General features: G+C 36.4%; 1 long non-coding RNA gene and 1 pseudogene across 1 annotated transcript; one reads left to right on the top strand and one right to left on the bottom strand.

Annotated features, from left to right (window-relative positions):
* Positions 1-68,592: 68,592 nt before the first annotated feature.
* Positions 68,593-120,662, bottom strand: LOC110144884 (uncharacterized). The gene is made up of 3 exons (XR_002316000.2): positions 120,616-120,662; positions 80,742-80,911; positions 68,593-68,722 (listed from the first exon to the last, which is right to left on the bottom strand). It is a non-coding gene; the product is annotated as an uncharacterized lncRNA (long non-coding RNA).
* A 2,128-nt stretch (positions 120,663-122,790) lies between these two features.
* LOC110144885 (ubiquitin-like protein 5 pseudogene) lies at positions 122,791-123,009 on the top strand (annotated as a pseudogene).
* Positions 123,010-144,179: the final 21,170 nt, after the last annotated feature.

The raw sequence follows: 144,179 nt of genomic DNA, 5'->3' as shown, positions 1-144,179 counted from the left end.
GTGATGCTAACTAAAAATCATCTCTTGCTATTTGATTCTACAAGGATTAATTCACTGGCCCCTGCTGTCACTGACTTTCAATACATCCTGAAAGAAGTTCAGGGTGGAGATCAGGAATGGGGCACTCTATGCTCTGGAACAAACTGGCAGAATAGGATTACAGAGAGTTAGATATTTTCAGATTTTTATGAGCCCAAATGTTTGTATGTTTTCTTATCTAGAAAAGCACTAAAATCATTACTGGAGACATCTGCCCCTTGTGACTAACAGTGACCTTCTGACAAAACGTGTGCTTGATTGCAAGTATCCTCCTTCTCCAAAATCACACAGGTACTGACTCCGTCTCACCTCGAGCAGTTCCTCAGAGCCTTCTGAAATGCTGTTCCCAGGCTGCGGTCCTCCCGTATAGCCCCAAATAAAATGTAACTCACAATTCTCATATTCTGCTTTTTTTAATTCCTGATTGTGAAATCAGTATCTATTTTGGACTTCCCTGGTGGTTCAGCAGTAAAGAATCTGACTGCAATTCAGTAGCCACAGGAGAAGTGGGTTCAATCCCTAGGTTGGGAAGATACTCTGGAGGACGGCATGGCAACCACTCCAGTATTTTTGACTGGAGAATCCCATAGACAGAGGAGCCTGGCGAGCTACAGTCCATAGGGTTGAAAAAAGTCGAAACAACTGAAGTGACTTTGCATGCATGAATTTCCCAATACTTTCAAGCTGGGAAAAATGTTAAATTTGCCTTCAGTTGTCTTCTGCTCTTTTTGCTTAGCTGATACAGGTGGCATCCTCTCTTGGCTACAAGGAAATTTATTTATTGTTTTTTGAGTTCTCTAGAGTACAGTTGTTTTTTTTGTTTTTTTGTTTTGTTTTTTTTTTTTAGAGTACAGTTGTTGTTATGGGAAAGAAGAATAAAGGAATTTGGAAAATTTGTTCTCAAGATAATAGCCTGTCTTGCAAAGCTATTGGCTTGTGTATAATCCAATTTGAATGCCAGAAAATTAATATTGCTTGGGTATTTCTCCTTTCATCCCAGCTGTAAGAAATTTTAATCTTCTTCAAAGCAGATGGACACCTAGGGTAGTCCAGGGCAAAGGCCAGATACTCAGGAAAGCAAAAGGATGAAAACATGCAATTTTAAAAATCAATTATTTCTATTAGAGTGGCTTATTTAAAGACTCACCACATCTGCCTACAAAACTTTATTCTTCTTGTTTAATTTACTTCAATACTGCACTTTGTACATGTCTCTGAATCTTCTTTCTTCATTAAAAGTACTAAATCATTTACAAATAAGAACAATACAAGATTTATAATAGAACAATCACCTCTCTCTCTAATCTAAAGAATTCCAGAGACACCTTTCCAAGAGGTACTTACTTTTTCGTTCTTTAAATAATCATGATAAATGTATCAATGTTAAGTTCATTTGAGTGAGTTTTGAAAAACACAGACACACATAAAACTGAGAACCTCAAAATTTTAGGACATAAAGACTAACTGAGAAAGTACATAAATAATTTATATGTGTATTATATAAAAATGATTTTCATTTAGTTGTGTGCATAACATATTTAAAACTTTTTTCCTTTTAAATGTTGTTCTCTTCTTAGTTTTTGGTAGCAAATGCATTTGCAAAGAACAGATCTGTGACCTCCTGCAGTATTCTTAATTTAGCCTTAATGGAAAGGACTCTCAAATAACAAAATACTTTGATTATATGAATAAATGAAAGTTCATGTTTTCCTTGACATTTTTGTTTTAACACATTTATTTATGCTCATATCTCCAAACTAATACTTTGCTCTCTAAACTGTGAAAATAAGTAAGCAACCTCAGTTGTTGTCAGTACAGTTAATAAATATCAAATAGCAAATTCTCATATCAAATATTTATTTTATAATATTTCTTAACTATTTTACAGATATGTCTGCTTGAGATATTTACTCCACCTAAGATTATAGATTTCACAAATGCAAGTTATAAAAATTAATATAATAAAAAAGCATTTACAAAGTAAAGCAATCAGTTCATTTCAGTCGCTCAGTCATGTCCAACTCTTTGTGAACCCATGGACTGCAGTGTGCCAGGCTTCCCTATCCATCACCAGCTTCCGGAGCTTACTCAAATTCATGTCCATCGAGTTGGTGATGCCATCCAACCATCTCATCTTCTGTTGTCTCTTCCTGCCTTCAACCTTTCCAGCAACAGGGTCATTTCAAACGAGTCAGTTCTTTGCATCAGGTGGCCAAAGTATTGGAGTTTCAGCTTCAGCATCAGTCCTTCCAATAAATATTCAAGACTGATTTCCTTTAGGATGGACTGGTTGAATCTCCTTGCTGTCCATGGGACTCTCAAGAGTCCTCTCCTCCACCACAGTTCAAAAACATCAATTCTCTGGTGCTCAGCTTCTTTATAGTCCAACTCTCACACCCACACATGACTACTGGAAAGACCATAGCTTTGACTAGAAGGACCTTTGTAGGCAAAGTAATGTCTCTTCTTTTGAATACTTTGTCTAGCTTGGTCATAGCTTTTCTTTCAAGGGGCAATTGTCTTTTAATTTCATGGCTGCAGTCACCAACTTCAACTTGGGAGATCAAGAAAATAAAGCCCTGTCACTATTTCCATTGTTTCCCCATCTACTTGCCCTGAAATGATGGGACCAGATGCCATGATCTTCATTCTTTTAAGGTTGAATTTTAAGCCAGCTTTTTCACTCACCTCTTTCACTTTCATCAAGAGGCTCTTTACTTTCTGCCATAAGGGTACTATCATCTACTTATCCGAGGTTATTGATATTTCTCCTGGCAAGCTTAATCCTAGCTTGAGCTTCATCTAGCCTGGCATTTTGCATGATGTACTCTGCATATAAGTTAAATAAGCAGGGTGAAAATTTACAGCCTTGCTATATTCCTTTCCTGGTTTGGAACCTGGAGTTTGTTGTTCCACGTCTAGTTCTAATTGTTGTTTTTTGACCTGCATACAGATTTCTCAGGAGGCAGGTCAAGTGGTCTGGTAATCCCATCTCTTGAATTTTCCACAGTTTGTTGTGATCTACACAGTCAAAGGCATTGGTGTAATCAATAAAGAAGAAGTAGATGTTTTTCTGGAATTCTTACTTTTTCTATGATCTAACGGATGTTGGCAATTTGATCTCTGGTTCATCTGTCTTTTCTAAATCCTGAAGATTTGGAAGTCCATGGTTCATGTACAGTTGAAGCCTGGTTTGTAGCATTTTGAGAATTAAATAAATTTGTTGGATACTACTAATATATCTGAAGCCCATAATCAAATAGGTAGTTTACCACAACTGTAAATTTTTTTCTCAAAAATGTATGGTTTACCACATAAGAATCCCATTCATTTTTTTCTGCATTAACATAAATTATTTGAGATACCTCTTGATTCTACTGTCAACCTCATTACTGAATTAAACTTTTGAGTATTAGTCAGTACACTTTTCCCCTTTACTCAAAATCCTCAATTGCATTTCACTTTTCTTAAAGTAAAAACTAATGGCCATAAAACATTTCATAAGAAAAAATATTTTCTGACCCATAATGCATAAATGTAATAGAATATTGGTGATATTATCTCGCTGGTGCAATCTGCAGTCACTCTCTTTAGATCCTCTGATGGTTTTTGCTCCTTCTGACTTAGTCACACATACATTTTTTAGTTGCATTATGAATGTGGTAAGTGAGTTTCTACCTTGGATATTTTATGTACACTGATTTTTCTATCTGAGAGGCCTTTCCCATTGACCCTTATATATAATTCCTACACTTTTCCTAGGTGTTTTGCCATATGCTTTCTATCTAGTCAGTAATTCATTGAGAAAACTGTACTAATTTTCATATTTATCTCACATGATTTCCTAGGAGAATACAGTGTTAGTACTGTGAAAGTTAGTACCAGGTGGCCAATACTGAAATCAGATTGATTATATCCTTTGCAGCCAAAGATGGAGAAGCTCTATGCAGTCAGCAAAAATAGTCTGGGGGCTGACTGTGGCTCAGATCAAGAACTCCTAATTGACAAATTCAGACTTAAACTGAAGAAAGTAGGGAAAACCACTAGATATTCAGGTATGATCTAAATCAAATCCCTTACAACTATACAGTGGAAGTGACAAATAGACTTAAGGGATTAGATCTGATAAACAGAGTGCCTGAAGAACTATGGACAGAGGTTCATGACATGGTAAAGGAAACAGGAATCAAGATCATCCCCAAGAAAAAGAAATTCCAAAAACCAAAATGGCTGTCTGAGGAGGCCTTACAAATAGCTGTGAAAAGAAGAGAAGTGAAAAGCAAAGGAGAAAAGGAAAGATATACCCATTTGAATGTAAAGTTCCAAAGAATAGAAAGGAGAGATAAGAAAGCCTTCATCAGTGATCAGTGCTAAGAAATAGAGGAAAACAATAGAATGGGAAAGACTAGAGATCTCTTCAAGAAAATTAGAGCTCCCAAGGGAATATTTCATGCAAAGATGGGCTCAGTAAAGGACAGAAATGGCATGGACTTAACAAAAGCAGAAGTTATTAAGAAGAGGTGGCAAGAATACAGAGAAGGACTATACAAAAAAGCTCTTAATGATTCAGATAATCACGATGGTATGATCACTCACCTAGAGCCAGACATGCTTGAATGCAAAGTTAAGTAGGCCTTAAGAAGCATTACCACTAACAAAGCAAGGGGAGGTGATGGAATTCCAGTTGAGCTATTTCAAATCCTAAAAGATGATGCTGTGAAAATGCTGCACTCAATATGCCAGTAAATTTGGAAAACTCAGCACTGGCCACAGGACTGGAAAAGGTCAGTTTTCATTCTAATTCCAAAGAAAGGCAATCCCAAAGAATGCTCAAACTACTGCACAGTTGCACTCATCTCACATGCTAGTAAAGTAATCCTCAAAATTCTCCAAGCCAGACTAGTATGTGAACTGTGAGCTTCCAGATGTTCAAGCTGGATTTAGAAAAGGCAAAGGAACCAGAGATCAAATTGCCAACATCTGTTGGATCATCAAAAAAGCAAGAAAGTTCCAGAAACAGCATCTCTTTCTGCTTTATTGACTATGCCAAAGCCTTTGACTGTGTGGATCACAGCAAAGTTTGGAAAACTCTTAAACAGATGGGGATACCAGACCACCTGACCTGCCTCTTGAGAAATCTGTATGCAGGTCAGGAAGCAACAGTTAGAACATGGGACATGGAATATTAGAGTGGTTCTAAATAGGGAAAGGAGTATGTCAAGTCTGTATATTGTCACCCAGTTTGTTTAATGTATATGAAGAGCACATAGTGAGAAGCTCTGGGTTGGATGAAGCACAAGCTGGAATCAAGGTTGCCAGGAGAAATATCAATAACCTCAGATATGCAGAGGACACCACCCTTCTGGCAGAAAGTAAAGAACTAAAGAGCCTCTTGATGAAAGTGAAAGAGGAGAGTGAAAAAGTTGGCTTAAAACTCAACATTCAGAAAACTAAGATCATGGCATCTGGTCCCATCCCTTCATGTCAAATAGATGGGTAAACAGTGGAAACAGTGACAGACTATTTTTTTGTGGCTCCAAAATCACTGCAGATGGTGATTGCAGCCATGAAATTAAAAGACACTTGATCCTTGGAAGAAAAGTTATGATCAACCTAGATAGCATATTAAAAAGCAGAGATATTACTTTGCCAACAAAGGTCCATGTCTTCAAAGCTATGGTTTTTCCAGTAGTCATGTATGGATGTGAGAGTTGGACTATAAAGAAAGCTGAGCACTGAAGAATTGATGCTTTTGAACTGTGGTGTTGGGGAAGACTCTTGAGAGTTCCTTGGATAAAAAGGAGATTAAACCAGTTCATCCTAAAGCAAATCAGTCCTGAATATTCATTGAAAGGACTGATATGGAAGCTAAAATTCCAATACTTTGGCCACCTGACATGCAGAATTGACTCATTTGAAAAGACCTTGATGCTGTGAAAGATTGCAGGCTGGAGCAAAAGGGGATGACAGAAGATGAGATGGCTAGGTGGCATCACCGACTCAATGGATCTGAGTTTGAGTAAACTCTGGGAGTTGGTGATGGACAGGGAAGCCTGGTATGCTGCAGTCCATGGGGTTGCAAGGAGTTGGACACATATGAGAGACTGAACTGAACTGAAGAGTGAAAGCATGCAAGTTATATATTTGTCTCATGCATTTTCCTTTTTAATTTAATTTGATTATCTTGTTTGAATATTTTATAGCAAAAGATTATAATTAGCTATTGAATATTTAATTTCATGATACAGGTCTCTTTTTCCCAAATGTTAGTTCTCAGATTACATAAATATAGATTTGGAGTAAATCAATATTTTAAGTGAGTAAAATCATGCTTAAGTAGTTGAAATAAAAGTTGTAAGCATATAAAGTAACAAGTGAAAATATTTGTTACTCGGTTGTGCCTGACTCTGCAACCCCATGCACTGTAGCCCACCAGGTTCCCCTGTACATGGAATTCTCCAGGAAAGAATACTGGAGAGGGTTGCCTTTCTCCTTTCCAGGGGATCTTCCTGATCCAGAGACTGAACCCTGGTGTCCTGCATTGCAGGCAGATTCTTTACCATCTGAGCCACCAGGGAAGCCTCTAAAGTAACAACATTAATGGCAAAAAATGTATGTTTAATTTAATTTTATTTTTTCTTTACATTTTATTGATAATCCAGTTGAAAGTAATCCAGAAATAAATTAGAAAATTAGTAACTTTAACAGATAAATATGCCTCGGATTCTATGGTCCATTTTTATTATCACACTCATAAAGCCCTTCGGCTCTCTGATATTGTGATTTCTGTCTTTCTCCCCTACACTCCTTTACATGTGTCACTAAACCTGACATATCTTAGCCCTGGTCTATCACTGTGATCATCTTCTGATTTCTTTTAGATTTGAGGACAATCTCTGGGTGTCTGAACTGCCTGTTCCATCTGCTTCTACAGATATTAACCATCTCTTTGACATCTTTTCATCATTTAGATAGCAGTTAAAATACTTCCCACTCAAAAAAGTTTTTACTGATTAGTCATTTTCTAACATTTTAAATATTTTATTTCCCTCATTAGCACTGGAAACTTTTTGACAACACTATTGAGGTTAATTTACATGGAAAATATTGAAGCTTGAGGTTCACTTACCTTCTTTTACTTTTTTTTGTGTTTTGTACCATTTTGAAAAGATGTAGAAGGGGTTACAAAATGGATACAAGTGTTAGTTTCTGTAAAATTCATAAATTTAATAAAATGGCTTAAGTACAGTTTCTTTCCATTCTGACTTCTGCCCATTTTGTATCAGATACATTTTACATCAGATTTTCTTTGTGGATCAGATACTAGTTGAAGTGGCCACCTCACTTGATATGTGTAAGTGGAACTGGGGTTTTGAATATGTTTAATTTGATTCATATTAAAAAGCAGAGACATTACTTTGCCAACAAAGGTCCATCTAATCAAGGCTATGGTTTTTCCAGTATTCATGGATGGATGTGAGAGTTGGACGGTGAAGAAAGCTGAGAGCCAAAGAATTGATGCTTTTGTTTTTTTTTTTTACATGTAAATCCATGGCTAATTCATTTCAATGTATGACAAAAACCACTGCAATGTTGTAAAGTAATTAGCCTCCAACTAATAAAAATAAATGAAAAAAATTAAAAAAAAAAAAGGAATTGATGCTTTTGAACTGTGGTGTGGGAGAAGACTCTTGAGAGTCCCTTGGACTGCAAGGAGATCCAACCAGTCCATTCTAAAGGAGATCAGTCCTGGGTGTTCATTGGAAGGACTGATGCTGAAGCAGAAACTCCAATACTTTGGCCACCTCATATGAAGAGTTGACTCACTGGAAAAGACGCTGATGCTGGGAGGGATTGGAGGCAGGAGAAGAAGAGGACAACAGAGGATGAGATAGCTAGATGGCATCACCGACTCGATAGACATGGGTTTGGGTGGAATCCGGGAGTTGGTGATGGACAGGGAGGCCTGGCGTGCTGCGACTCATGGGGTCGCAAAGAGTCGGACACGACTGAGCGATTGAATTGAACTGAACTCAATTTGATTCAACAGCATACATTGGTGTGGTTCCCAATACCTGCCGTATATATTTGGTTTATTGTTAAGCATTCTGAGTGGGAATGACTTCCATAAATACTTTGTGTACAATATAGGCTCATCCAGATGCACCTTCATCCTGGCACAATTACGCTGGGACAGTGGTCTTTGTGTGTGTGTGTGTGTGTGTGTGTGTAATTTGCATTTTTATTTATTAATTAAACTTTTTATTTTGTACTAGAGTATAGCCAGTTAAGGGCTTCCCTGGTGTATCAGTGGTAAAGAATCCACCTGCCAATGCAGGAGATGCAGATCCAATCCCTGGGTTGGGAAGATCTCCCAGAGAAGGGAATGGCAACCCACTTCAGTATTCTTGCCTGGAGAATCCCATGGACAGAGGAGCCTGGTGGGCTATGGTCCATGGGGTCCTAAAGAGTCGGGCATGACTTAGTGACTAAACAACAACACTATGGCTGATTAACAATACTGTGATAGTTTCAGGTGGATAGCAACGGAGTGGTCTTTTTTTTCAATTTCACATGTTCTATGGCAACTAGTGTGGAAAATGTGTCGATGGAGGAGGAGAAGCAAGAATAATCCTAATGTGTGGAAAATTCTTGTCACCATCAGACATATAAAATTGTAAGCAGATGTTAAAAGCTTAGTTGAAACAGGTTTTCTCTTCACAGGGATATGTTTAATAATGTAATATATAGCATCATACAGAACTATGTTAAAATTGTATGGGGATCATGCAAAGGAGAATTTATCAATATCCTGGTGTCTATAAAAGGAAAATATACAGTAGTGTACAATTAGGAATTAAGTCTACCTGTGGAGGTTCATGTTTTATGCATCCCAACATACTAAACTGGTCTTCAGTATCTGAGGAATCCTCTAGTAAAGTAATGTGGGATTCTAAATGAAACAATCCACAAAATTGTGATAAAAATTGTAAGAATCACCTGAAGGACCAATTGTCATAGTTGAAAAACTGCCCATATTCACTAGTGAGTTGGTACACATATATATGTTGTGTCAATTTTCAAAATTACTTAAGTTGCCAATGTATGTGACTAAATTTTAGTTTATTTTTTTATTATGACAATAGAACTATCTCAGTGGAAGATATAAAAATGTAAGCTTAAAGTACTAGCAGGCCCTGAAAATGTCAAAGCCTGTACTTTAACACAGTTGACTATAAATGCTAAATTTATGACAAAAAAATAAATACACACAATATAAATAATAATAGAAGAAATTTTCAAAAATTTTTAAGAATGAGGATACTCTGTAAGACCAAACAGCAACAGCAAAAGTGAAGCAAAGCACAATTGATAGTGCACAATAGCACAATAGAGAATGTACAAACACTAGCTATAGCCTAATTTTCATAAGGGCTTCCCTGGTGGCTCAGATGGCAAAGCGTCTGCCTGCAATGCGGGAGACCCAGGTTCAATCCCTGGGTCAGGAAGATCCCCTGGAGAGGGAAATGGCAACCCACTCCAGTACTCTTGCCTGGAAAATTCCATGGGCAGAGGAGCCTAGTAGGCTACAGTCCATAGGGTCTCAAAGAGTAAAAGTAGCATATTATTTCATGATGGCCTGTTACAATGACTGATATATCAACACTATCTAATGAACTATATCTTGTTTAAAATAAGTGATTATAATAAGGATTATTATAAGGCTCCTCAAACAGGATAAGTCATGAAAACAACAGATGTTTTTCAAAAACATAAAGTTAAATGATAAAATAAAAAATACAGTTTCCAAGCTCTAATGAGCATGTAAACTGATTTTAACAAAACTGATAATATTCCTCATATTCCAGGTGATTTTTCAGACTAAGTACAGTAAGAACCTTCAAAAGGCATGCAGATTCCTTCGAGCATAGAATCTTATGCTTATTTGGATTATGAACTGAAAAAACAGAAAGCGTTAGTCACTCAGTCATGCCCAACTCTGTCCAACCCCATGAACTGTAGCCTGCCAGATTTCTCTGTCCATGGAATTCTCCAGGCAAGAATACTGGAGTGGGTAGCCATTCCCTTCTCCAGGGGTACATATACATTAATCAAATATAATTCAGTATATCTGTATCTTTAAGGACAAATAAAATAAAACTTTCAATATTATTTTGAAAGTATGAAAAAATAGTTGTTTTAATTTTTTTTCATTTCTGATATTAAGAAGTTCAAAAAATTGGTAGTTTTCAAATTAACATAAATTTAATCTAAATAAAATCCAAAGCTGATGAGTTGTTGCATGAATAATTCAAAAACTATTAAAATGAAAAATAGTGACTTGTTTTCCTGGAAACTGTGTAGAGCTAATTAAAATAATGAGGAATATAAAATAAATCAATATAGAAGATAAAATAAATAATTTAATGAACTTGGACACAAAATATTGATGAGTTAATGATTAATGAAAACTCTTAAAGAGATGGGAATACCCGACCACCTTATCTGCCTCCTGATAAACCTGCATGCAGGTCAGGAAGCAACAGTTAGAACCAGACATGGAACAACGGACTGATTCAAATAGGAAAAGGAGTACATCAAGGCTGTATATTGTCATCCTGCTTATTTAACTTATATGCAGAGTACATCATGAGAAACGCTGGGTTGGATGAAGCACAAGCTGGAATCAAGATTGCTAGAAGAAACATCAATAACCTCAGATACGTAGATGATACCACCCTAGTGGCAGAAAGTGAAGAGGGGCTAAAGAGCCTCTAATAAAATGCAAGAGGAGAGTGAAAAAGTTGGCTGAAAACTCAACATTCAAAAAATGAAGATCTTGGCATCTGGTCCCATCACTTCATGGCAAATAGATGGGAAAACAACGCAAACACTGACAAACTTTGTTTCTTGGTCTCCAAAATCACTGCAGATGGTGACTGCAGTCATGAAATTAAAAGACATTTGCTCCTTGGAAGAAATGCTATGACCAACCTAGGCAGCATATTAAAAAGCAGAGACATTATTTTGCCCACAAAGTTCTGTCTAGTGAAAGCTATGGTTTTTCCTGTAGTCATGTATGAATGTTAGAGTTGGACCATAAAGAAGGCTGAGTGCCCAACAAATGATGCTTTTGAAATGTGGTATTGGAGAAGACTCTTGAGAGTCTCTTGGACAGTAAGGAGATCAAACCAGTCAATGCTAAAGGAAATCAATCTTGAATATTCATTGGAAGGACTGATGCTGAACGTGACACTCCAATACTTTGGCCACCTGATTCGAAGAGCTGTCTCATTAGAAAAGACCCTAATGCTGGGAAAGTTTGAAGGCAGGAGAAGGGGATGGCTTAGAAGACAAGATGGTGGTTGGCATCACCGACTCTATGGACAAGAGTTTGAGCAATCTCTGGGAGATGGTGAAGGACAGGGAAGCCTGACATGTTGCAGTTCATGGTGTCACAAACAGTCAGACACGACTGAGTGACTGAACAACAACTCTTTTATTATGACAGAAATTTCTGTGAGAGGTCTTAAAATTTTTCATTAAAGTAAACAATTATCTATGACTTGATTCAACCAAATGAAAGGAGTTGTGAAAGATTGGATCCTGCTTTTGAACAATATTCAATGCCAGTCAAGTGACAACAAAACTGTTTTGAAAGGTGAGGAAAAGGGACTTTTGCACTGCTTAAAACCTTAAGTATGCATAATGTGTTGTGCACAGCTCATTGCTTTAATCTTATTGAAGAAAATGCACAGCTCCTGAGGCTGTTGACTGGTTGGTATTTTGAAATAATTATGTGTTATTTTCACTCCAGTGACAGATCGAGTATTTTAAACACACTTGAAGTTGAATCTTTAGTGGGTAATTGTAATGATATAGTTTGCACATTAGAAACTTCTCTAAATCTTATAATATGCATAAGTCAACATTTAAAGACTTTTATTTTTAAAGATTTAGAATACTAACTCAAATTCAAATGAGATACAAAATGTTTATTCAAAGATGCTTGTTAAACTCAAAAATTTTTAAATCAATTTGGTGAGAACTTGGGGATATTTCAATTAAATAAGTGAGAATTTAAATTCTGATTTGTGTACACTTGAAAAGTAGCATTTTCACTTATTGTTACATTTATTTCTGAAAGAATTGAGAAAATTTCAAATAAAAATGTAATGGGAAGAATAGTAAACAAGTGACAAAATCAGCAGAAGCATAAACTGGAATTATTTTGACTTCAAGGGGCAAGTTGAAACAATTTTTATATTAGATAAAAAGTAGTAATTCATGAAAGACAAGATATACATTTGCATAATGAATATTATATTATATGCATTACATTATATTAGATTATATTTGTCCAGTGTTTCTGGAAAATATTGTTTCTTGCTAATTTGACAAAAAGTACTAACATCAATGAATATAACATCAAAAACAAACTGGTTAAAGAGAGTTGCCAATTCCTGAAAGATTTAAGTTACTACACACAAAAAATTTGAGACACAGGGTGCAGTTTACATATGAAAAGTAACTGTATAGATGCTGCCTTAATCCTTTAGGCTGTTGTAACAAAGTGCCACAGATTGGGTGATTTATAAAACAGCAGAAATTTATTTTCACAGTTCTGGAAGCTGGAGTCCATGATCAAGGTGCCAGCATGGTCAAGATGTGGTTAGAGCCCTCTCCCAGGTTTATTGCCAGTGGTTTTGCTGTGTCCTCAGATAAAATGGTAACCCACTCCAGTATTCTTGCCTAGAAAATTCCATGTACAGAGGAGCCTCCCGGGGTACAGTCCATGGGCTCGCTAAGAGTCAGACGCTATTGAGCACGCACACACAGATGGTGGAAAGGTGTGAAAGACGTCTCTTGGTCCTCTTTTAAAAGGGCATTGAATTTATTTATGAGGGCTCTTCCCTCACAACATAAACACCTCCCAAAGTCCCTACCTCCAATACCATCACATTGGGCATTAGGATTTCAATACATGCATTTGGGGAGACACAAACAGCAAAGGTTTCCTGAACAAATTCCAATACACGTGCGTGCGGAAGCTTTCTCAAACCAACTCGCAATTCTCAGCCTGCAGTAAAATTTCAGAGAATTCATTGCCTATCTGGAGACAGAATCAGATTCAACGGGTCTGAATCCCACAGAAAGTTCCTCCAGCTCTAGGGTGAATCACAGGGTTGTTACCTGGGCTTCTGACTGACAGGCTATGAATCAGAGATTCACACGACCTTCTCCTTAGTTTCAGTTAGTTTGCTGGAATGGCTCAGAAAATTCGGGAAATCCATTTACTCTTACTCACTAGATTAAAAAATTATTATAAAAGAATATTAAAAGAATAAATAGCCAGATGAAGAGATACATAAATGAGGTCCTAAAGAAAAGTGCCTCTGTCCTCTGGGAGCATGGGAACTGGAATGTAGCCCTAGGAAGCTGATGGTTGCCCAGTTTTGAAGCTGTTAGCGAAAAGTCCCCAAAGCTGCCCTTTTGGTTTTTGTGGAGGCTTCAGTACATAATCATGATTGGCTAAATCATTGGCCAGTGGTGATCAATTTAATCTCCAGCCGTTCTCCCCTCCCCCAAAAGCAAGGGGTGGTACTGAACGTTCCAGTCCTTTTAATCACATGATTGGTTCTCCTGGCAACCACCTCCCACCCTTGGCTGGATCCAGAAGTCTCCTTTCCAAGTCATTTTAGAAACTAAGTACAAGAGACCAAAAATTAATAGTTGCTTTTATTGTACAGTAAATTCCAAGGGTTTCCAGAGCTGTGAGGCAGGAACTATGGATGAAGACCAAGCATATTTCTTGTATATAATATGAATGACCAAATATATATTTTCTCATAAATCATAGTATTCACAATTTTTATACAAAATCAAGTTACACAAATTTCAGTCTATAGCACCTATACTTTCCAAAATTAGTCCAAAATCATTGCTTAACATTTACAATAATGAGTTTCTTTTCCTAGTCTCTATTTCAAAAATAATGTTAGGAAACTGTTGGTTTATGTAGAGACCTCAAAAAATACATAGCCAAGAGCATAGGAATAAGAAACAAAAAATGCGGTTGTTGTTATTGATGATGATGATGACATTATTTTGCGTTATCTGTGGCCACAAAGGGGGCTTCCCTAGAGGCTCAGATGGTAAAGAATCTGCCTGCAATGTTGGAGACCTGGGTTCTATCCCTAGTTCAGAAAGATCCCCTGGAGAAGAATGACAGAGGAGCCTGGTGAGCTTCATCCCCAGGATTGCAAAGAGTTGAGCAAAGTTGAAAACCAAAACTGTGCATCCTTTTTTAAATTAAATAACCTCTAGTTTTTAAAACAATGTGTCAAGCTGGAAAAATATCTATATTATTTATCTTAGACCGTGGACATCTTAGAATAAATTAAGACACAGAAAAAATTAGAAGGGTAGGTAGAGAAGTAGAGAGATTTACTTTGAATAAATTAATTAATTAAAAAAATAATATAACATTTAACATCTGAAAAAATAGAAAATAGATTTACTTTGAATGGATATGTGAGAGATTATTCTCTGATTGAACATTTGACATTGGATGAAAAGAAAATATTAACAGAAAATAAAGTGAAATTGTACTCATTGTTTAATTCCTTGATAAATCCAGTCATCAAAATCAGTTTAATTTATAAAGTGGTAATGCTTATATTTTCATTTTGATAATGGTCATGAATGCAATTGTGTCCCCATATAATTCATATGTTTAAGCCTTTATCTCCAATGTCACTATATTTGGAGATCAGCCACAGCAAGCCCAGGAGAATGGTCTTAGGAGAAACCAGACTTGCTGATACCTTAATCTTGGATTTCTTCAGAATTATGAGAAAATAAATTTCTCTTGTATAAGCCACTCAGTCTCTGTTGTTTTGTTAGGGCAGCCCTCTCTAGCAAACTAATGGGCTTCCTTGGTGGCTTATGCGTAAAGAAGACCAATGTAAGAGATGCAGATTTGATTCCTGGTTTAGGTAGATCCCTTGGAGAAGGAAATTGCAACCTACTCCAGTATTCTTGCCCAGAAAATCCCATGGACAGAGGAACCTGGCAGGCTGCAGTCCATGAGATCACAGAGTCAGATACGACTTAGCAACTAAACAACAACAAAATAAACTAACACAATGGCAATTTTTAATAAATGACAATAGTGTTTAATTAAATTTTGTTCTGCTTTATGTGATATCCTCTGCAGTAATTAAATTTGCACATGAAAATATATTAATTGTATTTTGAAAATTGAAAGTTATTTCTGTTAGCTTCTATGAAAAGTAGTCTAATAATTGCAGCATGCTAATAACTACATGAAAAGTGGTCTGTTTTCTCATAAAAACATATTCAGGTTATATGGTTATTTTTTTATAAGAAAGATATACCCTGCAGGCTTGTATTTAAGTGAAACAACAACAAAAATATCATGCTGTGTTTATACTTTTGACAAAAGCAGTTGCATTATGTGTAGAAGGGTCTAGATTTATGTTTAGCTATTTTTAAAGCCTCATTTTAAACATTCTTTCAGTAAATCATATTTTAATTACAGAGTGATTAATTTTAACAAAGTGTTAAATAAAATTTTATTGTTAATTTCTTTTTAATTAACTTGCAGAAACAACCTTGAATGCTAAGCTTACCTAAGGCATTGATTAAAGTTTTAGTCTGGAAATATTATAGGTTTGAAAGGAAAAGGTGGTTGGATACAGAAAGTGAAATACATGCTGATGCCTTGAGAATTAACTATATTGATAGTAACCATCATCCAAGAAGGGAAAATATACCTAGGCAAGTATTTCAATACATTAAAAAAAAAGATTTTATAGTGCTTAACATATGTGTCATCTTATATTTACTATTATAGATTGTTTTGATTCATGTTGATACAATTTGACTTAAAATTAAGCAAGCAATTCCATGATTTTTCTTTTTTATGAGAATCAGTTCTAATGAGATGGATGAAACTGGAGCCCATTATACAGAGTGAAGTAAGCCAGAAAGATAAGCACCAATACAATATACTAACGCATACATATGGAATTTAGAAAGATGGTCACGCTAACCCTATATGCAAAACAGAAGAGACACAGATGTACAGAACAGACTTTTGGACTCTATGGGAGAAGGCAAGGGATGTTCTGAGAGAACAGCATTGAAACAAGTATACTATCAAGGGTGAAACAGATCGCCAGCCCAGGTTGGATGCATGAGACAAGGCTCAGGGCTGGTGCACTGGGAAGACCCAGAGGGATGGGATGGAGATGGAGGCAGGAGGGGGTTTCAGGATGGGGAATGCATGTAAATCCATGACTGATTCATGTCAATGTATGGCAAAAACCACTACAATATTGTAAAGTAATTAGCCTCCAACTAATAAAAATAAATGGAAAAAAAAAAAGCAGAGACATTAAAAAAAAAACCAGCAGAGGGTATAGTCAATTCTTGTATATGCCTCTAAAATCAGATTGCTTTATTATCAATATTTTCTATCAGTATGGTACTTTTGCTATCATTATAGAAGCAATATTGATATATTATGACCTAAACTACATAGTTTATTCATATTGCCTTAGCTTTACTCTTTTTCTCTTTTAGGATCTCACTCATATTATATTTAGTTGTCGTGATATTTTTAGGCTGTATATGGCTATAACAGTTTCTCATACTTTTCTTGTTTGTGATAACTTTGACAGCTTTGAGGAGTACTGGTCAGCTATGTTGTAGAACTTCATTTTATTGTAATTTATATTATGTTTTCCTTATAATAGACTGGAGTAGGAGTTTAGTGAGGAACATCATAGGGTTACAGTGCTTTTTCATCATATTGTATCAAGAGTGTTTATTACCAGTGCCATTCTTGACTGTAATATTGGTCTTAAATATCTGGATGGTATGGTGTTTGTCAGGTTTTTCTCACAAAGTTACTCTTGATTGCTCTACTTTCCATGCCCTGCTCTTTTGAAGTAAGTTACATCCCACATTTACGATGTGAGAAATTATGACCTCTTACTTTACTATGGAGTGTCTACATAATGGAATTCTTCTGCATGGGAGACTTTACTCCATTTGTTTATTTAATCATTTACTTATATAAATATGTGCTCATGAATAAGTATTTTGTAAATTGAGTTATAATTCAGTTATATAACTATATTATTTATTTCGTTTGCTCAAAGTATTCCAATTTTGAGCCTTGAAAACTCTTTCAGTTGTCACCTCTGCCCCTTTGACATAGCCTGACAAAGTTGTTTGCTTTTTGTGCACTTTCCTACTTTCTGGTACTACTTACTTTCTGGTGAGTCAGATACTCTAGACTCATCTTATATATGTTTCCTGCTACATTCTTAGAATTATCTATTTCTCCAAGGAACCCTGTTTTTATTTTTTTTATTGGCGATTGGTATTAGAAACAAAGATCTGGGTGCTAGGTGTGTATATTGTTAGTAATGGATTATCATTTTTTTTTTAGTAGTCTCAGCTAACAGAGGAAATAAATATACGTGCATATATTAACCTATGTATATACATATATCTATTTATATACGTAGGCTATATGTGGGCTTCCCAGGTGGCGCTAGTGGTAAAGAACCTATCTGCCAATGCAGGAGATGTAAGAGACACAGGTACGGTCCCTGGGTCAAGAAAATGCCCTGAGGAGGGCATGGCAATCCACTCAGGTATTCTTGCCTGGAGAATCCCATGGATAGAGGAGCCTGGTAGGCTATAGTCCATAGGGTCGCACAAAATTGGACACAACTGAAGCAACTTAGCACACATTTGTACATGTAGTCATCATATGTATACACATATAAATGTATATTAAGTTAAACATGAATTCTTACTGATGTTTCCAACTCTGATCTATTACCGCATAGATCATTCTAGCCTCTTTCCTTTGCTGATCTGTAAATTTCCACTCCAACAGTGAGACCTTGTGATGTTGAACCACCATCCATTTAGTCAATTATTCAGTTCCAGCATGCATGTGCAGCAGCATGTCAGAATTGCTGGCACTAAACACTGTGGGATAACTTTACTGACCAGCATATATTATCTATAAATTCTTTCTTCTCACTATTTTCTTACAGAGTCCAAGCTCCTTTCATTGCCAAAATTAATGAAGTCAGCACATTTCCCCCAATGACCTTTAGTGAGATTATTTCATACATTTTTAATACAATTAGAATCTCTTGTCATAGTCTGTACCCTTAAGTATTTTTATGGGGTCAGAATATTCCTAATACTAAAACAGATTGAGGTGTTATAAAAAGAAAAATTTTAGGTCATTATCTCTCTTGAATATAGAAGCAAATATTCTCAACAAGATATTAGAAATGAAACCAAGGGGACTTTATATTAAAATATGTTTAGCATTGTTTAACATTCAAAAAAGTTGGCTTAAAGCTCAACATTCAGAAAACTAAGATCATGGCATCTGGTCTCATCACTTCATGGCAAATAGATGGGGGAACAGTGGAAAGAGTGGCTGATTTGATTTTTTGGGGCTCCAAAATCACTGCAGATGGTGACCGCAGCTATGAAATTAGAAAAGCTTACTCCTTGGAAGGAAATTTATGACCAATCTAGACAGCATATTAAAAAGCAGAGACATTACTTTGCCAACAAAGGCCTGTCTAGTCAAAGCTATGGTTTTTCCAGTGGTCATGTATGGATGTGAGAGTTGTGCTATAAAGAAAGTTGAATGCCAAAGAACTGATGCTTTTGAACTGTGGTGTTAGAGAAGACTCTTGAGAGTCCCTTGGACTGCAAGAAGATCCAACCAGTCCATACTAAAGGAGATCAATCCTGTGTGTTTGTTGGAAGGACCGATGCTGAAGCTGAAACTCCAGTACTTTGGCCACCTCATGTGAAAAGTTGACTCATTTGAAAAGACCCTGATGCTGTGAAAGATTGAAGGTGGAAGGAGAAGGGGACAACAGAGGATGAGATGGTTAGATGGCATCACCGACTCTATGGACATGAGTTTGGGTAAACTCTGGGCGTTGATGATGGACAAGGGGGCCTGGGGTGCTCCTGTCCGTGGGGGTCACAAAGAGTTGGACATGACTGAGTGACTGAACTGAACATTCAAAAATCAGTCAACATAATCACCACAACAACCAGCTAAAGAAGAAAATTAGCATGATCACATCAATTGATACAGAAAAATCACTTGAACAAATCCAACATGATTCAAAATAAAAACTCTTAGCAAGCTAGGAACAGAGGGAATTTTTTTAACTTGATAAAGTACATATAGAGTACCTAAACAAATGCCATAATTAGTGATGAAAGACAGAATGCTTTCTCCCTGAAATCAGAAGGAAGGCTAGTATGTTCTCTTTCACCGCTACTCTCTTTAACATTGTCCTAGGAGTTCCAGCCAGTTTAATAAGTTAAAAAAGGAAACGGAGAGCACACAGAGTACCTACACTTGACACCAAAGCACGTCTGTAAAATCAAAATAAATTCAATTAAAAATGTAGATAATCTATGAAAAGATAAGCATTTATGTGCAGGATATATAAACAGATCTCATATCTTAAAAGTAAAATGAAAAACAATTCAGTAAAATTGGGCAGATCAATTGAAAATCAGGCAATTCATAAAAGTGAGGGATGAACTGAAAAAATTAGAATAAGCTCAACATAATTAATACCAGTAAAATGAAAATGAAAACAATAGGCTAACATTTCACCCCAACTAGATATGTAAAATTTTAAAAAGACTGATAATACCTCTGGGTTAAGATGTGAAGTAACTGGGATTCTCACATGTTGCTAGAAGGGATGTAAATAGTAAAACCACTTTGGAAAAGTTTGTCAGTGTTTTATAAAGTTAAACATATTTTTGAGTGGAGTTGATCCACCAGTTCCACTTCTAGGCATTGATCCCAAGGAAACAAAAATATATAAACCTGCATTAAGACTTTACAGGAACTTTTCCATAACAGCTTTTTAAAATATATGGTTTCTTGTACCAAACAGCTAGACAATTAATGAAGATGACAACACTAAAAAACAGATTTTCAATGTGGACAAAATGGCCTCTTATGTTGAAAGAAGATGCCATCTAAGACTTTTCACAGCTAGAGAGAAGTCAATGCCTGGTTTCAAAGCTTTGAAGAACAGGCTGACTCTCTTGCTAGAGGCTAATGAATCTCGCTGGTCACTTTAAGTTGGAGCCAGTGTTCATTTACCATTCTGAAAATAAAACTAGAGTCCTTAAAAATTATGCTAAATCTACTCTGCCTGCACTCTATAAATGGAACAATGAAGGCTGGATGACAGCATGTGTTTTTACAGTGTGGTTTACTGAATATTTTCACCCCACTGTTAAAACCTACTGCTCAGAAAACACGATTCCTTTTGAAATATTCCTGCTCGTTGACAATGCACCTGGCCACCCAAGAGTTCTGATGGAGATATAGAAACAGATTAATGTTATTTGCATGCCTGCTAACACAACATCCTGTGCAGCCCATGGATCAAGGAATAATTTTGATTTTCAAGTCTTATTATTTAAGCAATACATTTTGTATGGCTATAGCTGCCACAGATAGTGATTCCTCTGATGGATCAGGGCAAAGTAAATTGGAAATCTTCTGGAAAGGTTCACTCTTTTAGAAGGCATTAAGAACAATTGTGATTCATTGGAAGAGGTCAAAATATCAACCTTAATAGGAGCTTGAAAGATGTTGATTCCAGCTGTCATGGATGACTTTGAAGGGCTCAAGTTCAGAGGATGGTAACTGCAGTGGAAATAGAAAAGAACTAACATTTTACGTAGAGCCTGAAGATGGGACTAAATTGCTGCAATCTCAGGATAAAACTGGTACAGCTGAAGAGTTGCTTCTTATGCATGAGCAAAGAAAGTGGTTTCCTGAGAAGGAATATACACCTGGTGAAGATTCTGTGAAGAGTGTTGAAACAACAGCAAAGGATTTAGAATATTGCAGAAACTTAGTTGATAAAGCAACAGCAGGGTTGAAGAGAATTAGCTCCAGTTTTGAAAGAAGTTCTCTGTGGGTAAAATGCTATCAAACAACATTGCATACTATAGAGAAATCATCTGTGAAGGAAAGAGTTAGTCATTGTGGCAAACTTCTTTGTTTTATTTTAGTAAATTGCTGTTCCAACCTTCAGCAACCACAACCCTGTTCAGTCAACAGCCAACACTGAGACAAGACCCTCTACCAGCAAGAGGATTATGACTCCCTGATAGCTTGGACAATAGTTAGCAATTTTTAGCAGTAAAATATTTTTATGTTATGTACATTATTTTTCTAGACATAATGCTGTTATACCCTTAATTGACTACAGTATCATGAAAACATAATCCTTAAATGCACTGAAAAACCAAAAATGTCTTGTGACTCTTTTTATTTTGGTGGTTTGGAACCAAACCCCAATATCTCTGGAGCATGTCCATAATTTTTCTCTCTCAATCTTAACTTCATTCCTTTAGAAATCATGAACTTTTTATTTTTTTAACTAAAAGTTTGCTGCTAACATATTCCTAAGAGCTGTAATGTCCATGAATTTCAAAAACAATTTTGCTTCTGAAGAAGTTTGAAACTTTGTAGGCCTTAGCTCTAGGAATGAATCATTTAAAGGACATGTAAATAAATATAAACTATATCATGCATATTAAATTTGTATTGGTATATAAAATAGTCACCCTAAAGTCAATGACATTGACAAGGGGAAAGTATTCAGATAAATGTGAAAAAAATTCTCAAAATAAATAAATAAATAAATGGATTGTAAGCAGTTCTGGCCAGGTTCACTAATGATGAATTTCTTATAGGTGGAAAATCCTATCAGATAGAACCTGAAATTTATAAAGATAAATTATTTATTTAGCTCCTCTTTACTCTACTAAAAGAAGCTACCTAGGTTTGCTGATGTATGGGTAGGAAAGGGTTTATTGTTAAACACTTTCCCTGTTGTAAGATAAAGTACTCTATTAGGTTACATGTACACCATCCTTTCACTTTGCCTTTTATCAAAGACCATACTGACAGTCTAGTCAGAGTTCCCTGAGATTTGGAGAAGTGAAAAATGCTCCACACTCTGCCTTCACTTGCAGAGGGCACAGACAGTCAGGCACCACATTAGCCAAGCTGTTCTCTCAGGATTACCAACTTCCTGGGGTGAAAACTGTCAACTCTTTAATTAGCTTGAAGCTGAGAATTATTTAGAGAGTTAAAGTATGTGGACTTCTCATGCACACATATATTAAAAATTAATATGAAAGTATGTCTAGAAAGAGTCCTTATATTATCTTCTTTGATTATCATTTATGATCAAACTAAACATGCAATGAGCATTTACTATGTACCAGTCATTGTGCTAAGCATTTTATCTACATTATCTCATCTAACTTATCAACCATATAAGAAATTAAGTCCAAAGTCAGCTGAAAACATGCCAAGATAAACAATCTACCTCTTGAGTCATTACTTAGAATGCAGACCAAGCATACTGCAAAACAGCAAAGGTATATATGCTTTAGGCAGTTGTAATGAAACAAAATGTTAAAATATTTAGCTGTGAATATATTATTGAGTTAAGAAAGTAGATCTAAATAGTGCTCATTTTTGGTTTTCAGACTTTTATTTGTTCTTAGTAAAGCAGTAGTTGATCCAAAATAGTCCTTTGCTTAAAATGAGTTTGGCTTATATGTAAAAACATCAACCAAAAGTGACCCCCTAGTTCTGAGAGAGCAACATTTCCCTGTTATCAGTTATAAGCTGAAAAATGGTCATTTCTAAGGGTAAAAATATTGAGACACAATCACATCTTTCTCATCCAGATGATGTTTTTAGACCCCATTCCCTTGCATTCCCCTTCAAGTTAGCTATGAGGTTGAGAGCCCAAGAAATGTATGTGTTTGAACTAAAGAACTGTCACTCCCATCACAACTCTAGCCAGCTATCATAGGAGAATCCCCACAATGGGAGTGCCAACTTGAGACCAATGTGGTCTTTGAGCCTGAGAGGTTGTAGGTGAGTACTGCCAATCAGTTCAGTTGTTCAGTCATGTCTGACTCTTTGTGACCCCATGGGCTGCAGCACACCAGGCTTCCCTGTCCATCACCAACTCCTGGAGCTTGCTCAAACTCATGTCCATTGGGTGGTAATGCCATCCAACCATCTCATCATCTGTTATTCTCTTCTCCTCCTACCTTCAATCTTTCCCAGCATCAGACTTTTTTCCAATGAGTCAGTTCTTTGTATCAGGTGGACAAAGTGTTGGAGTTTCAGCTTCATTATCAGTCCTTCCAGTGAATATTCAGGACTGATTTCCTTTAGGATTGACTAGTTTGATCTGATTTAGGATGTATGATTGACTGGTTTAGGATTTACTGCCAGTGCCTTCTATTTAACCTGTCAAAGTCCTACTAACAAGTGGCTGCATTAGAACCTGAATGTTTGGTTGCTTAATTATGTTTTTTAAACCAAGTAGCTGGAGGCACATGGGGAAGGTGGGGGAGAACATTCTGCTAACAATTAGGTGTTACCATTCCTGTGATCCCGTTGCAGGTAAAGTACAAGTCAGAAACCCAGAAACCAAGACTAGAGTTTTGAAACCATGTGGAAACTAGGCTCTACTTGAATGCTTGCAAACATGGCTGGAGTGGGCCAGATCTTAGAGAAGACATAGTTGCTCAAGATCCCATGTGACATGTCTACAAATTTGGGAATTTTTCTAAGTAAAAAATAATCTTTATTGGTTCTTTATCTCACAAGCCTGTAAACATTCTTATTCCACTAGTTAGCTTAAAACAACCCAGAAAAATAGGAAACACTTGCTAAATGCTGCTGGATAATCACAAATTGCTGAATAAATAAATCAGCAACAGTGTTTTTATCTTCTCTTCAAATTCAATTTTTAAGTTATTCAATATCCAAATTGATCTTTAATGGAAAATATGTTTAATTCATGAGCCAACTGAATGTATGCATGTAGTATTTCCTGAATTCTGCTCTGTAAATTTGCTGCTCCTTTCATTCTACACTACAGTTTCCTCTTTTCCTAAATTATTACATTATGTCTGATAAAATTTCAGAGAGCAAAAATATTCATGTGTATGGTTATATTTCATGATGTAAAAAGCTGATTTAAAAATTCATCTACTTTATTATTTGCTTTATTGCATTTGTAATTGAAATATTCAATTTAAGTCTCAAACTAGGAAAGACAAGACTACTCCCAGAGAGAATACTTTATCAAAAACTATATAAGGAACACACTCTTGAGAAGTAGACCCAATACTAATAATTTTTGGATGCACAGTAATTCATACAGTGCTGAGGTCTGGGCAAAATTTGCTGAACAGGGAACCTATCTCTGAATATACTGTCAGTCTGTGTAATATATAAGTTGCTACAGTAGTACATGATGGTTACTTCATGAAAGACACATACATATTTGAGAGCTCTTGCCAAAAAAAAAAAAAAAAAAAAAAGATTTTGTTATGTGCAGTTTATGACCCTGGTAGAAGTAAAATGATTTTTAAACCAGCCACATAGAAACCTGAGAGCAATTAATAAATCCTCTCAAGATGCATTCTTCTCTGTTTCAAGTTCTACCTCTTGACCCTATATTCATCCTATTCCTTTTTTACTGCATGTAGGAATAATGTTGGCATGCTAACATATCAGACTACAATCTATTAGAATTCTAAATGCAGTTAGAATTCTCTTTGAGGGTCAAGAATGCTTGCTAACTTTTAAACTTCAACGTCTTATTGAATACTATGTTTCCCTGTGGATATTAAAAGCATGTTAATCCTAATGATGAGCTGTGTGGTAGGTAATTAGATAGGAACTACAGGGAAACAGGATTTCCCTCATAGTTCAGTCAGTAAAGAGTCTGTCTGCAATGCAGGAGACCCGGGTTTGGTTCCTGGGTCTGGAAGATCCCCTGGAGAAGGAAATGGCAATCCACTCCAATATTCTTGCCTGGAAAATACCATGGACAGAGGAGCCTGGCAGGCTACAGTCCATGGGGTTGCAAGACTTGGACATGACTTAGCGACTAAACCACCACCATACGGAAACAAAACAAATTGTGAAACAGTCTCCACCAAAAATGACTTCATATTTGGAAATTTTGAAATATATACTTGTGAAATTGTGCTTTTTGTATAAAACAAATTCTGCATAAAATAAAGGGCTTTTGTGGGCTTCCCAGGTGGCTCAGTGATAAATAAACCACCTGCCAATGCAGGAGACATAAGAGATGTGGGTTTGATCTCTGGGTCAGGAAAATACCCTGAAGAAGGAAATGGCAACCTGCTGCAGTATTCTTGCCTAAGAAATCCCATGGACAGAGGAGCCTGGTGGGCTACAGTCCTAAGTCACAGAAGAGTCAGATATGACTTAGGACTAAACAACAAGAATGACAACAAAGGCTTTTGTATAAAAACATTAAGTATAATAAATTGTAAAAGATCAACGTGTGAAATAAAAAAAATAAAATTTTTATTATAGAAATTTATATGCATGAGAAAGGGTATTTAAAATAATTGTCAGAATCAACCATTATTTCAGGGTATAGTTTTGGATAATGCACTGTCTGTAAAATGGGAAAGAGGATGTGGTATAAATAATCTTGCAGTGTTAATTTCAAGAACTTCCCATTCTTATTCATTTGGATATAACAATGAATTAAACCAAGCAAACATTCTTTCTGATCACAATGATTATTTTTGTAGAATCATAAGACTAAAAAATATCTTTTCCTTTTTGTGTCTTTACTCAGTATATTTTTCAGGATTTCAAAATAACATTTTTTAGTAATAGATTGCTTTTTTATAGTGTACTTTTTTCTTTTGAAAAATGTGTATGTGTATTCCTGCTTTTAATAAAAAAATAAAAACAAAACTAGGTCATCTTTGTCAGTAAAACTGAAAAAACTCTAAACATTATCAAACTGCTCTTTCACATAATCAGTCAATATACAACATTACACCCACTTATTTTTTCATGACTTTATGTACATTGTCATCAAATTGACTGACAGTAACAATAATAAAACAACAAAGCATAGATAAATAACAAAGCATAGAAACTGAAACACGAAACCCATATTTTCCTGGGGTTCTCATAGACTATTCACTAACAATAAGAATGATGAATATGATAACATGCATATCAATGAATTTCCAACAACACTTTGCGCGTTTTGTTCACACTCATATTTATCCAGTTGATTAAGGCAATTTGCATAATTTAGAGGTAATTTCTTTCTGAAAGCCATGATAAAATGCTCTGATTGCAGTATGTTGAGCTCTTCACACGTGCAAGTTTTTTTTAAGGATGCCTAGAAATAAGCGAAGAAAAAAGGTGAAAATATTTCTAGACTCCAAAAGCAATGTTTTTAGAAATCTGTAATTTTTCTCCTTAAGTCTTCAAAACATGGTGGTGGTGGTTTGCACTGATCCGTGCAGACTTTTTGCAACCCCAGTGGACTGTAGCCTCCCTGAGATTTCCCAGGCAAGAATACTGGAGTGGGTTGCCATTTCCTTCTCCAGGGGATCTTCCAGCCCAGGGATTGAACCTGCATCTCAAACGCGTGTCTTCTACACTGTAGGCAAATTCTTTACTGCTTAGCCACTAGGGAAGCCCAAGTCTTCAAAATGTAAAAGCCTATATATCAAATGTATGACTGAAATAATAGTCCAACAGTTCATTTTGTGTGTGAGTATGTAGGCAGGCTCTAAATAGCCCTCAATTATCCATTTCATGATATTTATGCCCTTGTTTATCTCCTCTTCTTGAGTGTGGGTTGGATCTAGGTTTAATAACTCATTTCTAATAAATCAAGTATGATAGATATTATGGAATGCTAATTTTCAGATTCGATTATACTGCTTTGAGAGGTATCTTTTTCTAGTTCTCTGAATTCTTCATTGTTAGGGAAACTAACTTTCATATTATGTGCATCTCTTCAGAGAGACTGATTTGGAAAAGATTTGATATCTGTGGCCAGTACTGTACCAGGGACCTATGAACCTCCATGTGAGTGAATTGGAAAGTGTATCTCCCCAAGCCAAGCTTTCAGGTAAGGCTCCAGCTCCAGCCTATAGCTTAGATGCATTTCTTAAAATTTTTGAATCAGGAGAACACAGCTAATCCATGCCATGGGAGAATTCTTGACTTATAGAAACTGTGATATAATAAATATTTGTCATTTTCAGTTGCTACGTTTGGGGATAATTTGTTGCTCAGCAATAGATATTTAGGTGTTGTCTCTACATACTGTTCTATGAAGACATAAATAAAGACCTTTTAGAACTAACACAAGAAAAAGATGTCCTTTTCATTATAGGAGATTGGAATGCAACAATAGGAAATCAAGAGATTCCTGGAATAACAGGCAAGTTTGGCTTTGTAATACAAAATAAATCAGGGCAAAGACGATGAGAGTTTTGCCAAGAGAATGCAAAAATCAAAGCAAACACCCTCTTCCAACAACACAAGAGAAGGCTCTTCACATGCAGATCACCAGACGGTCAATACCGAAAACAGAATGATTATATTCTTTACAGCCAAAGATGGATATGCTCTATACAGTCAGCAAAACATAGACCAGGAACTGACTGTGGCTCAGATCATGAACTCCTTATTGAAAAATTCAGGTTTAAATTGAAGGAATTAAGTGAAACCACTAAACCATTCAGTGAAAGTCACTGAGTCATGTCTGACTCTTTGCGACCCGATGAACTGCAGCCAGTCAGGCTCCTCTACCCATGGAATTCTTCATGTCAGAATACTGGAGTGGGTAGCTCTTCCATTCTCTGGTGGATTTTCCCAACCAAGGGATTGAACCCAGGTCTTCTGCATTGCAGGTAGATTCTTTACCAGCTGAACCAACAGGGAAGTTCAAGAATACTGGAGTGGGTAGCCTATCCCTTCTCCAGGGGATCTTCCCAACCCAGGAATCATAACAGGATCTCCTGCATTGCAGACAGTTTCTTTACCAGCTGAGCTACCAGGGAAGCCCTGACCATTCAGGCATGACCTAAATCAAATCTCTTTTAAGATTTTACAGTGGAAATGACATATAGATTCAAGGGATTAGATCCGGTAGACAGAGTGCCCAAAGAACTATGGAAAAAAGTTCATAACACTGTACAAAAGATGGTGACCAAAACATCCCCAAGTAAAAGAAATGCAAGAAGGCAAAGTGGTTGTCTGAAGAGGCCTTACAAATAGTTGAGAAAATAAGAGAAGTGAAAGGCAAAGGAGAAAGGGAAAGTTATATCCATCTGAATGAAGAGTTCCAGAGAAGAGCAAGGAGAGATAAGAAAGCCTTCTTAACTGAATGATGCTAAGAAATAAAGGAAAACAACAGAATGGGAAAATCTGGAGATATCTTCAAGAAAATTGAAAGATACCAAGGGAATATTTCATGCAAAGATGGGCACAGTAAAGGACAGAAATGACAAGGACCTAACAGAAGCAGAAGATATTAAGAAGAAGTGGCAATAATACACAGAAGAACTATACAGAAAAGGTCTTAATGAATCCAATAACCAGGGTGGTGTAGTCTCTCACCTAGAGTCAGATAGCCTGGAGTGTGAAGTCAAGTGGGCCTTAGGAAGAGTTACTAAAAACAATGCTTTGGATCACAATAAACTGTGGAAAATTCTTAAAGAGATGGGAATACCAGATCACCTGACCTGCCTCTTGAGAAATCTGTATGCAGGTCAGGAAGCATCAGTTAGAACTGGAGATGGAACAACAGACTGGTTCCAAATAGGAAAAGGAATACATCAAGGCTGTATATTGTCACCCTGCTTATTTAACTTATATGCAGAGTACATCATGAGAAATGCTGGCTGGAGGAAGCACAAGCTGGAATCAAGATTGCCAGGAGAAATATCAATAACCTCAGATATGCAGATGACAGCACCCTTATGGCAGAAAGTGAAGAACTAAAGAGCTTCTTGATAAAAGTGAAAGAAGAGAGTGAAAATGTTGGCTTAAAAATCAACACTCAGAAAACTAAGATCATGGCATCTGGTCCCATCACTTCATGTCAAATAGATGGGGAAACAGTGGAAGCAGTGGCTGACTTTATTTTTCTGGGCTCCAAAATCACTGCAGATGATGACTGCAGGCATGAAATTAAAAGACCGTTACTCCTTGGAAGGAAAGTTATGACCAACCTAGACAACATATTAAAAGGCAGAGACATTACTTTGCCAACAAAATTCCATGTAGTCAAGGTTATGGATTTTCCAGTGGTCATGTATGGATGTGAGAGTTGGACTATAAAGAAAGCTGAGCACTGAAGAACTGATGCTTTTGAACTGTGGTGTTGGAGAAGACTCTTGAGAGTCCCTTGGACTGCAAGGATATTCAACCAGTCCCTCCTAAAGGAGATCGGTCCTGAGTGTTCACTGGAAGGACTGATGCTGAAGCTGAAAGTTTAATACTTTGGCCACCTGATGTGAAGAGCTGCCTCATTTGAAAAGATCCTGATGCTGTGAAAGATTGAAGGTGGAGGAGAACAGGATGACAGTAGATGAGATGGTTGAATGGCATCACTGACTCAATGGACATGAGTTTGAATAAACTCCAGGAGTTGGTGATGGACAGGGAGGCCTGGTGTGCTGCAGTTCATGGGGTTGTAAAGAGTTGGACGTGACTGAGCAACTGAACTAAACTATAAACAAAGCTGGTGGAAATGATGGAATTCCAGTTGAGCTATTTTAAATCTTAAAAGATGATGCTGTTAAAATGTTGCACTCAATACGCCAGCAAATTTGGAAAACTCAGCAGTGGCCATAGGACTGGAGAAGGTCAGTTTTCATTTCAATCCCAAAGAATAGATGCTAAAGAGTGTTCAAACTACTTTACAATTTCAGTCATTTCACATGCTAGCAAGGTAATGCTCAAAATCCTTCAAGCTAAGCAAAACATTTCTGAAATATGTATTTGCTACAAACATCAGCATAAACAAACAAACAACAAATGTATTTTGAGACACCTAGAAAGGATTAGGGCTTCCCAGGTGGCTCTAGGAGTAAAGAACCCATCTACCAATGGAGGTAGACATGAGAAGCATGCTCCATCTGATCCCTAGGTCCCTATTTCAGAAAGATCCCCTGGAGAAAGTCATGGCAACCCACTCCAGTATTCTTGCCTGGAGAGATCTGCAGACAGAAGAGCTGGCAGGCTGTAGTCCGTAGGCCACACAGAATCACAGCATTGGGCATGACTGAAGCGATTGAGCATGTAAGCAGAAATGATTAAAAGGATAAAAGGAGTAGGAAAGGTTGAGATAAAATAACATGAACAGTATACAAGGTAACAGCATGTAATGTGGGAAAAAGCTGATATTAAAAAAAATGAATAAAATAAAAGTTTTAGAGAAATTCAAATAGCCACTATTGTGTTCAGCAAGAAAAGCCAGACAAAATACAGAATTTACTATAAGATTCATTTGCATAGAATTACAGAACTGGTGAAAGTGAAAGTGAAGTTGCTCAGTCGTATCCCACTCTGTGCAACCCCATGAACTGGGGCCTACCAGGCTCCTCTGTCCATGGGATTTTCCAGGCAAGAGTACTGGAGTGGGTTGCCATTTCCTTCTCCATGGAATCTTCCTGACCCAGGGATCGAACCCAGGTCTGCTGTATTGTAGGCAGATGCTTTACCATCTGAGCCACCAGGGAAGTCAGAACTGGTAGAGCTAATCAAAAGTACCAGGAGCGTATCAATGATTTCATTGGCCTAGGATGGCAGGAGTTTACAGCAGATAGGTATAAGAGACCTTTCTGGTGGTGAAAAAATATTCTATATTGCTATTGTGTAATGTTTACACAGGTATATATATCTGGCACAACTCTTTGAATTCATTGATTTGATATTTTTAATTGTATATGTTACATCTCAGCAATTTTGATAAAAATAATGAGATAAATTATATATGGAGATAAAATTTAAACTTCATAGTAAAATAAAAATAATAGAAATAAAGATATCAGAGAGGAGGAAAGCACTTAGGTGCTAAAATAATTTGCATATATATCAATTAGTGTTTAGTATATTCCTTACAAAATGAATGAAATCCCTCTCAGGTGAAATTTCATCCTAGTAAAATGGGGGAAAAAAAGCATAATATTAAAAAAAAAATCTAAGCTTCAGAGATGAGTGATTAGTACCTTATCACTTCAAAAGAAACCACATTGACTTCCTATAGTCAATGCTTAATGGAACAATATCTTTGTTTTGAAAAGAAGGAGTTTAGTTATTTTTCTCATTTATTACCACAAAAATACATTTTTAGCTGGTAAAAAAGCAGAAAATAACCAGTTTTAATGTCCATGATAGAATATTTGCAAACATTTCCTGAGTACATAAATATGGATTATAACTTATAAATCAAGAAATTACAGAACAGGAAACTTGATGGTGATTATTAAACTAAGTTTAATTGATTTTTGTGATTGTGATTATAAGAATAAATGCAAATATTAAAATAAATTCTTAGCACGAAAGATTTATCTGAGCTAATATAATCTGTTTTTAAATTCAAGATTGTAAAAAACTGCAATTTTTATCAAATTCTCACTTTATTAGTGATTTAACATAATAAACCAATATATATGCTATTTTTAAGATACAAAAGTAAATGGTATACATCTGTTAAAGCTGAAAAGTCAGGAAAGTTGGCGAGTGAGAGGTATACTGTCCACTATCCACAGGAATAATAAACTCCAAATCTCACTCTACCTTGCTGCACAGCTAAAAGTAATGATAGAGTCAATAGCCAGTGGAAAGACAACTTCTCTATTCTTTGTGGTAAGGTTGTGGAATAAATCGCCAATTTTATGGCTGCTTTTAGAAGGACTGAGTGGCTTCCCTGGTGGCTCAGATGCTAAAGAATTCACTTGCCTGTGCAGGAAACTCCAGAACCCTGGGTTTGATCTCTGGGTCGGGAAGATCCCCTGGAGAAGGGAATGGCAACCCACTCCAGTATTCTTGCCTGGAGAGTCCCCATGGACAGAGGAGCCTGGCAGGGGTCACAAACAGTCAGACATGACTGAGTGACTAACAGACTTTCAATTAAATAAAATGGGTTGAATCCCATAAAACGTGGGGAAGACTTGCCCCCACAATCTCACAACACAATAATCCCATTGACATTGAGCATCACAGAGCATGACCTTCCTTAATTATACATGATGCCCACAAACATAAGGACTTATTTTATATAAATTCATAATTTCCAGTGCACAATCCTGCTTAACACTAATCTATGAAAGTGAAAGTTTTAGTCTCTCAGTTGTGTTGGACTCTTTGAAACATCATGGACTGTAGCCTGCCAAGCTCCTCTCTCCTTGGAATTCTCCAGGCAAAAATACTGGAGTGGGGTGCCATTCTCTTCTCCAGGGATCTTCACAACCCAGGGATCGAACCTGGGTCACCTGCGTTTCATGCAGATTCTTTACTGTATGAATCACCAAATCACCCTTCTCTCTGCCTGCTAAACTACAAACATTTGAAAGAATCCAGCAGTTTGGTCACTAGCTTTATGTGAGGGTATTTCTCAGTATGAGAGAATAAGTAAATATGTGGTCAGAGAAAGATAACTAGCCGTTTAGCACAGTGGTTCTCTGCTTTACTGAGAACTGAATCATCTGGTGGAATTAAAGAAATAGTGATGCCTGGGACTCACACCCAGAGACTCTAAATCAATTATTCAGAGCCCAGCCAGGCTGTAAGTTGTTGAAAACTCTTCAGTTGATTCCAGTAAACAGCCAGTGTTGCCAATCACTCTGATTTAAAGTGATGGAAATATACTAAACAAAACAGTTATGAAAAAGGAACCATATTAAAATATTTCATTTTACATATAAGCAATGCACAAACATACACCCACATTTAATGGCATTTAAGATGTTACTCATATAAATTAAATATTCTGAGCACATGATCAAATTCTTTGAAAAAGGGGGTGTTTTGAAATTAAAATGGCATTGAGAAGATAAAGGATAGAATGGACACTGGTGAAACTGAGGATAATAGTCTTGACAAATTACGTAACATTTCAAAGCAAAATACAAACTGGAAGACTAGGCACTGATAGATTAGCGGATCAAATTCCAATGTTTCATAGATCCTGGTTGAGCATGGAAGAAAAATATTAGCATGTGATGTTTCATTTTGTTTTATTGCTTTTCAGATTTTCTTCACAGCGTCAAAATATAATTCCAAGTGTCAATTCAGATAAAAAGGTAGATATATTCTGGTTAAATTTGTAAACCACGGGCTAATAAAATATTCTACCAGGTTTTTTTTTTTTTTTAATAATCCTATTAGCTTTGTTTTCAAAAACAAATTTCTTCTGTTGATTTCAAGGTAACCATAGTAGCATTAGCCTTGTATTTCCACATTCAGGGCTTGTGATTAAGACAATATACAGTTCCAAATAGTTTTTTAAAGAAGCAGTAAATTGGGATTTCCCAGCTTCTTTTCGACTGCTCAGCCACTCTCTAATCAACATCTGCAGAAAAATACTATAAATTGTTTTCCATTAGATTTCATGACCATACCTTGTGCTTAGTTTTTTTCAAAAGTAGATGGTATAAGAATGAGTAATTAGTGACCCCTAAAAACAAAACTATGATACAGTATATTTTTGCTGTCAAGAACACAAAGTTGTAGAAAGCTTTATGCAACAGCGTGGTATTAGAAAAAACATAAGAAAAAATAACTGCCTAGGGATAGAGGGAGCCTATGGAAACTGTGTTCGTATTCTGAAACTGTGGACGGTCATGGGAAAAAGCCATTTACTCTCTGCTTCACAGGGGGTATTCATGTTAGATCCTAGAAAGAACTGGGCACCAGGATGAATGTGGAAGGAATAGGAAACAAATGTGCACCTTTGTGAACAATGAAGTATATCAAGTGAGACATGTTACCACTTTGTTGCTAGAAATAGCTATCGTAGAATGAATGCTGAAAGATGGCTCAACCTACTAAATTGAATTGGCCCAAGTATCATCAGTCATAAGACTACTTAGTGTTTTGGCTAAAGATCCCATTAGGAAGACTTTCTTTACAATTGACCATTCTATAAATGAAAAACAAAATATTTTACAAGCAAAACAATTTTTAAACCTGTTATGGTTTTCTACCATTTGGTTATGTAATTCTAATTATTGGTAGTTGTCTTTGAGCAAGATCAGACAAGATCTTGACAATGCTTTCTATGAAATGTATTTATCCCAAAAAAGAATACAGTAATTAGAATATTAAGATTTAGCTATATGATGGAAATATTTTGGATCCATGAGGTGTGAATCTAATCACAAGAAAAATATTCTCAGTACAAAGTGTTTTCAACATGTTTTCAGGCTATAAAACTATGTACACAACGTGATCCCAAATTTGAAAGAATATAAATGGAATATAAAACTATTCATTTACTTACATGTCTACTTATATGTCTATCTGTCTACTTATCCACCTACCATTTCTTGCTTTCTCTCATAAGAGATTTTTATTTAATTTTTAATATTTTAAATATTTTATCTTTTTAATTATGAAGAAGTCTTTTACATATTCTAAAGAGTAAAAATATCAAACAGATATTAGAACTTTTATATAGAAAAAGGTTGGACTATTCAAATGATAGATTTTAATTTCACTGGAGAACTGTTAATGCTAAGGCTCAACCACTAGAAAAGAGTAATGTAGAGGTAGAAAATCCTTATGACAACAGTGAACATAGTGGAAATTTAATATCTTGCATAATTGGCAAGTCAAGATGAGGCATTAAACAGAAAAGTAATAAGGGCATTGTATGTCAGGTATATCAAGTAATCATATCTGCTTCCTAGTTCAGTTCAGTTCAGTTCAACGCTCAGTCATGTCTGACTCTTTGTGACCCCATGAATCACAGCACGCCAGGCTTCCCTGTCCATCACCAACTCCTGGAGTTTACTCAAACTCATGCCCATCGAGTTGGTGATGCCATTCAGCCATCTCATCCTCTGTCGTCCCCTTCACTTGCTGCCCCCAATGCCTCCCAGCATCAGGGTCTTTTCCAATGAGTCAACTCTTCACATGAGGTGGCCAAAATACTGGAGTTTCAGCTTTAGCATCAGTCCTTTCAATAAACACCCAGGACTGATCTCCTTCAGGATGGACTGGTTGGATCTCCTTGCAGTCCAAGAGACTCTCAAGAGTCTTCTCAAACACCATAATTCAAAAGCATCAATTTTTCAGCACTCAGCGTTCTTCACAGTCCAATTCTTACATCCATACATGACCACTGGAAAAACCATAGCCTTGACCAGATGGACCTTTGTTGGGAAAGTAATGTCTCTGCTTTTTAATATGCTATCTAGGGTGGTCATAACTTTCCTTCCAAGGAGTAAGCATCTTTTAATTTCATGACTGCAATCACCATCTGCAGTGATTTTGGAGCCCAAAGAAATAAAGTCTGACACGGTTTCCACTGTTTCCCCATCTATTTCCCATGAGGTGATGGTACCAGATGCCATGATCTTAGTTTTCAGAATGTTGAGCTTTAAGCCAACTTTTCCGCTCTCCTCTTTCACTTTCATCAAGAGGCTTTTTAGTTCCTCTTCACTTCTGCCATAAGGGTGGTGCCATCTGCATATTTGAGATTATTGGTATTTCTCCTGGCAATCTTAATTCCAGCTTGTGCTTCTTCCAGCCCAGCGTTTCTCATGATGTACTCTGCATATAAGTTAAATAAGCAGGGTGACAATACACAGCCTTGTTGTACTCCTTTCCCTATTTGGAACCAGTCTGTTGTTCCATGTCCAGTTCTAACTGTTGCTTCCTGACCTGCATACAGATTTCTCAAGAGGCAGGTCAGGTGGTCTGGTATTCCCATCTCTTTCAGAATTTTCCACAGTTTATTGTGATCCACATAGTCAAAGGCTTTGGCATGGTCAATAAAGCAGAAATAGACATTTTTCTGGAACTCTCTTGCTTTTTCGATGATCCAGTGGATATTGGCAATTTGATCTTTGGTTCCTCTGCCTTTCTAAAACCAACTTGAACATCTGGAAGTTTTCCATTCACATATTGCTGAAGCCTGGCTTGGAGAATTTCAAGCATTACTTTACTAGTGTGTGAGATGAGTGCAATTGTGCGGTAGTTTGAGCATTCTTTGGGATTGCCCTTCTTAGGTATTGGAATGAAAACTGACCTTTTCCAGTCCTGTGGCCACTGCTGAGTTTTTCAAATTTGCTGGTATATTGAGTGAAGCACTTTCACAGCATCATCTTTCAGGATTTGAAATAGCTCAACTGGAATTCCATCACATCCACTAGCTTTGTTCATAGTGATGCTTTCTAAGGCTCACTTGACTTCACATTCCAGGATGTCTGGCTCTAGGTGAGTGATCACAATACTGTGATTATCTGGATCATGAAGATCTTTTTTGTACAGTTCTTCTGTGTATTCTTGCCACCTCTTCTTAATATCTTCTGCTTCTGTTAGGTCCATACCATTTCTGTCCTTTGTCAAATCCATCTTTGTGTGAAATGTTCCCTTGGTATCTCTAATTTTCTTGAAGAGATCTCTAGTCTTTCCCATTCTGTTGCTTTGCATTGATCGCTGAGAAGTCTTTCTTATCTCTCCTGGCTATTCTTTGGAACTCTGCATTCAAATGGGAATATCTTTCCTTTTCTCCTTTGCTTTTCACTTCTCTTCATTTCACAAGCTTTTTATAAGGCCTCCTCAGACATTTTGCCTTTTTATATTTCTTTTCCATGGGGATGGTTTTGATCCCTGTCTCCTGAACAATGTATGATGTCCATAGTTCATCAGGCTCTCTGTCTATCAGATCCAGTCCCTTAAATCTATTTCTCACATCCACTCTGTTATTTTAAGGGATTTAATTTAGGTCATACCTGCATGGTCTAGTGTTTATCCCTACTTTCTTCAGTTTAAGTCTGAATTTGGCAATAAGGAGTTCATGATCTGAGCCACAGTCAGCTCTTGGTCTTGGTTTTGCTGACTGTATAGAGCTTCTCCATCTTTGGCTGCAAAGAAAGTAATCAATCTGATTTCGGTGTTGACCATCTGGTGATGTCCATGTGTAGAGTCTTCTCTTGTGTTGTTGGAAGAGGGTGTTTGCTATGACCAGTGTGTTCTCTTGGAAAAACTCTATTAGCCTTTGCCCTGCTTCATTCTGTACTGCAAGGCCAAGTTTGCCTGTTAGTCCAGGTGTTTCTTCACTTCCTACTTTTGCATTCCAGTCCCCTATAATGAAAAGGACATCTTTTTTGGGTGTTAGTTCTAAAAGGTCTTCATAGAACCATTCAACTTCAGCTTCTTCAGCGTTACTGGTTGGGGCATAGGCTTGGATTGCTGTAATATTGAATGGTTTTCCTTGGAAATGAACAGAGATCATTCTGCCGTTTTTGAGATTGCATCCAAGTACTGCATTTCAGACTCTTTTGTTGACCATGATGGCTACTCCATTTCTTCTAAGGATTCCTGCCCACAGTAGTAGATATAATGGTCATCTGAGTTAAATTCACCCATTCCAGTCCATTTTAGTTTGTTAATTCCTAGAATATCGACATTCACTCTTGTCATCTCCTGTTTGACCACTTACAATTTGCCTTGATTCATGGACCTAACATTCCAGGTTTCTATGCAATATTGCTCTTTACAGCAATATTTATAGCAATGCTTCTATCACCAGTCCCATCCACAACTGGGTATTGTTTTTGCTTTGGCTCCATGCCTTCATTCTTTCTGGAGTTATTTCTCCACTGATCTCCAGTACCATATTGGGCACCTACCGACCTGGGGAGTTTCTCTTTCAGTATCCTATCATTTTGCCTTCTCATACTGTTCATGGGGTTCTCAAGGCAAGAATACTCAAGTGGTTTGCCATTCCCTTCTCCAGTGGACCACATTCTGTCAGACCTCTCCACCATGACCTGACCGTCTTGGGTGGCCCCACATGGCATGGGTTGCTTCCTAGGGCTGCCCTAAAACAATTGCACAAGTTAAAACAGACCTGCTTGTTTAAAATAATAGAAATACATTATCTCATGGTTCAGGAAGCCAGAAGTTCAAAATCCAGTAAACGAAGGTTGATTTCTCCTGAAAGCTTGGGGGAGAATTTGCCCCATGAGTCCTAGGTACTGTCAGCTGCTGGCAGCCTTTTGAGTCCCTGGCTTTGCAGTTGCATCACTCCATTCCCTGCCTGTATCTTCACACCATTTTCATCTCTGAGTTATCTGTGTGTCTGTGTTTGAAGTTCCCCCTCTTTTCTCCTGAAAAGACAGCAGTTGTGTGATTTCATCTCATTATCTCTTTATTTACTTCTACATAGATCCTATTTCCAAGTAAAGCCAAATACTTAGGTTCCAGGTGGATATGAATTTGGAGGGATATCATTTAGTCCTCGTGCCTCAGTTGGTAAAGAATCTGCCTGCATCATGGGAGACCTGGGTTCAATCCCCCAGTTGAGAAAACCCCCTGGAGAAGGGAATGTCAACCCACTCCAGTATTCTTGCCTGGAGATCCCCAGGGACAGAGGAACCTGACAGGCTGCAGTCCATGGGGTCTCAAAGAGTTGGCCTCGACTGAGCAATTAAGCACACATACAGCACATATCATTTAGTTAAGGTTCCCCAGGTGGTGCAGTGATAATGAATTCTCCTGCCAATGCAGGAGATGCAATAGACATGGGTTTAATCCCTGGCTGAGGAAGATCCCCTGGAGTAGGAAATGCAACCCATTCCAGTATTCTTGCCTGGAAAATTCCACAAACAGAGGAGACTGGTGGGCTATAGTCCCTGAGGTTGTAAGAGTCAGACACAACTAAGCACAGCAAAACATCACTCAATCTACTACTATAATAGATTACTAAAACTGTGGAAACTATCACTATCTCCTTCTCTGGCAACAAAGAAAACAAGAATTTACTTAGTTTTTAAAATTCCAATATTTTAAGTTTTTAATACTATTCATGATATGACAAAAGTTAAAATATGTGCTTCTTTTAATGACATTACAATGACATTGCAAATATTGATATTGCAAAAATATATAGAAAAGCCTAAAACTTTGATTATAAAATATAAGTTCATGAATAATTGTTGTTACTTATTTTTTTGATATATAACTTTTATCTCTATAATGTTGAATGATTTGCTTTTACTTGTCAACACTTCTGAATTTTTAAAATTTTGAAATACTTGTAATAAAAATAATATGAAAAGCTATTTTCATCTCAATAAATATTTCATGAAATTTCATATTACTTATTTAATCACATACATTGGTAATAAATCAATCAAACAAAGTGAAGAAAATGAAATTCACAGATCTTCAAAATATGGCATTACTAATCAGCAAATTACTATGAATTTGAATATACTATAAATTGTTACAATGGTCTTGATAGCATTTATATTTGTTAAGTGGAAGCCACTTTCAGCTCTTGATTCCTGGAGCTTAAATTTGAGATAGCAGCATTACAACAACAGTACTAGTTATTTAAGAGTGACTGTTTTAAGAGAGAATATCCTATAGCCTCAATCTCATTAAATCAGGTGAAAATAAGATCAGGCATCAGTGTGCTCAGGAGGCTCCTCTTTTTTAACCAGAATAGTTGCTTGACCAAAAAGGTTTGTCCTTCTAATACATGGTCACCTTCAACCTTTTCTGTATCAATTATTGTCACTTCTGGAGAAGGCACCCTCTTATAAAGCCCATTCCAAGATGTTTACATTTTAATATGTGTGAACTGAGCACCCTTCTCTGAGATAAAAGAGAGCATTATGTGTGCTCTGAAACTCACTGCATGATTTTTTTTCCCCTTTAATGATTGCACCTTTAAATTTATAATACATTCTGTCAGTGAGGTGATGTCTGAGTCTATGTACTTGGCACTACACTGGTATTAAAATCACTAACATAAACTAAACAGAGACTATTTGCCAACATAAATAAATATGACATTATTAGAATTTATCCTATCTTTCACCTGTCTTCAGACATGTAAATCATATTATTTCAGTTTGTATTTAATACTTTGCAAACTAGAAGAGCATAGTATTTCCTAAGAAAAAGACATCTGCCTATCTTGCTGAACCTCTAATTTGTAGAAGGAAGAGTTTTGTAAAAGTACCAAAAACATTCCATGGAACATAGGAAATTATGTCTTTTTTTAATTCCAATGGGAATTATACATGACGAATATACAAAGATTATTTTACCACCAGAGATAATGCAGGAAAATACAATTGCTGCCTTTATTATGTTTTTCCTTGGTCAGTGGTAATATGTTCTGATTTGTTGAACTTTCATAAATTCTAAAAAATTGTACTGCCTTTGTTTTATTTTATTTATATGTTTTAACATGTCTTTGGTTTGTAGACTTGATATATTTATGAGACACAAAATAGGAAAAAAAATGTTAGCTCCATGTGTTTCTCTGGAAAAAAATCTAAGGAGTAACATTAGAAAAACCATTAAAAAATTAATGGATTACAGCTGATTTGCAACACTGTGGGAGTTCCAGGTGCACAGCTAAGTGTATCAGTCATACATACACATATATCCAGTCATTTTTAGGTTCTTTCCCATATAGGTCATCACAGAGTACTGAGTAGAGTTCCCTATGCTATACAATAAGTTTTTCCTAGCTGTCTATTTTATATACAGTTGTATGCACATGTCAATCTCTATCTTCCAATTTATCCCTTCCATGCTGGTAGCCATAATTTTGTTTTACACATCTATTTCTATTTTGTAGATAAGCTCATTTATAGTATTTTCTGCTTTGAATACAATATTAATTTTTCCCTGAAAACCAAAAGAAAAATTACTGAGCTGGCATTGCAAAAAAATTATTACAAAGTGTAATAATTTGTTCAATAAGATTCAAAGTCAGAAGGAGGTCCAATATTTATGTTGTGTAATCTGTATACATTAGTCTTGAGACATGGCATATCAACAAACAAGGATGTCACAGTCATTGGTGATTCCAGCCCTCCAGGTCACTCAAGAAGAAAAAGAACACCTGTGATCTTACAGCCACCAGGCTGCAGCCACTCCCTACCAGGAGCCCTGAAAAACTCAGGATGTGAAAAATAGCAGGGTACGGCCCCAATAGCCGAGATGCATATGAAAGGAATGATTTCACTGAGACCAGACTCCTGCATCTTCCCATACAAAGAAAAGCACCCAATTCCTTAACTTGAAGCATCTGGTTTTCTTTAATTAACAATAATCTCTTGATGTTCAGGCTCCCTGTCCTTTGTTACATGCCCCTGTATAATCTGACTCCTCCCTCCCACTCCTGGTCTCATTAGAGCAGTTCTCTCAGGATTATTTGAGATGCTGCCTCCCAGGCTTAAGTCCTAAATATTTCTGCTGAATAAAACATAGCTCTCAACTTTTAGGTTGTGACTATTTTTTTTTAATTCAACAGCCTGCAGTTTTGCTATTTTCCTTGCTATATTTAATGGCAAGGAGGTCATGTGGAAAAATGCTCATTTCTGGACATGTTTACTATTCTTCAGAACATGCCTCTCATTCCAGCCCTGGAGCATTCTACTTTGTATTCTTCCTGTCAGCAGTTTAATTAGATTCAGGCAGGGATATTTTGGTGCTTGTATTCTGTGTGTGTTGTTATTAATTGTTTTCTTTTCATAAATTAATTCCTCAGTCATTTTTGAAATAAATTTGTAGTAACACACAGAAATTTGGCAATTAATTTCAATTTAGTCTATAATGGATATCTTTGCAATCTTACAAATACTCCCAAAGTTTGTGTTTGCTTATACTAATTAAATCAGTGATCTTTAAAATTTTTTATTATTCACAGTAAAATACAGTACTAACACATATTCATGGTATACATACATTTATTTATTATAAATTATATCTGGTTATCTACTAATATAAAGGGATTATAACACAAACATTCAAAAGAGAAAATTTAACATAATACAAACACGTGTACATATAAAGAAGTGGTGTTGCTTGTTTTCCTGTCCTATAATTTAAATTGTGACATTAAATGTGTGCACCTCATTGCTTACTATTAGAGTGATGTTCTCTTATAATTACAACCACCTGGTAGCTCAGACGGTAAAGCGTCTGCCTACAATGTGGGATACCCGTGTTCAATCCCTGGGTCAGGAAGATCCCCTGGAGAAGGAATTGGCACCCCACTCCAGTACTCTTACCTGGAAAATACCATGGACCAAGGAGCCTGGTAGGCTACAGTCCATGGGGTCTCAAAGAGTAGGACATGATTGAGCCACTTCACTTCACTTCACTTATAATTACATCTGAGATTGGTTTTCTTCATTGCACATAGGTGTTAAGTTTCATTAGACATGGATAAGTCACATCACAAGATGTGAACAACAGGTTACTTGAAAATGTATTGCAGGAAAGAAACTTACCATCACTGAAAATCTATTATGTGCCCATTATATAATTGGTACTCACATGTGTCATTTAATCCTTAAAAATTCTTATCAGGATATCATCTTTATTCATATTTTTCAGGTTAGGCCAAAGTAACTTGGAAGTTTCTCCAACAACAGAGAAGAGTTACATTGGAGAACAGCTACACAGTCAGGTTCTTTTTGGTGATGAAATAAATTAACTTTCACTGTTTGAACATCCAGGTAATTGAAGCATTAGTCCCAAATAAATGCAGAAACACTCTTACATAGCCTGCTGAGGATAAGTATTTTCCAAAGGATCCTCTACTTATTTCTCTCTTCCCAATGTGGCTCTGCAAGTCTACTTCTGTATACTTTTGGATATTCTGTTTTTTGAGTAAAGAAGGGGAGTATATGATTAATGTTAAGTTGTTAAGGTAGCTCTGTGTTTATGAATGTGTCTTTGGGTGACTTTAGCTTTCTGGGTGGTGAACTGTTGATCCTTTTGTAGTGTTTTCCAATCTACCCCAGCCAAGAGAGTGCTATCTCAAAAGGAGGTAAATTAGAATTGATAGGTTTAATGTTGACATTTATCAGCCTTTTCTTTCAGGGGCACAAACTGAGTAATTTACCTGAACACATCATAGTTGTTTAAACCAGGTAATAATCACTTGGTGAGAATCAACAAATGCTCAAATTGTACAAATATTTGAATGAACACCATTGCTCGTTTTTCTTCCAAAAAGTCCTTCAGAAAAAAAATGAGAAAGAAAAAAAAAAGGAAATACAGAAAAAAATCAATTGATAATATTGTTTTAAATAAAAATAGATTGGATATATTTCATTTATTATGGAAGGATTTGGAAATTTTTGAGTGAATGAAAGATAAAGGTTAGTCTAGGATACCAGTCTTGGACAATTTCCCATAGTTTGTGTATTTCTTTTACTACTTGGTCATGGGATTTATAGAAGAACTAGAGAAGTGGGATAACATATAAACTGATAGGAGCACTACAATGAATTACAATGAAAAAAAGAAGGAAAGGATTTGTACCCAAGATACATTGTCCCCTGTGTTTTTGGATATTTTTTCATCCCGTTGTTTTAGATCTTTGCTTTTCCTAAAATTCATTGAGACATAGGAGTGATTCTAAAACTATTATTTACATTATAGTGTGATTTTACTTCATATCGTTTTTGAAAAAAGTTTAAATATGGAGAAGAATAAGTGGGCTCAGTAGGTGTGGTACACAGACTTAGCTTCTTGGCATGTGGGATCTTCCCAGACTAAGTGTAAAACCTCCTGCTTTTGAAGGCAGATTCTTAACCACTGGACCCCTAGGGGAGTCTGATACAATTTAAAAGGAAAACATATCTTTACAATGGAGAGGTTCTCTTGTCATTATCTTAAGCAAATGATTGTTGTTATTAATTATATACCCTTACCATAAACATCTGTTGATGTGACGGTATATAAAATGTGGAATGCATTGTGAAATATCCCTGCCCAAAACTGTTAATCTGAGTCTGATTATGCTTTTGGACATAATTCTTAGTTTATATAGCAAAATTCAGATGAAATAAATAATTTAAATAATAGACACAAAAAAAGTCAGGGTCATAAAAAATAAAGTGGTATTATTCTGAGAGATCTAAGAGTCTCAGGAAACAAATGTAGTGCATCAGCTATGATAGAATCCTGTTTGAAAAGGACAGTTAAAATTAATATCTTATGTTTATGAAAGAAAAGTCTATCTTTTTAGAAGATGCATACTGAACTGTGGGTGACTTTTCCTGATGTCTACTTTTATTGGTTAAAATGTATATATGTGTATAAACCAAATATGGAAAATAATAATCTTGATTTTGTTAGCACATAGTTTCACAGTATCAGCCAATTTTACTCTGTTTGAAAATTTTATAATAAAAGTGTTTGAAAATAAAACTAAACTATTATTTGGATTTGGAAAAACAACCTGCTATATCAGTTTCACTTGAAAAGTTTCAGTCCATCAACCTCATAACCCTATGGCCTGATTCATCATAAAAACAGCTAATTCTGGATTATTTTAAACTTCCCATAATACTTAACTTTGGACAATTCAATTTTCTCTAAATATGATTGTAGTGTTTCACTCCCATGACTTTTTTCATCCTCTTCTAACAAACACAAAACAAAAAACCCAAATTTTGTTTCATTCTCAGTGGATGTATAGTTTTTCTTCAATGACCTTCAGACTTAAAAAAAAAAATGTTTACATCTCCATAGTGTGTTCTGTATTACAGTACAGTTTTTAGATGTGTTTAGTTGCTTACATTTTCACTTGTGTTATATTGTGTTCTTATAAATCAGGATATGTGTTATTTTTCCCTCTGTCTTACATGTATAAGATACTACATGTACATATTTTAAAGAAAATAATGCCAAATTTTGTGATTTAAAGTTGAGTCAATTGCTTTCATGTACTGCTAATGGGTTCTAAAGTTGTTCAGAATCATATAGTAACACAACACTTTGTACCATAATTCTGTGTATTTCCTTAAAACAATAATTCAAAGTAAGGTAAAGCTAAAATTTTATTGCAATATCATTTCTAATAATAAAAATATTAAATTGCTCAATATTTAACCTTAAGATAAGGCTTAAGAAAAGTTATAATCTTTGAATATTAGTTCATATATAATCTAAATAGAAACAGTAAAAAACAGTATCATTAAAACCTGCTGAACACATGATAAAGTGTTGACATACCAAAATATAAAATTGAGTCTACCCTATTGTAGTAAGAGGTTCAAGTTTGAGGCTAAGTGGTGAATTTCAGGACGGTAACCATTTTATTCTGTTTTAGGAAATGCAGTTGATGGTTCTCAGCACCAATCTGTATGAGATAATCTGTGTATGTTTGGAGGGATGATACACATCTATTCAAGTGTGAAAAAGATTGTTGCCAGTTAAGACCCATAATAGAGAGCAAAGTAGAGGCCAAAATCTTAAAAATACAAGTGCTGAAAATATGAAAGACTAGGCAAGCTATTACTTCTGGCAGATACAGTGTATTTGTCAGCTCAAGCTGTTGTAACAAAGTACTATAGACTGGGTGACAAGCAATGGTTATTTAGCCTCACAATTCTGGAAACTGTTGTAAGATTAGGGTGCCAGCAATGTGACTTTCTTTCTGAGGACTCTTCCCATGGCTTGCAGGTGGTGCCTGCAAGCTGTTTCTAACATAACTTCCTTTTTGTGCCTGCACAGAGAGCAGGCTTTCCCATGTGTCTTCTTTTAAGGACCTTAATCCCATAAAATCAGAGCCCCACCCTCACAACCTCACTTCACTTTCTTACTCCAAACACAGCCACATGGGGATGGAGGGGTCAGGGTGTGGGTACCAGTTTAGGACTTCAACATATGAGTTGGAAGGAGGGGCACAAAATTTTACATATAGCAACATTTTATACTATCATTCCTCAAGAATATATCTTTAACTGCTGACCTTATTATGACACATAATTCTGATAAAGAATTTTAGTCTTGTGAGATACTTCTGTGATTTTATAGTGAAGGTCAATAGTAAGATCATATTAAAATCTTGGGGATTTGATTTGCAGCCAAATACAATTGCCTAATAAAAATAGTAAACTCAATTTTTGTCCTAGCATGTTAATGTTATTTTTTATAAGTACTAAGTGTAGACAAAATACATTTTTAAAAACCATATACTACATATTTTCTGTTCTTTACTTTCAGATATTCAGCTTTTTTCATTGATCATACAACTATAAACACTCATCTTATTGAGTATGAAAGAGCAGAAATAGCCAAACAAATACCTAAAAGTAACAAAAGACCTCATGAAATTGTAACAGCTTAATGTATTAATGTAAATAAGACTGAAGCTGTAAAAGTCAAAGAATATCCCAGGATTAGCTTTTGGATGTTGCATCCAAGATAAGTGTGTCCTTATTTTTCTTTGTAAGTTATTGTAGATCAGTCTCACCTGCTGAGAGTTTGAATTTTATGAGAGTATGTTGAATAAGCCCTGAAGTCTTTAAGAAAAGAGCTTTAGGGATTGTTATATTTCCCATTCTTTACTTGTGTCAAAAACATAATAAAGACAAATCTCTACAGTATGGTAGACCCACACTGGGCAGTGAATTGCTATTGGGATCTGTTTATTTTCACAATAACTATAGAAGCAGTTGCAGTTCAGCTATATATCATAGGTAGTATGTTTTTAAAATATTCAAAAATGGCTAGAAATGCAGTACAGGTTTCCCCTGCTATCTGAAAGCAGAACATTCCTATGAAAGCTTTTCTAAGCTGAAATGGTATAAAGCGAAGAAATAACTACCTTATACGTTGTTGTTGTTTAGTTGCTAAGTCATGTCCATGTCTTTTGCAACCCCATGAACTGTAGCCCACCAGGCCCCACACCATCCTTGGGAGGTTCCAGGCAAGGATACAGGACTGGATTGCCATTGTAGTCTCCAGTGGATCCTCCTGACTCAGGGATGGAACCCATGTCCCCTGCACTTGGCAGGCCGATTCTTTACCTCTGAGTCACAAGGGAAGTCCTACCTTATATACATCTTGCTAACAAATGCACAAAATAAATTAAGATGAAGCACAGATGCTCACAGACACAGTTCAAAGCTGTAGTAGCTTGATGCTGAGATGCTGAGTATACTCCTGGAGAAGGCGCCTGGTGGTGACACTAGCTCTGCTCAAGTTACCTGCTACCTCAATAATAGCTGCTGCAAACAAGAGGTGAATGCTGTCCTAAATTTTCATCCTTTCTGTAAAAGCAAATTTCCACTTTCAATTTCCTTTAGTTAGTGAAAAGAGGTCATAATATAGGTCTTTTGTAAAAGCAAACTTTCAAAAAGAGGGGGATACTGTACTTGGCATTGAAAGTATTTACTTAATAGCCATGTGACTTATTGGATATGTTTAAATATTTCTTCCCAGGAGATAAAAGACATAAGTAGTAGAATCATTAGCAGTGAAATTAAATAGTATTGGGTGATTATTGTAGAACTTAATCTTTTATAAATATATAGATATATTGTAGTTATAAATATTTGAAAAAATATATATAGTATAGGCATAGATACCTTACAAATACTTACACAGATATGATTATATATTTCTATTAATATATCCTGCACTAACTTGGCCTTCCATTAGTCAAAAAAGAAAAGAAAGAAGTAAGTCTTTGCATTCTGATTGCTTATTTTTCTCCAGAATCTGTCTCCTGTTTTTGTTCTTTCTCCCATGACTTCAGGTTTTTTCTGTTGTTGCTGTTTTGCTTCTGTTTTTCTTTTTTTTTTTTTTTCCTTTTCAAAAAATGTTTTAACTCTATACAATTTTAGAGTTGCTCTTTGTGGAAGGTATGATCAAAAAGAACTTATCCAGCCATACTAGAAGAAAACTAATAGATTAGAATTTAACCTCAAATTTAACATGCCAAAATAAATTGCTTATATACGTCATTTCTGTAGTGCTATACAGGAAATCATGAAGACTTTTGAATATTTTCTGATATTCATGTTTTCACTTGTTCTAAATAAATAGATCAAGTACTGAGAAAAAATCAGAGCTAAAAAGAACAAATACAATTCACATACACAAAAGTTTAAATAATTCTGTAGCTTTTACCTTATGGCATACTTGGAATGTTATGGAAACAATGACTTAAGCTATGAATAGTGACATTTTAGGATTAATGAATGATAAATAAGCTGTTCACATTTGATTTTATCTACAGCAGAATGTTATTAATGAGGCTTTTTAAATCAACATAACAGAACACTGCTTCTTTTATAGGACTCTCACTACTTAGTGATGGCTAAAATATCTTTAAACAGCTTTTTAATATTAATCCTCCCTATATATAAAGAACAAAATTCATAATAGAATTTAAAACCTAAACACAACACTTTGTAATCAAACAGATATGATTTCAATTTCTGGTTCTGTCAGTTACAGTCTGTAAAAATTTTGGCAACTGCCTTAATTATTCTAATCTTCATTTATAAAATTGTGTACAAAGTTATATTATACATAGATTTTACTGTGAATGAGAGTAGAATTTAGTCAAGTATCATATTGACCTTACATCTTCATATCATTCATTGGCTTTATTCATTCAAAAGCAAGACTATTGAGAATGTAGTTTAAACTATATATTTCTGAAATTATTGAGTCATTAATGTTTAAATATTAGAGCTATTTTGGTATAATGTAAACAGTTTTATAAATATAAAGAATTCTGATTATATTTGTCCCTTTCTATGATTTCTCTTAATTCTATCTTTAGTTACACACATTTCTCTCATCTAAAATACATATAAAAATACATGTATTCTCAGTCTACAGTCCTTATGGGGATTATAAATTCTTTATTGTCCCTTTATGCTATGGTCGTTTGAATTTTGACAGAATCAAATGTCTTCATGATTTGTCTTCAAAATATGTGCTTATAGCCTTAGATTCTCTTTTTTTGTGTGTGAATTCTGTAAAGACAGTTTAGGCAATTCAGTTAATTTGTTTTCACTAGTAAATATGTGACCAGAAAATCCATTGCAAATAAGAAAAAAAATAGAGAACATCTCTAATTTTTTTCAAAATATCTCCTATTAATTAAGGTAGACTTTGTTAGAATTTGGAAATAAATAAATTGCTTTCAAATATTTTACTTCCAAAATGTACAAATACACAGATGTGCATGCATGCCCAGCTGTATTTGACTCTGCCACCCCATGGCTTCACTGTCTGTAGAATACTGGAGTGGGTTGCCATTTCTTACTCCAGAGGAACTTCTTGACCCAGGAATTGAACCCACATCTCTTGTGTCTCCTGCATTGGCAGGCAGATTTTTTAAATAAAATTATGTGTAACCACTGTGCCATCATGTAAACAAAAGTACGTGTTTATTTGCTATAAAAATAAATCAAGCTATTCTTTTCTTCTTTCCTAAACAGAAAAAGAAAACTCATAGTGTTATTTAAACTTTGAGAAATGAATGAAGTATTTTTAATAAGGTACTTTAGGTCTATGAATGTTGGATGAGAATGGGGTCACTAGCTGTAGATATCTAAGGCTTCTATTTATAGTAATAAAATTTATATACCAAATTTAACTTAAAAAAGTCTTTTCCCCCCCTCTTGATCTTATAATTTAATTATCTTTAAATAGCAGTTTATGTGAGTAGTCTACAAGACTCTTAACTACAATATAGCATGTTAACGAGTATTGTGGATAATGAAAACCAAATTGGCACACGTGGTTAATTTTATTAAATTGTCTTGTATTTGTTTTCTCCAAATATTTGCATATCAGAGGAACTTGTCTATTTAGTTGCTTGAGCTAATGACACATGTAATTAAAACTACTCTTTAATAAGTGCACTAATGCTTACTATTTTATTTCCAACAATTATGCCTTTGGTTAAATAACGTACTGGTCATTTAGTTAAAAGGCACATTCCATTTTGATGCTTGTAATGTAGGTCTGGTGCCACAATGAGTGGCTTTTTTTTTTTGGGTTAGAAAATTTGAAAACTTTTGACTTCTAAATAGTTAAGAAAGTAAGAAAACTTGTAATGCATTTTTATTCAGAAATCTGCAACAAAATGGCAAGGCATTTACAGTTTCTGTCCCACAATCCAGTATCATTTCTGCTTGAAAATATTTTCACAGAAAATTCAATAATTAAATGTAAGGATAATACTAAGTGAGAAATACAGAGCAGAGAGTCTGCTGTGATTAGCCTTCATAAATACTAAGTTAAGTCCAATGGTAATATGCTAGACTGCTAAAAAGAAATTACATATTGAGTTAATTAACACATACTTTTGTCTAATAGTTTTGGTCACTAAATAAATGTAAGTGCTTTCTAAATAAATAGAAAAATCATCATAAATGAATTCTGTAGAGTTTGTAACACTTTTTCCATAACAATACAATATTATAAGGTGTCATGTTAATTTATGTTTGTGAAATTAGGAAAGATTAGCTGAAATGTCAACCAAGTGGCACTTTGAGTTACTGTGCTTCTGGGTCATCTTCCAAAATTCCTCTTCCTCATGGGAAGTGTAAACATACTTCCCATTACGTATGTTATGCATCTGTATAAAAGCTACACTAAAGATAAAGCCATAAATCTGAGAATTCTGATAGTTAATTAGTCATGAGCTTTCAACAGTGCAGCATCTGGAAAGAAGAAGGCTGATATCTTTCCCAGTTACCCTGGAAACACCATGAGCAAGGAGTAAAAGAACACATAAAAGAAAGCATTGTTTCATAAGAATATAAATTTGCTTATCAATTCTCCCGGCATATAATTATTATGCATCTACCTGATGTCACACCCTGGGCTAAACACTTAAGATATAAATCTGAATAAATCAAGATTCTTATATAAATATCTCTATAGTCAAATGAAAGAAACAGCTTTGTAATTAAGTATGGGCAACAAGAGTGATTTCAAAAGGAGATATTAATACCACTTAAGAAATTAGGTTTTTGATCAAGAAAGACTTTGCAGTATAGAAAAGATTATAATAGGATCTGGAAGATGGTTAGAATTTATAACGTTCATATGCTTTAAAAGAACAGGGTGGGACAGATAATCTTGGAAGAAGTAATAGCATCTGGGAAGTTTCAGAAATATGAAGCAGAGTGGTATCTTGTAGAACTTGTAGAATCAAGTTAATGTTAGGGAGATAGGAAATTCATGGTCAATGAAGGATATTTTCACCTTGAGTATACACTTAGCAAAGGAGAACCACTGAGCGCTTGAAGCAATTGAAGCTAAATGTCTCTTTTACAAAATCTGCCTGATGGCTCAGGGGTAAAGAATCCGCCTGCCAAGGCAGAAGATGCAGGTTCAATCTCTGGGTTGGGAAGATGCCCTGGAAAAGGAAATGGCAACCCACTCCAGTTTTCTTACCTGGGAAATTCCATGGACAGAGAAGCCTGGAGGGTTATAATACATGAGGTCGAAAAGATTTGGACATCACGTAACAACTAAACAACAACTCTACTGGCAGTGTGGTAAGATGAACAGGGAAAATGCTTAAGATATGGAGACCTGGTTATAGTTTGTTAAATTAAAAAAAAAAAAAATAAAGAAGAAGAAGATGCAGGCCTGAAGTCCATAATTAAGATAACGGAGGGAAGAACATAAACAGGAAAAATATCAAACAGAAAATAACTAACACAACTTAGAATTTAACCCTATCCCCTGGAGGAGGAAATGGCAACCCACTCCAGTATTCTTGCCTGAAAAATCCCATAGACAGAGGAGCTTTGCGGGCTACAGTCAAATTCATGTCAACGTATGGCAGAAACCACTACAATATTGCAAAGTGATTAGCCTCCAATTAAAATAAATAAATTTTAAAAAAGAGAGCAAAACAAACAAACAGAAAAAAAAGGGTTGCTAATAGTCAGACAAGGCTGAGTAATTGCGCAGATCCTGCATCAAGCTGAGCAGCTCCTAATCAACAGAATATGAGCCACACAGAGACACCCAATCCATTCCTGCTTTAAGGATGCTTCCTCTGATGGGAAACAATGTTTAGACTTTCCATATACCTGGCCAAAACTTTGTAATAACTCAGTTGTGATTTGAGCCATTTCCTATCCAATATTCCCTATTCTTATAATCTTTCTCTTTCATAGGTGACAGGAACTGTTGAAAGATCTCTCTGCCTACTTCTCGTTGCCTCTTCCTTCTTTATCTTTCACAGATAGTTCTGCCAATAAACCTGTTGCACCTCAAAACCTGTATTGGTGTCTGCTTCTAGATACCAATATGAACATCTTTAGAAAACCACATCTTCAGGAAACTATCTGCAAATAAAAATATATGTAAATTAAATTGTCTGTTTCATTTGGTACTCAATATGTTATCAATACAGAAGCATAATGGCACTCTCATAACATCAGATATCTAAGGAATCTTATCATATATAAACTTCCAAAGACTGAGCTTGTCAGTATATGTATATTTAGAAATGATGTGAGTATATTTGTTAATAAATTGCCTAAATATCATGATTAAATGACTTATGTTGTGTTGCTAATTTTAATGAGCTATTATGAAATATTAGTGTAATATTACTGGAATAAATATTATCCTTTTCTTGAACTACACTTAATAAGCATTTAATTTTTCTAAGGAAGACTATATGATTTTAATAATGAGTTGCTACTGTTTATAGGTGAAAATAAATTCATTCCCTTATGTTCTTTATCTTATTTTTTAGCTCTGAAGAAACTTTGAAAAAGTAGAGCGAAAAAGACCAAATATTTTGTGAAGTACGTGCACTCTAAAAAATAAATGTTTTAAATAGTTTAAGTGCAGAAAAAGTAAAGTATATTTCAGAAAGATGGTATATGTTACTTGTCATATATGTGTCATATATGTTAGATGTTGACTAAATTTTCAAACAATTCAAACAATGTAATCCCAAGAATATGTTTTAAATGATTAAAACAAAGCTTTATAAGAGAAAGAACAGATAAAAATATAGAAACTCATCACTGTATATCATTCTACCAGCAAGAATATACAGTTTAAGAAAGCATTAGGTTAAATGATTGTCCTATCAAAGACGGATATATGCTAAATTGTACAGCAATAACTTAACTGTGGTAGTCACTGAGAAATTTACATGTAAAAAATAAAGACAATTTTAGAGTATGGCTAAAAGAGACAGATAATTAGATCTTTCCACTAAATGTTTATTACAGGTATTGCAAAATTTTTAAATTAAAAATTGTATCTCAATAATTGTAGATTACTGTGCAGTTATAAAATGAGGCAGAGAAGTTCCTTGTATAATTTGCTGAATTTCCTCCAGTGGTAATATTTTGCAAAATTATATTAGTCAAACAGTTAGTTTAGTTCAGTTGCTCAGTCGTCTCCGACTCTTTGTGACCCCATGAATCACAGCACGCCAGGCCTCCCTGTCCATCACTAACTCCCAGAGTTAACTCAAACTCATGTCCATTGAGTTAATGATGCCATTCAGCCATCTCGTCCTCTGTCTTCCCCTTCTCATCCTGCCTTGAATCTTTCCCAGCAACAAGGTCTTTTCAAATGAGTCAGTTCTTCACATCAGGTGGCCAAAGTATTGGAGTTTCAGCTTCAACATCAGTCCTTCCAATGATTATTCAGGACTGATCTCCTTTAGGATGGACTGGTTGGATCTCCTTGCAGTCCAAGGGACTCTCAACAGTCTTCTCCAACACCACACTTCAAAATTATCAATTCTTCAGCTCTCAGCTTTCTTTATAGTCCAACTCTCACATCCATACATGACCACTGTATATGAAAAAACCATAGCCTTGAGTAGATGGACGTTTGTTGGCAAAGTAGTGCCTCTGCTTTATAATATGCTGTCTAGGTTGGTCATTATTTTTCTTCCAAGGAGCAACCGTCTTTTAATTTCATGGCTGCAGTCACCATCTGCAGTGATTTTGGAGCCCCCCAAAATGAAGCTTGTCACTATTTCCACTGTTTCCCCATCTATTTGCCATGAGGTGATGGGACCAGATGCCATGATCTTAGTTTTCTGAATGTTGACTTTTAAGCCAACTTTTTCACTCTCCTCTTTCACTTTCATCAAGAGGCTCTTTAGTTTTTCTTCACTTTCTGCCATAAGGGTGGTGTCATCTGTGTATCTGAGGTTATTGATATTTCTCCCAGAAATCTTGATTCCAGCTTGTGCTTCATGCAGCCCAGATCAAGATACTGATACTGATACAGTTGATTCATCTTATTCTGATTTCCTCAGTTTTGCTTGTGTTTGTGTATGTATGTCTGTATTAAGTTTTATACAATTTATCCCCATGTACCTTTGAGTCTCCACCACCACAGTAAGATCTGAACAATTCCAACACTGCAGGGATTCCCCCGGATTCCTCTTGTTGTCCTCTCATAACCACCATCACTTTTCTCTGGCATCACTCTACTACCACCGCTGCCACCACCCAGCAAACTTCCTGGTAAATATAAATCCCTAGAGATCCTTCCAAGTTGTTGGGTATCAATGTTTGTTTCTTTTTATTGCTTTGTGGTACCCATGGTATGTGAATACCGTAGTTTGCTTAACCATTCACTTGTTGGAGGGCATCTAGGTTGTTTCCAGGTTTTGGCTATTACAAATGAAATTTGTATAGGTATCATTTATATTTTAACTTTAATTTTTGTTTCAATTTTGGTATTTTTTGTTTGCTTGATGTGTGAACACAAGCTTTTATTTCTCTGGGATAAATGTCCAAGGATGAAACTGCTGGTTCATATGGAAATTACATGATTAGTTTTAAAAAATTTGTCAAATTGTTTTTCACCAAGTACTAGCAATCCACTTTTCTATATCATATGGTGTTACTGTTTTTATTTTTTATTTTGGATATTCTGATAGGTTTCCAGTAATATGTTTTAATTTACATTTCCCTAATGGCTGGTAATGTTAAATGTCTTATGTGCTTATTATCTATGTATCTTCTTCAGTAAACTGTCTATTCATGTTTTTTGCCTGTTTTCTAATTAGATTTTTTGTTCTTTCCTGGTTACATTTTGAGATTTCCTTGTACATTCTACATACTAGCCCTTTGTCATATGTGTGGTTTCTAAATAGTTTCTCTTAGTGCATATCTTGTCTTTTTCCTTTTCACATGGATTTTAAAGAGCAAGCATGTTAAATTATCATGGAGTCTGACATCAGTGCTTCCTTTTATTGATCATGGATTTGGTGTCAAATCAAAGAACTTTTTGCTTAGCTATCCTGAAAACTTTTTCTAAAGTTTATTTTTTTTTTTTGCTCTGAGATTTATAATTTTATATTTAACTCTATGACCTATTTTGAGTTAATTTTGTATAAGTTGTGAAGTTTATGTTGTTCTGGTTTTTTGTTGTCATTGTTTTTGCCTCCAGAATGTGGGAGACCTGAGTTCAATCCCTGGGTTGGGAAGATCCACTGGAGAAGGGAAAGGCTACCAACTTCCATATTCTGGCCTGGAGAATTTCATGGACTGTATAGTGCATGGGGTCGCAAAGAGTTACACACAACCATACAACTTTCATGTTCAGGTCACGTTCATTTATTCCAGTGTCATGTGTTGAAAACACTTCTATTTCCACTGAATTCTTTTTAATTTTTGTCAAAAATTAGTTGAACATATTTTTAAGGGTCTCTTTCTCTGTCCTCCATTGTACTCCATTGTTTTATATTTTTAACCCCTTTCCATGACCACATTGTTATGATGATTATAAGTCTTAATATTTGGGAGAGTGATATTTTTCACTTTGCTGTCGTTGTTAAGGTAGTTTTAGCTATTCTGGGGCCCATGTCTCCCTATATAAACTTTAGAGTATGTCTGTCTATTTACAAAATAACAAAATAAAACTTTCAGGGATTTTAAGAGCAGTCGCTTTGAAGTTACAGATGAATTTGTAAGAATTGACATCTTTCTTATATGGAGATTTCAATACATAAACATGGCATGTCTTTCTATTTATTTGGATCCTCTTTATTTCACTAACATTTTGCAATTTCAACGTACAGAGTCTGCATATGTTTTGTTAAGCATATATCTAAGTATTTTATAATCACAAGAGTTCTTGTAAGTAGAGGTAGAGGGATATTAGGTACACTTGGAGGAGAAGATGATGCGAAGATGGAGGCAGAGGTTAGAGTGACATGACCACAACCTAAGTAATGTTGGCAGTTGCCAGAAGCCTTAAGAGCCAAGGGATAAATTCTCTCCTAGAGTCTTTAAAAGGAACTCACTCTGATAATACCTGAATGTTAACCCCATAAGGCAGAATTATAAGAGAATAAACCTGTGTGGTTTTAAGCCACCAAGTTTGTAAAAATCAGTTACAGCATCAATAGGAAACTATGATACATATTCCATTCTCTCCTATTTTCTGGAAGAGACTGTGCACAGTCAGTGTTAATTGTTCTTGAAACATTCAATAGAACTTTTTTAATGAAGGTAGAACTGGAGAGTTGTTTTATAGGAACTTTTGAAATCTTGAAATAAATTGCAAACTATAAGCTATTCTACCTCTTTCAAATTGGTTTTATTTTAGTTGTCTGGTTTTTGAAGAATTTGTTAGTATCATCTAAACTGTTTAATTTATTAGTGACTGATTTTATTACTTCTAGTATTCCCTTATTTCTTTGTATTTAATTATTTTTATATTTTCTTGGCCATTCTGCATGTAATGTGGAATCTTATTTCCCTGACCAGGAATTGAACCTGTACCTCTTGCATGAAACACAGAATTTTAACCACTGTACTGTCAAGGAAGTCTGTCCCCTATCATTTTAAATGGCCTCAGTCTTTGTGGTGATAATGCCCTATTTGACTCCTGGTATTGGTTATTTGTGTCTTTTCTCTTTACACTGCTGTTGGTTTTACTAGAGGTTTATCAATCTTATTGATCTTTTCAAAAACTCGTCTTTTTTGTTTCATTGATTTTTCTCTATTATTTTCCTCAATTCAACTAGTGGTTTCTACTAGTGTCTTTATCATGTCCTTCTTTCCAAATGTGTGTGTGTGTGCTCAATTCTTCAGTTATTTCTGACTGTTTGTGACCATATGGAATATAGGCCAAGAGTTTCCTCTTTCCATGAGATTTTCCAGGCAAGAATACTGGGGTAGATTGCCATTTCCTCCTCCAGGAAATCTTCCTGACCCAGGGATCAAACACGAATTTCCTGCATCTCTTGCATTGGCAATTGGATTCTTTACCACCGAGCCACATGGGAAGCTTTCTTTCCAATTACTTTGGGTTTATTTTGGTTTCAATTTCTAGTTTATTGTAGTTGAACACTGTGGCATTTTGAAATAAATTTTATTATTTGATATTCTACTTAGATTGCGTTATTCATTTAGCTCAATTAAGAGACAATAAGTTATAGGAGATAAAATGGCTAGTGGAATGAAAATTTTTACAGCTAAATTTTTTTAAAATACCAATGCTAAATAATTATCTGGAGTGTGAATGCAGGATTTATTATGTATAAATATTTAGATGGATTTAACTGTGCAAGTATCAGAACATTTTGAATTTATACAAGTTTATTTATTTTGCATAATTATGAGATTTTTAAGGAAGTGAAATAGGAATTAATAAACTATTTGTATAAAACAAATGCATTTAAATGGCTGTAAATGAGTTTATTTTAAGCAACTAGTAATTATGATTATTCTGCACTCCATAACCAATGGTCCAAAGTGTACTACCAAGTATATAGATGGCAGAACCATTGGCAAAGATCTGAGAATAGGCAGAATAAAATAAAAGTAGTGGTTCATGTCTGACAATCAGAGGAGATCCAGCTGAATTGAGAACAGGGATCTAAATTCTCGGCAGAAGTGAAGCTCAAATATTGGACATGCGTTCTATAACAGTGATAGATATATGGAATCTCAAAGCATGAGCCTGTATCTGCCTGATTTACAGGCAGTCTAGCAAAATAACTCAAAGAATAGGACTCTTTAAGGCCAGGAATTTTTCACTAGAGAACATGATAGATTTTGAAACCAGAACTTAAAACTCAGTCAATAAATGAGTTAAAGGTAGTCTAGAATGGAGCTAAACATAAATGATGCCATCATGTGTCAGCTGACTGGTAAAATTTGAAGAGTTGGGGAATGGATGGATAGCATCAAGGAAAAAGTCAGATCAGATTATTTGCCAAAACATAGGTTGGGAAAGATCCTGTAGAGGAGGATAGGACAACCCACTCCAGTATTGTCCCCTGAAAAATTCCATGGCCAGAGGAGTCTGGTGGGCTAGAGTTCAAAGGGTTGCAAAAAACTGGACACAATTGAGTAACTAAGCATGACATTTAAATGTATATGTTCACAACAGACCTTGAAATCCAGATGTATTTGACCATTTGATAGCTCCATTTTAACAAAAGTAGATGTTTTAAACTCAATCTGTCCAAAAATCTGCCCTGCCTATTGCTTTTTTTATTTCAATTGTTGGAAGTTTCATTTTCCCAGCTACTCAGGCTAGCCATCTTTGCTGTCATTCTTAACTTCAGTAGCAGATGCTTTTAGTATCGCGTGTCACTTTCCTTCTGCTCACCGCTGAATTCAAAGATAGCAACAAGGAAACATTATATTCAATTTCAAACTCATCTTATCATGACAGGTCCAACCTCTAGTCTCCATAAGCAAGGTGTCTTTCCAGTTCTGCTTACACTTTTAGAATCATATTTTTTAGATTTATAAACTTTATTCACTTAATATAAATGCACTAATTTTATTGAATAAATTATATTTTTGGATGCGACTGACTGACTTCCACTTTTTTTCACTTTCTCATAATCCCAGAAATAGACATATACCTTAATTTTAGAACTGACTTTTTAAAATTTTCTTTTGCTGTCCTGGTATTTGTCAAGATCTTTCTCCTTGGAAGGAAAGCTATGACAAAACTAGACAGTGTATTAAAAAGCAGAGACATTACTTTGCTGATGAAGGTCCATATAGTCAAAGCTGTGGATTTTCCAGCAGTCATGTATGGATGTGAGAGTTGCACCATGAATGCTGAGTAATGAAGAATTGATGCTTTCTAGTTGTGGTGATGGGGGAGACTTTTGAGAGTCCCTTGGACAGCAAAAGATCAAAACATTCAATTCTAAATGAAATCAACCCTGAATATTCGTTGGAGGGATTGATTCTGAAGCTGAAGCTCCAACACTTTGGCCGTGTGATGTGAAAAGACAACTTCTTGGAAAAGACACTGATGGTGGGAAAGATTGAGGGAAGGAGGAGAAGGGGGTGACAGAGAATGAGATGGTTGGATGGCATCACTGACTTAACAGACATGAATTTGAGCAAATTCTGGGAGACTGTAAAGGAGAGGAAAGCCTGGCATGACACAGTCCATGTGATTCCTGAGAGTTGGACATGAATTAGTGACTAAACAGCAAGTTTTATATTAGATAGATACGCAGAGTAGGGAGAGAGGCTATGGCAGAAACTGATATGAAGAGAAATGATATATTAAGGATTAAGTGGAAGCAATATGAATTTTCTAGACCAAATTAAAATTTAGTTTATAATTTTTTCTACTGTCTTCTAAATTGCATTCCCCAACTGAAGTGCCTAGGAGCATTCAGTTTTGCAACATTTATTTTTTTCTATTCTCTCTTTTTCTCTTTACCTCACTCTTCATCTGTTTCCTCTTCTCTTCCCTTCTCCCTTATCCAGTTTCATACTTCTTTCTCACCTTTCCTCTTCACATTCTCACTTAATTTTCCATCATTTATATCTTATTCCTCCTGACGCCCTCTGTCATCAGATCAGCATTTGAATTTGAAACTCACAAAACATTTTTAAATGGATAGAAAGGTAAAGAAATTAGTGTCTTGCATACTACAAAACATAGACACTGGATTTTTTTTCTTCAGTCTCTATCCGTGTGTGTGTGTGTGTGTGTGTGTGTGTGTTTCTGTTATATGAGGCAAAGTTGAGTTTCAGTGGTATTGTGAAGAAGCTGGAGACACAGACGAGAAATATTTGGGGACCAGTGCAGAGAAACTATGTGCTATCCATAGCAGAAGGATTTGTAAACTTTACTATTATATTCTTTCTTTAGTTTGATTTCTAGAATCAATTTTGGTTTGACTAAAACTTCACCATCCTTCATATAGACATTTTCACTTGAACGTACCATTCTTTTTTGTATTTTTTGTCTTCACAGAGAACAGAAGACTGATAAAGGATCTTTGTTTTTATTGTAATTTTTAAAGACTTGTACCTATATCAGTTTTAATAATTCAGACCTACAGAAAACAGGATAACTATCTAAAGCCAGGAAGACAATCAAGATGAATATTTTCCTTGTTGTCAGTGACAAAAACCCAAGGAAACACTAATTCCTAAACTTGAACCTCTCATTCTCTGCTGACAGAGAAACAGATTATCAATTCAGTCAGTATGACAGCTGCCTTCTTAATTGGAAGACGGGCTGCGGAAATGTCAGGCAGAATTTGCTGCCTTAGCAATAACACAAAAATGTTCTTTTGTTGTGTACATCCTTAATCATTAATTGCCCCAAAATCTAGACTCTAACAAGCACACTTGCTGCCTTTCATATATCAACATGCACCTTTTTACAAAGAGAAAAAAAAAACTATTAATCTTTCATTAAAATAAAGAATGCAATATATAAAGCAGAAATTCTATCACTCATACTTACAATTTTTCTAACATTTCAATAATGTCAGTGTGTTTCCTGCTAGAAAGAGCAATCAAAATCTTATGTATCAACATACATGTCACACTCCTCCACCTTTTTCTTTTTTTCCTTTTTTTCCTTGATTAGGTAACATGTCAGCTCATGGAATAATAAAAAGTAACTTTTCTGCAAAACAGAATTCGGTGATTTTTCAAAAATGTTAAACTTGAATGTAAACAAATCACTCTCTTTAAATTAGCTCAATTTTATCACTGGAAACTATACATGCCAGATGAGAATGAAAATACTATTTTTGTTTTTATTGTTACTGTGGGCATAGGTGACAGAAGTGTGGCTAAGTCATTCGGTTCAATTATTCTTTTGAATAATAGGAAGTGAAACATACCTGGTGTAATTCTATTTATGCATAGTATTAGTGTTAGTCACTCAGTCGTGTCTGACTCTTTGCAATCCCACGGACTGTAGGCTGCCAGGCTCTCTGTCCATGGGATTCTCCAGGCAAGAATACTGGAGTGGGCTACCATTCCCTTCTCCAGAGTTATTTATGCATTCAGTTCAGTTCAGTCTCTCAGTCGTGTTCGACTCTCTGCGACCCCATGAACTTTATACCTTAAGTAAAGCATGTCTAAGGCCAGCCACACTCTAGTTCAGTTCAGTCGCTCAGTCGTGTCTGACGCTTTGCGGTCTGCAGCACTCCAGGCCTCCCTGTCCATCGCCAACTCCCGGAGTTTACTCAAACTCATGTCCATCGAGTCGGTGATGCCATCCAGCCATTTCATCCTCTGTCGTCCCCTTCTCCTCCTGCCCCCAATCCCTCCCAGCATCAGGGTCTTTTCCAATGAGTCAACTCTTCGCATGAGGTGGCCAAAGTATTGGAGTTTCAGCTTCAGCATCAGTCCTTCCAATGAAAAACCAGGACTGTTCTCCTTTAGGATGGACTGGTTGGATTTCCTTGCAGTCTAAGGAACTCTGAAGAGTCTGCTCCAACACCATAGTTCAAAATCATCAATTTTTCAGCACGCACCTTTCTTCACAATCCAACTCTCACATTCATACACGGCCACTGGAAAAACCATAGCCTTGACTAGACGGACCTTTGTTGGCAAAGTAATCTCTGCTTTTTAATATGCTCTCTAGGTTGGTCATAACTTTCCTTCCAAGCAGTAAGCGTCTTTTAATTTCATGGCTGCAGTCACCATCTGCAGCACTTTTGGAGCCCAAAATGCATAGAGATCTAAATAAAAATAATTGCCAGTGATAATATTAAGAGAAAGCAAAAGTCTTTTGTTTCCCATTAAAATGATGCATTCAGTATGAACAATAAGATTATTTTATTGGGCTTCAGTATTGTCTGTATACTTATAAATTACTTTCTCTATTACCCCTATTTTCAAAGACAGAATAATCCCCACAGAGTGACTTTTTGGGTACTCAGCATCTGTACTCTTCCAGTGTGGTCAATAGTAATTTACATCATCTCATTTCTGGCAGTATGGCTACATTCCAGCAGCTGTCAAGTCTGCAAAGATGGCTGAGATTTGAGGTGAGTCTGCATGACTTATTATTATATATTTCTCAAGGTTCTGCCAGCTCTACCCTTTAGTTAAAAAGATCAACAGAAAGCCACATCGAAAGCTAACAATAATTCTAATATCTAAATCCTGTTTGATAAAAGTGTATTTTAAGAAAATTACACAATCAAATTTCATTAAGGGTGAAATATGATACAGCCATAAATGGTTCATTTCTGCAAAATTTGCATTTGAGGTTATATCTCCTATTGAGAGTATTATTCACTAGTATTCAGAGTGTCTTCTGGAGTCCTCCAGGAAATTTGGTTAGGAAAATCCTGATTTACTATTAATAAATATATTTACTCTATTCATAATATTAAGGCCATAAGATTCATGTAGTTCTTTCTGCTCCTCCTTTTGTATTATTTTAAATCTCAAATACAAATTTTGTTCTCATTCATTGTTATATTATACTGTTACATATCATTATATTATTCAATGTGTGTTCTGTAGTCCTCAAAGAAATTAAGAGATCTAGGTGAGGAAATAAAAACAAAACATGACTTCTTGTTGAGTTTGAGACCACCAAGTTGGTTATATATCATTATGCATTTGTCAATCCCATAGGATATACAACACCAAGGGTGAATTGTACTATAAACTGTGGTCTTTGGATGATAATGATGCATTGATATAGACTCATCAATTACAACAAGCTCCCCTAATGGAATACGTTAATGATGGAGGAGGTCCTGCATGTGTGCGGGCAGCATGGCAAAGAGACTATCTCTATATGTTTCCCTTGATTTTGCTACTAAATTTGCTCTAAAATAATGAAGTCTTTAAAAAAAAAAAAAAGACCACCTGAGTCATTTAGTTCTCTTTTCTTGATGTTAAATCTCAGCTAAAAATTTGAACTCAGTTCATATAGCTTTGCACCACTATTTAAAATGTTTTATTGTAAAATATTTCAAGTGTATAGAAATCTTTGTAAACATATAATGAGCATCCATATAAAAATGATTAAGTTTTTTAAAATTAATATTTGACTTTTAAACTCAAAACTTTTTCATTTTAGAAAAAAAGATTAGATGTGCCTCTCTAACGACATGTTCCTCTCACAGAAGTAACCACATGTCTGAAATGTGTATTTACCATCCCTAATCACACTGTTATACTTTTGTTTTTTACTATATATTAGCATACCCATGGAGCCTGTACGATTTTCTTTTGAATTTTTAGATTAATTTCTAAGTTGATTTTGTTTATAGATTTCTAAGGCAGAATTTTATAATTTGCAGTTTGAATGTTAATATCCATGCATGTCTATTCATGTCTCATTTTTATTCTTCAAAACAGTTTGTAAGTTTCTTCAGAGATTTTACATATCTTTTTGTAGATTTATTCCTGGAATTGCTTTTGCAATGACATATATTATTTTTTCCCTGTTTTATTTTATAAATGGTTAGTTATGGTACCATGAATAGGACCACTGACACATACTAACTCCACAGTTTAAATATAAAATACATTTTATTAGGTAAATGTTCAGGCAGAGAAGCAACAGGGTAATCACCACTCTATTGTCATTCCACAAGAATTTTGTGTAGGCCAATCCTATCAGGATGCACCACAGAGAAAACTCCAGGAGAGGGGCTCACTCTGACAGTTCTACAAAGGGGAATGCATAGAAACTTCCTCGTCTAAGACATAGCCTTCTTAGGAAGAAGGGGCCTACAAAGTCTAGGTGCTGGTGCAGTCTAAACGTGATTGAGACAACTGAAAACTAATGGGGTAATTTAAACTGGTGAGGAAAGGAACCTTCAGTGTTTCAATTTTAGATTGCTAAAATTTGTTTCACTTTAAATATGTGAACGAAGGTAAAATTTTATCAAATATTTTTTCCTGTACATACCAATATTAACCTCACTATCATATAGATATTAAAATGTTTCTGTATTCTGATATGTCAGACTTAGTCACTATTTACTTTTTAAAAACTGCTCTATTTGATTTGCTAATGTGTTATTTAAAATGTTGCCATCTCTGTTTAAATGTGAGATTAGCCTGACATTTGTCTCTTGTACTTTCTCCCCATGCTGAGCTTGATATCAAAATCTGCATGTGTGTGCTTTCACTCACTCAGTCATATCTGACTCTTTGCCACACTATGGACTATAGCACAAGGCTCCTCTGTCCATGGTATTTTCCAGGCAAGAATGCTGGAGTGGGGTGCCATTTCCTCCTCCAGGGGATCTTCCCGACTTAGGGATCAAATCTACGTCTCCTACATTGGTAGGTGGACTCTTTACTACTGAGCCACCTGAGAAGCTCATATCAAAATTTACTCATCCTCAAAAGAAATAAGATATGCAACTTTCCTATTGGTATGTAATTTTATTTCATATTTAATATTCTTTAATATATTCAGATTTTGCTTTTCTCTCAGTCTTTATAAATTTGTATTTATTTATTTTGCATTAAAATTACCAGCAATATTAACATACAATTATTCAATGCATTATTTAGTAATAACATTTACCTGTCTTGAGATTATCTGATTATTCTCTAATTTTTCTTGATAAGATCTACTAAGGGCTTGAAAGGATGAACAAGAATGAAGGTAAGTAGTGAAAAAAAGACTTAAAGCTACCCTACTGTAGGTAAGGTGTTCAATTTACTTGTTTGAAGAAGGATACTCAAATACATATATGCAATGGGATATTACTCAGCTATTAGAAAGAATGAAATATGCCATTTGAAGCAACATGGATGGAACTGGAGATTATCATATTAAGTGAAGTAAGTCAGACAGAGAAAGAAAAATATGTATGACATTATTTATATGTGGAATCTTTAAAAAAAAAAAAAACTTATTTACAAGATAGAAACAGACTCAAAGACTTAAAGAAATAATTTATAGTTATTATGGGAGAAGGATGAGGGAAGGGATAGATGATTAGGAGTTTGGGATTAACCTGTACACACTACTATATTTAAAATAAATAACCAGCATGGACATACAGTATAGCACAGGGAACTCTGCTTATTATTCTGTAATATCCTAAATGAGAAAATAATTTTGAAAAGACTAGATACATATATATGTATAACTGAAGCATTTTGCTGTAAATCTGAAACTCACACAACATTGTCAATCAACTATGCTCCAATATAAAGTAAAAAAAAAAAAAAAAAGATAAAGACAGAAATAATTTCTGCTGCAGAGAAACAGTCATATCTTGATGAAAGTAAAAGAGGAGAGTGGAAAAGCTGGTTTGAAAGTCAACATTGAAAGAATGAAGGTCATGGCATCTGGTCCCATCACTTCATGTCAAATAGATGGGGAAACAGTGATAGACTTTATTTTCTTGGGCTCCAAAATCACTGCAGTTGGTGACTGCAGCCATGAAATTAAGAGACACTTGCTCCTTTGAAGAAAAGCTATGACAAAACTAGAAAGCATATTAAAAAAGCAGAGATGCTATTTTGCCAACAAAGGTCCTTCTAGTCAAAGTTGTGGTTTTTCCAGTAGTCATGTATGGATATGAGAGTTGGACTATAAAGACAGCTGAGCACCAAAGAATTGATGCTTTTGAACTGTGGGGTTAGAGAAGACTCTTGAGCGTACCTTGGACTGCAAGGAGATCAAACCAGTCAATCATAAAAGAAATCAACCCTGATTATTCATTGGAAAGACTGATGCCTAATCTCTAATACTTTGGCTACCTGATGTAAAGAACTGACTCATTGGCTAAGACCCTGATGTTGGGAAAGATTGAAGGCAGGAGGAGAAGGGGATGACAGAAGATGAGATGGTTTGATAACATCAACGACTTGATGGATATGAGTTTGAGCAAGCTCTGGGAGTTGGTGATGGACAGGGAGGCTTGGCATGCTGCAGTCCATGGGGTCACAAAGCGTCAGTCATGACTGAGTGACTGAACTGGAGTGTGGCTGGCCTTAGACATGCCTTACTTAAGGTATAAAGAATTTCCAAGATTAAGCCTTGATCTATTGCTGCTGTTTACTTGATAAAGTCATTTCTGACTCTTTGCTACCCTAAGGACTATCCTGCTAGTCTCTTCTGTCCAGGCAAGAATACTGGTGTGGCCTATGTCACCAGCAGACAAAAATGAGGACACATCACTAAGGTAGTGCTTCTGCTGGCATTATCCTCTCAATGTCTCTCTTTAGAATGTGGAGACTTATACTCTCAGTGAGGGACTAGTTGTAGATATCAATATAGCTAGTGTTTAACATAGATATCCATGTAGTGTTTGCAGTTAGAGTTGTTGTTATTGTAATAGCCTTCATTCAAATTGAAGCCCATATATTCCTTAGGAAATCTCTCTGCTGCCTTTTTTAGAAATATAAAACAAAGAGGAAATTGACCCCTTTGTAGAATCAATAAAGGAGACCAGTATAAACCTCCTTAAACTTCTGTAAAGCCAACTATGCTTTTAAAATTCACGTGTATGATAATTGATAAATTATATATTAGGAGTGTTACAGTCGCTGATATATGTAATGACTTATGGTAGAGAAAGCATTTTCATAAAGATTTACTAAGAATCTTAATTTCACAGGTGTCATGAGTTATCCAGTGGAAAAGGCAATACTCCATTTACAATTTTTTTTCTATATAATATATTATGTGCTTGTTTAACAGATGGACCAAATACCTTGTTCTTTGTCTGGTCTATAGATGTTATAGTTTTTTTTAATTTTGTTTATTTATTTTTGGCTGTGCTGGGTCTTCATTCCTGCACAGATTTTTCCCTCGTGGTGGCGAGGCTCACTCTGTAGTTGTACCCAGGTTTCTCAGTCTGGTGGCTTTTCTTGCTGGGGAACAAGGGCTCTGGGGCACATGGTCTTCAGTCACTGGGGCACGTGGCCTCAGCGGCCGCAGCCCCCAGACTCTCGAGCACAGCCCAATAGTTGTGGTACACAGGCTTAGATGCTCCCCTGCATGTGGGGTCTTCCGAGATCAGGGATTGAGTTACTGCATTGGCAGGCAGATTCTTTGCCGCTGAGCTACCAGGGAAGCCCCCAGATGTTATGATTATAGAATTTTCTTTTTATTGCTTTGATACATGGATTATGTGTGTAAAAGACTATTAGCAAATTCTACACAACCACAAATTTTAAAAACAAAAATGAAGTCAAAGTCATGGCTCCTCCTCCATCTAGGTTCAGTTGGCCTCACAAAATGGATAGAATGAACTTCTAGAGGACTGGATCATAGACAGTACTCTACAAGGCTGGTGTGTCAGCCTCAGACACAGTGCAGGCACAAAATCAGACATGTCTTCATGAGTTTTGCCCCTAATAGGAAGAATACATGGGTCTGGGAACCAAGGATGGTGGTAGGAATGAACGACTTCATCATTTTGACCTATGTTATTATAATTGCTGTGATAACCTACATTATGTTCCCGTGACTGACTGGAGACCTTTGTGCTTTCCCTCCCTGCAAGTTTGCACTTTTCCCTCAGAGGTCAGAATGCCCCGTGATGAAGCCCTCATGCCAGGAAATATACTAATTGTCCTGTGGACATTCTAGTTATATCTGTCACCAGGCCATCCTGTACTCCTCATGTCCAGAGACCACCATGACCTAAGTATAATCACCAAGGTCTCTGAGCCTTCAGGAATAATAATGTTTTGGGTCATCTCATCAAGACCTGCTACACTGACAGATGAGGAAAGCTTCAAAGGGATTTTGCAGGGGAGATAATTGCAGTTATAACCCTGAGGTTGATTTCAGTTGTGTGAGTTGAAAAATTCCTCCTTTTTCTACTCTAGTACCAGCTAGTTGAGAATTTTTCATAAATGAAGTATGGTCTGCATATCCTTCATTCCTTCTCTCCTCTTACAGGTATCCAACTTCGTTATGCCCTGAAAATTCTCCTTACCCACACCTAATCCCTCCCATTTCATCCCTTACCTTCACTTCTTCCAGTAAGTCTCCCACATAGGTAACCCTATCTTGGCATCTGCTTCTCCTAGAACTACAACTTACCCTTAGGCTTTTACCAACTTTTACTCTCTTTCCTCTCATCCTTGCATGCAAATCTTATTTCTCCAATGAATGCCCTTTATTCTTCCTCTCTCTTCACACAGATATTGACTTAGTGCAAGTGATTACTGCATTAACCTGGAGTTTTCAGATGGTGTCATAAGTTCATTACAGAATTTTTATAGAAAAATGTCTCTATCCCATTTCCTAATACATGGGGTCATTTGCTTTCGAGGTTTATTTTTCACTTTAATCAGCCTGACCTTTGTCACCATGGTGAGCTTTCTGTCTTTTCAAGACAAGCTAAGGACTTTTGCCCTTTTGTGACTTTGTCTATTTTGATTTTTGCTCCTACAATTCAACCAAATGGAGGGTCATATTTCCCTGTGTCAGAAAGATGACTCCTGCTGCTCCTTTTGATGGCTAGTGCCATGGACTATGAGGGATCTCTGTGATGAGCTGTAAGACAATAGAGAAAAAGAAAAGAAATTAGAAAGAGGAGTTGATTTCCACACTTTTCTGAACTGTAGGAGTTCCCTTCTCTGCTCCTCAGGCCACAACTAAAAACACTGTCCATGAACTCTCGCTGCCAGCACCACAGTGCTCATGTCAGAGTTCCTCAAATAAGCTTCTCCCCACACCTTCTGTCCTGGTCTTAGAGTTCCTGCCTACCCTATGCCCCACCCCCCAGCAGGAAAACACAGGTGAAACATGCATATTGCCTCATAGTGGGACATTGTGAATAGTTGTTTTGAGACTCTGGGTTCTGTTAAAGTCTGCGCTGTTGCTAGTTTCATTTTGGCTGGCAGGCAAGCTGATGGGTTCTGAGTGCAAGTGCCATCTGACTTTCTGTGGTGGTGATTCCAACAGCAACTGAGTTTTAAATGTGTTGGCGGGTGCTATTTGAATGTATCCCTCCATGTTCCACTCAAAGATCCATTTTGGACTCAGCACTATCACTATTGCAATTCATTTCTCAGAGACTTTGCTGTAGTTCTTTGGGTCACTTCGGCACACATGTAGCTTGGAACTGATCCTAATATTGTGTTCACTTGCACACAGACAAGGGGACCTCCTTTTTCCGGGCCCTCATCTCTGGAATTTCCTCCAAGCTCTCCACATTCAAGAGATATTTTTTTCACCAGTTGCTATGGCTGGAAATACATATATATGTATACACATAGGTACACATATCTCCTTCCTTTTGAGCCTCCCACCCCTCTCTGCATCCCACAGCTCTAGATCATCATAGAGCCCCAGGCTGGGCTCCCTGTGTTATACGGCAACTGCTCCCCAGCTATCTATTTTATAGCTATGATAGTGCATGTATGTCTATGCTACTTTCTCCATCCCACTCTCCTTGACTCACTTTGTCCACAATCCGTTCTGCCTCTCCATAAATTTTAGCATTTAGCACTGTTCCAGAGTTCCTCACTCTGGGACTATCTTTAAGGCAAAATGAGGCTATCTTTAAGGCAAAACAGTGAGAGAGAGAAATTTAACCAACCATTAAATCAATCACCCCGTAACAAGACTCTTTCCTTATATTTTCCTTACAACCATAGTCCCTTTTCTGATTCTTCAATACAGGGGTACAGATTTTCTCTAAAGTGCTTGCACCCACACTATGGCAATGACAGTGCAAATCTGGGATTGCAGCAGACCTCTGAGAAAAAATAATAACGATAATATGGATTCTCTCTTCACAGTCTGACTCATGGGCCCCTTTTCTCCTTGCCTATGATTCAGAAAGACTGGCTTCTCTTAGAAACTACCTGCTACCCAGTTATGAATTTGGTACACCTTTGAGGGCACAGCTGTGAGATAAAAGAAGGCAAAATAGAAATAAAACTAAAGAAAATTAACTTTCTTCAAACTTTTACCTTTATTAAAATTTTTACTTTCCTTCCAAAGTTTCCTTTCCTGATTTCCCTGTTATTATTTACTTTTCAGAAACTTTAGGCATTTTGCATGTATGTGTGTGTGGTGTGTTTCATTTGGCCAGAAGTTTTAGTTATAATCCCTGGAAGAGAAATGCTGCAAAGAGTTTAATTTATCTTCCCCAGAACTGGAATCTTCACCTTAGGGTTATGGGTTTTTATTAAACTTCATATTAACTGTTTATGCTAATTTCACAGTAAAATAAAAGAATGTTACTGTGTTAGATTTCAATCTAATTATTTTATGGAACACACATTATAAGTCATGGATTAATATTTTCTCATTATGAATTTTCAAAAAACCACTATATGTTGTTTATAGGAGATGTATGTTAAATATAGAGGTACAGAAATTTTGAAGGTAAGATGCATGAAAAGATGATATAAAAGACCCTGATGCTGGGAGGGATTGCGGGCAGGAGGAGAAGGGGATGACAGAGGATGAGATGGCTGGATGGCATCACCGACTCGATGGGCATGAGTTTGAGTAAACTCCGGGAGTTGGTGATGGACAGGGAGGCCTGGCGTGCTGTGATTCATGGGGTCGTAAAAAGTTGGACACGACTGAGCGACTGAACTGAACTGAACTGATGCTTATCAAAAAAGGATTATATGTCAAGACAAAAAATGTAACTGCTAAATATTAAGAAAAACAATTGTAATTATAAAGAGCCAATTCAGGAATTATACACTTTAACATAGCTTCCAAATATACATAAAAGGAAACATTAAAATCCATACATATTGTTGGATATTTTATAGCTTCTCTATTAATAAATATTCAACAAGTAAACTATGGTAAAACACAGACTTCAAATTTATATAAAACATTTACCATATTCACATACTGTGCCAACAATTATCTAAAAAATAATACCAAATATATTTTCTGATCACCATTGGTTACCATGATAATCTATTATTTTCATAGACTTGCGAAGGGACAGAATTTTGAATGTGGTGTTAAAATCCTCTAAAGCTATCAGGAGTATAAATGACATTATTTTTATTCTATTTGCATGTGTGTGTGTTGAAGGAAAGTTCAATGTTTATTGCAAGTGCCAAGCAATGATTTCAGAACAACTATTGCTCAAAACTGGACAACAATAACAAAAAGCTCAAAAAGCACAAACTCCTTGATGAATTTCAGCAAAGCATTTTTAAAGGGCAGGTGAGGAACGAGGGTTTCAGAGTGTGTGATCAGCTCCTGGCCAAGTCTCTGGCTGATGATTGGGTAACAGGATGGTGTCACAGGGATTAACGTGTTCAATCCAGTAAGTCTGGGAGTTACGTGCTCATGGTCATCAAGTAGTTAAATTCTTCCGTTTGGTGGGGGATTTGTTATTGTTCAGTTGCTAAGTCATTTCCAACTCTGCAGTTACATGGATTGCAGCACTGCCAGGTTTCCCTGTCCTTCACTATCTCCCAAAGTTTGCTCAAACTCATGTCCATTGAGTCAATAATGGGGGTTTTAGCATCTGTAAAACAACTCAGGAAATGTGCATCAGATACTATTATCTAGGAACTTCAGAGAGAAGATAAAGCAGAGAATTTGGAGATGGAGCTGTCTTGGAAAGGACCCATAGGGAGGGTCCTGCTCAGTTCCAAGACACTCAGGTATTGGTTAACAAAAGCCCTGTATCTACAAAAGGGAAAACTGCACTCACCTTGAAGATGCATCATCTCAGTCCTGCCCACAGGACTCGCTCATAACCCCCAGCAGATACTGAATCAGTGCCCACCGTCTGCTGTTGTGCTAGTTGCTGGGCCTGACTGAGCTGGACAGAAATGGTCCCCACTGTTTCTCCACAGTGCAGAAGGATGCTGAGAGGATGTTGGTTTAGTTATGGAAGTGTCTCTTGGGTTAGTGCATGCTAAGTAGCTTTAGTCATGTCTGACTCTGTGTGACCCTATGGACTATTGCCCACCAGGTTCAGCTGTCCATGGGATTTTCCAGGCAAGAAGACTGGAGTGGGTAGCCATTTCCTTCTCCAGGGGACCTTCCCATCCCAGGGACTGAACCCAGGTCTCCTGGATTGCACACAGATTCTTTACCATCTGAGACACCAGGGAAGCCCTCCTTGGGTTAAGACTTCATATGAAATAAGACCAAATCCTTGTAGCTAATTTCTGCATGGATGACTAGGGAGCAAGAGAGGAGAGAGGAACACTTTCCTCCAGTGTTGAGCCACTTTATTATTAACTCCGGCTTCAAACCGCATCCCTAAGGCGGATTGGAAATTGTCACAGAGGTCATTCCCAGGATGGGGGACAGTGTGCAGAGAAGGAAGGAAGCATAGACAGGCTGACTTGGTGGAGGGTGTGTCTGGAGGGGCAGTCTCAAGCAGGTGCCATCACCCATGGGTGCTCATGCAGCCCTTGACCCCAGGAGCCCTCTGAGCCTCCCACCTGGAGAGAAAGCCTCGTCTAAGGCTTGCATCCTGGGTGAAAGGAGTCTTGCTGGGTCCTGTGGAAACTCTTCAGGAAAAGATTATAGTTCCTCCTTCTGTAGTTGTGAAAATATCCTTAAATGCAGAACCTGGCCTGTAGGACTCACAGTCAAGGATAGATATTGTAAAGAAGCCTGAGATTGAGATCCAATGTCATCCCCGCAACTCCGTTGCACAGATATTTCTGTTGCACATCTAGTTCCAGGAATCTATTTTCCTTCGTTCTTATTTTGATTGAAGAAATAAAAACCCAGAAGGGCAATGAGATGCTCAGTGGCAGAATGGAGGACCAGAGCAGTCTGCAGGCTTCACGCACTTGAAACAACAGAATAGGGTCCTGACCCAGGCTTGTGTCTGTCCCACTTGCTCTCACTTAGGCTACTGCTTGAGGAATGTCATCTGACAGATCCCTGGTCAGATCCAGTATCTCGTGCGATAACTGACACCCACAAGACCATCCCCTTTGTCTCACCAAAGTACCTCAGGATAACAGCGAGGTTGAGGCCGGGAAAAGTCAGCCTTGAGTCTACAATAATCGGGAGGTGCCAAGGGCCTGGCAGAGGAAAGGTGGAGGTGTCCAGATTCTGTCACAACCTCCGGGAGGGACAGTTCGTAGGTCCTCTGAGTCAACCCCTGTCTGGAGATTGGTATTTATTCTAATATTTTTGCATTTCAGTAAGTTTTAACATTTTACAAATAATACACAAATTTTATTTCCTGTAAAAAGATATAAAAGTATATATTGTATAATGTGAATTCCTCTGTTACTCTTTCTATCCAAATATACAAAATCATGTCTTTAATCTTCAAGAGGAATGGGATTTTTAGCTTGTACTTTCTCTAGATGAAATTCTCATTTTTTTAAAAAAAAAAACCAAATGAAGTTCTGAATTTACTTTAATTGCTTTTAGCAAGTCACTGTTTTTCTTGGATATTTTGCATGTCAAAGTCATATAGATGTGTCCTATTAAGATGAATTGCTGCCTGCTTACTTTTCCTTAGTGTGATTCTAAAAATAATTCACCTACTAATGGCTATAGAAGATATTTCAACTTATTTTATCAATATCACATGGTAATTCAATAATCACATATAACATATGCACACACACACAAATACACATACCTATTTTAGGTTATGGCTTTGGATTTGTCTCTGTAAATGTGATGGATGATGCCAGATTCTTCCAAAAATGCTTTAATATCCTCACAAATAAGTATGTCTATCAACAGTATGCTTCCTGACATAATGGTTAGCAAACTTTGGGCAAGAACATATTTTTTGCATTTGCATATTACTTATTACTTCTGAGATTGAATATATCTCCATAAATGTACTAGTAATTTATAATTCTTTTGTGATTTTTCCATTTCATACTTTTCTAAACCTTAAAGTAGAAATATGTCTAATATATACAAAGAGTAGAATCTGATATTTGCATGAACATAAAAGTAAGAAGATAGAATGTAGTTAGGATTTGTTGTTGTTCAGTGGCTCAATCTTGCCCAACTCTTTGCAACCCCATGGACTGCAACACGCCAGGTTTCCCTGTCCTTCACCATCTCCCAGAGCTTGCTCAAACTCTTGTCCATTGAGGCAGTGATGGCACCCAACCATTTCATCCTCTGTTACCCCTTTTCCTCCTGCCTGCAATCTTTCCCAGCATCAGAATCTTTTCTAATGAGTCAGTTCTTTGCATCAGGTGGCCAAAGTATTGCAGCTTCAGCATCAGTCCTTCCAATGAAATATCAGGATTGATTTCCTTTAGGATTGACTGGTTTGATGTCCTCGCAGTCCAAGTGACTCTCAAGAGTCTTCTCCAACATCAAAGTTTAAAAGCATCAATTCTTCAGTGTTCAACCTTCTTTATGGTCCAACTCTCAGATCCATACAGGACTACTGGAAAAACCAGTAGTCAGGATTTAGGTAGATGAATTGAAAAGTGGATTATTTCAGGGTGAGTTAATACCTGATGCTGAAAGCTGATCCTGTTAGTACTTGTCTGGGGGCACTGTGTCACCAGCATGAGGTGAAGATCTACTGCATACAAGATGAAAATCTGAGTCTTAATTGTTGACTGTTACCTGGGAGACATGTAGAGAGATAGGGTGTATTTCTTTCTTTACCCTTTCCTTTTTAGAGAGCTATCCTATCCTTTTCCCTCTCACGGAGGGCTGTACCCTAGTGTATGGTGGTGGTGGTGCTTTAGTCACCAAGTCGTGTCTGATTCTTGCAACTCCATGGACTGTAGCCTGCCAGTCTCCTCTGTCCATGGGATTCTCCAGGAAAGAATACTGGAGTGGTTGCCATTTCCACTCTAGTGTATGGTATTCAGTAATTACTACCACAGATGCATGCATGTCACTTGCTTTGTGCCTTGGAGTAGCCTAAGAACAGCTTTTGTGCATTATTCTCATTGTAGAGGAGCCAAGCACGTGCCGCTACACCTGTCCACAGTCCACCAGCTTCCTCCATTGCTACCTGGACAGTTTGGTACAATCTAGAAGTGTGGAGAGTGGAGTGTGGAGTGAATGTGAATCCATGAGAGAAGGAATTGTAGGACAATGGTGGGTTGTTTTTCTCCCTTCTTCCAACCAGATGGGCTTTACAGCAGTTCATAAAGCCAGTCTCTATATAATCCTTCAAGAAGGAGCAATCTGATGTACCCACAGCAGGAGCTAGAAGGTACCCCATCACATTTGTTCTCTTGATCTTCTGCCTCAATTTCCCATTTTTAAGATTTTTTTCCTTAAGATTGTACTACACAATTGAAGTGTTTTTGTAATTTACTTGTGCTCTGAACACAAGCTAAACAGTGCTTAAATAAGTCCTCAATTATATCTATCTTTTAGACACATCATTAAGATACATCCCAGGAGACAGTGAGATAATTACCATTTGAGAAGGAGTATAATGTCCTTATATTATATATTATATCCTGTTGTCAGAATTCTTTCAGATAGATTAAAAGCCTCCCACTGATATTTTGGAAATCTAAAAGGTGTAGTCACAGAAGGGTAGAACAAACCAATAGCATATGACAGAAAAGACAATAATTAGAAATTCAATAGACAGCAGGGGCTAAACTTGCTACACAACATTTGGACTGCTAAGTTCTGCCAAATATCCTTGAATCTAAGGATTCTCAACTATGAAACCAAGCCTTGGTGATGCATGAATCCAATAATGGGTGTGCTAAACACACTTGGGCATTCATTTGCAATTTATAAGCCACCTTTTAACTTTTCACATGCCTCCTGGAAATTGATGTATTCTTGGTGTCTTCCACAAAAGCCAAAGTCTCTATGACTGTCAAGGTTAGAACTGAAAGGTTATAAAGTACTCTCCATCAACTAGCTTGAAAGGGGATGTTGTGGGGGGTGCTAACTGATTGCTCTTTCTGCAAGACTGTATATTGACATTTTAACACCATTTCTAAAAGGCCAGTGTCTACCACTCCTTAAATGTTAGGGAGAGATTAAAGCTAGAAGAGGTGTATTTTGAACTAGGACTTCCTAAATTAGAATTTCACTTAGACACTGAGTGGCTATGTGCCATAGGGATGTTACTTAACTTTCCTGTGCCTCAGTCTCCTCATTTATAAGATGAGCACCATAATAGTTGTGGGGTGTCTTAGGTGATAAGATGAAATGCAAATCTTTAAAACTCTGCCTGGTTCAGAGTAAGTACTATATACATTTTAATTATTAGTAGTATTTGTTATAAAAATTATCATAAGGTTCTAGCTCAGATGGTAAAGAATCTGCCTGCAATGCAGAAGACCTGGGTTCAATTCCTGGGTCAGAAAGATCCTCTGGAGAAGGAAACGGCAACCCACTCCAGCATTCTGGCCTGGAGAATTCCATGGAGAGATCATGGACTCGCAAAGAGTCGTGTCTACGACTGAGCAACTAACACATAATAATGATACTATGGCCATAAGATTAGTCATAGGCATTCAAAGAGTTGTTTAGGCCTAAATAAAACTACTCAGATAAAGACTACAGCCAAAAATATTTTGAATTTTCTCAAATCCTGGCACTGATCTCAGTACAGAATTAAATAAAAATACAGAGCAAGAATATTACCATTTCCATTCTCACAGACTTTCTCTTGAAAAATTACTTGTATAATGGCTATTAAATACAATTGCTGCAACATCTATAGAGGAATGAAATGGTATAAAAATAAATGACAACAATTATTAAGATAAATATATTATGCAGATAATTGTATCCAAGACTTACAATACATGGGTCAATTGTTTTCAACTGGCTTGCAGAGTTTCAGCTGTGAAATCTGCAGCTAGCTTAATGAGGGTAACAGCTTTTTTTTTTTTCCTCCTGGCTTACTTTAAAATTCTTTATCATTTAATTTTGACAGTTTTAATAATACATGTCTTATGAAAGATCTTTTTGCATTGAGATAATTACTGTACTATTACTCTGTGGACTTATACATCCTGTTCCTTTATAGGCTTGAGAAGTCCTCAGGTATTCTTTCTTCAAATAAATTTTCTGCTTCCTTCAACCTCTCTTCTTCTTCTGAAACACCCACTGTTTTTATGTGGCTTTTTCTAATGAAGTGAAATAGTTCTCAGAGTTTCTTCATTTTCCTTTGAAATCTGTTTTCTCTTCCCTTCTACCTGGATCACTTCTACATTTCTATCTTTAAGACTGTTTATTCTCTCTTCCATACATTCTATTTGCAATGATTTCTAATAATGCAACATTAATCTCATGTATTGAATTCTTCAGCTTCAGAATTTCTGCTTGGTTCTTTTCTATAGTTTTAATCTCTTTGGTAAAATATTCCTTTGGTTCATTAATTTTATTCCTGAATTCACTGAACTGCCTTTCTGTTTTTTTTTTTTTTTTTTTTGTAGCTAATAAAGTTTCTTTATGACAGTTATTTTGAGTCCTCTATCAGTTAGTTCACAATCTTCCATGACTTTAAAGTTGGTTTCTGGAGAACTGTCATTGTCTTTTTGTAGTACCATGTTACCGTGGTATTTCATGGTTCCTGATGAGTGATTTCTCTGCTGACATATTGGAAGTAGCAAACACTTAGGCAAAGCTCTGCTTTCTCCTATTCTAACAATCCAGTGAAAGTGAAAATGAAGTTGCTCAGTCATGCCCAACTCTTTGCAACCCCATGGACTGTAACCTACTAGACTCCTCCATCCATGGAATTTTCCAGGAAAGAGTACTGGGGTGGGTTGTCACTTCCTTCTCTAGGGGGTCTTCTGACCGGGGGGATTGAACCTGGGTCTCCCACATTGTAGGCAGGTGCTTTTACAGTCTGAGCCACCAGGGGAGCCCCAACAATCCAATAGACTGATAATTAGAGGCCTGTCTTTTGTTTTTCAGCAGGTGGCGCTATAGCAGGTTTTTGCTGGTTTTTCTCTTCTGTTGACTGTCTACAGTTGGAGAACTGGCACTTGCGCCCCCCACCCCCGCCCACTGCCTCTGTAAGAGCTGCCCGCAGTGCCCCCGTCATCAGGCACCAGAAATGGGGCACTTCTGCTGCATCTGAAGCCTTCTGGGGTACAGGCACTGCTACTGCAACAAGGGAGGAAGAGGGTGGGGTCCTGAAGACCCCAGGGTCAAGAACTGGTCAAGAGGGGTCTAAAGGGGTCAAGCTCAAGAGGAGTCAAGGGCTGGGGTCATGGATGCCCTCATTTTGTTTGGGGTTGTGGGTTCACAGGGACCGCTGCCACAAGCAAGGAGGCAGCAGTCACAGGCACCTCCACAGGTCAGGAGCCCTGGTTCCCGGCGATCACGAGCGCCGCTGTGACCAGGAGGCTCTGGTTGTGTGCAAAGCCTCTGCTACCACCACCAGGTTTGCTGGGGCTCTGGGCTCAGCTGCTGCAACCGGGGGACTGGGGTTGTGGGTACTGCTTCTAGCGTTCCCTGGGTTCTGCCCTCCCCGTGTGTCCCAATCGACCCTCCTTCAGATACACACACGTGTGGCTCTCACTGGTGTCCTGGTGAGTTGGGCAGAGGGAACTTTTTGAGTTATGGATGTTTTGCTAGTGGTGGATTAAAGAGGAGACAAAGAAGGTATCTCATGCCACCATGAGGCTGACATCACTGCCTTTATCCCTTTATGATTTCTATCAACCCTATTTTTTATCCCCTTTCTCCTGGAAATCTGAATAAATATATATTTTGGTATCATGATATAGGAAAAAAATACTTTTATGCTTTTTTCTGTATTATCCATTTTTTCGTGTGTGTCTGTCCAGAAATTTTCTTTTATCACCCAGATCACTAATTTTCTCACAGGCTGTAACTAAAATACTAAGTCATTCACTGAGTTTAATATATGACTTCTACAGTTTAATTCTTTTTCTTATTTTATTGTGCCCTAATTCTTTCCTAAAAATATCGATCCTTGTCTTTTAGTTAAATGAACATAAGAAGCATGGTTATTTTGAAGTCCTCCCCTTTAATTAGGGCTTCCCTTGTGGCTCAACTGGTAAAGAATCTGCCTGCAATGCAGGAGACCTGGGTTTGACTCCTGGGTTAGGAAGATCCCCTGGGGAAAGGAAAGACCACCCACTCCAGTATTCTGGCCTGGAGAACCCATGGACTGTATAGACCATGGGGTCACAAAGAGTCATTTTTATTGTGTGTTCTTTCCTTTTGGTCAGTAGACTGTGCATGACAAATTACATATTATTTAACGTTCTGAATGGTGAAGTCTCACTCTAGAGAGGATTTAAATGTGCTCTGCAAGATGGTTAGGGTAAGATCACAGGGTTCACAAATCCTTTTAATGTTATCAAGGATTGACATGATTTGAACAAGAAGTTTACTCCCTATGAGAGCTGGTCCATTTTCAATACAGCTTTATAAGTGCATGTCTTGTATAGCCATGAGGTCTCAACTCAAGCAGAAGAATGTTTATTTTTCCTCATTTACCTTGCAGGCCATGGCATGCATTTTCTTTTCTTAAGCATGGGATATTTAAAAGCTCAGCTTCTTGATCTCAAGTAAATGGGTCAGGTCTCTAGGCTCTTTCTTTCAGAATGGATACTATTAATTTTTTGCTGACTCAGAGAAAATAAAGGTTTGTCAAGATCTGAAATAAGAATGCATTGCTTTTTACACCTTTGAACAGAATTTTGACAAATATTGTAGTTTTCAACCACTTTATTAAGATGTAATAATTTAACATAAATGCTATTCTTTTAAAGTATATAATCAATGCTTTTTAGTGTGTTCGCAGAGTTGTACAATTACAAGAACCATTTAATTTTAGAATATATTCATCACACTACTGCCAATGTAGGAGAGATCAGTTCTATCCCTAATTCCAGAAGATCCCATATGCTGCAGAGCAAGTCAGCCCATGTACCGCAACTTCTGAGCCTGTGCTTTAGAGCCCACGTGCTACAACTACTGAAGCCTGCACGCCCTGGAGCCTGTCGCTACAAGGGAAGCCACTGAAATGACAAGCCCATGCACCCCAACTAGAGAGTAGGCCCTGCTCACCATAGCTAGGGCAAAGCCTGCCCAGAAGCAAGGACCCAAAACAAAATACAAATAAATTGTTTTGCAGCAAAACGCAAATGCATAAAATTATTTTTAAAAAGATGGATTTATACTACATGTGGTATTTTGTTAACTGGTTTCTTTCACTTAGTATACCATGGTTCACCCATAATACTGAATGTATCATTATATCATTCAACCCTTCCTGGATAATATTCCATGATATGAATGTACCACATTTTGCTTCCTTATTCACCAGTTGAGTTGTTTCTTGGGTTGTTTCTACTTTTGGCTATTCTGGATAAGTTTCTATGAACAGTGGTGTATGTGTTTGGGCATGGACATAAGTTTTCACTTACGTTGGGCATATATCTAGGAGTGAAGTTTTGTGCCTGGTGATAATATTACATTGAAGAATTTGAGAAAATTTAGAATGTTTTCCAGACTGCCTGCACTATTGTACATTCATTCCATCAGTATGTGAGCATTCTCTACATCCTTGCCAACTGTAATAGTTTGACAAGCTTTTCATTAAAAAAAAAAACAAAACAGAATGGGTGGTTAAAACAACAGAAGTTTATTTTCTCACACTTCTTGATGCTGGAATCCAAGATAAAAGCGCCAGCAGGGTGGTTTCCTCTGAATTTCTCGTGGCCGCTGGCGGACACTCTCTTGCTGCCTCTCCTTGTGACTGACGCTCTCTGCACACATGCACCCAGGGTCTCCCGGTCTGTGCTGTCTGTGTTCTCACCTCCTTTTCTTATAAGAATAACAATCGTATTGGATTAGGGACAACTGGAACAGCCACATTTTAATTCAATTAGCTCTTTAAAACTCTATCTTCAAATAAGTCATTGTTGAAGATGCTGGGGATTAGGGCTCCAACATATGAGTTTGGGAGAAACACAGTCATCTCATAATATCAACAGTTGTTACTCTCATATCTTATTATAGGAATCTCAGTGGGTGTAAATTGATATCTCATTGTGTTTTCTTTTTATTTAATTATTTTAATATTAATGTATTATCTTAATATTAACACTAAATATTAGTATTTAATATTATTTTAAATAATTAATATTCAATGTTTTAACTTATTTTTATTTGTTTTAATTGAAGGATAATTGCTTTACAGTATGGCATTGGTTTCTTATTATGGTTTTGATTTGCATTCCTTAATAGCTACTTATATACAACTTTTTATGTGCTTATTGGATGTTTGTATGCTTCTTGGAGAAACAATTATTTGTACTTTTGCAATTGATTATTTGTACATCTATAAATTAGATTATTCTTATATTATTATAAGAATTTTTCTGTATTCTTTATACAATTCCACAATAGCATAAATAATTTGGAAATATTTTTTTACTTTGTGCTTTTTACATTTTTCCTTCTTGACTGCAATATTTTTAGATCAATTTTTTTTTAAAGATTGATGAAGTCAAATTATTTATTTTTTCTCTTATCACTTGTGTTACTGGTGTCGTAGCTAAGAAATCACTGCCTAACACAAAGTTAAAAAGATTTACTTCCATCTCTTCTGCAATTCAGGAGACCCAGGTTCGATCCCTGGGAAGATCCCCTGGAGAAGTAATTGGCTATCTACGTTAGTATTCTCACCTGGAGAATTTCTTGGACTGAGGAGCCTGTTTAAGCCTTTTTATTAATTTTCAAAGAACTTTAATGATTGTCTTTGTTGTTTCTGACCAGCTTAAAATAAAGAGTTCTTTTTAAATGTATTATTTCTATCAGTTTATCAACAAGTATCTCAGTGTCCAAACATTAAATGTATTGAAATTCAAAAGTGTTCCTAATTATTCATAATAACCAAGTAACTCACTAACCTAACTAATTTAAAATGTTCCCTTTGGCAGTGTATGTTGTTCCTCCAGTTACTGTAAAAATAATAAGTTGATTAGCCAGTAGCAATGCCAAGATTATAAATTAGTTATATGGTAATTTAAATAACTAAACAATGCATATGGAAAGAAGTATACCTACTTTATATTCTGGGGATTTCCTCCGACAGAGGCAGCTCTCATTAGAAATGGCAAAAGCAGTAGGTAGACAGTGCCAAAATGACACAGCCAGTGCATTCAGATACAGACAGTATGCTTGTATTTAATAAGCACAGCAGGTGAACAATTGAATTTGAAAGAGAAATTAAATGGGCTGACCCAAGTGCTAAGGCATTTACTGTGTAGCTCTGCACTTTCTGTTCTCTGATTACTGCAAAGTTCTTTTGTAAACCAACATGAAGAAACACTATTAGAGCAATTGTGCATCAATTAAGTATCACAGCCACAGGAGGAAATACAAACACATTTTTAAAGGATGTCAAATTCTATCTGCTCTTATGTTGAAAGCTCTTGTCCTCTCTAATCTTTTATTCTTTATGCTGTATCTGTTATGAATTGAGTATTTTCTTACACTCAGACCATTTCTTGATGGTTGATAATACTGTAGAGTGAAAAATTGCTAGGACTAGATACACTACTTTTCAATGTATCACACTTTTTCAAAAAATTTTTTGACCCTCTTGGTGTCATTTCTATTATAAAGTGTTTATTTGTTCTATTCTTCCTATTGGATAACATGATTAAAACTTCCAAATGAAATCTTTCGGCCACTATTGTGAACAAGGTATTGATTTCTTTGAACATTTGCCTTTCCAAATCCTGAAATCACTAACTTACTATACACATGTGAAAAGGTCAAATGTTATCTTAAAGAAAAGACTGATACCTAGTGAGGAAGAAAGAGCTGGAAAACTGGTAGAAAGTGGTAGGTTCATTTATGGTATTTTATTATTGGCATCTAACTGTCATACTAGACATTTATGGAGTCTAATAGAATACTCAAGGAGTTACCCAAAATGTATTCTGGCCATAACCCATGTCTTAAATAGAATGAAAATAACTTGAGTTTAAAGCAGGATTAAAGAGTTTAACTAAAAGAACAGTGGAAGGTATGAAAGCAGGACACAGGATGTCTCAAGTAATTATAAAGATACATCTAGTCTCTAGATACTTTTTTACAAAGCTGTTTTTGTGATTTATGGCAGGTTCTTGTTTATAAACCCATTTCTGCACAGATGCAGTGAGAAACATTTATCATTCTGCTTGGCCTTCCTTATTAGATAAATGTCAAATAAACATAACCTAAATCTGGGATCTTGCTAGGCTGGCACATAAGCCATGGCAACTCTCTGACTACCTGCATTTTTCTGTTGACCTCCGGAAGCCAAGGAGTATTTGACAATGAGTATCCTTAACCCCTGTGCCTTATTTGCCAAGTAGGAAAATAACAAAAGCCATTCAGAGTGGTGGAGGTCAGCAAAGTATTATTTATCAACAAGAGGCAATTCAATATTGATTTTGTTTTAAACATTGTACCCTGCAGCTGTTTTCAGAAAGTAATTCAGACTAACTGATATAAAATATTTTATACCTTAAGGACATATGTATTTTGACAAAATAAAATTAATCAATAAAGATGTCAGTCAACTTGAATCCAGACAGTAAATAAACTCTTCTCTCAAGAGAGTGGGACATAAATTATAGTAACTTTTCAGGTTGTGATATATCTTATTTTCTATCAGGTCGTCCACTACCCTAAGGTGACCTTACTTTTAAATTCTTCTTTGGAATAATTGCTAATTAATATGTAGAAATTTAAGAGTGTTAAATATGACATATTTAATGATTTACAGTGTCTTCTCAGGTGGCACAGTGGTAAATTATTCGCCTGCCAATATCAGTTCAGTTCCTGGGTCTGGAAGATCCTCTGGAGGAGGAAGTGGCAGCCCACTCCAGGGTTTAGACTGGAAAATTCCACGGACAGAGGAACCTTGTGGGCTACACTCCATGGAGTCAAAAAGAGTCTGAGAGACAGAGCACACACACACACAGTGTATCATTAACGATGTGAAAGTATCATGAACGTTTAACTATAAATGACTAAGAATATAAAAAGAAGAAAGCCAGCTTAAATCTGTACAATGTATGACAGATAATAAGGATGATTAATATATTAGAAACTTAAGACTGGATTAACTGTGCAAGTGACATTGATATATTAGTATCTTGACTGTCGTGTCTCTAAAAAGAAAATATTAAAAACTTAGCGGTTAGAGGGTTGAGATAATTGATAAATAAATTCATTATCACTTTCACTTAATGTTCCAAGGCTATCCATATGATTTAATACATTAAACATGATGCATAAATATTCTCTAATACAACTGTTAAAGTCTAAAATAAAGTACAAATTATGGGGCTTTTTAATCCTTTTTTAAAAATGGAAGAATATCCTACTTATATGCTCTATCATATAAACAATGATGGCCAAAATAATTTCCAGGAGATACTTTTATCTAATTATTCAAATAAGTAACCATTGCCCATGTAGGATGAATAAAAAAAGAAAGAAAATAAATTTGAAAAGAAAAACAAAATCTTTGAAGTGAAAGCACATTTGGATTTGAAGTGAAAGCACATTTGGATTTTATGTTTCAGTCACTTTATAAAAATAATTTATAGAAAGTGATAAATATATGATATATTTATGTAATAGGTAATATATGTTAATGAAGGTAACATATATTAATATATATACACATATTTTTTAATGCACTTATTATACAACAGCTACTAATTTCAAAGCTACTAATTGCAATAAGAAATACATTACTTTAATTTATTCTTCTCTATTAAGATTTATACTAAATCATTTTGAGAATACCTATGGCTGATTCATTGGAAGGACTGATGCTGAAGCTGAAACTCCAATTCTTTGGCCACCTCATTAGAAGAATCTACTCACTGGAAAAGACCCTGATGCTGGGAGGGATTGGGGGCAGGAGGAGAAGGGGAGGATAGAGGATGAGATGGCTGGATGGCATCACCCACTCACTGGACATGAGTCTGAGTGAACTCTGGGAGTTTGTGATGGACACGGAGGCCTGGCATGCTGCGATTCATGGGGTCGCAAAGAGTCGGACACGACTGAGTGACTGAACTGAACTGATGGCTGATTCATGTTGATATATGGCAGAAACCAACACAATATTGTAAAGCAATTTTCCTTCAAATAAAAATAAATTAAAAAATAAAAATAAAAAAGAAGTAAAAAAAAATCACTTTGAGAACCTGAAACCCCATACAAAAGCATAAACAAATAAGCAAATAGGCAGATTTAAATTTTCATTAATTTAGTTACTCATCACTGCAATGTTGTAAAGTAATTAGCCTCCAACAAATAAAAATAAATGGAAGAAAAAAATAAAAATTAAAAAAAAATAAATAAATAAATGGAAAGCAAAAAAAAAATTTTATTTATGCATTAATGTTTAGAATAATAATAAATACATATGTATTTATGTACTCCCAAAGAGCATTGTGTAGAAGGAAATGGCACCCTACTCCAGTATTCCTGCCTGGAGAATGTCATGTACAGAGGAGCCTGGTGGGCTATACAGTCAATGGGATCGCAAAGAGAGACACGAATGAAGCACCTTAGCACAAAGAACTTTGAAGTCCCACTCAGTAAAGAATTTAGAAAGAAGATAAACCTCACACTAGTGGAAAATTATGAATTTGCTTGTAACACATGAGATCTCTGCTGTACAAAAGTCATTTTCATGTGCATGATGTCTATTTGTTCATCAAGATTTGTTGAAATTCAGATGTAAATTTCTAACATCCTAAAACCAGGTTATTCAGAGTGGGGATGCTAAATCACAGGTTTAGAGAAAAGGAAAAGTATCGAGACAGACACATTCAGAAATTAGCTAGTTTTAAGGAAGAAGCAACCTGCATTAAAGAATCTAATTCTTTAGTCACTTTCTCAAAAATCCTACTATGAAACAGAATGTTATATTATTTCAATGTCATTAATCATTTGATTAAAATCTCCTCAAAGGCAAGATGAATTTCTCGCACACCTTTATATCCACATTATGAAACACAAACTTGGCATATTTCGTAATTTTTAATGTGTGCTGTTATGCCAGGAAGCATTTGCTAGATCACCACCTCTCAAAATTCACTGCCTTATAAGTGTTAGTTACTCAGTCGTGCCCAACTCTTTGTGACCCCATGGACTGCAGCCCATAAGGCTCCCCTACCCATGATATTTCCCAGGCAAGGATACTGGAGTGGGTTGCCACTGAATTATAGCACCAAACATTTATTTCTTGCTCTCCTACTTTCAAATTAGATTGGAGTCACTTAATCTAACTGGACATGCCTGGGCTTGGATGAAGAGTGCAGATAAGATTTGGGTTTTCTCCCTATGTACCTTATCTTCCTTGAAACAAAATCTCCACAAGTCATCTTCCTGTGGCAAATTTAGGAATTCAAGAGTGAAACACTAAGGTCAACTTCATGTACCAGAACCACACACATAACTTTTTTTTTCTTTCTTTTTTTTTTTTTAATTTTTTATTTATTTTTTTTAAATTTTTTTTTCCATTTATTTTTATTAGTTGGAGGCTAATTACTTTACATCATTACAGTAGTTTTTGTCATACATTGAAATGAATTAGCCATGGATTTACATGTATTCCCCATCCCGGTCCCCCCTCCCACCTCCCTCTCCTCCCTCTTTTTTTTTAATAGACATTTTTTAAATCTCTAAACATAATGAGTAATTTGGGTGCCTTAAATTTCTATGGCACAATGTCCTTAAAATTTCTGGGAGTTATTTTGTGAGCCAGAAATATCCACTTTCAGAGATCTTTAAAAAGGTGTTACAATCATGATATCAACTCCATCTTTCTATGAAGTTTTTTTTTTTAATGACCACAATTTGATTATTTACCAACTCTGAAATGTTAAGTCTATCTGTATGTCCTCTAAATTCGGCTTGTAAACTGGTCATTTCTTAATTCCAAATGTTATTTATTTATTAAAGTGTTTTACTTTATTTTATTCCAAAAATAAAATCAGCCACTGTTTCCACTGTTTCCCCATCTATTTGCCATGAAGTGATGGGACCAAATGTCATGATCTTACTTTTCTGAATGTTGAGCTTTAAGCCAACTTTTTCACTTTCCTCTTTCATTTTCATCAAGAGGCTCTTTAGTTCTTCTTCACTTTCTGCCATAAGGGTGGTGTCATCTGCATATCTGAGGTTATTGATGTTTCTCCTGGCAATCTGGATTCCAGCTTGTGCTTCTCCAGCCCAGCATTTCTCATGATCTATTCTGCATATAAGTTAAATAAGCAGGGTGACAATATACAGCCTTGAGGTACTCCTTTTGCTATTTGGAACCAGTCTGTTGTTCCCTGTCCAGTTCTAACTGTTGCTTCCTGACCTGCAAACATGTTTCTCAAGCAAGTCAGGTAGTCTGGTATTCCCATCTCTTTCAGAATTTTCCACAGTTTGTGTGATCCACACAGTCAAAGGCTTTGGTATAGTCAATAAAGCAGAAATAGATGTTTCTCTGGAACTCTCTTGCTTTGTTGATGATCCAGCAGATGTTGGCAATTTGATCTGTGGTTCCTCTGCCTTTTCTAAAATCAGCTTGAACATCTGGAAGTTCACGGTTCACTTATTGCTGAAGCCTGGCTTGGAGAATTTTGAGCATTACTTTGCTAGCATGTGAGATGAGTGCAATTGTGCAGTAGTTTGTGCACTTTTTGGGATTGACTTTCTTTGGGATTGGAATGAAAACTGACCTTCTCCAGTCCTGTGGCCACTGCTGAAATTTCCAAATTTGCTGACATATTGAGTGCAACACTTTCACAGCATCATCTTTTAGGATTTGAAATATCACAACTGGAATTCCATCACCTTCACTAGCTTTGTTCGTAGTGATGCTTCCTAAGGCCCCCTTGACTTCACATTCCAGATGTCTGGCTCTAGGTGAGTGATCACACCGTCGTGATTAACTGGGTTGTGAAGATTTTTTTTTGTACAGTTCTTCTCTGTATTCTTGCCACCTCTTCTTAATATCTTCTGCTTCTGTCAGGTCCATACCATTTCTGTCTTTTATTGAGCCCATCTTTGCATGAAATGTTCCCTTGGTACCTCTAATTTTCTTGAGGAGTTCTCTAGTTTTTCCCATTCTATTGTTTTCCCCTATTTCTTTGCATTGATCATTGAGGAAGTCTTTCTTATATCTCCTTGCTGTTCTTTGAAACTCTGCATTCAAACGGGTATATCTTTCCTTTTCTCCTTTGCTTTTCTCTTCTCTTCTTTTCACAGCTATTTTTAAGGCCTCCTCAGACAGCCATTTTGCTTTTTTGCACTTTTTTTCCCCCCGGGGATGATCTTGATCCCTGTCTCCTGTACAGTGTCACAAACCTCCATCCATAGTTCATCGGGCACACTGTCTATCAGATATAGTCCCTTAAATCTATCTCTTATTTCCACTGTATATCATAAGGGATTTGATTTAGGTTATACCTGAATGGTCTAGTGGTTTTCCCCACTTTCTTCAAGTTAAGCCTGAATTTGGCAATAAGGAGTTCATGATCTGAGCCATAGTCAGCTCCAGGTCTTGTTTTTGCTGACTGTATAGAGCTTCTCCATCTTTGGCTGCAAAGAAAGTAATCAATCTAATTTCGGTGTTGACCATCTGGTGATGTCCATGTGTAGAGTCTTCTCTTGTGTTGTTGGAAGAGAGTGTTTGCTATGAGCAGTGCCTTCTTTTGGAATACAATACAACCATGTTAATCAACATATGTATAGTATGGAGAAATACTTACATATCATAATTTGTGTGTGTGTGCTCAGTCATGCCTGACTCTTTGAGACCCTTTGGACTGCAGCCTGCCAGGTTCTTCTGTCTATGGGACTTTTCAGACAAGAATACTGGAGTGGGCAGCCATTTCCTATTCTGGGGTTTCTTCCCGACCCAAGGATTGAACTCTCGTCTCCTGTGTCTGTTGCATTGCAGGCAAATTTTTTACTGTCTGATCCACCAGGGATGCCCTGTATGTCACAGTATTAATGGTTATTTATAGAAACATAACTGTGCTTTTGACTTTGTGTTCTTGCTAATTATATATGCTCTAAAACATAAATATGTACTATTATGATTCTCTTGCAATAAAAGCAGTAATTCACTTATGTTTTCTATAAAATAAGAAAAAGAAAAATAACTTGCAAAATAATATTTTTGTTGCTTTTCCTCTTTTTATCTAACTCTTTTCTTGTCTGAAATTAACATGTGATCAGAAAGTTCCAAAATTGGGATATGTCTTTTTTCTCCCCTTTTAAAGAAAATGAATACAATCATGGCTAAGTTTTTTAATGCAAGAACCGATCAGAGAATTTTTAGGAAAATGGTCAGCTTTTGTGTACATGCCAAGGAACTTACAGAAAGGCACTGCTGACATGTAGCCCAAAATTGTCTTCAAAACTAGGTCTGTTAAGGAAAACAAAAAATGATTCCATGGGAGAATTACATTAGGCAAGCTCACAGAAACTAGGATATACATCAGAATGGCAACTTATTTTGTGATAGAAAATATTGCTATCAATTAACTGGAATAATAAGGTCAGCTTGACTTATTCTAACTGGAGATTCCTTAGGGGTCAAGATGTAACAGAAGATTAATTGGTAGCAAATAAAAACAAAACAAAAAAATGAAGTATAGTTTTTATGTTTTTCATGATTATAAATGGAATTGTACTGAAATGTTTTGATACATCAATATTCTCAAGACATGTAGCCTTGCGTATGGGACTGAAGTTCTTGAAGATGATCGTGCTGTACTTTTTTGCTACTGAAGAATTCTTCATTTAGCTCTCAAGGTAAGTGTTTTGAAATCTTACTTTCCTATGGCTCTATCATTTATCAAGCATAATTCTATGTAATATATATAAAATATATAAAAAATATTCTTGCCTTTAGTGGAATATTATCTTAACTAAAAACATTTATTTAGTTAAAGTTTGCATACTTTTTGTTTGCTTGTTTAATTAATTGATGCTCTGTCTTGGACTTCACTGTGATTTGGATGGTAAAAAATCTGCCTGCAATGCAGAGGACCCAGGTTCAATCCTTGGTTTGGAAAAATCCCCTGGTGAAGGTAATGGCTACTCACTCCTGCCTGGAAAATTCCGTGGACAGAGGAGCCTGGTGGACTGCAGTGCATGGCATTGAAAAGAGTCTGACATGACTGAACAACTAACACTTTCACTTTTTCTGTATTGTAGTGGAAAATTTTGAATATAAAAAAGTGTTTTACAGATTTTACATATCATATTGTGGTTTGACATTCAGAGTTACTTGCTTTTTTTTTTTTTCATTATTGCTAAGTTCCTGGAAGGAGGGGCGCCATACATTTCATTACCACCAAAAATTAAGTGCTAATGAAAAAATAATTCCTTAAAATATCAAGTAGAAGCTATAAATCTTCACCTTAGAATGTTTCACAAAATAATCATTTTCAGTAAATAATAGTTTAAATTAACATAAAAATTATTCTTGTATAGTTTAATTGTTCTATTTGGTAAAAAAAAAAAGCTCCAGAGCGCCCATCATCTGCACATATATCTGGAAAATGGTACACTTCAAGCTTCTTTTAAATACAAAAAACTTAGATATTCTTTCACACCTTTTCATAGAATGATGTCCAAATGCTCTATGCACTTGGTCCCTGTAATTAGAATCAGCATTCCTTATTTGAAAGTGAGTGTTCGTCGCTCAGCTGTGCCCAATTCTTTGTGCCCCCATGGACTGTAGCTCGCCAGGCTGCTCTGTCCATGGAATTCTCCAAGTGAGAATACTGGAATGGGTTGCCATACCTTCTCCAGGGGATCTCCCTGACTCCTGCATTGCAGGCAGATTCGTTACCATCTGAGCACCAGGGAAGTTGGGATAAATTACGTACTCAGTATCTTTGCCATTTGAGAGCCATGACGTTATTATATAAAGCTCATAAGAGCAACATACATAGGATTCCAGTAAATTACGATCAATGAAAAATAACTAAAAGCAAGTTACATAAATATTCCTTAGAATTACTGAACAGTACAACTTTATTTGTAAATGTGTGTGTTTATGTGCTCAGCCATGTCCAACTCTTTGTAATCACATGGACTGTAGCCAGCCATGCTCCTCTGTCCATAGGATTCTCCAGGAAAGAATACTAAAATGAGTTATTTCCTACCCAGGGGATCTTCCTGACTCAGTGATTGAACCTGTGTTTCATGCCACTCCAGCACTGGCAGGCAGTTTCTTTACTACTGTGCCACCTGGAAAGCCCAATTTGTAAATACCCATATGATAAACCAAAGTTTCTCATACTGATCAGATCAGGCTGTGATTAAAAAATGACATAGACTTGTTGGTTTAAACTGGGCCTGTCTGAAGAATTTTGCTGATCTTTCATACTCTGAAGGATACTGAGAGTTACTACAATATCAAAATATGCATTGAGTTAATTATCAGAATTAATAAGATGCACAGGAGAAAGTCACATTTTTTTCTGCAAATAGAATCAGATTTTAATAGGGAATCTAAAGAACCCCTCCTTATTTTATTTTATTATTTTTCTTTAAATGATTGATATTGCTTTCACTATGTTTATAAATTCACACATGTAGTTCTCTACAGGAATCCATCAGTTTCATTCATCTGGTAAGTTCAGTGTTGATTTTCATTAGTATTCTGAAATTGGGAATGTTGCTGATTTAACAACCTGCTCTTATAAAAGAAACTATTATTCAATATGATGGAACCTGCTGGGAACAATTTCTTAGATCACATCACACATGTTGACATTGGTAAAGTGTGGAGACTGAGACAGATGGAATACACAATTTACTGAAAGACATTCTTGCTATTTAAAATTGTATGTGTGCATCCCTATATTGAGAAAATTGAGGTCTTCCCTCTGGATCTTAAGAATAACACATGACACAATGCCATAATACTGATGATTTTTTTTTAATCTAGACCCACATTACAGTATTGTATTTAAAATATTTTAAAAATAGCTGATATTATTTATCTTATGATTCTATCTAGTTTAATATTGACTATAATGACCATACCTGTTGAGAACATTCATGGGAATAAATATAACAGCCTGTTTTCAACATTCCCATGAATATGCCATGTAAAGCAGATGCCTGAAGTCACCTGATACTATTTACTACCCTTATTACTACTTGTATCAAATTTCAGTAGGAATTGAATCTATTATGCTAAAATTTATTTCTATAGGTATACAGTTGCTCAATATTAATTAACCAAATTATTCATTACAGTGTTTTCCAACTTCTTCCATGTGGAACTAATCTATATCAAAAGGGGCACTGAATTTTAAAAATTCTGGTGAACAAAACTTGAGCAAAAATTTAACTTAGATTTGCTCATAGCTTTTGTTATGCTATGAGCTATTGTGCATTTTCAAACAGAGTATAAAATACAGCATATTCCAACATTATTTCATCTTGGGAAAACTAACTCATGCAGTATCTTTTGCAACTAGAAACTTTGAATGTTGATTTACTCATTTTTAGCTTTCTGGAATTATTTAAAATAGCTTATGACAATCAAACTATTAAAATATAGGATAAATCAAATTTAAGAGAGTAGTAAATTCTAGAATAAATTATAACCTATAGTAAACAAGAACAATTTTGCAGTCCTTCCCACTCCATGCCATTTAACAATGGTATGCTGTATATAACATGAGCTGCTCTTGAGAGAGGGAAAGGGTAAGGGAGAATGGTTTTATTCATGAACTCCCTCACCGTGCCATCAGTTCATGCTTTGCCTTTTTTTTTTTTCTTCTACCAGAGTAATTGATACTATGGACACAGGAAAAAATGTTACACTAACCTAAAAATGAGCCCAGAATTGCCCTCCAGTGGAAAGTCCCAGCAGTGTAGCTGCCAGATGTCAGGCTTAAGGTAGTTAAACTGTAGGAACTACTATATTTTCACATTTTTAATTTGCGGTTCCAACACATATGGAGTTCTATTTCCACATACTGCACAAGAAATCATTTGAAGAAAGTATAAGTCGCGAGTGGGGAGTATTTGCATACTCTATTAAAATTATTTTACAAGGACTTGATAGTAGGATTTTCTATATGAGGAGAAAATGTGTTTTAAATGAAATACCAGAAATACTGATTGTATAAAATAATTCTTTCTGTCTTCTTGAATTGTGACCACCCTGACTCCACCATTGAATGTTATTTTAATGTTGTCAGAAATAGCTCTTTCTCTTTCACTTTCACTTATGACACTTTTGAGTGACATTTCAAATAAAATTTATTTGAAGAAAAACTCATCTATAATAATGTGGGAGATATTTAAAGTGTCATTTGGTGACCCTCTTCTGCTAGAAAGAGCATACATGGGCAATAATCAATAATATAATTTCTACAAAGCTCACAGAAACATTTGAGAGTAATAAAGTTAGATGAAATTAAGTCTTTTATGAATAAATAGCTCAATTTCCTTATATATTCTAGTATACAAGGAAAACAGATTTGCATCAAATCTTAGTTTTAATTAGTTAAAAAGACAATGTTATCTACTTTCAAAAGGTAATATTTACTGGACATATATATTACTTATTTACATGCAACAAAAGCACAGTTTTAGACTCTAGAAATATGATAAAAGTTTTAGGTTCTGAAAGCTATCTAAGATTGTTATTGCATATTTTTGAAAATTCTTATGGTTTATATAATTAAGTATCTTAGAATATATCAGATATCTTTAATTCTGGTTATCTTGATTTTGTTTCTTTGGCAATGAAACAATGACTGAAAATAAGCTAAATTTTGGGTTCTGCAGTAGCACAAAGAAACTCCTTCCATTAAAATAATCAAAAGCTGTGAATGTATGTCCAAGGCTGGTATTTTACTATACTCTAATGTGTCTGTTTGCCCTACTTTTTTTTTTTTTTTTTAATATAATGTCTGTTAGTCACCCAGTCATGTCTGACTCTGCGACCCCATGGACTGTAGTCCGTCAGTCTCCTCTGACCTGGAATTCTCCAGGCCAGATTATTGGAGTGGGTAACCTGTCCTTTCTCCAGGGGATCTTCCCAACCCAGGGATCAAATCCAGGTCTCCTGCATTACAGGCAGATCCTTTACCATCTGAATCACCAGGGAAGCCCATCTGGTTGTACTATGAGGCCACCAATTTACAGTGGATATCTCTTAAACCACAGAATAAGCTAATTTTAATATAATTATAAGGAGGTAGATTAGTTCTTTACTTTGGAAGACAAACACATAAAGCATCATCTGGACTAATAAGAATGATCTTCTCAGGTCTCAACAATGACAGCTAAGGTATAAATAAGTCAATAAGCTTTGGAGGAATCATATATAACTTTAACTTACATACTTTTTCAGATTATTTTTCAAAGACCATGTTGTGTCTTTTATTTCAGGAGAAAAGAGAGACAGTTAATACATGAGGCAATGCTAAGCCGAAATCTGGCAGGTGTGGCTCTCCCTGCCTTTGACACTGTCCAGCCACTCTCAGTGGCAGCCAGACCTCAAAAAGGCCTTCCCTGCCATGTGCCACCTGACTTCTAGGTTTTAAACTCAGATAAATTTAGTAGAGAGACGTTTTTCCCATTTTACTTCACATTACACATTGGGCTTGGGTGAACAGTGATTTCATAACCAAATATTATAGCCCAAAGCATAGACTTTAATTGTTAATTTTATTAAAGAATGATATCAGCCTACAAAATAATATTTAAATTAATTTGTGTTTCATTGTAAATACCCCATGCAGTTCATTTTATTTCCTGCTTTTGTTTTATTTTTAAGTCAAGCAAGCAATCATTCACCATAAATAATCTTTTATAGGGCTTCCTTGGTGGAACAGTGGTTAAGAGTCTGCCTGGCAAAGCAAGGGACTCTGGGTCCATCCCTGATCTGAGAGGATTCCACATGCCACGGAGCAACTCAGCCCCATAGAACTCGTACTGCATAACAAGAGAGCAACTCAGCCCCATAGACCTCGTACTGCATAACAAGAGAAGCCACTGTAATGAGAAGCCCACTTAATGCAACAAAGAGTAGCCCCACTCATGGCAGCTAGAGAAAGCCCACATACATCAACAATGACCAAGCACAGCCAAAAATAACTAAGTAAATACATATTTTTTAAATATCTTAAAAATGTCACATAAGTAATGAGCAGAAAGGAAATATTTTAAAAATTAATTTCCTTTTTTTGTATACAAAAGGCTTGAAAAATTTTCAAGGACTGAAATTTCATCAGAGGAGTGAGCTTTTTGGAAAAATTAGCAACATAACCAACAAAGTATGATTCTCCCATTTATTGTTTTTTCTATTCATTTTATTCATACATCTGTTCATTCATTCATTGACCAATATTTATTTACTTACCACAGGTAAGAAAATTCTGGGGGTACTGAACATGCAATGAATTATGCTCTGGTACACAGAAAAGATGCCCTTAACAGATGAATATGGCCTTACTTTTATCAGACATGATGCTCTAAACTAGGAATATTGATGCACAAATCCCAGAAACTGACAAACATGTACTAATTATAGTGGGCTGGAAAGGTTGGATTGAAAGAAAACCAAATGACTCTCTTGGCTCACAAAACTAGTGGACTTCTTAGGAGTCAGGAACATCTTGTTAACATTTCCTGATTAAGAAGAAAAGGAGCTGAAACAGAGGGTAGAAAATAGTGATACTGGGGAAATAGATTCTTGTAACTAACCTATTAGCAAGCTTCCCTGCAGCTTGAATGTGAAGTGACTAGGGAATTTTGGGTTATAAATCAAAATTCACATATTTATTTAATAATATGTACTGAACAACAATCATATGTCTGTTTTGGTTTCTGATAATATAGTAATGATCAATGATCTGTTTTTTTCATACAGCATATTAGTAGGTAAGATTGATAGACAATATAACAACTTATAATGAACAAAGAAAACCTATAATATAAAATAAATACTATGCAAAATTAATGGGATAAGAGAAACTAGGTGAAAGCAGGACATTAAATAAGGTGGCATCCTTCACACCTTTTATAAGACCTATGAACAGCAGGCACTTTAGTCTCAAAATATATTTCTCAGAAGGCTTTGTTTTTTGAGTCCTAAATGACATTAAGGTTTGGAGAAGGACATAAATCCATAACAGAATTGGAAGGCAGAAGTGAGACAGAGGCCATCTTCCTGCTGTGGCAATTGGCTACTGATTCTGACAGACTCAAAATATTCAGTGGCTGGATGCCTAATCACCACCTTCATGATGGGAGGAAGTCATGACAGTGCCTAAGGCATCAGCAGCAGTGGCAGCATCATGGCCACCAACTTATGGCCGTGGTAATTGATGTCAAACCAGCATTCATAGCTTTTTCAATTTCTGTTCCTCTCATCATCCTGGAGATTTTTTTATGACCTCGTTTCTTATATTAAGTCCTTTCTTCTTGAAATGTCTAGAGACATTTTTATTTCAGTCAATAATTCTGAATGCTAGTAGATCGTCAAGAAATGCTTGCCTTTCTATTCACCCCACCCTCCTCAGCTCCTGACAACCACTTTTCTACCCTGTAAGCTTGACTTTGTAAAATTCTGAACATAAAAGAAACCATCCAGTATCTATCTCTGTCTGATTTCTTGCACTTTGCATAATATCCTTAAGGTTCATCCAAGTTGTCACAATGATAATATTTTCTTCTTTCTCAAGGTTGAAAAATATTTGAATAACCTATGGGTATAAGATTCATTTGCCTATCCTTAGACCTCAAGTACATTCTCCTATTATTCTTAGAAAAAACCTACAGTTTAATATTTTACATATAAGTCCAGGTTTAAAAAATACATAATTTTTGTATGATATCTGAGATTTACATTGGATACATACTTTTACCTACAGATAATAAGTTGTTTGAAAACCATTTGTTGAAAAGATTCTCCTTCTTCCACTTAATTGTTTTAGTACCTGTGTGTCAAAATTTAATTATATATACTTGTGTGGATCTATTTTAGAGTTCTCCACCCTGATCCATTGACCCACTGATCTATGAGTTTTTCTTTCTGCAAATACCACAATGCCTTGATTACTATAGCTCTAGTGTGTGTGTGTGTGTGTGTGTGTGTGTGTATGTACTCTGATTTTCCTGGTGTTGTCAGAGAGACTGTTGGCTGAGTCATGGGAGTGACAATCCTGCCTGTCCTGATCTCTATTCCAGGTAGATGGACAGGGTTTCTTCTGTGCAGGGAATGTGAAAACATTTTGGCATTGTTGTTCTTCCAGCCCTGGACTTCCCTGCCTTTCAGAGGTCTCATTCACTGGTCTTTTGTGTCATTTCACAGTAATTAGTTTTACTAATATGCCAGCAAATTTGGAAAACTCAGCAGTGGCCACAAGGCTAGAAAAGGTAAGTTTTCATTCAAAGAACAAAGAAAGGCAATGGCAAAGAATATTCAAACTACTGCACAGTTGCACTCATCTCACATGCTAGCAAAGTAATGCTCAAAATTCTCCAAGCTAGGATTCAACAGTATGTGAATGGAGAACTTCCAGATGTTCAAGCTGGATTTAGAAAAGTAATTAGCCTCCAACTAATAAAAAATAAATGAAAAAAAAGAAAAAAAGAAAGAAAGAAAGAAAAGACTGAGGAACCAGCAATCAAATTGCCAACATCCATTGGATCATAAAAAAGCAAGAGAATTCCAGAAACACATCTACTTCTGCTTTATTGATTAAGCTAAGGCCTTTGACTCTGTGGGTCATAAAAACTGTGGAAAATTCTTTCAGTTCAGTTCAGTTCAGTGTGGTCACTCAGTCGTGTCTGACTCTTTGTGACCCCATGAACCACAGCTCTCCAGGTCTCCCTGCCCATCACCAACTCCCCGAGTCTGCCCAGTCTCACGTCCATTGAGTCAGTGATGCCATCAAACCATCTCATCCTCCATAATCCCCTTCTCCTTCTTCCCTCAATCTTTCCCAGCATCAGGGTCTTTTCCAATGAGTCAGCTTTTCACATCAGGTGGCCAAAGTGTTGGAGTTTCAGCTTCAGCATCAGTCCTTCCAATGAACACCCAGGACTGATCTCCTTTAGGATGGACTGGTTGGATCTCCTTGTAGTCCAAGGGACTCTCAAGAGTCTTCTCCAACACCGCAGTTCAAAAGCATCAATTCTTCGGTGCTTAGCTTTCTTTATAGTCCAATTCTTTTAGAGATGGGAATTACAGACTACATTACCTGGCTCCTGAGAAATCTGTATGTAGGTCAAGAAGCAGCAGTTAGAACTAGACATGGAACAATGGACTGGTTCCCAGTTGTTAAAGGAGTACATCAAGGCTGTATATTGTTACCCTGTTTATTTAACTTATATGCAGAGTACACCATGCCAACTGCTGGGCTGGATGAAACACAGACTGGAATCAAGATTTCTGGGAGAAATATCAATAACCTGAGATATGCAGATGACACCACCCTTTATGGCAGAAAGTGAAGAGGAACCAAAGAGCCTCCTGATGAAGGTGAAAGAGAGTGGAAAAGCTGGCTTAAAAGTCAACATTCAAAAAACGAAGATCATGGCATCTGGACCCATCACTTCATGGCAAATAGAAGGGGAAAAAATGGAATTAGTGACAGATTTAATTTTCTTGGGCTCCAAAATCACTGCAGATGGTAACTGCAGCCATGAAATTAAAAGTTGCTTTCTTCTTGGAAGAAAAGCTATGACAAACATAGATAGAGTATTAAAAAGCAGAGAAAGGTCCATACTTAGCCAGCAAAGGTCCATCTAGTCAAAGCTATGGTTTTTCCAGTAGTCATGTATGGATGTGAGTGTTGGACTATAAAGAAAGCAGAGCACCGAAGAACTGATGCTTTTGAAGTGTGGTGTTAGAAGACTCTTGAGAGTTCCTTGGACAGCAAGGAGATCAAACTGGTCAATCTTAAAGGAAATGAGTCTTAGATATTAGTTTGAAGGAATGATACTGAAGCTGAAATTCCAATACTTTGACCACCTGATGCAAAGAACTGACTCATTGGACGAAAACCTGATGTTGGGAAAGATTGAAGACAGGAGAAGAGGGAGATGACAGAGGATGAGATGGTTGGATGACATCACTGACTCTATAGACTTGAGTTTGAGCAAGCTCCAGGAGTTGGTGAAGGACAGGGAAGCTGGCAGGCTGCATGCCATGGGGTCACAAAGAGCCAGACATGAGTGAGCCAGAGAACTGAAGCACTCTATACTATCCTGTCCATACCAGAAATAAACATACTTTTAAATATAACTATGAGTTAGTAGGGGGAGGCAGAGGATAAGATGGTTAGACAGCATCATCAACTCAATAGACATGAATTTGAGCAAATCTGGGAGATAGTGGAGGACATAGGAGCCTAGAGTGTTGCAAAGCATGGCGTTGCAAAGAATGGGGCATGACTTAGTGACTGAAAAGTGACAATGAGTTCGCTGAGTTGTCATAATAAATTTCTGTCTATCAATTATTTGTCTTTAGTCAACATTTGACATAAAGAATGATGATTGGAACAACAAAAATATTAGATGTAATTGTCATAAATAGTGCAGTACACATAGTTTACTTTTGAGTACTTGAAAGATAGACTTTCCACAAAATACCAGATAATGGTAAAGCAACTATACTCCAATAAATATTAATTTAAAAGAAGATGCAGAGTCTCATGATTTCTCTGGTGGTCCAGTGGCTAAGACTTCATGCTTCCATTGTAGGCGGTGTGAGTTCTATCCATGATTGGTAAACTAGGATCCAAACAAAGAAAAAGTACCAGATAGAGTTCCATTTGACTATTACTTCATTTGACAATTATTTCACTCTCATCATTTACCTTCTCCTATATTTTTGGATTGAGCAATAAATATCTAATTTTAAATACAATGCCCTTGGTTTAGTACTACAATAAAAATTGTACTTAAACTTTATTTTAGGATAATGACATTTAATTAATTTGTTTTATTTCCTACTATCTAAACTATGGCTACATGGATAAAGTGCACTTGTTAAAGTCTAAATTTCAAACACTGGAATGTTTTACCATGATAATGGAGCTCAGTAAACTACAACTTGGGGGAGGAGCTAAGATGGCAGAGGAATAGGACGGGGAGACCACTTTCTCCCCTACAAATCATTGAAAGAACATTTGAAAGCTGAGCAGACTCCACAAAACAACTTCTGATCGCTAGCAGAGGACATCAGGTGCCCAGAAAAGCAGCCCATTGTCTTCGAAAGGAGGTAGGACAAAATATAACAGATAAAAAGAGAGACAAGAGTTAGGGATGGATACCCGTCCCAGGAAGGGAGTCGTAATAGAGGAAGTTTCCAAACACCAGGAAACCCACTCACTGGTGGGTTTGGGGGAAATTTTTGAATCTTGGAGGGCAACCTAGCCGGGAGGAAAAATAAGTAAAACCCACAGATTACATGCCTAAAAGCAACTCTCAGCAGAAAAGTACCCCCAGACGCTCACATCTGCCACCAGCAAGTGGGGCCTGAATGGAGAGGAGCAGGCAGCATTGCTTAGGGTAGGGACCGGGCCCAAATGCCCTGAGGGCAATTGGAGGGAGCTAACGTGAGAAGCAACTTAAACTCTAGGATAGCAAGAGAGAGAAAGAGAAAATTAACCTGGGAAAAGCCCTAACCAAAGACATTGTTTCGTAGAACAAAGGAAGGACTGAACAATTCCAGAGAAGAGCTAGCTGGTGCGGACCGGCCCATCCCCCGGGGCAGAGGAAGGAGGCAGGGGGGAGGGGAAAGGGGCAAACTCAGCCCCAGAGACGGCATCCCTACCAAACTGCAAAAACAGGCTTCCAGTCTCTAACCAAAGACTGCCTGAGATTCTGGATGGTCGACATCCACCGAGAGGGTCACAGTCAGAAATCAGCTTCCCAGAAGAGACACAAGGCGCACCGGACTGGCGTGCATGGAAACTGAGGCTGGGGCCGCGGAGGGAATAAGGCGCTCTGCACCAGGGGAGAGTGCGCTCATCAAGCTCCTGGTTGCCTGAGCTGCTCCGACCGGGGAAGGCACAAAACGCAGGCCCAACGGAGTCTGCATCTTTGTGGAGTACCCGAAAACCTGAACCTGAGCGGCTTGGGCCTGGGACGTGCATGCAACTCAGGGCCCGCTCCCTGTAGAGCAGCCTGGAGCCTGAGCAGTGTAGACCGGGAAAGCACACACGCCACGAGCAGGGGCAAACCCAGTGTGGCCGGAAACCTGCGAGTGCTCCCCACACATGCCACTGAGATTTGTCTGCAGCGCCCCTCCCACCCCACAGCGTGACTGAACAAGCAAAGCTAAACAAGACAGCACCTCTGTCCGCGTGTGTCAGGGCAGAAATTAGACACTGACGAGACCTACAAAGAGAAGCCAAACAAAGGGAACCGCTGTACAAGTGACAGGTGCAACAGATTAAAATCCCTGTAGTTAACACCGATTACACTGGAAGGGGCCTATAGATATTGAGAAGTGTAAACTGGAACAAGGAGGTATCTGAAACTGAACGGAACCCACACTGCCCTCAACACCTCCAGAGAAAATCCTAGATATATTTTTACTATTATTATTATTTTTAATTAATTTTTTCTTTTATTTTTTTAAAGTCCTCTATTACTCCTCTATTACTCCTCAATTTTAATTTTAATAACCCACTATAACCTTGCAAAAAAAAAAGACCCTAATTTTAAAGCAAACTTTAAATATATTTCTTAAATTTTTTGTGTTTTTGTTTTTGTTCTTAATATTGTATTTTTAAGGGTATAACCTCTACTCTAGATTTTTAATCTTTGTTTTTCAGTATTTGATATCAATTTTGTACACTTAAGAATCCAATATTCAGTACCCATTTTTACCCAGGAGTGTGATGATTACTCTCTCCCCCTTTTGACTCGCCTTTTTCTCCCCCAGATCACCTCTATTTCCTCCCTCCCCCTTCTCTTCTCAATCCAATTCTGTGAATCTCTGTGGGTGTTCTGGGCTGTGGAGAACACTTAGGGAACAGAGTACAACCTAGATCTGTCTCTCCTTTCTTGAGTCCCCCTTTTTCTCCTCCTGCTCATCTCTATCTCCTTCTTCCCTCTCCTCTTCTTCATGTAACTCTGTGAACCTCTCTGGGTGTCCCTCACTGTGGATAATCCTTTCACCATTAACCTAGAAGTTTTATTATCAGTGCTGTATAGTTGGAGAAGTTTCGAGGCTACTGGAAGAATAAGACTGAAATCCAGAGACAGGAGACTTAAGCCCAAAACCTGAGAACACCAAAGAACTCCTGACTATAGGGAACATTAATTAATAAGAGATTATCCAAAAGCCTGCATACCTACACTGAAACCAACCACCACCCAAGAGCCAATAAATTCCAGAGCAAGACATGCCATGCAAATTCTCCAGCAACACAGGAATATAGCCCTGAGCATCAATATACAGGCTGCCCAAAGTCACACCAAACCCATAGACCCATCTCAAAACTCACTACTGGACACTCCAGTGCACTCCTGAGAGAAGAAATCCAGCTCCACCCACCGGAATACTGACATAAGCTTCTCTAACCAGCAAACCTCGATAAGCCAAACGCCCAGCCCCACCCACTGGGAGAAACCTCCACAATAAAAAGGAACCACAGACTACCAGAATACAAAAAGTCCACCCCAAACACAGCAATCTAAATAAGATGAAAAGACAGAGAAATACCCAACAGGTAAAGGAACATAAAAAATGCCCACCAAGCCAAACAAAAGAGGAGGAGATAGGGAATCTACCTGAAAAATAATTTAGAATAATGATAATAAAAATGATCCAAGATCTTGAAAACAAAATGGAGTTACAGATAAATAACCTGGAGACAAGGATAGAGAAGATGCAAGAAATGTTTAACAAGGACCTAGAAGAAATTAAAAAGAGTCAATTAAAAATGAATAATGCAATAAATGAGATCAAAATCACTCTGGAGGGACCAAAAGTAGCATAACGGAGGCAGAAGATAGGATAAGTGAGGTAGTAGATAAAATGGTGGAAATAAATGAAGCAGAAAGTAAAAAAGAATCAAAAGAAATGAGGACAACCTCAGGGACCTCTGGGACAATGTGAAATGCCCCAACATTCAAATCATAGGAGTCCCAGAATAAGAAGACAAAAAGAAAGGCCATGAGAAAATACTCGAGGAGATAATAGCTGAAAACTTCCCTAAAATGGGGAAGGAAATAGTTACACAGGTCCAAGAAACCCAGAGAGTCCCAAACAGGATAAACCCAAGGTGAAACACTCCAAGACACATACTAATCAAATTAACAAAGATCAAACACAAAGAACAAATATTAAAAGCAGCAAGGGAGAAACAACAACTAACACACAAAGGGATTCCCACAAGGATAACAGCTGATCTATCAATAGAAACTCTTCAGGCTAGAAGGAAATGGCAGGACATACTTAAAGTAATGAAAGAGAATAACCTACAACCCAGATTACCGTACCCAGTGAGGATCTCATTCAGATGTGAAGGAGAATTCAAAAGCTTTACAGACAAGCAAAAGCTGAGAGAATTCAGCACCACCAAACCAGCCCCTCAGCAAATGCTAAAGGATCTTCTCTAGACAGGAAACACAGAAAAGTTGTATAAACGTGAACCCAAAACAACAAAGTAAATGGCAACGGGACCATACCTAATTACCTTAAGTGTAAATGGTTTCAATGCCCAACCAAAAGACAAAGACTGGCTGAATGGATGAAAAAACAAGACTCCTATATATACTGTCTACAAGAGATCCCCCTCAAAAAAAGGGACACATACAGACTGAAAGTGAAAGTCTGGAAAAAAAAATATTTCACGCAAATGGAGACCAAAAGAAAGCAGGAGTTTCAATACTCATATCACATAAAATAGACTTTAAAATAAAGGCTGTGAAAAGAGACAAAGAAGGACATTACATAATGGTCAAAGGATCAATCCACGAAGAAGATATAACAATTATAAATATATATGCACCCAACATAGGAGCACCGCAATATGTAAGGCAAATGCTAACAAGTATGAAAGGGGAAATTAACAATAACACAATAATAGTGGGAGACTTTAATACCCCACTCACACCTATGGATAGATCAACTAAACAGAAAATTAACAAGGAAACACAAACTTTAAATGACACAATGGACCAGCTAGACCTAATTGATATCTATAGGACATTTCACCCCAAAACAATCAATTTCACCTTTTTCTCAAGTGCACACAGAACCTTCTCCAGAATAAATCACATCCTGGGCCATAAATCTAGCCTTGGTAAATTCAAAAGAATTGAAATCATTCCAGTCATCTTTTCTGATCACAATGCATTAAGAATAAATCTCAATTGCAGAAAGAAAAAAAAAAAACAATTAAAAATTCAAACGTATGGAGGCTAAATAACACGCTTCTGAATAACCAACAAATCATAGAAGAAATCAAAAAAGAGATAAAAAAATAGGCATAGAAACGAATAAAAATGAAAAGACAACAACCGAAAACCTATGGGACACTGTAAAAGCATTGCTAAGGGGAAGGTTCATAGCAATACAGGCTTGCCTCAAGAAACAAGAAAAAAGTCAAATAAATAACCTAACTACACACCTAAAGCAACTAGAGAAGGAAGAAATGAAGAACCCCAGGGTTAGTAGGAGGAAAGAAATCTTAAAAATTAGGGCAGAAATAAATGAAAAAGAAACAAAAGAGACCATAGCAAAAATCAACAAAGCTAAAAGCTGTTTTTTTGAAAACATAAACAAAACTGACAAACTGTTAGCCAGACTCATTAAAAAACAAAGGGAAAAGAACCAAATTAACAAAATTAGAAATGTAAATGGAGAGGTCACAACAGACAACTCTGAAATACAAAGGATTATAAGAGACTACTACCAGCAGCTCTATGCCAATAAAATGGACAACTTGGAAGAAATGTACAAATTCTTGGAAAAGTATAACTTTCCCAAACTGAACCAGGAAGAAATAGAAGATCTTTTTTTGCTTGTTTGTTTTGTTTTTGTTTTTGTTTTTTTCTGAAATAGAAGATCTTAACAGACCCATCACAAGCAAGGAAATCAAAACTGTAATCAGAAATCTTCCAGCAAACAAAAACCCAGGACCAGATGGCTTCATAGTTGAATTCTACCAAAAATTTAGAGAGGAGCTAACACCTATCTTACTCAAACTCCTCCAGAAAATTGCAGAAGTTGGTAAACTTCCAAACTCATTCTATGAGGCCACTATCACCCTAATTCCAAAGCCAGACAAAGATGCCACAAAAAAAGAAAACTACAGGCCAATATCACTGATGAACATAGATGCAAAATCCTTCACAAAATTCTAGCAAACAGAATCCAACAACATATTAAAAAGATCATACATCATGACCAAGTGGGCTTTATCCCAGGAATGCAAGGATTCTTTAATATCCGCAAATCAATCAATGTAATACACCACATTAACAAATTGAAAGATAAAAACCACATGATTATCTCAATAGATGCAGAAAAACCCTTTGAAAATATTCAACATCCATTTATGATAAAAACTCTCCAGAAAGCAGTCATAGAAGGAACATACCTCAACATAATAAAAGCTATATATGGCAAACCCACAGCAAGCATTATCCTCAATGGTGAAAAACTGAAAGCATTTCCCCTAAAGTCAGGAACAAAACAAAGGTGCCGACTGTCACCACTACTATTCAACATAGTTTTGGAAGTTTTGGCCACAGCAATCAGAGCAGAATAAGAAATAAAAGGAATCCAGATTGGAAAAGAAGAAGTAAAACTCTCACTGTTTGCAGATGACATGATCCTCTACATAGAAAACCCTAAAGACTCTACCAGAAAATTGCTAGAGCTAATTAATGAATATAGCAAAGTTGCAGGATATAAAATTAACACACAGAAATCCCTTGCATTCCTATACACTAACAATGAGAAAACAGAAAGAGAAATTAAGGAAACAATACCATTCACCATTGCAACAAAAAGAATAAAATACTTAGGAGTATATCTACCTAAAGAAACAAAAGACCTATACACAAAAAACTATAAAACACTGATGAAAGAATTCTAAGAGGACACAAATAGATGGATAAATATACCGTGTTCATGGATTGGAAGAATCGATATTGTGAAAATGAGTATACTACCCAAAGCAATCTATAGATTCAATGCAATCCCTATCAAGCTACCAACGGTATTCTTCACAGAACCAGAACAAATTATTTCACAATTTGTATGGAAATACAAAAAACTGGAGTAGCCTAAGCAATCTTGAGAAAGAAGAATGGAACAAGAGGAATCAACCTGCCTGACTTCAGACTATACTACAAAGCCACAGTCATCAAGACAGTATGGTACTGGCACAAAGACAGAAATAGAGATCAATGGAACAAAATAGAAAGCCTAGAGATAAATCCACATACCTATGGACACCTTATCTTTGACAAAGGAGGCAAGGATATACAATGGAAAAAAGACAACCTCTTTAACAAGTGGTGCTGGGAAAACTGGTCAGCCACTTGTGAAAGAATGAAACTAGAACACTTTCTAACACCATACACAAAAATAGACTCAAAATGGATTAAAGATCTAAATGTAAGACCAGAAACTATAAAACTCCTAGAGGAGAACATAGGCAAAACACTCTCCAACATAAAACACAGCAGGATCCTCTATGACCCACATCCCAGAATATTGGAAAAAAAGCAAAAATAAACAAATGGGGCCTAATTAAACTTAAAATCTTTTGCACAACAAAGGAAACTATAAGCAAGGTGAAAAGACAGCCTTCAGAATGGGAGAAAATAATAGCAAATGAAGAAACAGACAAAGGATTAATCTCAAAAATATACAAGCAACTCCTGCAGCTCAATTCCAGAAAAATAAATGACCCAATCAAAAAAATGGGCCAAAGAACTAAACAGACATTTCTCCAAAGAGGACATACAGATGGCTAACAAACACATGAAAAGATGCTCAACATCACTCATTATCAGAGAAATGCAAATCAAAACCACAATGAGGTACACGCCAGTCAGAAAGGCTGCTATTCAAAAGTCTATAGGCAATAAATGCTGGAGAGGGTGTAGAGAAAATGGAACCCTCTTACAGTGTTGGTGGGAATGCAAACTAGTACAGCCACTATGGAGAACAGTGTGGAGATTCCTTAACAAACTGGAAATAGAACTGCCATATGACCCAGCAATCCTGCTGTTGGGCATACACACTGAGGAAACCAGATCTGAAAGAGACACGTGTACCCCAATGTTCATTGCAGCACTGTTTATAATAGCCAGGACAAGGATGCAACCTAAATGTCCATTGGCAGGCAAATAGCTAAGAAACCTGAGGTACATATACACAATGGAATATTATTCAGCCATTAAAAAGAATACATTTGAATCAGTTCTAGTGAGATTGATGAAACTGGAGCCCATTATACAGCGTGAAGTAAGCCAGAAAGATTAACACCAATACAGTATAGTAACGCATATGTATGTAATTTAGAAATATGGTAATGATAACCCTATATGCAAGGCAGTAAAAGAGACATAGAGGTATAGAACAGACTTTTGGACTCTATGGGAGAAGGCGAGAGTGGGATGATCTGAGAGAATAGCATTGAAACATGTATACTATCAAGTGTGAAACAGACCACCAGTCCACATTGGATGCATGAGACAAGTGCTTGGGGCTGGTGCACTGGGATGACCCAGAGGGATGGGATGGGGATGGAGGCGGAAGGGGGTTCAGGATGAGGAACACATGTAAATCCATGGCTGATTCATGTCAATGTATGGCAAAAACCACTACAATATTGTAAAGTAATTAGCCTCCAACTAATAAAAATAAATGAAAAAAAAAATAAACTACAACTTGGATGAGCAAAGAAAAATTTCTTTGGTCCTGTGATGATAAGTATTTTACAAACCTGCTGCTTTTAGTTGAAAAAATAAAGGTATTCCAGAAACTGACTTAGATTGAATGAAACAAGATTGTAAAGTTATTTTCATTAAAAACACACATTTCAAGTCCACAACTGGAAGAATAATTAAGTTCTACTGGAGGTGCAGACTTTCAGATATGAAAATAAACGTGGAAGTGAAAGTGTTAGTTGCTTAGGCATATTCAACTCTTTGCAACCCCATGGATTATAACCCACCAGGTTCCTCTTTCTATGGAAATCTCCAGGCAAGAATACTGGAGGGGATTGCTGTTCCCATCTCCAGGGGATCTTCCTGACCCAGGGATTGAACCCCTGTCTCCTGCATTGCAGGCAGCTTCTTTGCATTTGAGCCACTAGGGAAGCCCAGATATGAAAATAGCCCTGCTCATTTCAGTCAGCTGTTACATTTTAAAGATGTTTATTTAGTATATAAAGACTCTTAATTTATATTATTTGTGCCCTGCCATCCTCTTCCTATATGAAAGAGCCATGGCTACATGATTTGTCAAAAGTTCATCAAGAATAATAGGCAATGTTTGCAAACACCAGATATCATGGCATTTACTAATATAAAATGTTTTCTTGATATTTCTCTTTGAAATTAACCAGAAAGTGGCAAAAATAGGTGCCTGTGAAAGTGTTCTCACTGAGAACAATAATTGTGTAGTATTATTGTTTAGTTCATAAAACCTAAGATCAATTTTATTCATTTATCTTTATGAATTTCATTAACACAAAATAATTTTTAAATTTAAATGAATTTTCCTTGGTAAAATGTTTTCTAAGAAACTATGTTGTTAATAAGACTGGTTATCATTTTATATTTAACTATGTATTTTTCCAGCTAAATTGTTTTTCTTCAGTGAATTTTACTAATTTATGCATTTCCCCTTGACACAGTAATAATGACAAACTCACTGCATTTATTATGTTCTTACATGTGTCTTATATACATCAGTGAACACATAGATTACTCCAAATAATCACAAGTGATTTCAACTTGGCTATAACATTTCTGTGATTCAGTATGATTTTATAATATTGTCAGTTACTAGTAACCAACAACAGAGATGTTTTATGCTGGGTTGTAACATTAGCATGAGAAAATAGAAAATAAACCAAATAAAAATATGGCAATAACCAGTGTCTTTAAAGATCCTTTTAAACTCCCATACAGCTTCAATGCAAACGTAGAACATCATAAGGTCTTAGAAAGATTTAGAGTAAAGTTATCAAACTGCATTGGATCACTTAAAAAATCCCTCATCATTTTTGCTAGACATATGAGTAATTCCAAGATACTAAAGATTAAATGTTTACCTGAAAGGAGGATAAGCATTGTACTATACTCAGATGCTGAATGTGAAGGAGCCCAGGATGTCTATACAAGCAATAACTGTTGTAAAATATGGACATGAGTTTGAGCAAACTCTGGGAGGTGGTGAAAGACATGGAAGCTTGGTGTGCATGGAATTGCAGAGTGAGACGCTACTTAGTGACTGAACAGCAATTGTAAAATAGGTAATCAGAGCTCCCTTGAAGAATTTCTCTTTCTTATATAAAAAATTCTCAAAATGCAAAAACACTCTTAGCATTGACAAAACAAAATATTCATACTCAGATTAATAAGAAAAATTGCGTTAGCATGGCAAATCAATATATGTATTTCCTTTTACATATCTTAAGGAGGAGATGTATCAAATTACCTATGGGAAATCATATCATTTTTCTTAAATGTGGTATGGCCATATTATTCACAACTTATTCTTTTTGTCTCCAGAATTGCCTGAATTTGGTAAGTACTATCGAAAGTTTGTTTTGTTTGTTTGTTAGTAGTTTTTTTTTGTTTGTTTTTTTACTAGAAATAAGGGCCAGAATACAGGCCATAACCCCTGTATTTGGATCTTAGCCCTAATACCATCTATTTGAACTTAGGTAAGGTTTTTACTTAACTCCTGTACCTTAGGTTTCTCATATACAAAGAATGATAAAAAGTATTTAATTCAATGGATAGCTATAAGAATTAAAGTAATAAGTTCATATAAAGTACTTAGAAGAGCAACTGATACTGTAAGAGGTAAATAACTATTTTTACTATCATATTTTCAGGACATTATGTAATAAGCATAGCTCTCAGTCACTGTGTTGAGAAGAGTAACTAAAAGCATTGGTATATCAAGCGTTTACAATCCATTTAGGGAATAGTCTTAAAGGCCACTACTTACGAAAAAATAAACTAAAAATTTCAAAGTGAACTACTTTACAAATTGATTTATTAGAAAATTTCCTTAATGCTCCCACATCATATATAACTTGAATTGTACCAAACTGCACTTGTTTGTGAGCTCTCATACACACTAGATCTACACACACTAAAAAAGAACTGCAGGGAAGTTGATTGAACTGTATGAAGACATACATCCAATAACACAAATGTTTTTACCTTTCTAACTTTTAATTAGTAGGAGCCAGTACACTATTTCTTTGCTGTGCATATGCCTCAGCAGGTTTTCCTAATTACATATTTTCTAAAGTGTACATTCTACCTCCCTAGCTAGAATTTAATACTTAAGAGCCAAGCAGGGAGAAAAATTGGAAACCCATGCTAGCAATAGGAAACCAGAAATAGGAAGCCAGGAAAAGCACATATCTTCCCGTAAGGCACTGAGATTCCTCTCCCACACTCAGAGACAGCACGTGGCCCTGGAGCACCTACAAAGGATCCCTCACTACAATGAGCAAATCCAGCTCTTGAAGCACTTTTGTTTACTGCTGATCTTGAGAATTCCCTTCCCAAGAGACACAGGGAAACTATAATGTTAGAACAGGCAGGCAAGAAATATCCAGCTACACTGAGGGCCCAGTCCAGGAAACCCCTTTGTCTCCATAGACCCAAGAGTCATTTCTCTCAGTTAGAGGTACCAGGCAAGCAAGCAGTACCAGCAAACTTGATCTGGTCAGTAGTACACACAGCCTAGGATGTACTTTTCATCCCTGCTCAAAGCAAGAGCGATCATGCTACAACTGGTAACAGATTTGGGAAGAGCTCTTAAGTCCGCTGAGCTGGTGTCACCTTTTCCTCACTAGAGGCACCAGGCAATCTTGCCCGAGAAGCAAAATCCATCTTGGAAAACAGTTCTAGCAAGAAAAATGGGAGGTCCACCAATAAGAGGTAAGCCAAGCAGATGAAAATAGCACCAGAGAGACCCTGAAAATTAGGTTTCATTGGAATCACAGTTCACAAATGTAGACATAGACCTGAATGCTAAACCTAAACAAGTTGAGTGCTTGCTGAAAAGGTTGTTTAAATAAAGCCAACAGTTTTCAACCGTCTCCTAACATAATACCCAAGATGTATAGGATATTTATTAAGAAATGGCCATTAAAAAAAAATCAGGAAAATCACAAATGAATTGAACAAAAAAAATCAACTGAACTTAATGCCAAGATAAGTAAGATTTTGGAAATATCTGACAAGAATTTTAAAGCTGTCATCCTAAAAATGCTTCAACAAATAATTTCAAATGATCTTCAAACAAAAAGTATAAAATCTAAGCAAAGAAAAGGATGAAACAAAAATAATGAAATAAAAAAAATCACAGAACTGATTTATTTTTATTTTTGATATAAAAAAATCACAGAAAAATAAAATAAGAAACTTGCTCATTGGGCTCAATAATAAAATGGAGAAAATAAAGGATAAAATCAATGAGCTCAAAGACAGGGCAAAAAGATTTATTTAAAAACAAAACAAAATAAGATAACTTTAAGAAGCCTAAAGACCTTTATTGTTATTTAGTTGCTAAGTCATGTCCAGCTCTTTTGCAACACCATGAACTGTTGCCCACTAGGCTCCTCTGTCCATGGGATTTCCCAAGCAAGAATACTGGAGTGGGTTGCCATTTCCTTCTCAAGGGTATCTTCCCCATCCAGGGATTGAACCCATGTCTCCTGCATTGGCAGGTGGATTCTTTATCACTGAGCAACCTGGGAAGCCAACCTTAGGAGGAAATTTCTGGGAATCTAGAGATTCCCACACAGTTCTTAGAATTAACACCAAAAGCATGATATATGTTAAAAAATGTGACATACTGCACCCAACATTAACAACTTTTCTCTTGAGAAAGACCATGTAAATATGATAACAATATGAACAACAGATTGGGATAAAATGTATGCAAACCACATATCAAACAAAAAACAAGTATCTAGAATATATTTTAAAATTCTCAAAAATCACCAATAAAAAGACAAGCAGCCCACATACAAACTGAGCAAAAGACATAAACAGATACTTAACCAATGAGGTTGAACATTTTTATATCTTTTAAACTTTTTATAAGTATATAAAAAGATAGCATCACTAGCCATTAGGGGAATGTAAATTAAAACTACTATCAAGTATGACTATATATCCTGTTGTGAAATGAAAATACGTCCTGCCATGTCAATAAAGAAGAAATGTCACAGCCATCAGTGATTTCTGGCCTCCAAATGTGAATGAACGCTCTCAAAATTGAGATACAGAAGATGCCACCATCACCCAGGCTGATTGCTGAGGAACTGGGGGACTTGTGGGGTGGGGGTGGGGGCAGAAATGCAAGAAGCAGCCTCTGATACATCTGCCGCTCTTTAAGGTGAACAAGGAAACAGGATTTGGCCCTGGATAGCTCAGGTGCAAATGAAAGTCATGAACTCAGTGATCCCAGAGGCTTGCGTCTTCCCATACATGGAATGCTATATTCCTTAACTAGATATCTGATCTTTGATGTTCAGACTAACTGCTTCCTTTGTTGCAAACTTGTGTACAGCCTGACTCCCCATCCTTGGAAGAGTTTTCTCAGAGTTACTGAGATGCTGTCTCCTGGCTCAGAGTAAAATAGCTCTCTACTTTCAGGTTGTGACTAATTTTTAATCAACACTATCATAGCTAAAATTAAAAAAAGAATAGAGACAATAAGAATGTAGAGAAAGTGGAATATTCATACACTACAGGTGGGGGATATAAAAAGTGAGCTGTAGCCTACCAGGCTCCTCTGTCCATGGAATTTTCCAGGCAAGAATATTAGAGTGGATTGCCATTTCCTACTCCAGGGGATCCTCCCAAGCCAGGGATAGAACCTGTGTCTCTTTCATCTTCTGCATTGGCATGCAGATTCTTTACCACTGCTCCACCTGGGAAGCCCAAACATACCTTTGTGGGGAATACAACTCTATCTACCTATCTGTCATTGATGCATTCATCCACCAGCTACTTTTCTCACTCCCTGTCTATCTTCACCTAATCTACCTAATATTACAGTTGGAATTTAAAAAAAAAAAAGATTGTTTCAGGGTTATATATTAGCATCTTTATTAAAATTGAAAAATGAGGGCAGATATTTGCTTACCATAAATCTCATATGAATGTTTCATCTTGCAGAGAGAATTGGCTTTTCAATTAAGATTAGTATGGTCATGTACTGGTGGCTCAGATAATATGTTGATAAAATATCTTTAAAGGGTATTAGGAGATAGAAATATTCTGTTGTGTCTTTGTTATTTTATTCTGAAAAAACTGATATCTACATTCCTTCTATCCGTATTTGAAATCTATGCTGTTTGGACACTGTATTTCTCATTTTACTGCTTTTTATGTTTATTCACTTATTCTTATTCTTAGGATCTTTAAAGGAAATATTGCCATACTAACATTTTTGTGTTTGCCACAGAAAGCAATTTTTTTATTTGTGCTTTTGCTCTGTATCTTCGGGGCCTCTCTTCTTTTTCTAGTGGTTGTAAAATTATTTATGAGATCCGTACCTGTCTTTTTATATTTATATTCCTTCAAATAAGAATAGATCAGTTCAGCACTTACCCTCCCACACACGGTTTTTTTTTTTTTTTGTCAGTGTTTGAGGAGTTCTTTAATATCTTCTCTGCCCTCCAATACTTTTCTGTCTAATTATGTTTGAAATTGTTTTCTTTATGTTCATATATGTTAGTATGGTATAGAGTCTTCCCTGGTGTCTCAGACAGTAAAGAATCTGCTTGCAATGCAGGAGAGCTGGATGCAATGTCTGGGTTGAGAAGATCCCCTGGGGAAGGGAATGGCTATCCACTCCAGTATTCTTACCTAGAGAATTCCATGGACAGAGGAGCCTGGTGGGTTACAGTCCACTGGGTCGCAGGGTCAGACATGACTGAGCAACCAACCCACACAGTACAGTATAAATGTTATACCAGAAATGTTATACACAGAAACTAAATTTCTGTGTCTGAAAGTCATTCAGTATGTTGGGCAGAGACACACTGGATCAGCCTCTTCTCAAGCTGTGATTGTTCTGGAATTAGATGCAGTTGACAATTCTCTGCTCACTGCAGTTTAATATATAACACATTCACTCAGACACAGGTTTATGCTCTTGCAAATTTCAATCCTTACAAAATTTCTTTTCTGACACAAACTATGAATTTTTATATTAAATGCACTAAGACCTATTCTCTCCTGTTAGGAGAGAGAAAACATCTCTCCTAACATGTTATCACCTAACTCTATCTAAAGAGGTGTGAAAAGAGATCTCTTGGGAAGACTTACTGACTTTTATGCTAATTATGATTTGACATCTGATTTTCTGATCATTGTTATGCCACCCTTCCCCACTTAGGGGAGCTAGTGGCAAGAATTGAACAAGGCAGCCTTTATTTTAATTTAGAGGACAGAGTACAGGTAAATCAGCCATACAAAAGCACTGATGATGCAATCAGTGGGCATTATTTTAGATAATTCCCTGAAAAGAAATTTTTAAAAATAAGAACATTATCAATAGTTGTCTATAGAATGATGATTATGAAGATGTATTCAGAGTCTACTGGTTTGCTACAACATAAAGATACTTATGCTTTTTATTTAATCTATTTCAGGAAAGTTCTAAAGCTGTGTGCTGAAAAATTACTTATATTTTTAAATATAAATGTGAAGTCAAAAATTCAGTCAAAAAGGAATATAAATATACAGAGAAAATGAGGACAGAGTGCATGAGAATACAACTCTGCAGGTTAGAAGAAAGAGTCAGCATATTTAACAGGCCAAATTAAAACAAAGAGTTAAATAATTTCATGAGAAAACTAAACCTATCTATTTTTTAGAGGAATTTTTTTTTCTTGATATTGATTTTTAGATGTTTCAAGTGTGACATTTTTAAAAAGGATACTGGGTGACATAATACACACTTGTCACAAGTCTATCTTTAAACAGGTTCAGTAAGAGGTTGTGTATGGTTATTTCTTGTCATACCCTGAAACAGAAATCAAGGGAGCAGCATTAAAATAAACTTTTGGAAAGGGTATTCTGGAAAGTGTAAACATTATTGTCTGAGAACTTGTAAGAGATATAGTAAGTAACTCAAGCACAGCACAAAATATGTACATAAAAACAATACAAAACAGTGATTTCTTGCCTTATTCCCACTGGGTTAGATCAACATAGTGATTTCTATTGATACATTGGCTTTATTTTGACCACCTGAGATATTGGGGAAGGCATTTATACATTACGTTTTAAGTGATTACATATTCAGATTGCCTAGGATGGTCCTGAATTAAGCCTGCAACCTCAGCATAGATATTAACAGCCCTCTTTTATTTTTAAAAGTGCCTAGATTTGGATGATAAATTATTTTTGCTCCCCCTTTTGATAGGTTTGCGATGCAGTCTTCTGTGTCTTAACCATCACGTCATTACTTTTTCAGTCTGATCACTGCTGTGCCACACAGCTTTCTTGTTCCTATTCACTTTTGCTATCACATCTGATTTTTGCCATTACTCCTTTATAAATTGATATGAAAGGTGATTAACAACATGTACAGTATTCTTGCCTGGAGAATCCCATGAACAGAGAAGCCTGGCAGGCTACAGTCCATGGGGTCACAAGAGTCGAACCCAAGTTAGTGACTGAACCACCACCACCTCTGTGGGGCAGTCAACTGCCAGCGTTCAGGTTTCTCCTTGATTTCCTATTAGCTGCATAACCCTACAAGTTACTCCCCTCTGTGACTTGATTTACTTACCTATAAAATGGTGAGGACAATAATATCTATTGTAACTGTGCAGAGCTGAAAAACACTGGGAAGCTGGGACTTAATGAGCGTGTCACCAGGTGAGTCTTTCAGCCTTGGCTGTACCCAACCTCTCTTTTTATGTCAAACGGTCTGAATCAGTTTCTAGGTTTGGGATTTCTTGAAACATTTTCTTGTTTATAACCTTTCTTTCCACTGTCCCTCTCCTGTGACTTCTTGAACCTGTGGCCCATACTTGCTCTTTCCCACAACTCAGGGGAGCCTCCCTCAGGAAATTAGTCTTCCTGAGTCACTCAAGAGTCAAGAAAATCCTAAACTGTATGGTGCCAAAAAAGAAGAGAGATTTTACTTTTTTTTCACACCAGTGCTAACGTTCATGGGAAGTTGCAATTTTAAAGAGGAATTATCATGCTAAGATACAGAAAAATGAAGCAAAAATATCAAGTGATAACCTGAATCAGTATAACAAAAGGGATAATGAGGGAAATTATTGGAAACCAATGCCTAAATATCTGCAATAGATGTTTAAACTTGACCCACAAAATATGGGGTCTTCAGCCACTAAGATGTATACCAATCTTTGTAAGTGGATAAGGCTGAAACTGCTCACATTCTGCCAGTTGATGCTTGCATTGTACATCAAAGAGTTGATGAGGTCTAGGACTAAAGGTACTAGTTCCTTTATATATAAAAATACAAGGAAAGGGCCAACTAAAAATTGTACTTCTTTGACCTCTAAGCTGTCTAGTTCAGTGCATTTCCTAACTGCTTGTTTTTTTATTAATAATAATGCCATTATTTTTTTTAAACACATTTAAAAATGAAAACCACCTCCAGGGAATATTTATAATATAAATAATAAACAAGGGGGTAATAACTTGACAGTGGTAAAATATATTTTGTAGACAAATTACACATGTATTTGCTTAAAAAATTTGAAGAGAAAAAAGTAAAATTAAAGACAACAAATAGATGAGCAAAATCAAGAAAATTTTGTACACCATTGTAAGAACAAAGAACAAGTAAAGTTTGTTCAGATATATCACTAAATTCATACTTCGTATGTGTCCTGTCTGGGAATGGCTAACACACAGACAGGGGTCTCCAGTGAAAGTCTGCCAAGGGACAAATATTGGCAGAGGAAGATGTAACAAGACTAGTTAAAATGAAGATGTAACTCAGCTGGGTAGAAAAAATAACAACACACTTGTGCGTGCGTTACATGCAAAATACTGAAATATTCTTTCAGTATATGATGAGCTATGAGAATTCGAAACCCCTTTTCTGCCAAGAAGTTTGCACAACCAAGAAAGCAGGTGATGCTTGTGGTGACCTTGCTATTGAAAAGAGGTGAACAGCCTACAGCAACAACAGGATCTTGACACTGAAGTTTAAAATCTCTTATTGCAATCCTCTAAGCATTTAGCCCAATAAACTGCTACATTTGTCAATTAGACAGAAATAGCTCATTCAATCTGGCATAGGATAAAAAAGTAAAGAAAGTGAAAAGAAGCAAACAATGCAATAAAGGGTTTACATACTTGTCACTGCTTAGTTATAGTAGTCCAAACTGGCACAAAATGCAAGTTATATTATAAACCCTGATGTTTTCAGATGCAGACTATTTAGATTAATTTTATCCCTCTTTCCAGGTCTAAAAAATGGGTGGTAGCTCTTAGTTTATGTTAGTAAAACTGATAAACTCTATTTAAATGTCACATTTAATTTTTTTTTCTCTAAGGTGTGGTATTAAAGTGATTCTGAAGCTTGTCTACTATTAGAAGTGAATATAATTACAGTATTGCTCATAAATTAGTCATGTATTGTGTTTAATATTTGCAAAGCAATATATTAAGTGCATTAAGCAGTGTACTAAATGCAGTATGCAGTATATTTAGTTAAATACTAAGAAAGCAAAGTAAGATAGGTAATGCTATCATTATTTTGTGAAGTATAAAGCAGGCTTAAGGAGATCAGTTCAGTTCAGTTCAGTTCAGTAGCTCAGTTGTGTCCAACTCTTTGCAACCCTATGGACTGTAGCAAGCCAGCCTTCTCTGTCCATCACCAACTCCCAGAGCTTACTCAAACTCATATCCATTGAGTCAGTGATGCCATCCAACCATCTAATCCTCTGTCGTTCCCTTCTCCTGCCTTCAATCTTTCCCAGCATCAGGGTCTTTCCTAGTGAGTCAGTTCTTTGCACAAGGTGGCCAAAGTATTGTAGTTTTAGCTTCAGCATCAGTCCTTCCAATGAAGATTGAGGACTGATTTCCTTTAGGATAGACTGGTTGGATCTCCTTGCAGTACAAGGGAGTCTCAAGAATCTTCTCCAACACCACAGTTCAAAAGCATCAATTCTTCAGCACTCAGCCTTCTTTATAGTCCAACTCTCACATCCATACATGACTATTATTTAAAGATGCAGAGACTGGTAGGAAGTAGCACTCTGTTTGAATCTAACAACAGAGTAAAAAATAAAATCCACCATACTAATATTAAAGACTCTGAAAGTAAACCAACCATAACCTCACTTAAACATTTCCTGACACAGACATATGTTGTATTAAAATACAAATACATTTTATAGTATTGTGTCCACTGCCCTAGAGATACCTGAGTGGTAGAAAAAGTAAATCAGTTTCCAAGATCTTAAAGATTAAATTTTAAAATAAGTAATGCATATACTCACTACAATCATATATCATTTTGGCTTTAAACTTCTATAAATTTATCTATAGGATCACTGCTGAGACAAAGAGTAAGGGAGAGAGATTTGTGTGAGGATACACACAAGAAAAGCAAAGTATAGGAAGAGTAATTAATAAAATAACTTTTATTTTTCCTATTCTTAATTGTTCTGACAAGTCTGTTTAAAATAATAATAACTTGATGATTATAACTTTACAGCTTATGAATAAATAAAATTAATGATAACAATGATACAAGGGATGAGAGGATACAAGAGTAATAATCTATTATTCTATGGTATTTGCACTAGCTTGTGGAATGGCATAAAATTACTGTAAAGTCAGCATCGTATTACTGGAAAGTCAACCTGACTTTGTTGTAAAACATATTGCAAGTTCTATGACAACCATTTTTAAAAAAGTGGAAAGATTAAGATAATTCATATGCTAAAAAGGGTGAGAAAAATGAAATCATATAAAATTCTTAATTAGAAATACTGAACATTTAATGGAAAATAGAAAATACAATGAAAATACAGAAATGAAAAATATCATTAGTATTGAGTTTTAATAATACACCAATAAGAGAAGAAAAAAATGTGTGAGCTTGAAAACGAGTCAATGAAAGTGATTTGTTCTGAATCATGGTGAAAAATAACATGTATTAATAAATATAGCAAAACACTTGAAATCATTCAGGACAAAATTTTCTAAAGACATTGAAGGGCATTGGGGATTCCTTGGCTGTCTAGTGGTTAGGACTGCCTGCTTAAACTGCCTAGGGCTGAGTTTGATTTATGGTCAGAGAACTAAGATCCCACAAGCTGTTCAGCATGGCCAAATAACTAAAGAAATAAAAATAAAAAGAACAAAGATAATGAAGGGCATAAATCCAGAGAGGCAGCAAGTTCTGTGAACCCCAAGAAGGATGCATGAGTGCATGCTTAGTTCCTAAGTCGCATCCCACTCTTTGTGACTTTATGGACTGTAGCCCTCCAAGCTCCTCTGTCCATGGGATTTTTCAGGCAAGAATACTAGAGTGGATTGCCATTTCCTCCTCCAGGGCATCTTTCCAACCCAGGGGTGAAACCCATGTCTCCTGTGTCTTCTGTATTGGCAGGTGGATTTTTTTTTAACCACTGAACTACTTGGGAAGCACCCCCAAGAAGGATAAAAACAGATAAACATGAATTTTGCCCTGTGGAGAGCAAAATTCCTAAGAACCAAAAAACAAAACAAAACAAAAAACCCTTAAATTTGAAACATGAGTTTGTTAAACTTCTGCTTCTCATGCTCAGATTTTTAGTGAAATAGCATTGAACAGAAAATTAATTTGGAAAGACATAATAACAGTTTGGGGTCCTTCAACCTGCTTATAAATAGATCCTACTATTTATGCATATATCCTTTAATTTCTCTTCAGTGCAAAATATTTTAGATTGAGTAAGATACAGTACAAATAATATGACAAATACAAAATTCACACATTAAATATAAAGACACACTTTGGTGGCAAAAGGGTGCAAAAAGTTGTACTCTGTAAGCATGAGCCGAAGAAAATCTGATGAATATATCATAAACTAATTAAACTTTAACTTATGAAACCCTACTAGAGATGAGGATGTATAGTTTAAAATGATAACAATGTCAATTTGACAGTTAAGTATTTCAATTCTCAAATCATGTGCAACTAATAATATAGTTTTAAAGCATAAAAACAGATAGTATGAATTAATTAATGAAATGAATTAATGAATTAATGAAAACAGCAGAGTAGATACCTCCAAAGATCAGACCCCCATAGCATCACCAAGTGGAAGTGGCTTAGTCGTTCCCAACTCTTTGTGACCTCATGGACCGTAGTCCATGGAATTCTTGGGACAGAATACTGGAGTGGGTAGCCATCCCTTCTCCAGGGGGATCTTCCCAACCCAGGGATTGAACCCAGGCCTCCCGCACTGCAGGTGGATTCTTTACCAGTTGAGCCACCAGAGAAGCCACCAAAGAACTAAGCAAAATGTGCGAGAATCAAGTTTGACCAACAAAATGGTCAAAAGTTTACAACAATCCAAATAAAAAGCAGAGCCAAGAAAGAAAACAAACAAAAACTTAAGAGGTTTGTTCTGGGTCCCCTTAATGTTAGGGATAGGCAGTTCTTCTTTCCTGATGGCAGCCTCTATTATAAGCAACAAGATAACAAGCCACAGTTTCAGTCACAGATAAAGAGCAAACCCTGGTCTCTGAGCCCTGACTCTAAGCTCCTGGGAGAGAGATTCTGATTGACTCAGCTTTCTGAGTTGAGGAGACAAGAGTGGCTTCAACCCTGAGTGAATAAGTTGAGTACTTGGGAAGGGCCTCCTCACTGAAATCAGACTGTTAGACTGGGAGATATTCCTGTGGTGGATGTCCCTGTGGACATCCCAGAGAAATCTGATTGGTTAGATTCCCACAGAGAATCCTATACTATTCACAGGCAAAATAAATGCAAATCTTATTCCTTTTAATAGGACACATTGATGTAAAATATGGAAAGTCAACATATCTAGTACATAAAAGTATATCCTTCATTGTTATTTTTTTTCACAACTGACTATAATAGAAATTAACATTAAGAGGGAATTTCTGTTAAAGAGAAATTAGTTTTGTTAAAACAATATTCAATCCCCATCCTCATATATTTTAAAAAGTTGATCAGTGTGATGTCTAATACATTGTCCTTATTAGAACACAAAGCTAAAGCATTTATAAGGTATTCTTTTCACTTATTGTTTTCAGATCTCCTTTTTTTTAAATTAAAAAAAAATTTTTTTTTAGTTAGAAACCCAGGTAGCTCTAGTGTTAAAGAACCTGCCAGCTAATGCAGTAGACATAAAGCACTTGGGTTCCATTCCTAGGTTGAGAAGATCCACTGGAGGAGGGCATGGCAAGCCACTCTAGTATCTTGCCTGGAGAATCCCATGGACAGTGGAGCGTGATGGGCTACAGTCTATAGTCATAAATAGTTGGACACGACTGGGTCCACAATTGGGTCTACTGCAATATTTCACTAGAAGATACTTGCCAAATCTCTAGCTATAGCATTATAAATAGAGTTTGTTGACTAAAGAAAGATGTACAACTTGAGAGTTGTGAGTTAAGTTTTATTTGGGGCAAAATGAGGACTGCAGCCCAGGAAAGAGCATCTCAGATAGCTCCGAGAGGCTGCTCCAAAGCAGCAGTGGGGGAAAGTCAATATATAAGGTTTTGGTGAAGGGGGAGTTCAATATCATGAAGCACTCATTTTACAAAGGATTTCTTTGTTAGTCATGAGGATCTGATGTCACCTTGAAGGTATTTAGGCTTCTCTAGATATGAGGAGATGCAAGGACTGAGATCATAATATCTGTTCTTAAAAACATCCAACTACTTAAAGACCTGCCCCATGAGATTCCCTAGAGCACAGAGTGTCTCACTCCACCCTGAACTCCCTCAAGGGTTGTTGAAGGTCAACAGCTATAGCAGCGTGGGGTTCAATCTCCACAGTGGCAGATGGCAAATGCCTTTGTTGTTCAATCATTGGCAATGCTCTTGGTAAGCACCAATTTGTAGTCGACAAGTTCATAATTGGGAACTCTAACGGTCCTATTTGAAAAAATACAAAGACCTGAGAATTAGTATTTGCTTTGGGTACAAGAAAACCATGCAGAATAATATTGTTCCAGCAAGCTATCTCTATGTGACTGTATTAAATATGGAAGGAGTGAGAAAGTACACTTTCAATTTTTTCTGTAAGAAAAACCTCATCAAAAGAAGAAAAACAAGAGATGAGGGGGGTGGAGTAGAAGAGTCTGGAGTTAGGGAAAGGTGGTAGAACCCAGCCTGCCAGGATCCCCTGGCCTGCAAGAGGCTCAGCTTGGCCTTCAGGCGACCTGAAGTGGGGATGGGGGTCCAGGCGGAGTATGGGAGCTCCAGCCAGGATGACTAAGGCTTTTTGCAAGGACCCTCTGGGGAAGAAGGTCTGCATTAAATGCAATACTGATGACGCTGTCGGCAAACTTAGGAAGCTGACGATAGCCCAAACTGGCCCTGGACGGAACAATATCGTATTGAAGAAGTGGTACACGATTTTAAAGCACCACGTGTCTCTGGGGAACAATGAAATTCACAGTGGGATGAATCTGGAGCTTTATTACTAATAGAACAGAATTCTTTCTCCCTACCCTTCCCTCTCCTCCCACCTTCATCCCCCACATTAATATGGATGCTTGTTTTTGGAAACCATTGTTAATGAACATTCAAAGGCTAAAAAAAAAAAGAAGAAAAACAGGTATTGTTATTACTTCCCTGTAGATTTCTCAACCTCTTAGTGGCACAGCGGAAAAGAATCTGCCTATCAATAGAGGAGATGCAAGAGATGCAGGTTAGATCCCTGGGTGAGGAATAATCCCTGGAGTAGGAAATGGCAACCCACTCCAGTATTCTTGCCTGGAGAATCCCATGAACCAAGGAGACTGACTGGCTGCAGTCCATGGGATCATGAAGAGTTAGTCACAACTGAGGAACTAACACTTTCAATTTTAGAAAAGCTTTATCTAACAGTTAACATAAACTGTAAAAAAAAAAAAAACAAAAAACAAAACAAAAAAACACTTTTTATGTAAAAGGTATAACAAAACCAATCTTTACAAACACAGACATGTAAATGTCAGCTGAGGCTCAGAAGCTTTTGATAAATACAAATTATATCTTTTATGTTATTATTATTTCCAAAAATCAAGAAAGAACTCTAAATCAACCATAAAATGTAATTATTCTTGAATTTTATGACTGCTTTTTGTTCTATTTGAATGCTTACTTTTCAATTAAGTTATAAAAAAATAATTGTAGTGATTTTCAGGTGAGTTTAGCTCAGTCGCTCAGCCGTGTCCTACTCTTTGGGGCCCCATGAACCGCAACATGACAGACCTCCCTGTCCATCACCAGCTCCCAGAGTTTACTCAAACTCATGTACATTGAGTCGGTGATGCCATCCAAACATCTCATCCTCTGTCATCCCCTTCTCCTCCTGCCCTCAATATTTCCCAGCATCAGGGTCTTTTCAAATGAGTCAGCTCTTCTCATGAGGTGGCCGGAGTATTGGAGTTTCAACTTCAATATTAGTCCTTCCAATGAACACCCAGGACGGATTTCCTTTAGGATGGACAGGTTGGATCTCCTTACCGTCCAAGGGACTCTCCAGTACCCACTGCTTCTCCAATACCCACAGCTCAAAGGCATCAAATCTTTGGTGCTTGGCTTTCTTTATAGTCCAACTCTCTCATCCATACATGACTACTGGAAAAACCATAGCCTTGACAAGACGGACAATTGTTGACAAAGTAATGTCTCTGCTTTTTAATATGCTGTCTAGCTTGGTCATAACTTTCCTTCCAAGGAGTAAGCGTCTTTTAATTTCATAGCTGCAGTCACCACCTGCAGTGATTGTGGAGCCCCCCAAAATAGAGTCAGCCACTGTTTTCACTGTTTCCCCATCTATTTGTCATGAAGTGATGGGACCAGATGCCATGATCTTAGTTTTCAGAATGTTGAGATTTAAGCCAACTTTTTCACTCTCTTCTTTCACTTTCATCAACAGGCTCTTTAGTTCTTCTTCACTTTCTGCCATAAGGGTGGTGTCATCTGCATATCTAAGGTTATTGATGTTTCTCTTGGCAATCTGAATTCCAGCTTGTGCTTCCTCCAGCCCAGCGTTTCTCATGATGTACTCTGCATGTAAGTTAAATACACAGGATGACAATATTCCCCCTTGACATACTCCTTTTCTTATTTGGAACCAGTCTGTTGTTCCATGTCCAGTTCTAACTGTTGCTTCCTGACCTGCGTACAGTTTTCTCAAGAGACAGTTCAGGTGGTCTGGTATTCCCATCTTTTTCAGAATTTTCCACAGATTATTGTGATCCACTCAGTCAAAGGTTTTGGCCAAGTCAATAAAGCAGAAATAGATGTTTTTCTGGAACTCTCTTGCTTTTTTAATGATCCAGAGGATGTTGACAATTTGATCTCTGGTTCCTCTGGCTTTTCTAAAACCAGCTTGAACATCTGGAAGTTCACGGTTCATGTATTCCTGAAGCCTGGCTTGGAGAATTTTGAGCATTACTTTGCTTGCATGTGAGATGAGTGCAATTGTGTGGTGTTTTGAGCATTCTTTGCCATTGCCTTTCTTTGGGATTGGAATGAAAACTGACCTTTTCTAGTCTTGTGTCCACTGCACAGTTTTCCAAATTTGCTGACATATTGAGTGCAGCACTTGCATAGCTTCATATTTTAAGATTTGGAATATAGCTCAACTGGAATTCCATCACCTCTACTAGCTTTGTTCATAGTAATGCTTCCTAAGGCCCACTTTGACTTCACATTCCAGATGCCTGGCTTTAGGTGAGTGATCACACCGTCGTGATTAACTGGGTCATGAAGATCTTTTTTTGTATTGTTCTTCTGTGTATTCTTGCCATCTCCTATTAATATCTTCTGCTTCTGTTAGGTCCAGACCATTTCTATCCTTTATTGAGCCCATCTTTGCATGAAATATTCCCTTGGCAGCTCTAGTTTTCTTGAAGAGTTCTGTAGTCTTTCCCATTCTATTGTTTGCTTCTATTTATTTGCATTGATCGCTGAGGAAGTCTTTCTTATCTCTCCTTGCTATTCTTTGGAATGCAAATGGGCATTCAAATGGTTATGTCTTTCCTTTTCTTATAGAACTTCTTCATCTTTGGCTGCAAAGAATATAATGAATCTGATTTTGGTGTTGACCATCTGGTGATGTCCATGTGTAGAGTCTTTTCTCTTGTGTAGTCATTTTACTGAACACAATTTATGCAATGTGGATTAACACCCTATTAGCAGCAACTCTAGGGGCTCAAATGAGAAAGAATCTGCTTGTAGTGCAGGAGATCTGGGTTTGATCCCTGGGTTAGGAATATGCTCTGGAGAAGAGAATGGCAACGCACATGAGTATTCTAGCCTGGAGTATCCCATGGAGAGAGGAGCCTGGTGGGCTATGGTTCACAGGGTTGAAAAGAGTTGGATGAAACTGAGTGAATATTGGCAGCATCACTTGAACTAGGAAACCACAGAAATTAAAATATGACTATTATTGGAATATATCCTGTAAGAAAGCATACTTGAATGGTTATTAAAGATGTTCATGAGATATTGAACAATTGTAAATATCTTTAAAAGGTATGAATAGCACATCTTTCAACAACTAACATATTTTTTAAATGATGCAAAAGGCCCATATGCAATACTACAAAATGCACCCCTGAACAAGCCCAGTGATATTTTAGGTTTATTAACATTTGAACCAATTACTCCCACTTTTAGTCCATTAGCTTTTGATTCTAGACCTGAGGCCTGTAGATATTCATTAATCTAATAGCATAAAATAAATCTTTTCCCCTAGATCCTTCCTACTCCTCCCCACTCCTCTCAACTCCTGTCCCCAAAGGGAGTATCCTTTCCATTAAAGCTAAGTGATTCCTAACTTCCTCTGACTGTGGCTATATTTCAATAAGTGGCTGACAGTAATAGCAAAATGATGTGAAGGAAGTAGCCTATCATAGTAACCTCCTAGTTATCTAATCTATAGTACTCAGTTTCTACCACTTATCTATTCAAACAAAAGAAACAAATCAATCCACAATATAATTGCCTTTCTCTGACTATCATCTATTTTGTTAGCCTTTACAGAATGGTAAGCATTCATCCAAAGATTATATACTGTAATGGAATAGGGTGAAGCACTATTATTTATCATATTTCACAGGTTAACCAGTGATCCTCATTCACAAATCTATCCCATAACTATTTATAGGAATAGCAGATTAGTGCAGAGGAAATTTCACTTCTAATTAATCTTCATATGTGAAGACTGGTGTTCTCATGAGGACAATGAAGTTTGCTACTTAAATTTGGGCAGAAAATGGTAAATAAGAATTTTTTTCTAGTCATACTTCAAAAATTATATTTTCTGCTTGTATAGATTTAGGTGAGAAAAATATTTTCTTAACATTTTGGAGACAATATGTTATCTCATTTTGGTATAGTCTCTTTATAAAAGATATTTTAAAAAACAATAAACAGTATTTTTCTTTTGATAGCTTATTTTGTATTATTAATTAATTTTAATAATAGCAATGTTTCTTGCAGTTCTGACTAAATAAGATCATTTAAAATTTTATTGTGACAGAAAGTCAGCTGATTGAATGGTTTGCTTACTCTATATAGGCCTAGTTACTATCATTGTCATTGGAGATGCAAAGATAAATATAATGCAACACTTGCATATGAGGAGCTTAGTATTGACAGTTCAGCATCACTGTGTGTGAGTGTGTGCGCTAGTTGCTCAGTCATGTCTGACTTTTTGCAACCCACCAGACTCCTCTGTCCTTGGGATTCTCCAGCCAAGAATACTGGAATGGGTTGCCATTGCCTTTTCCAGGGGATCGTCCCGACCCAGGGATTGAACCTGGGTCCCTTGCGTTGCAGGCAGGTTCTTTACCATATGAGTCACCAGGGAAGCACCCAGCATCATCTGGGTCCCACACGAATCCACTGCAGAGTCTAAGTAATGTTGCTTTTTTATGAGCTCATATAGATCCTGTGTCTTTTCATCAAAGCACTTATCTCAGCTGACAATTATAAATTTGTTAACATGATTATCTAATTACTATCAGTTTTGACCCATACATTACATGAGTTCAAGACCACTTTTGTTACCTATTGTTCCCAGAAGTGCACAGAATAATGGATATTTTTAAATACTCATGAAATATTTATTGAATGAATTGATGATATAGAATAATATATACGAGGGCCCAAGTGTCCAATCAACTTCACCTCATGAGCAAGAGAGCTACAAAAATTCAGTGTAGATCTATTTCTTTGTTGATATTATTGTTAAAATCTGAAAAGCAAAATAAAAATAAAATGAAGTGTGCAATTAACTTAAATAGCCAATGTATTATGATGATTAGCATTAAAAACATTAGAAACTATAATTTTAAACTCATGTTTTCTTTAGAAGAAGCTTATTCCATTTTTTTCAGAAATGACATAAAAGAAACCCATTTTCTTGACTTTTATAATATTGATTATTCCAGTTAAGGTTAACAGACAATGAGGTGTGTGTGTTTCTGTGTGTGTGTTCAGTCGCTCAGTCATGTCTGACTTTTTAGAAGCTCATGGACTGTAGCCTTCCAGGCTTCTCTGTTCATGAAAGTTTTCAAACTGGAGTGGGTTGCCATTTTTACCCCAGGGGATCTTCCCTACCCAGGGATCAAACTCACCTCTCCTCCATCTCCTGCAATGGGAGGTGGATTCTTTATCACTATGCCACCTGAAACAATGAGATATACCATATGAATCCATTCTCCCAATAACTGAAAATCACTTTGTTAAAACAAACAGCAAAAGTGATAATTGCTTATTTCTAAATATATATTTATTTTTTAATAATTCAATATTTTTATAGACATTCTGGGGAGGTATGATGAATAAATATCATTATTGTTGTGAACAGTTACACAGCATTTTAGTCTTCTAATCTATATGGCTTTAGCTGGTCATGTCTCCCAAATATCCTTTTGAAGATAGATATCTTAGATAATTGAGGCATGAAAGATAGAAAAATAGATGATAACTAGATAGATAAAGATAGTCATTTTTAGGTATACTTATTGACTATGCCAAAGGCTTTGACTGAGTGAATCACAATAAACTGTGGAAAATTCTGAAAGAGATGGGAATATTAGGCCCACCTCTTGAGAAACCTATATGCAGGTCAGGAAGCAACAGTTAGAGCTGGACGGGGAACCATAGACTGGTTCCAAATAGGAAAAGGAGTACGTCAAGGCTGTATATTGTCACCCTGCTTATTTAACTTATATGCAGAGTACATCATGAGAAATGCTGGGCTGGAAGAAGCACAAGCTGGAATCAAGATTGCTGGGAGAAACATCAATAACCTCAGCTATTCAGATGACACCACACTTATGACAGAAGGTGAAGAGGAACTAAAGAGCCTCTTGATGAAAGTGAAAGAGGAGAGTGAAAAAGTTGGCTTAAAGTTCAACATTCAGAAAACTAAGATCATGGCATCTGGCCCCATCACTTCATGGGAAATAGGTGGGGAAACAGTGGAAGCAGTGTCAGACTTTATTTCTGGGGCTCCAAAATCACTGCAGATGGTGACTGCAGCCATGAAATTAAAAGACGCTTACTCCTTGGATGGAAAGTTATGACCAAACTAGATAGCATATTAAAAGGTAGAGACAATACTTTGTCAACAAAGGTCCATCTAGTCAAGACTATGGTTTTTCCAGTGGTCATGCATGGATGTGAGAGTTGGACTGTGAAGAAAGCTGAGCACCAAAAAATTGATGCTTTTGAACTACGGTTTTGAAGAAGACTCTTGAGAGTCCCTTGGACTGCAAGGAGATCCAACCAGTCCATCCTAAAGGAGATCAGTCCTTGTTGTTCATTGGAAAGACTGATGCTGAAGCTGAAACTCCAATACTTTGGCCACATTATGCAAAGAATTGACTCCTTGGAAAAGACCCTGATGATGGGAGGGATTGGGGGCAGGAGGAGAAGGGGATGACAGAGGATGAGATGGCTGGATGGCATCACCGACTCGATGGACACGAGTTTGAGTAAACTCCAGGAGTTGGTGATGGACAGGGAGGCCTGGCATGCTGTGATTCATGGGGTCACAAAGAATCGGACACAACTGAGTGACTGAACTGAACTGAACTGATAGCTATATTCACATCATTAGGTAAAAGATTGTAACAGTTTCTTTTTGGAGGTGGCTGGAAAACTTGATTGTTTTGTAGTCATGCTCATGACTATTTTTGATGCATCATTTTTCAAAAGCAATTATGCTATGCTTGATGCATATATAAAACCAAGGCATTAAATTGGAAATAAATTTAAAATATGTGTGATATTAACATGTGAAATAAAATACTATTTTAAGATCAATCAATAAATGACAAGTGAAATATGAGCAAACTAGATGCACAGGCAATTCACAAAAGAAAAGCAATAAAACTGAAACTAAAGCAATAAAAATGTTTGATTTTAATACTAGTAAAGCAAAGAGATATATTTTGCCTCCAGATTGTAAAAGATTAGAATGAAGTATATTATTTAGTGTTATTTATAGTGCATTGTCACATGGAAGTATCTGAACACACTAGAATTTTATATAAAAAATAAAAACCATAGATTATTCAGTTGTGCAATTCTATTTCTTGGATGAAATCAATATATACTGTCAACATACAATGAACTCACCTCTGAGCAATGTATAAGGAGAAATAGAACCATCAGTGTTATTAATTATATGGCATACTTTACAGCCACATTATTATAAAATGTTATTATAAAATGTTATATTATAAAATATTATAAAATACAGCCAGATTATTATAAAATAATCTAATGCTACTAATTATATGAAGTTTTTAAGATCCATATAATTAATGCTAACAAGTACCACAAATAATATTAGACAATATTAAATGGAAGCATGCCAACACAATGTAATATTAAGAGTATGTTCAGTGCTTTGCAGGTATTCTAAATAAAATATTCCTACATAGGCATGTGAACATTATTCATTTGGTAACTTGAACTGAGTTTATGACAGCTGGTTGAATTATAAATTATTTATATTTTTCTTACAGTTTTTCTTTATTTTCTAAGTATTTTATAATGAACATGTATCACTTTCACAATAAGGAAAATATGGTATTTTAAACTAAACAATGGATTGTAGCCCTAGAAGCAGATATCTAGCCTTATTTCATTAATACATTTTCATGGTTCATGTTAGGTGATACAGAAAAAATTGAGTAAGTTTTAATAGGAGAAATGGCTCATGGAGAAGCAGGGTACCAAAAGGAGAATAAATGTCATCTATTTTGATTTTGCCTACAGCTTGAACTATCACTATCTCAGAATCTATTATTGCTCTTGAATTAATATTTCCAAGTTGAACTCAAAATTAACAGGGATTTAATTAAGAAATATTCCTTTACTTTAAGTGAATTTAAATCTCTCCAAATCATTATTTTTAATCTACTTAACAAATATTATGAACTTAGCTAGATTTATTCTGATTTCCTTGAGGTTTGTGCTTTGCTTAGTCGCTCTGAGACCCGGTGGACCAGAGCCTGCCAGGCTCCTCTGACCATGGGGACCCTCCAGGCAAGAGCACTGGAATGGGTTGTCACTCCCTCCTTCAGGGGAATCTTTCCAATCCAAGAATTGAACCCAGGTTTCCCTTATTACAGGCAGATTCTTTACCATCTGAGCTACAAGGGAAACCCCCTTTGAGGTATAAAATACTCTAAATATTTTAAGGGGCCAATTCTCAAGAAAAGTTTCAAAGGACAGGAAATAAGTTCACTATTAACTTATAAGCTAGAAATAAATAATTTTATACTTTCAGATGGCCTAGAAGAGAACACATTGGAAAGAACTTGGGAAGTAACATGCATTTTACACGGAGGGTAAATCAGATTTTCTTGTGGCAGTGAAACTGATAACAAGGACACAGTCAACAAGGCACTATGGCTAGATAGCATTTTAAAAGGGGAAAATTGTAGGATGTGATTGACATGTTTAAACTAAACATGAAAATTATGAGAACGGTACAACTATGGCATAAGTTTAGACACTATGAGTAAAAAAAGGATACCTTACAGAGTTAGAGATTATATTCAACATTTTTTCAGTACTGTAAAACACCACCCCACCATATGTCAGTTCAGCTCAGTTCCTCAGTCGTGTCTGACTTTGTGACCCAGTGGACTGCAGCACGCCAGGCTCCCCTGTCCTTCACCAACTCCCAGAGCTTGCTCAAACTCATGTCCATCGAGTCAGTGATGCCATCCAGCCATCTCATCCTCTGTTGTCTCCGTCTCCTCCTGCCTTCAATCTTTCCCAGCAGCAGCGTATTTTTCAATGAGTAAGTTCTTCACATCAGGTGGCCAAAGTATAGGAATTCCGCTTCAGCGTCAGTCCTTCCAATGAATATTCAGCACTGATTTCCTTTAGAATGGACTGGTTGAACCTCCTTGCTGTCCAAGGGACGCTCAAGAGTCTTCTCCCAACACCACAGTTAAAAAGCATCAATTCTTCAGTGCTCAGCTTTCTTTATGGTCCAACTCTCACATCCACACATGACCAAGGGAAAAACCATAGCTTTGACTAGATGGACCTTTGTTGGCAAAATAATGTCTCTGATTTTTAATATGCTCCCTAGATTTGTCATAGCTTTTCTTCCAAGGAACAAGCATCTTTTAATTTCATGGCTGCATGTTACCATCTGCAGTGATTTGGAGCCCAAGAACCCAAAAGCCCACTGTTTCCACTATTTCCCCATCTATTTGCCATGAAGTGATGGGACCAGATGCCATGATCTTCATTTTTTAAATGTTGAGTTTCAAGCCAGCTTTTTCACTCTCCTCTTTCACTTTCATCAAGAGGTTCTTCAGTTCCTCTTTGCTTTCTGCTATAAGGGTGGTGTCATCTACAAATCAGGTTATTGATATTTCTCCCAGAAACCTTGATATATATTTTATAAAATAATGAATAGCACTCATCTTCTTTAAAAGCTGTTGTTTCCAGTTGGGCTACTTTGTATGCCAGGAAATCTTTCATGTGTCAGTATAGGAGCTCAATAAATGATGGCTGCCTCTGACCTTTTCCCCAATAGACCTCCTCACCTCCACCCCTCTCCTCTCCCTCTCACACTCACAGATACATTCCACACTTGTTTACTTCCAAATTCATCTTATATTGTTGTGCTTTTAAATGATGTGCTCTTTCATGCTTAGACATATGGCATATTATCATTGTAATTATTATAATAATAATACACTATACATTTTATTTATTTTTAATTACTCTCAACTAATGAAAGTTATATGCGACATGGATCTTGTTTGTTTTAGACAACATACTACAAACTCATTAAACAAGTATTGCAAATAGCATAAAACTCTAAACATATCACAAAAAAGGAGGTCATATTACAGTTAATGGAGAGTTCACAGGAGTGGTTTTTACTTCATTTAACAAAATGGACATTGTGCAGTTTAAGATTTTTATCAACAACAAAAATGTATAACAGGATTTTTATAAATATTTATTCCAAGATTAATTTATGCATGCTTAACAGAAGCAAGAATGTCTTACTATCTTGAATAGATTTCAAAATAGATTTGTCTTCTGCTTTCCCATTTAGTTGCATATGTTACTAATGCTGTTAATACTATGCCTTTCATAGCATGCCTTTAATGGCCTGTAAGATGGGAACTTAAAACAAAAAGATGGGAAATGAAAAGAGAAAAGAAAAGACAAAATGGCACATTTGTCAGCCTGCTGGGAAATCAACAAGAAGAAATCTGAGCCGTAAAATTCACACTTCAGAAGATACAGCCCTCCTTGAGGACTACCAATCATGAAAATAAAAATGCATTTGTTTCTGATAGGAGAAATGAAAGTCATGACCAACTAAATGCTGAATAGAAAAATGATACATTTTAAAACTTTGCAAAAATTTCATGGGCAAGTTCTTAGATGCAAAATAAAGGTATTGGGTGAAAAGAAAAATTATTTTTTAATTTACCTTCATGAGAGAGATAGAAAAATGTAGGGACAAAGTATAGGTTAGGCAATAAAATTTTCCCAATTGAAAAGGACAGTATAAAACTCAAATTTTTACTTTTCTTGAAACTCAGTATTAATGTAATGCATACTCTTACCATGAAAAGAAACTGAATAGGGAAATTTTCTGTAATTAGAATAAATACTGAAAAATCAACATAATGTTCTTAATATCCCCAAGATTTTCTTCATTTAACCAAGGGGGGGAAAAAAAAACTTGAGAAATTATTTTCCATATGGATGGTAATAAAGATAGTTAATTAGGAAGACTGAGCACTGTGCATCATTTGTCAAGCCTGTACCTAACTGATAAAAGGAAACTCTATTTCAAAATTTTAATACACTAAATCTTATCTATTAATTGGAACATTATATTTTATTCATAAGAGATATATTCAGAAACAACATTTTAAGAAACATTAAAACAGGAAGGGTAATAAAATATCTTTATTCTTCTTTCTTTCTATGTGTATAGTTGACTGTCTTATCCATGTCAGTCACCTCCTGCAGTTCCTAAGATCAAGTACAATTAAATATAGGTGAATACAAATAATAATAAACATTTTTCTTTCATCATATTTTCATTGGTAAAAGAAAACTGAACTTGCAAGACTTAGAGAAAGAACTTATGGTTGCCAGGGGGCAGGAAATGGAGGAAAGAGATAGGGAGTTTAGGATCAACATGTTGTTGTTGAGTCTCTAAGTAGTGTCTGACACTTTGCAACCCCATGGATTGCAGCACTCCAGACTCCCCTGTCCTTCACTATCTCCCTGGAGCTTGCTCAAACTCATGTCCGTTGAGTTGGTCATGCTATCTGACCATCTCATCCTCAGTCATGCCCTTCTCCTTTTGCCTTCAATCCTTCCCAGCATCAGGGGCTTTTTCAGTGAATCAGCTCTTTGCATCAGGTGGGCAAAGTATTTGAGTTTCAGTTTCAGAAATAAGCCGTCCAATGAATATTGAGGGTTGATTTCCTCTAGGATTGACTGGTTTGATCTCCTTGGAGTCCAAGGGACTCAGAAGAGTCTTCTCCAGCACAATTCGAAAGCATCAATTCTTTGGTTTTCAACCTTCTTTATATACATATGTACACATTGTATATTGACATGTAGATGTGCACACTGCTATATTTAGAGTGGATCACCAACAAGGTCCTGCTGTATAGAACAGGGAAATTTGATCAATGTAATATGGCAGCCTGATGGGAGGGTAATGTAGGGGGAGAATCGATATGTGAATAAATGTGGCTGAGTCTCTTTGCTGTCCACCTGAAACTATCACAACCTTGTTAATTGGCTATACTACAATATAAAATAAAAAGTTTAAAAAAAAAGAGTGAAAAGACAAACTGAACATGTAAGAGCATGGGCAGTTTACATTCAGATTCATTGTTGTTAATAAAGAAAATATCAGATTTACAACAACAGAAAAGGCAAATGAGGCTTATGTAATCAAGGAGTTCTTTAGGGAGACTTCCTTCACATTACAATGGCTGACTCCACGCTCCCAATGGAGGGGGCCTGGGTTCTCTCCCTGATCAGGGAATTAGATACCCCATGTTGCAACTAAAGATCCTGCATGCTACAACTAAAACATGACTCAGTCAAATAAATAAATAAGCATTTAAAAAAAGAAGTTTTTTAGAAAAAATGCACTTCAATTTATACATTCAAAATCAGTGAGATAAAATCAATATACAAAATATTGGTTTTTGGCAAGATAAATACTGTGTATATTTCTCATGAATGTGTTAAAAAATTCTTGTTTTAGTAGGACTTCTTTATAATCATTAAAAACCATAAATGATATAATTTTGAATAGATTTGTATGTGGTATTAGTGTAATAAATATTTTTCTCCACTTCTTCCATGGCTGTGAAGATGAAGTAATACATGTAAAAGAACTTTGTTTTATATTTTGCTCCTTTATGATTTAAGTAAACCCTATATAATATTAAGGTCTTCCCTGTAACTCAAACGGTAAAGAATCTGCCTGAATGTAGCGTTAGAATAAAATGGGATGGGTACATTCTATTGACACATCCAGAAAAAATTTTGAAATTCAAATTTTCTGCTCTTTAGCTTGAAAGTGTTAGTTGCTTAGTTGTGTCTGACTGTGTGCAACCCCATGGGCTTTAGCCTTCCAGGCTCCTCCAATCATGGAAACCTCCAGGAAAGAATACTGAAGCAGTCTGCCATTCCCTTTTCCAAGGGATCTTCCAAACCCAGGGATTGAACCCAGGTCTCCTACATTGCAGACAAATTCTTTACCATCTGAGCTACCAGGGAAGCTTGTTTTTTACCTTACAGAATTCAGTTTCCTTAAGAATTAGCAAAACCTGGTTAAAAAAAGAAATAAAGAAAAGAAAAGCATTCCCACAAGGATATGAACTTGACGATTTTGTATTTACATATTTTATCATTTCTTTCTCAAGTCAAGCTGGAAGTTAGCTAACCAAGTGGCATTAACCACGAGACTTTTCTGAAAAAAACAGTAATAACACTAATTTATTTTTGAGCTCTAATCATTAAAGTTTTAAAATTCGCAAAGCAGGTATTTTATTTGTTGAGAAAATATTCTTCAGAAACTATTTAAATCAATGTCCCATCAAGTCCTTCTGCCAAATTTTGTAACACTGGGTATAGCTGAAAATAACTCATCAACTAAGTTTATAAATAGGGAGGGATACAGTGCTATAACTTCTATTCCTATCTCTTGCTCCCTTTTAAGATAGCTAATAGTTTAAGTTGGATTAGTAATAACAGGGCTTAGTTGACAGTGGCAAAATGAAATTTGTTAGGCAAAATGATTGTCATTCATGATGGTTATGAAGTAGAAAAATAAGTTGTTAATTTTCATGTGAGGCAGAGTGACACAAACAGAAATTTTCTTAAAGATAAAGTGTTTTTTTTTTATATATTAATGGCTTGCCATGTTATTCATGGTTAACACTACCAATTCTTTTTGTAAAAGGTACCACTCAAAGGCTAAAATTTAGGGAACAAGCATCTTTGAATAGATGAACTGCTGCTGGTGTTGCTAAGTTGCTTCAGTCGTGTCCGACTCTGTGCAACCCCATAGACGGCAGCCCACCAGGCTACCCCGTTCCTGGGATTCTCCAGGCAAGAACACTGGAGTGGGTTGTCATTTCCTTCTCCAATGCATGAAAGTGAAAAGTGAAAGTGAAGTCGCTCAGTCGTGTCCGACTCTTAGAAACCCCATGGACTGCAGCCTACCAGGCTCCTCCACCCATGGGATCTTCCAGGTAAGAGTGCTGGAGCGGGGTACCATTGCCTTCTCCAGAATAGATGAACAATTGCTTCCAAATGTTAGGTAGGCCTAATTTACGACGTTCTATCTTGATTTTCTCTTTTATATTTCAGACGAATTTCTCTTAGTTTACATGGTTTGAATATTTATGAATATATTTCCTTTATAATATAAAAATGAAGCAACAGTATATGATTCATAATTGAATAAACCCAACCTACACACTCAGCAATGATTAAAGCAGAGTTAGCTGCAGCATTCTGTATCGGTATGCTTCTATAACCAATCTCGTCTGTGTAGAACTATCAGATTACTTTTCAACATATGTTAATGAAGCACTGTAAAATTTATCATGTACTGGTTTAAATAGAACAATAAAATATGCATCACTTTATGTAAATCACCAAGCAATTTTTTTCTTGTTGGTTTCTATATAGCATTTTGAGTAACAAAGTCAGCTAAAAGTCAAATTAAAGACTATATTATTTATAGAAGCGAGAAATAAAAACTGGATCTAATTGCCCTACTGTGGCAATGCTAAACCCATAAGATAAGAATTTACTTTGGAGAAGTTTATTTTGCTTCAGAAAGCCAGGGATTTGCAAATTAAGATAGAATCTATTTTCTAAGGCTGTTTTCTTTTCTTAGTTATAATTTAGTATAAATAATTATACTTTATTTTCCTTTTTAGCAAATGAATCACTTTCCTACCATTTCAGCAGCCAACCTTTCAACAAACTGCTTAAAGATTGTCCACGTTTGTCAGCCCACCAGCTTCACCATCATTAACCCTGTCTGATTTTATGCCAAGCTGCCACTTTTCTTCAGCTTGTATAAGTACAGTTTGAACCACGACATCTCTTCTCTCATTGCAAATACCTATGTAACAAGTGGGAGGATCCAACCTGTCATGTTTTGTCAAGTTGTATAAAATGTGAATTTAGAAGTGACTTGTGAGAATTTATCACTATCACCAGCAAAACGGTTCAGATTCAAATGAAGGCAATTTATTACTCTCAAAAGCAATTTGTTCATTTCTCTTTTCCATCCTCCACTCTGCATCCTCCCTCTCTCTTTTCTTTCTTTCCTTTTTTCATCTTTCTTTCATTTTTCTTTTTCTTCTTCTTATATTCATGTCTTATTTTCTCATTTTTTAAAAGTACAGATTTATTTTGATAAAAATATTAGAGATGTTACTAGTTTTCCATGTGTGGTAGAGATATTAGGCTTCTTTATAGATAAGCTTTTACTTTTTTTAAATGAGTCATTTTAAATACAAATATTAACTAAATGACTGTCACAGGCATTATGTGGAGCTGAGACTCAGAGGACATTATTTCCTCTTTCTTTCATTTTATTTCTCCTCCAACTAGTTACATTACAACATAGTTAGATTACAGTGAAAAAACTATACTTCATTGGTAAGAAATTATAAATATTTACATCTAAAGTTCAGTTCAGTCACTCAGTCATGTCCAATCATGCGACCCTATGAACTGCGGCACTCCAGGCCTCCCTGTCCATCACCAACTCCTGGAGTTTATCCAAACTCATGTCCATTGAGTCGGTGATGCCATCTAGCCATCTCATCCTCTGTCGTCCCCTTCTCCTCCTGCCCTCAATCTTTCCCAACATCAGGGTCTTTTCAAATGAGTCAGCTCTTCTCATCAGGGGGCCAACATCTAAAGTAGTTAAATGTAAAAAATGCTTGCATGCAAATAAAGTAAGTTTTTAAAATTCATGTGTGTGTGTATATCTCCTATAGATGCTGATTTATTGTTGTGAAACTTCCTTCATTTAATTTATGCATTAATGTTTTTGATAAATATCAGTACTGGGAGTTGACCTACTGCTTGCCAGTGCCTATGCTAGGTTCTGGGATATGAGAATGAAACATTCTCTGCTATAGTGCACCTCTGAATTTAATGGAGATTCTTAATAATAGATGAATTGTGTAATTAAGGAATTTAGTGCTGTCATAGAAATATGCAAGTATATTTCTGAGGGAATAGAAGAAGGGCATCTGTCACAGATTGAAGAGTCAAAAAAATCTACCAGTGAATAGCCAGTTGAGGATATTGAGAAATTTTATTCATTGTCATATCATTAGTGCTGTGTGATTATGCATACACCCTATTATTATAATCCTGCAGTAAATTTACTTCTGTGTGGACATTTGAAAGGATAGCAAAAATGATCCAAGTGGAATAAAAGTTGGGAGAGACATTATTGGCAGTGGGAAGGACTGTGCAAAGCATGGACTTCCAAGAGTATTAGGGAATTTGATTGAAGATTTGACAAAAGGGAAGGAATGAAAGAGATGAAGTTAGATAGCATTGAAATCATGAGGGGCCTTCTGTAAGGAATTTGGATTTTATTAAAAAAGCTGTCTGCACCATTGAAGGACTTCAAATTGCTGACTAATTTTCTTAAGACTCAGATTTATTTCCCTCAGGCCTTGAGTACATAATGATTTGCATGGTCGCTGTAATGATATTCTGGGCACCGTATAAATTCAAGTTCATAGATGTCAATGAGTAATATCCCTGTTAATGATGACACTATCAAAAGCATGTGTATCTGATTTACAGCGACATTCAAAAGACTTATTGTTGAATAATGAGACACTATTTAAAGTGGAATAGAAGTGGAGAGAAAAGTTAATGTAAGTCACCGAAGGATTTAGAGATCAAAGAGGAAGCATATTGAAGTCTCTTTGCACTAACTAGTGTCCAAGTCTTTGATGATAGGTATTAAAAGACTTAACTTTCATTATGGATGAGTAAAAGGCTATTTTTTCTTTCTAAAAGCATGCACAATCTAGTAAAATAAAACAGGAAAGTTAAAATTTTCACAAGACCATTTCATTATATGCAAATCTGTATCAATCTCACAAACTTGTCAAACAGTTCAAACTATGCAAATTTATACATATTTATACATAGAGAGAGGGACAGAGAATCAATGTGATAAGTATCTTGTCTGTGCTACTTGTTTTCAATTTGGGGGAAAAAGAAATAAGATATTTCACTATGTCTTAGAAAAATAACATAATACAGTATAATTTTCAAGCTTAAACTAAATATTAATCACATTTTATCCAGAACCATCAGCTCTCAAAAAATGTACAAGCATATCTTATTTATGTACTGATGGTTGTTGTACTGATCAACATCATTCAAGATACTGCCTATAGGTTTCAGATAAAATATGAGTTATGTGTCAATCTCTAAATACAAGGAAACCAGTTTTAATTATATGCACTGATATTCTTGATTAACTAAATTATAATACTCAATACACTCTATACTTTAAACATCAAAATGGCACTGTTTAAGAATGCTGCTCACTGAAAGGATTTTGAATGTGCATTAATGCTAAACTGTAAAAGAAATTTATGAAAGCATGCAAGAACCATTAAAAATAATTGAATTTAAAGTAATTCAATGCTCAGAATGTTCTCCCACAAACAAGTAAACAAGTATACATAGAAAAACAAAACAAACCTAAGTCTTAATAGATTATCACTTGAGGAAGCCATGCCAAGACATAGAAAGTACTAACTCAATTGTTTCAGAATTCTTGAAATGAAGCTAATAAATCCACTGGAAGAAACATATTAAATGAGAAAGAAAGGAGAGCAAGAAATTTTCAATAAACAATTGTTCCTGGTTACTGTTTCCTCTCACTTAGACAACTAAATCAAGTTGGTTTTCATTTTCCTTGTTTCCTTCAATATATCACCATACAATTATCAAAATGATCCATCTAAAGCTCAAGTATGATCATGTCACTCCCTTTTGAAAAATATTTTTCTTTTCTTATGTAAGAAGTAAACTTAATATTATTTTTGTGACACGAGACACTTTCCATAATCCTGTTTGTGTTCAGTATTCCAGCCTCAACTTACTCCATAGACCACCTGGATGTTTACATTCCAGTGACTTTGAATCATGTATATTTCTCTGCATTTGAAGATATGTCTAGCCTTTGAGACTGTTCATTCAATTCACTTAGCTTGGATCTTTCTGTGTTCATTCCACTCATCCTTTGAGACTCGCTTTAAACATCAACATCTCAAAGCATCTTCCATGGCAGTCTGAAGTAAAGCCAGGACCAAAATCTGTTTTATAATTACTATAAAGTGTGCTCTTATAGATTGGGATGTGAGATTTTCATGGCACTATTTTTTTTCTTTCTCTTCTCATCTCCTTTTTTCATCTGTTCCTCTTTCTTCAGATCATCCTCCTCCTTCTTGCAATCCTTTCATACAATACAGAGTCTTCTACATATTAGGTGCTCAATAAATGTTTGTGGAAGAAATTGATTTGGTAAACTAAGAAAAAATAATGTATATCATGGTGTGTAGATTATTAACAACATAATATTATTTTCCTTTTACATAAAAAGATATAAAATATTAAAAAAACACATCTGTAACATGAAAGAAAAGAAAGTGAAAACGAAGTCGGTCCGTCATGTCATACTCTTTGAGACCCCATGGATTGTAGCCTGCCAGGCTCCTCCATCCATGGGATTTTACAGGCAAGAGTACTGGAGCAGGTTGCCACTTCCAGTTCCTTCTCCAGGGGACTTTCCCAACCCAGGGATCGAACCCGGGTCTCCTGCATTGCAGACAGACTCTCATCTGATCCACATCTGTAAGATATAAACACTTTTTCTTCACCCCAGCCTTTACTGTGCTCCTTCCAATTCTCTTTATTCAACTTTGATGCTTTGATCAGTTTGTTATTAATTCATGTATAATCTCATGTATCTCTTTTTTATAGTCCATTTACTTATTTTTGGATGTGCTGGGTCTCCATTTATTTATTTATTTTTGGCTGTGCTGGGTCTTTGTTGCTGTGTGACCCTTTCTCTAGTTGCTATTCTCTAGTTGTGGTGCTCAGGCTTCTCATCGTAGTGATTTCTTTTGTTTGAGAGCACAGGCTCTAGGGCACATTACATTCAGTAGCTGTAACTCCTGGGTTCTAGAGCACAGGTTCAATATCTGTGGCTTGCAGGCCTAGCTGCTCTGTGGTATGTGGAATCCTCCTGAATCAGGGATTGAACCATGATCTCTTTACCACTGAGTCACCAGGGAAAACCTCAGATACCTCTTTTGAAGTTCTAACTTCCTGATATAGAACATATGTAGTAAATATTCATTCATTCATTAAGCACGTTACTGTCATAGTTTTACATTTAAGCATAATTCTTGAGTCAGTCATTTCTTCTGGAATTTCAATGTGTCTATGTTTGTACAGGTACCAATTACCTCTTGATTACAAAAATAACTTCCCTTTTCTTACACCTATGGTAGGTATTATGGACAGAATGACTTCTGTTAAACAGCATTTCCATCAAGGTAATTTCATTGTTGAAAATATTCAGTCAAGTCAATGCCATATATCTTGAAATCAATATTTAAAACTTGCAGTACAAGAGAATTAAAGCACAAAATATTTATTGACTTCTATTCTGAGCTTTTTTATATACAAAGATAAATTAATATATAGTATCCTTGAGGAGCCTGTAACCTTGTTGGAGATGTAGACCCATAAACATGTAAGTTCAGTAAAACGTGATAAACACAAAATGGCCATCACAAATCACAACACAGAACACAGAATATGAAAAAAAATATGCAATAGGTGGGACTTCCAGTTTCAACTCAGACATGAAAAGAACTAAAAATTCCTCATACCTGACCTTGCAATAAGAAAAATCTGGAGAAATGAAAAATCCATAACTCTTCTTGGACCCAGCAGAGAACCAAGTTGCAACATAAATGAGCATCATGAAATTTGGAGACACGTTTTTCAAGTTCATCTAGAGATAAGCTCACTTTAGAGAGGTACCACAACTGAGATTTGCTTAGATGGAATGAAAGTTGCCAAAGCTATGAACTGGTAGAAACATTAGTGGATGAATTTGGACTTCCCAGGTGGTGCTAGTGGTAAATAATCCATCTGCCAGTGCAGGAGATGTAAACGACTCAGGTTCTATCCATGGGTTGGAAAGATTCCCTTGAAAAGGGCATGGCAACCCATTCCAGTGTTATTGCCTGGAGAATCCCAAGGACAGAGGAGCCTGCAGGGCTATGGTCCATAGGGTTGTAAAGAGTTCAGTGTGACTGAAGTGATTTAGCATGTATGCTAGGGTGAATTTGTTCTAGCCTGAGAGGCGGGACCTGCTTTATTGACTATGCCAAAGCCTTTGACTGCATGCATCACAATAAACTGTGGAAAATTCTGAAAGAGATGGGAATACCAGACCACCTGACCTGCCTGTTGAGAAACTTGTATGCAGGTCAGAAAGCAACAATTATAACTGGACATGAAACCACAGACTGGTTCCAAATAGAAAAAGGAGTATGTCAAGGCTGTATATTGTCACCCTACTTATTTAACTTATATGCAGAGTACATCATGAGAAACACTGGGCTGGAGGAAGCACAAGCTGGAATCAAGATTGCTGGGAGAAATATCAATAACCTCAGATATGCAGATGACACCACCTTTATGGCAGAAAGTGAAGAAGAACTAAAGAGCCTGTTGATGAAAGTGAAAGAGGAGAGTGAAAAAGTTGGCTTAAAGATCACATTCAGAAAAGTAAGGTCATGGCATCTGATCCCATCACTTCATTGCAAATAGATGGGGAAATAGTGGAAACAGAGGCTGACTTTATTTTTCTGGGCTCCAAAATTACTGCAGATGGTGATTGCAGCCATGAAATTAAAAGACGCTTACTCCTTGGAAGGAAAGTTATGTCCAACCTAGACAGCATATTCAAAAGCAGACATTACTTTGCCAACAATGGTCTGTCTAGTCAAGGCTATGGTTTTTCCAGTGGTCAGGTATGGATGTGAGAGTTGGACTATAAGGAAAGCTGAGTGCTGAAGAACTGATGCTTTTGAACTGTGGTGTTGGAGAAGACTCCTGAGAGTCCCTTGGACTGCAAAGAGATCCAACCAGTCCATCCTAAAGGAAATGAGTCCTGAATATTCATTGGAAAGACTGATGCTGAAGCTGAAACTCCAATACTTTGGCCACCTGATGTGAAGAGCTGACTCATCTGAAAAGACCCTGATGCTGGGAAAGATTGAGTGCAGGAGGAGATGGGGATGACAGAGGATGAGATGGTTGGATGGCATCACCAACTCGAAGGACATGGGTTTGGGTGGGCTCCGGGAGTTGGTGATGGACAGGGAGGCCTGACGTGCTGAGGTTCATGGGGTTGCAAAGAGTCAGACATGACTGAGCAACTGAACTGAACTGAATAGAGAGGCAGGAACTCCTGGAGGGCCACAATTCTAAAACATACTCTGTTGGGCATTTTCCTCTAGGAAGAAGT

Source organism: Odocoileus virginianus, chromosome 30 (assembly GCF_023699985.2).
Source record: "Odocoileus virginianus isolate 20LAN1187 ecotype Illinois chromosome 30, Ovbor_1.2, whole genome shotgun sequence".
Lineage (NCBI taxonomy): Eukaryota > Metazoa > Chordata > Mammalia > Artiodactyla > Cervidae > Odocoileus > Odocoileus virginianus.
This window is presented reverse-complemented; position numbering and strand designations above follow the sequence as displayed.